The sequence below is a fragment of the Homo sapiens genome, chromosome 1 (assembly GCF_000001405.40).
Source record: "Homo sapiens chromosome 1, GRCh38.p14 Primary Assembly".
NCBI classification, from domain to species: Eukaryota; Metazoa; Chordata; class Mammalia; order Primates; family Hominidae; genus Homo; species Homo sapiens.
This window is the reverse complement of record NC_000001.11, coordinates 59,981,711-60,100,898: the sequence shown is the minus strand read 5'-3', so window position 1 is coordinate 60,100,898 and position 119,188 is coordinate 59,981,711. Positions and strand designations below refer to the sequence as shown.

Sequence of the window (119,188 nt, the reverse complement as noted above, 5' to 3'; positions counted from 1 at the left end):
TGGAAAATTCAGAAAATATGAGAGATATATGAGAGATAATTAAAAGGTCTAATTCATATTGTAATATAAATTATATATAGTTCTCTCTATATATGTATATATAATTAGAGTCATATAAAGGGAGCAGAGAGAGAGAGTCAAAGGCAATATTTGAAAGTTACAGCTGAAAATTGCCAAAAATTTATAAAAGACATTAAGCCTCAGATTAAACCAGTATTTATACAAAGAAAACCACACCTAGGCATATCATAGCAAAACTACTAAAATCTGAAACCAAAAACATTTTGAAATCAGCAAGAAGAAAAAACACGTTTACTTTCAAAGAATCAGTAAGTCTGATGGCTGGTTTTTCAGAAACTGTAGAAGCTTTAGGACTATAGAGATGTTATTGTTAAGGTACTGAAGGGAAATAGCTATCAATCCCCAAATGTAAAATCAGTAAAAAAATCCACTTAAGATGAAAGCTATCCTTGGTACCCACAGAAATAACTATTTATTTCCTACCAAAAAATATGTACAAGAATAGTTATCACAAGTTTCTTTTTAATAGCCAAAATTGAAAACCAACCAGTGTCTATCAATAACAGAATAAATAAGTAAATTGTTTTATATTTGTATGGTGAGATACCTCACTGCAAGAAAGAAAAATAAACTACCACTATTTATAAAATATAGATGGATATCACAGTCCTAGCCAGAAACAAAAGTACGTATTACATGACTCCACTTATATGAAGTTCAAGAACAGACAAAACTAACTTATGGTAGGAGAATACAGAATAGTAGCTACTTCTGTGGGAAGTATGAGGGGGCTTACTGGAGTGCTATGTATGTTTGAAACCTTGACTTCAGTAACACACGTGTAAAAATTCAAGTTGAACACTTAAAATTTGTGCTCCTGAATGTAACTTAATCCTCAATATTACTTACATAAAGAAGAAAAAAGCAAAGCAAAAATACAAGCAAAGAAACAAACCCTTAGAAAATTTTTTGTCAGTAAAACCCCTGTAAGAAATGCTAAAAGTAGTTCTTCAGACAGCAGGAAAATCATCTCGAACAATGAAATGAAAATGTAGGAAAGAATTAAGGGTGATGAAAAAAGTTATATAAGTAGATAAACCTAAATAAATATTATCTTTACAAGACAGTAATAATGTTATGTGAAATCTAAAATGTATATGTTATATTGCTTCACACCAAAAACATCAGAAAGACAGCAAACATGATATAAATGTTCTAAATCTTAGCAATGTCCAGAAACTAGTAAAATACTAATTTATATTAGACCATAATTAGTTAAGAATTTTTGTTGTAATTTCTAGGATATCCACTAAAAGCCTGATAAAATAATGAATAACTAATCAGTTAATTGAGTCAAAATAGTAAAATAATAAACATGATAGAGAAAGTGGAACAAACAAATATACTAGTAAATGCATTAAATATAATTGGACTAAACATTTCAATTAAAAACAAAGATTGTTAAATTCGATGAAACAAAATGTAACAACGTGCTCCTTGTAAGAAACACTCTTTAAATGTAAAGACATAGACAGATGATGAGTAAAAGGATGGCTTCTTATGCTGGAATTCCAGAGACGCAGACTCTGACACAAGAATTTGAGTGCAAATATTATAGTTAAATATTAGGTTATGCCAGGATCATATGCAGGGGACTGGAAAAATCAGACAGAGAAAGGAAGGAATACAGGATGCACTAATGAACAGTTTAATTCTTCAGGCTACTGTAATTGAATTCTGCGATAGACAACTGAGAGGTGATATAAAATGTATAACACAGTTATCTCAGCTGAGACATTAGGAAGCTGGGGTATTTATCTCGAAACTTCCATACCTCAGTGGTGGAAGACTGCACCTGGAGAACTACTAACTTCCCCACACTTCCTGCCTGCTCCACAAGTCAATTAAAAGAAAACTGTACAAGGTGCCTTCATAAGCACTCAGTAGAATGCTTTGGCACTCTAGAAGAGTAAGTGCTAAGTAGCTACTGCCACAATTTTTAAAAATATATGATGCAAACATTAAAAAAAAATTTATGTAGTCATGCCAAAGTCAGACAATGTAGGCTTTAAGGCAAACACATTGATAAAAATTTAAAAGTCTATTTCATGAAATAAGGAAATAATTTGCGCTTACTAAAATGAACTCAACTGCATAGCTTCACAATGTATGAAATATAAATTGACACAAGTAAAAGGAGAAATAAATCTACAATCATAGAAATATTAACAGAACTCTCTTAATAATTGACGTATTGCCTGACAAAAATATCAGTAAGAAAAGATTAAGATTTGAATAACACAAATAACACATTGGAACTAATTGACAAATTAGTTCACTGCAAGTGAAAGCAATGACAGAATACACCTTCTTTTTAAGTGTACATAGAACATTTATCAAACTTGGCAATATGTTAGACCATAAACACATCTCAACAACTTCCAAACAATTAGAGTCATACAGAATATCTCCTCTGATGTCACTGTTTTATACCTAGAAATCAATAACAAAAAGACTAAATAGAAAACCCCTAAAACTAGAAATGATGCAAAATATTTCTAAATGGCCATTGTGTCAAAGAATAAGTCACAAATGAAATTAGAAAATATTTTGTATTGAATTATAATAAAACATAATATACAAAATTTGCAGGATGCTGCTAAATTAGGCTTAGATGAAAATGTGTATCCTTCCCATTCAGAAAAAAAAAAAAAAGGGCAGCTTGCTGCCAGTGCTCATTTCTTTTTATGTAAATATGCTCTTTGAGAGTGAAGGAAGTCTGACTGATTTTCAATGTGAAAATAAAATATAAAAACTGTTCTTAGAATTATTTCTAAACAGAACTGTTCACTAATCCTCATGTAACAGAAATGTATATGATGATCACTATTTAATAACTTTTTTTTCATGTGGTAAATTTCAAAGCACACAACACCACAAAGCAGAACATCACATTCTGCACAAAAGGTGATCTGGCATTCTCGTCGTTGTGCCAGCAGCAAACTTTGCAGCCACCAGCTGCATTCGGTTTCTCTGATGTTGGTGGCATGCTGTTGGGGAAATGTCTTCCAGACAGGCGAAGAGATGTGACACCAGCAGAACACAGAGGACCTCAGAGACGTTGTTGCCTTGGCTTGTGATGCTTTTCCAGCATTCTTTCCATCAAGGTCATTCTGAAGTTTGCATGGCTCATCGTGTGTTCAGGATTGTCCTTCTTGATGTAGGAGTTCAGCACTGCAATGTTTAGAAGGTGGTGAAAGAATTTCTTATATCAAACCTTGTGCCTTTTGTGCTCCATTGGATAAGAAGTGAGCATCTGATCAGCCAAGTCCACTGCTCCCATATTCTCGTTATAATCCACAGTGACATATGGCTTCTTAGTTTTCTTTCCATTTCTGTTGTCTACTTCAATCACAGTATATTGTGGAATGTTGACAACATTGTCACCTCCTTCTTGTCACACCATTTTATCTCAGGGTAAATGCTGCAACCGCAAGTGCCACTAGTGAGTATTCTTGGGGCAAATGGAAAATGGGTTAAATGCACATATTAGAAAAGAAATTTTAAAAGGCCGAAACTCAGTGATATAAGTAATTAATTCAAGAAGTAAAAGGAAGGAGATTTAAAAAAAAGAGCAGAAAATAACGAAATGAAAAAATACAATAGAGAAAATAAAGCAAAAATGATTAGATTAAAAATGAATAAACATCTAGCAAGACTGATCAAAGAGAGAGAGAAAGAGGATAACTAGTTATAAAAAAGAGTATATTACAACATACATTTTTTACCCTTTTTTAAAAAGCATACTTTTTGAAAAGATAGATAATGAGAGGATATTATGAATAACTTTATGGCAATAAATGTTAAAGTTTAAATAAAATTGCCAAATTTATTTTCTAAAAACTCCTACACTCTTTTGACAAAAGAATAAGTAGAAAATAATCTATATTTATTAAAAAAAAGTTAAATCTCTAATTTAAAGCATTCCATTAATCTCTAGGCTCAGATAGCTTCACTGGTTAGTTCTTCCACATATTTAAGAATTAAATATTATCAATCTTCTACAAATTTTTCTAGACACAGAAAAGGTGAGTTAACTTTATAAGGCCAGAATAACCCTGATACAACAACTTGGCAAAGGTATTATTGTCAGAGCAATCTCTCTCAAGATCATATAAAAATCATAAATAAAATATTAACAAGCCCAATCCAATGTTATGCAAAAATGATAATACAACAAAGCCAAGTAGGGTTTTTTTTAGTTCAATCAATTTAAGTCAGCACATTAATGAAATAAAAAATAAAATCATATGGTAATCTCAACAGAGGAAAGCATTTGATAAAATTCAACATTCTATTCTAAAAACTCCTAGCAAACTTGGAATAGGGTGAACTTTCTTAATGGGACAAATAATATTTTTTAAATACTTATATCAAATATCATACTTAAGAGTGAAATACTGAAAACTTTCTCCCTAAAATTGTGAATGAAACAAGGATACCTGATATTACCATTTGTATTTAATATTGTACTTGTTGACTTGGCTGGTACAATAATGCAAGAAAAAAATTAGAAGTAAGAATTGCTATAGAGGAAATTAAAATGCCCTTACATGTATCGTGATTGTATGCAATAGGCAATCTAAAAGAATATACAAATAGAACTAGCAAGTGAAACAAGTGAGATTGATATTAATTAATTACATAATAGTTTTCATGTAACAGTAGTAAATGGAAAGTAAAATTTTAGAAAATACTATCATTTACAATAACATCAAAGACACAAAATACCTAGGAAAAAAATTAATGAAAGAGGCAAGACTTTCACAGTCACAACTGTGAAATGTTACTGAGACAAATTAAAGAAAATCAAAATAAATGGAGGGATATACCATGTTCATGGATTTAACAACTCATACTATAAAAATGTTAATTTCCCTCAAAATTGATCTATTGATTTCATGCTATCTCACTCAACATCCCCAGCAAAAATTATTAATTTGTTTTGTGAAAAAAAGACCATCTGATTCTAAAATTTGTGTTGAAATGCAAAAGGTTAAGAATAGCAAAGACAATTGTGAAAAAAGACAATACTGGGAGATTTACCCATGAGTTTTCAAAACTTGTGTATGTCTACATTAATTAAGACATTGAAGTATTGGTGTGTTGATAGATACATAATTAGAACAGAAGAGCGAGTTCAAAAATATAATATATGGTCAATTGATTTTGACAGTTATTTCTCTGAAGTGTAGTTTAAAAATAATGATCTTTGCAATAAATGCTACTGACTCAATTGGAAATTATTATTGAAAAATGTAAATCTCAATTGTTTCTGAACAAGAAGCAACAAAAACTAATTATCAGTGAAATACAGATCTAAATATGAAAATGTAGAACATTAAAGCTTCTAGAAGAAAACAAAAGAATATACTTTTATGATCTTAGGGTAAGAAACACAGATTTATTAAACAATACAAAATCAATAACAGAAATTATAAATTATATAAAAATTAGTAACTCTTATATACCAAAAGAGTATTTAAAGAGTGGAAAGTCAAATCAGGGGGCTATGGGTAAGGAAAAAATAAAATAAATAATTAATTTAAAAAAGAAAAAGTCAAGTTACAGAGTAGGAGAATATATTTGACATATATATAGCAAAGAATCCATATCCAGATTAAAAAATAATAATAATAAACTACAAATCAAGAAGAAAGAGGCACAATCAAAATAGGCATTTCACAAAAGATGTCCAAATAGCCAATAAGCATATGAAAAGGTACTCAACTTCATTAAACATTTAAAAATGCAAATTAAAATAACAAAAACAGTACATTACACATCCAATAGACTAGGTATAAAATTTCTGACCTTACCAAACTTTGTTGAGTATGTGGAGCTACCTTCTACCTGCTGGGGAGAGAGTAAGTTATTTGAACTACTCTGAAAAACCCATAGGCAGTATCTAACAAAGCCAACAAAACAGGTACTCTATGACCCAGCAATTCAGCTCCTAAGCATACAGCCAACAGAAATGTGTTTCTGTTTTATCTGTATATCGAAAAACAAACACAATAATTTATAGATCCCAAAAAAACTGGAAATAACCCAAATGCTTTTTAACAGGAGAATGGATAAAAAATTGAATACAGCAACAATAAAGAACAAACTATACCACATGCAACAACCCGAGTAATCTTACAAACATAACTGAGTAAAATAAACCTTACCTAAAAGTATACAATAGGCAATTCCACTTATTCAATTTCAAAAACAGGCAAAACCAATTCAAGCTGTTGGAACTCAGAAGAGCAGTGACCTTTGACTAGGATGCAGCACAAGGAGTATACAGGAAATGCTCTTCGTTCTTGGTCCTGCTGCTAGTTACATAGGTGCATTGTACTTTTTGAAAATTATTCTTCACTTGTGATGTGTACATGTTTCTGTGTATATATTATATGTAATAACATGTATTAAAATAAAACAAAATAAGTGTATACTAATATGTTTGGCAAAATGAAAACTATGTAGAAACAAAATGAATATATGTGACAGTACTGTAAACAAGTTTTGATTGCTCAAGTGTAGGGATGTGATTGATTCTCAAAATATGTTTGGTAAAGAAGGAAAGAGAAAAAGAAATATACAAGGAGGACTGAAAGACAGGTCGAAAGGAAATAAAAGAGGGAAATAGAACCAGAAACTGCCAATACAGCCAAGGATGTATACACCTTGAGCAGTCTCTGCTATGCTAGCTATCAGATTCACTGACATAACCTGTACTTGCACACAAAATATAAAATTTCAGCAGTCCAATAACTCCTAAGTATCAGGCTCTGGGTTTTTCTTCAGTTAGACTTCCAGACCATATTTTTAACTTCCATCCTCTACTGCTAACACAATTGTCAGTTGTTATCTATGTAGACATATGCAAGGCTAAATAAATAACAAGACCTAAGGCTCTCCCACTTCTCAAATTTGTTTCTTAATATTTATCTTCCTTTATCTCTGATGAACAGTGAAGTTGTCACTTGATAAAGGAAAAGCAGTAAAACATAATACAACAACGTAGTTTCCTACACAGCAGTCTGGAAATGGGTCACTAGGAGAAATGTTTTCAGGGTTTGAACTTGCAGGTGAAGACAATGGGGCTCTAAAATCATATTTGTCTATGTGCTCAGTGCTAGTAACTAAAGAAAAATGTCCCTTTGCTTTCAAAGCAAACCTTAAAAGTTTCTTTCCACCATTGAGAAAGATCTCCCTATTCTGACACCTGTAGTATCCAAGATCACACTGAAGACCCCTCTGTGTGACATCTTTATCCCCCCCATGCACATCTTTCATGAAGCCAGTATTCAAGATTTCACATACCTCTTTTCAGGTATTCAGTTTCCTGCCCTTCTGAAAATTCTTATTAAAAACATGTTTGTTGCTCACCTACTGGGTGATTTTTATGGCCTATCTCAATGAATCCTCATCACATGTCTATGGGGTAGCTTATTGGTTCTCATGTTTCAGAGGAAGACAGTGATGTAGAGAGATGTTAAGGGGTGTGTTCAAGGTCATACAGATATTAAGGGGCAGAACCAGAATCTGTTGGATACTGAGACCTGTCTTCCCTTTCCACTCACTGCCTAAATCAGGCCCACATTGCATATTGCAAACTGGTATGAACATCTGGAATCTGAAAAAAGAGAGAGGAATATGAGCAACTCTAAAAAGCAGACTAAAACACAAAAAGCTTAGCACCCTGAGGCTAAATGGCCAATCTTTCATAATTCCATAGCCTCTAACACCTTAGTAATTGAATTACATTATAATTATTGAGGTTTGTTTATAATTACTCAGGTCCACTTATACATGCATTTATTAATCAAACCTTTAGTTAATATCTATCAGTTACCACATACTGGTCTAAGAACTAGGAATTCAAAAGGGACTATTATTAATGTTATTATTATTGTCATTATTATGATGATGATGACAGCATGCTGCCTACTTTCATGTACTTTATAATCTAATGGAAAGATAACCAATTAAATTAGCAACACAGTAAATGTGTTATCTGTTATAACAGGAAATTATGAGCTGGGTCATCAAAATAAAAATACAATCATGATTAGAGTTATGTTTTCAAGAAGGCATGAAAGTGGAAAATATATTTTAGATTTAAATCAAGATAATATTAAAATAAGTTTGGAACTTTTACATGTATGTGCCTTAATAATCAGAAAACTATATAGCAAGAATACTCTTTTTTGGATGATACAAAATAAATAAGAAATTATTCCAAGTGATTATCTACCTCGGTTTGGCAGTAAGATCAAAGCTCATCCACATGAGCTTTTAGGTCTGGCTGTATTTCCATATCTAGCAAGGTATTGTGTAAAATGCAAGATCTCTGGAGGCACAGGCACTGAGTATGAATATCAAATGTGTCCCAAGACTGGCTAGTTCTTTATTTTATTTCTATTAGAAAGAGCTATTCATAAGAATATTGGGCATAAGACTGTTGTGAGAACCGAGGAAGATAACATATATAAATGTACTTTGTTATGTATTTTATTAATCAGACACTTTTTGGCTGCAAGTGCCAAAAACTTAACTCAAATTAGCTTTAAAAACCGTATTTACTGACTCCAGTAACTAGGAAGGATGAAACAGATCTCTCCTCACAAGTTGCTAGGGCTTAAAGGATGCAATCTGAGTGCTCTCCATCTCTTGCCTTTGGCTTTATCCTTTCTTTTGTAAACAGTCTCCTTGAGGTTTACCTAATCTTAGCTAGCAACACTATAGGAGACAGCAAGTCTTTGTCTCCACTTCTGCATCTATAAATCCCACAGATTCTCATTGGCCAGACTTCATCCTATCCCTAACCCTCAAGTCAATTAATAGGACTAGAATAAGAGAATTTGTGTAACTGACTAAGCCTGGTCACATTTTTCCCATGCAGTCACATGTACCGTACATGAAATTGGCAGCCCTATCAGAATACTGTGGCATGTGTTCCAGTGGAGGAGCAATTCTCCAAAGAAGACAGGACAGAAACAATCATACTGGAGAGTAAAATCTATGACTACACAATCCACTACACTGAGTGTGCCTGAAGTTAAGAATTGTGGATTTCTACAGACACCTCATTAAATTCTAGCTGTGTGATTTGGCCTAGATATTTCACTGCTCTGGGCTTCATTTTCCTGATCTATAAATAACGCACTTTGCAGAGCCATTGTAAACATTAAATGAAATAATCAACCAAGGATGCTTTGTGCCTTGGACATAGAACTTCTCTGTGGGTAGCCATTATTGATAATACTAATTTTCATCTCAAAGGCATAGGAACAAAAGCCCAAAGAGGTTGTGACTTACTCTTGGCCACATCCACTGAACACCCCCATGGAGAGATCAGAACAAGCGGAAGAGCCTGGAGCCCTGCACACATCCTTTACACTCTGGGAATTGTACAAATGACTGATCAATGGTGACGTTTGGTCCTGAGGGAGACAGAGGCTCACATTTAGCTGTGCTTAAGGACAATCGTATAATAATCATAATATCTTGTGCGGCATGGTGCTTTTATTTTTCAAAGTGTTTGCCATCAATTACATCATTTTACTCTTAAATATCCCTATGAGTCACGAAAGACATTATTGCCATTAGTTGTTCTTCTTCTTATTGATTTTTAAAATGCTCGCTTGTTACAGAGCAAATACAGCCATTCCCATTTTTAAACTGTTTCTAGTGTATTTTTTCAATACATTCTGTGGTTTAGCTTTCTCTTACTCGAGTTGTCTTCAAATTGAAACATGGCAAATTTCCTTGACAAATGCACAGCAAAATGGCTTAGGAAGAGAATCACTAAGGGATGGAAGAGCAGGAAAATGCATTTTTATGTACAAAAGAAATGGATTACAAAATCTGTAATTCCCATTCTTGAATTTCTGCAGCGGCTCAAGTCAGGAGGACCAAGAGATCTATGAGCTGATATGACACCACAAGTTAGCAGCTGTTCACATGGATCCCAGGCAGTTGCCAAATGAATGCATCTCTCAACGTAAATAGAACCAGTGGAAAGTCTGGGCCTCATGAAATCTTGAAATCTGCCAAATTATTCCAGCTGCATGAAAATGAGTTCTTACCTTCTTTTCTCATCATACAGAGAAGAAGGTATGATGCAGAAAAGAGAATTCTCATCTAGGTAAAAGCCAGAAATCCCAGATTCATTCTACCACTCAGCTCTGGCATGGCCTTACTTTAGGCATGTCAAAGCCACTCTCTGAGACTCATTCACTTCTAGAGAGTGGAAATACATGAACTTCTGAGGAAGAAGGTCTGGATGTGAATCTAGATTTTCTACATTTTGACTACATGACAAGTTATTTATTTTCTGAGCTCTAGTTACATTTGAATTGCTTAGATTTGAAGATTAACACCAATCTGTAAAAACACCTAATATAGTGTTGGGCATATAGCAGAGGATTAAGAGTTATTAGTAGAACAAAATAAGCAATAAAGTTTACATAGGCTTGAAAGATATACAGATGATATATACATTTATAATTACAGAGGTATTTCTTAAAAATAAAATCAGTTATTTTAAATGATTATAAAGGAATAAGATACATCCTGCATAGTATACATTAAATGTTTTATATCATTTAGAATTCCTGAATAAATAATTGCTCTTCAAAAAAAGTAACATTGTATAAAAGCAAAGGGTAGGATCACTCTCTTCTTTCATACAATAATTATCTAAGGATCTCCTATGTGCCAAGCACTTTCATGCACATGCTACTAACAAAATATACGGTGTCTGCCTTGTATAGAAAGAACATTCAACCAATAATAAAAAAGGACTGTTCTTCCCTGGGGAAAGTACTTAGAAAGAGTGTTTGAGGAATATATAAAAGTGCTGTCAAACTCAGTCTCAACAGAATTTAGCTAGGTGAAAACAAAAAGGTAGAGAATTCTAGGTTGAGCAAAGAGCATCAATTAACCAGCTTTGAGGAAGAAGATGAAAGACATTTGGTAAGAAAGAAAGAGTCTATAGAAATCTTGGGGGGAAAAGCATGAATGAATCTCTTAATTGACAAGAGATAAGATCCTTGTCTAATAATATAAGCAGCTACCACATGATTAATGCCGATCTTTCCAAGGACTTCCATCCTTGTTTCCAAAACGATCAGTGTGCCCATCTACAAAAACAAAGCAGAGAGGAGCTTAGCTGCTAAACATGCTTTGGTAGCCAAACATTCTCATGAGTCTCTAAAGGTAACCACTTCTATAGTCCATCCAACACTTTGTGGACAACGGGGTTTCACAGTCCACTAGGCCACTTACTAGTCAGATGTCCTTGGGCAAGTCACTGAAGACCTAGACCTCAGTTTCCCCATTGTTCAATGTTGACAGTCATAAACCATTTCAGCCTTCTTTTCAACCGACCACATGAGACCAACATTTTGATGAGAGGTGTGTTTGGATGTCACCTCCTGCCCTACAATTTTATGTATTTATCATGAAGCCTGATTTTATCATCAGCCAATAACCACTTATAAAAATGAAAATATCCCTGCATAATCAGACTCTTGTGGGAATAGTAAGCGAGTTGGAACTCACTTATAAAAATCAAGTAGCAAAATGATTTAGCTGTTGGTTAACTCCAGCCTGGGCTATGCTGTGCATGGGAAATGAGCTCAGCTTTGAATGCAGCAGATTCTGCTTGTTTGGGTAGTACTTCTAATCGAAGCATGTACGTATATTTTCCCTCAATCACAGGAAAACAAATTGGCAGTGGCATATTGCTTTGATATTTCAACAATTTGCTGGATTTCCATCCCTCCAAGATATCCAGCATCCAAGTCATGCTAAACAGAAGCATGAAGCATGAGTAGGCCAAACTAGAGAAACCAGTATTTATGAGCCTATTCGAACCTTGTAAAGATTTGATCAGCAAATATGCCAATTGATACACCATGTTTTACAACTGCAGTTGTCTTGGTCTATAAAACTTATTATAATTCTGAAGGGATTTCTGCTTTCTTTGCAGACATTTCTGTTTTACTGCCACCGAGTGGTCTAGATTAAAATTGGCAGTTTTGTTGCTTGGAGTTTCGAGAAGCAAAAGAAAGAAGAGTATTTTTATTTTTAAGTATAAGATACAAATAAATGATCCAGAAAGGCATCTTTCTCTCCTGCCTGATTCATTCTATTTTCTCCATCTAAATCATCTAAATATCTCCCCCAGTATACACACACCCACACGCGCATACACACACACACACATCCCATTCTATTTTCTCTATCTAAATCATCTAAATACCTCCCCCAGTACACACACACATCCCACACACATTATTCCAGCCAAAATCTAGAAGACCCTAGTATGGATGATGGCCTATAGTATCAATGGGCTATTATACCTGTGTGATCTTGACTAATTCATTCTACTTTTCTTTTCTACAACAGAGATTTGGTGAAACACTATAAGGGTTTTGTTTTTTTTTTCAGCTCTTCTTCCCCATCCACTCCCTAGGTGGTATTTCTGATGTTTTAATATTATCCCATTTGTTATAAGCTGGATTATGACCTCCAAAAATTTGTATGTTGAAGCCCTAATCTCCAAGTACCTCAAAATATGACTATATTTGGAGATATGGAATTAAGAGAGGTAATTAAGTTAACATGAAGCCGTTAGAATGGGCTGTAATCCAATCTGACTGGTGTCCTTATAAAAAGAGGAAATTTGTACACATAGACTACAGAGATGCAGGCACACAGAAGAAAGACTATATGAGGATACAGCAAGAAGGCAGCCATCTGCAAGCCAAGGAGAGAGACCTCAGAAGAAACCAAACCTGCCAACACCTTGATCTTGGGCTCTGGCCTCCAGAACTGTGAGAAAATAAATGTCTGTTGTTTAAGCCACCCAGTCTGTGGTACATCATTATGGCAGCCCTAGCAAACTAATATGCCATCTGAAGCAAAGATATCAAATAATACATAATGTATAGACTTTGAAGCAAGCAACTGGTGTCTTGTTAAAGAGTATGTGGCATGAAATTGCCTGAATCTCCAATCCTAAGAGGTCTCAAGATGATTGAAAACTAAAAGCTCCATCTGTGTAACTATATATACCTACATAGACATGTATATTTATATATGTAAATATGTATATTTACATATATGGATATATATTTATATATGTAAGTATATATGTACATACACATGCATATATGCTATATATACACACACACAGCTTTGAGAGTGAGACAAACTTAGGTTCAAATCCAGGCTCTGTCACTTATTAGCCGGGTGGCCTAGGCAAAATACTTCTCTAAGATTTATGACCCTGTTTTATATGACAAAATTGGAAAATAACAAAGTGTAATGGTATAATGAAGTAATACATATGTATTAAAGGGAGTAATCTTTCTTCTTCATAATCCATACTTATACCTCACGTATTTATTAGTCAGTGTTCTCCATAGGGACAGGACTAATAGGATAGATGTATATATGAAAGGGAGTTTATTAAGGAGTATTGACTCACATAATCACAAGGTGAAGTCCCACAATAGGCCATCTTCAAGCTGAGGTACAAGGAAGCCAGTGTGAGTCCCAACACCTCAGGGAAGCTGACAGTGCAGCCTTCAGTCTGTGGCCAAAGGCCTGAGAGCCCCTGGCAAACCCCTGGTGTAAGTCCAAGAGTCCAAAAGCTGAAGAACTTGGAGTCTGATGTTAGAGGGCAGGAAGCATTCAGCATGGAAGAAAGATGAAGGCCGGAAGCCTCAGCCAGTCTAGTCTTTCCATGTTCTTCTGTCTGCTTTTATTCTAGCTGCACTGGCAGCTAATTAGATGGTGCCCACCCAGATTGAGGGTGGGTCTGGCTCTCCCAGTCCACTGACTCAAATGTTAATCTCTTTGGGCAACACCCTCACAGACACACTGGAGAACAATACTCTGCATCCTCAATCCAATTGAGTTGACACTCAATATTAACCATCACACCTCAGATCATGAAGAAAATAATTTCCACTCCTTTCTACCCCTTACTCAGGTCGCCCCAGCAGGAGGTGCAGTTAATGCTAATCCTGAAAACTGATGTAGATTTGGACCTGTTTTCACAAGGAGAATGGCCCAACATTAAAGGGAAACAGCCTCTCTTTCCCCATTACTTTCTGCTGATGACTTAGCCTGTGACCCAACAAGCCCCCGGCTAAGTACACGTACTCAGCATCTGCTCTACAGAATCAGCTAGACCCACAGTCAGGACCTAATCCTAACTTGGAGGAAGTAGAAAAGATCCCAAATCTATTTTTGCCAAAGGGCCCTGATCTTTAATATCTACTGGGCTATAAATAAAGATGACATTTTGGCTCCAATTTGACTCCATGTTTCAAAGTCTCTACTAGTTGGAATCCAATGGAATGAAGCTTCTAGTCTTCTGACAACAGGGACCAAGAAATCAGTGGTGTCACGGAGTAAATATGGGTTCCTCAGGAAAACACTGAGTTGATCTTGGCAGAGAATCATTGCCCTGGACAAGCACACTGGGATGTCCAGTGGAACTTCTTTTTCTTATTATTTTTTAAATTTTTGTTATTTATTTATTTTTAATTCAATAGTTTTTGGGGAACAGGTAGTTTTTGGTCACGTGGATAAGTTCTTTAGTGGTGATTTCTGAGATTTTGGTGCATCCATCATCTGAGCAGTGTACACTGTACCCAATGTGTAATCTTTCATCCCTCACCCCCTCCCACACTTCCCCCCAAGTCCCCAAGTTTATTATATCATTCTTATGCCTTTGAGTCCTCATAACTTAGCTCCCACTTACAAGTGAGAACATATGACGTAAGATTTTTCCATTCCTGAGTTACTTCGCTTAGAATACTGGTCTTCAACTCCATCCAGGTATATATATATCTATCTGGTAGATATATATATATATATATATATCTGGTAGATATATATATACCTGGTGTGTGTGTGTATATATATCTGGTATATATATATATACCTGGTGTGTGTATATATATATATATATATCTGGTAGATATATATATATATATCTGGTAGATATATATATATATATATCTGGTAGATATATATATATATATCTGGTAGATATATATATATATATATCTGGTAGATATATATATATATATCTGGTAGATATATATATATATATCTGGTAGATATATATATATATATATCTCACAATCTATTTATCCACCCATTGGTTGACGGGCATTTAGGAAATGGAACTTCTTTTTATGAGATTTTAAGAGCAGTAAGCAAAGGCAAAAAGAGAAAACCACAGCCTCATTGTGCTCAGCATATAAAGTGGGAGAAAGATCCCATTCTACTGAGGCTTTATGGCTTCCTATAGAAATACTGGTTCCAAGGCAGCACAGAAATGTTTAGTCCCATCAGATTAATAATTTTTCATCTCAACACAGTAGCATCCCGACAAGGAGCATGTGAAAGAAGGAGATGTGTTTTGATAGCCACAATGAATGAATGGAGTGCACTCTTGGCATTCATTTCCAAGGGCTGGGGTTGCCAAATGTCCTGCAATGTTCTTGACAGTCCTGCAAAATGAAGCATGTCCCACCTAGAATGCCAGTACTACCTCCACCAAGAAGCACCACTGTAACTTGAGGATTTGGGCAATTATTCATTCTATTTCGTTCTTTAATATAACATTTTCTGAGCTCCATATCAGGCCCTGAGTGAAAATCGATGGATCTGATATTAACAACATAGTCACCCATAAATTTCAAAGCATACCAGTGGATATTCCATGCATTCTCATCAACACACCAACACTGTACTTTGGTTGAATTTTTTTTTCTCCCTTGGGAATATCATGGAAGCCACTTGAGAATAACACTTTGAGGGTGTTCTCCAGTAGGATGTTATTATAATTACCTGCCAAGGATGCTATGGTCCAAAGTGCTCAAAGCATCAAACCCTCAAGAGACTACAACAGACCTGCACTCCTTATGATTCTCACAGTGTTGAGGCCACACTGGGCTTTATGCCAAAGAATGGGAGACACCTTTGCTTTTCCCTTTTATGTAACTCTGTCACCTGTTCACCAAACAGGTGCTGCTTGTGTTCTCGTGTCTCAGAGTCTCCGCACATCACTCCTTTATCATCCACTTGTAGCTGTGTATAGAATAGACTGGGGTACATGAGCAGGATACCTAAATTTCAGATAAACACTCTAATGTCCAACCTTTTGCAGACTCTGTCCTAGATACCACATAAAACCACATTATTTTTCTCCTTCAACAACCCTTTTCCACCCCCAGAAAAAAAAATCCCTCATATAAATCCGCTCCCTAAGGCTTTACTTACCAGTTCAATTTATCAGATACATGTAAATCCTAGTTTAGGATCAAACTGGAATGCCCCCTCCTACTACATGTGAATTGAATTAACTACACTTTCTTATACCTGTTGATGATTTACATAGATTAGATAAATAGAGGACAGATCCACTGACAGAGAGAGGGAGGGAGGAAGGAAGGAAGGGAGGGAGGGAGGGAGGGAGGGAGGGAGGGAGGGAGGGAGGAAACAAAGTGGGTGGGTGCTTGGCAGACACCAGACTCCCAATTAACTTTAGCTATTATCATTAATACATGTTGCTACAACTCTGCTATCAATGTCATTTTAAAAATGCAGAAACTGAGGCTCAATGTCACAGGCAATTAGTCCGTAGCTTTAGGAGTCTAACTCATTGCTGACTCCAAAGTTTAGGCACTTTTGATTAAATTCTATGAGCTCTACATTCCACTCTATGTAAAATTCAGCTATTTTGAGACCATGGAACAATGTATCATATATGGAAGACTGTATGTATACCCATTACGTAGTTGTGCTTCATTCTGTAAGCATGGGTTCCTCTCTCATCACATTCTAACAAGGAGGGTAAACTGTCATGGTTGGACTGCAGTGTGCAACAAGGAGGGTAAACTGTCATGGTTGGACTGCAGTGTGCAGCTGAAGCCAAATGTCATGTCAGCTGCATGTCAACAAAGCCTATGTCACACTTGACATACACCAGTTTATGCTATTCTAGAGATAATAACAGGCAGATTATGGAAATAAGTAGGTATCTTTCTTCCACATGTATTGTGGGTGGATCAACTGTAAACAACGTTTTCTTTATTTGAAAGTGGTAAATGCAACAGATGGGAAAATTTCTGTTAATAATATATCAGCAATCATGCATATCTGTATTTTGTTTGTAAATATAAACTTGTTCTGAATCATAGTGAATTTTCTGCAAGTGTGGGTGTGGTTAACATTACTAGGGCTCATTATTATCCACTTCTCTCTTTTCAGGCACAGGGAGACTGTGCCCTTTTTAAGGTATAGGGCTGTCATTGATTCAGGCCAATGGACTGCATGCAGCAACAATGTGTGTGTCTCTCCTAAGGCAAAGCATTTCATTCCAGGTGGGTAACCTTCCAGCACTTTCTTGTCTTGCCACAGGCATCATGGTAGCATGTGTTGAGAGGGAGGTGCTGTAGGGTGCACAGAGACCAGATTGTTGAGCCAACACATGGAGGATAATCATCCTGGAGAATTGCCCAAATCCACAGCAGAATTTGTGTGAATGAAAATTGCATTTTTGGTTTCTTAAGCCACGGAGCTGTAGGTGTTGTCTGTTAACACAGTGTAACTTGGCCTCTCCTGATTAACACTATGGATGAGGTTATTTCATTCATATTGTAAGTTAACACATACATCTCTCTGTTGTAGTCAAAAGTAACATATGCATTGTCATCTGATACTCAAACTCTACAATCTGGCCCAAACCTACTTTAGCAATTTTGTCTTCTGAATTCTCCAAATGAACCTAGATGTGATTCCTTGGCCACATCCCATTTCTTGCTTTTCTATGTCTCCACTTAATGTTATTCCCCTGCTTAGTGTATTATCTTCCCTTCTCATATGTCAATTACTACATGTCTTTTAAAGATTCAACTCATCTGTTAACTCTACAAAGAAGTCTTTCCTAATCCTACAATTATGAAGTAATTTCTCTTTCCTTTGAATTTTCATATTTATTTTTTGTTACTCTTCCTTACTTTATGTTGTATCTAATGATTATTTATGAGCATGTTTTTTCCCTCCGGCTGGTAATCTTTAGAGGGGCATTTGAATCTGATTCATCATTGTATCCTCAACAACTCACCATGGTGCCTTAAAATTACATTCAATAAATATTTGATAGATGTAGAGGTACCAGTATTATGAATTTAGTAAGTTTTATCATAAAATCAATTTGGGCCACTTGGGGGTGTCAAGAAGCATTCCTTTACTCAATCATTTTTTCTTCCCCTTTTAAAAAAGGGAGAGCATTATCCTAACCAGGCCATGTTTATTAGTGGGTGGGGATATCAGGCATTGAAAAGTCCTGCATATACACAAGGCCCGTCTTCTAGGCCATGAAGCAGTATCAGGAAGTAGAGCAGGCTTTCTTCTTGTCCCACAAGCATTTAGGAAATGGGGATTTTATGGCCCTTAGGCTTAGGGGCTGGTGGTAAGAAAATTGGAACTGAAAGAAGAGTATCAGCAGCACTAACAGTTATTGGGAATGTAGAGTGTACCAGGACCTGTGCTAACTGCTTTATGTATGTTACATCACTTGCTATTTCCAAGAGCAGCAGGGAGATGGTATCACGTGGTGGATAATGCATAAGGTCTGTAGCCAGACTGCATATGTTTTAATTCCAGCCCCATCACTACCTGAAATCTTGGACAAGGCACTTGACTTGTCTCTGACTCAGTTTCCTTAATTAAAAATAATACTCCCTACCTATTATGATAATAAATGTGTTGATAAATAAAAAATACTTAGAAGAAGGCTTGTACATGATAAATGCACTATAAATATTGCTTTAAAAAAGAATGATATTGCTGTTATTATACTTGGTTTATAGATTAAGGTACTAAAGCATAAATGCTAAGCTCATTGCCCAAGTACATCAAGGTAATAATTAGCAGAGCAAAGATTTGAATCCAAACCTTCTAGCCTCAGAATCAGCATTCTTAATTCTTCTACCATACAGCCACAGGCCTTCAGCATCACTGGGATAGAATGTTACAAGGAATATTAATGCTCCACCTGGCTGGGTAGAAGAATGGCCAGACCCGATAACTTGTGAGGTGTATTTCAACCTTGAGATTCTCTGTCTTAATCTGCTCAGACTACTATAATAAATATACCATATACTGGGTGGGTTATAAACAACAGAAATTTATTTCTCATGGTTCTGGAGACCGGGAAGTCCAAGATCAAAGTGCAGCAGATTCAGTGCCTGAAGAAGGCCTGTTTCCTGGTTCATAGACAGTCTTCTTCTTGCTGTATTTTCCCATGGTGGAACAGGCAAGAGAGCACTCTGAAGTGTCTTTTATAAGGACTCTAAACCCATTCATGAGGGCCCTGCCCTCATGAACTAACCTCCTCCCAAAGGTCCCATCTCCTAATACCATCACCTTGGGGGTTAGGATTTCAACATATAAATTTGGGGGAATACATTCAGTATATAGCACTGTAGTTCTATTCACAGATGTTAAAACTTAAAGGCAGGTAAAGTTCTTAATAATCTAGAGCAGGGTAAGCTAATGGCAGAGGTGGCCAGATGGTCTTTATGTGGTTAGAACTTCTGCTCTGTGGTCATTCTCTTGAACTTTATTACAACCACATTTTCCAGGCCACTATTATTATACTATAGAATTTTAAAACATAATGCTCCAAGGAGACGCTTTAGAGTCAGGCATATGTGAATTTGAATCATTGCACTACCATTTATTTGCAGTAAGATCTTGGGCAAGTTATTCAACCTCCTATCAGGTTAACCTCTATTGGGTTCCTGTACCCTATAACTGTCTGGGTACTAACTCTTCCAATAGCTCCTACTAACAATTTTGTACATGATTCTACCACCCACCAGCTCCATCCCCCAATACAATTCATTGGTTCAGATATTTCCTGACCAAGCTTGGCTGACCATAATTTCTTCTGTAGCAAATGGAACTAAGAAATTCCAGATTTTGCCAGCTCCTTGGGTAGAAATGAAACTTGTGAATTATGATTAGTGACTTTCTTTCTGGTGTTTATTTATGAGCATGTTTTATCCCCCAGCATGTGGCCTGGGGGATGAGAAAACGCTAATGTGTGTTACAGAGAAGAATAAATGAAGCTGATACATAGAGTAGCAGAGACAAGAGTCCTAAAAAAATTCCCTGCCATAGTCCCTGACTGTTTCAGAGGCCTGGGTTCATTTCTGTACTTAGTTTCATGAGAAATTCCTTTTTTGCTACAGTCGGCTCTAGTGGAGTTTCAGCTATGTACAACCAAGGTCCTGGACAATCCAACACTCTGAGATTAGATTCCTCATCAGTAGAACAGAGAAAATAATACCCTACATCCCTTATAGGATCATTACTGAAATTAAATGAAGTGTCACATATAAAGTGCCTCATCCAATGACTAGCACATAGTAAACCTTAAATAGTAGCTGCTATGATAATATGCTTATCAAAATCACATTATACTATTAAAAGTCATCTATCATGTTTATTTTCTCTCGTGTATGTAATATACATTTGTGATCACATACTATGTACTATCACTGTGCTCAGAATGGGCTATGTGGGGAGTAAGACATAGTATTTATTTATCATCAACAATTGAGCAGGTGAGAAAGATTCTAAAGTCATAATTACTATCGAAATAGTAGATTCAATAAAACTGCTGGTTTACTGAAAAGAATGAACCATCTGACTGGGGGCGTTGAGGATAAATGCCTTTGCAGGGTCAGTAACACCGACATGATCTTAAAAGTCAGAAACCGAGTCACACAAAAGACCTTTCAGGCAGAACAATGACGAAAACACTCAGCAGAGGCACGTGGGGATCAAACTCCAGGGAAGGTTGCAGAACACCAGTTAACTGCAGCTGAAGTTCATTGGGTTGGGAGAGAACGTGGGACATGAATTTGGGGAGGTGAGCAAAGCCAAACCAAAGAGGCCATAATGAAGAACATGAACTCTAGTGTTCTTCAGCACTGTAAGGTGACTAAGGTTAATAATAATTGATATGTATTTTCAAACAGCTAGAAGAGAAGTTTTGGGATGTTTTCAACACAAAGAAATAATAAGTATTTGAGCCGATGGATATGATAATTACCCTGATTTAATCATTATACATTGTACACAAGTATTGAAATATTACCTTTACCCCATAAAATATGTATAAGGAAAGAACACTAATAGCAGTAAACTCTTGCAGTACCAAACGCTATTCTAAACATGTAAACTCATTTTATCCTCACATTATTGTACATACTGGTATTATTCATGAAGAAATAAAGTCACAGAAAGGCAAGGTAGTTGCCTGAAATAACATCATATTAAATGGAAACCAGGTATTGAACCCTGTTAAGGGTTGAATGGTGTCCCTGCCTCCCAATTTATTTGTTGGAGTCCTAGCTCTGACCATCAGATCTCAAATGTGACCTTATATATATGTAGGGTGGTTGCAGAGGTAATTAGCCCAATATCACTTGTGTCCTTATACACAAGGGGAAATTTGGACACAAACACACACACACAGGGAGAACACCATGTGAACATAAAGACGGAGATCTACAAGCCAAGCAACATCACAGACTTCCTGCAAACCCCCAGAAACTAGGAGAGAGGCATGGAACAGATCCTCCTTCACCATCATCTGAAAGAACCAACCCTGCCAATACCTTGACCTCAGACTTCTAGCCTCCAATAACTGTGAGACAATGCATTTCTGCTCTTCAATCTCACTTTGTGGTACTTCGTTATAGCAGCCCTAGAAAACTACCACAGGGCCCAAAGTTGGCCCATCTAATCAGTATGCTACACAGTCTTGTTTTTCCAGAGCCAAGAGAGCATTTTAAGGAGAAAAGAAACTTGACCATATTTGCATTCTATTTAAAGTCGGCCTGCCTTTGCTTGTCTTTTTACCTGAAGTCCCCCATTAGTCATAAAGATTAGTAGCTTGGGTCCTGCATGTCTCTTGGAGAAAAAACAAATGTAACACCCCCATATCTTTGTAATACATCTCAGTTTAACATCAGTATTTGCCTCTCCTCTATTTGGACAAGAGACTTCACTGCAAAATGCCTCATTTTTATAGATCTATGATTAGACTGTTCAAAAGAGCAGTTCTTTTTTGCTTCCTGTTTATAAACTCATTATACTTTGACTTACAAGGGCAAAAACAAAACATTGGAGACCATTTTTTTTCCTCTTCCTTACTCTGTTTGATGGTAAATGTAAAATCCTGAAGTTTTAGGAGGGGGCATTCTTTGGTCCCCTTATTACAGCTATTCGTCTTTCTTTGGGAAGAAAGGAGAGAGTGCTGACTCGGATGGAGATGTTTCTTTGGAATCTTTCTCTGGTGACTCGTAATCTAAAGCTGTTGAATTCAAGGAAGGCAGTTTTAACCACAGTATTTAATCTTATGGAGACATTTATTGCACAGCTTTTTGTTTTGCCTTGTTTAATATAAACCACTGGAGAGATGTTTCGTGGTTGTGTCATTTCATAAAGCTGAGTGTAAAGTAGAAAATAGCAGCTAAGAAAAGACCACTCCTTAGGAATTCTGTCACAGAATCTGCATTCTGTAAGGAATGAAGAGCCTTAAAACAGCAACAATAAAAATATTATCATTAATACATATTTGTAGTAACAATGGCTAACTAACATCCACAGAGGAAGTAAGGAGGAGGGGCTGGAGGGGCTATAGAGGCTACTTCCAGAATCAGGCACACCTGGATATTTTATTGTGCTTCAGACTTTTCCTAGCTACATTCCCTTCTGCAAGTTCTTTATCTTCTCTAAGCCTCAGGTTCCTAATCTCTGATATGAGAATATTAATAGTCTTTTTTCATAAGGTTGTTATGAAGATGAAATGGAATGTTGAATGAAAAGCTCTTAACTCAGTGTCTGGCACATACTAAATATTCACTAAATATTAGCTGCTATTGTTATAAACAAGAATATAATTTATTATAAGCCTGTTGCATGTCAGGGGCCTCCAGGTACATTATCTCTAATCCTGATAACAACCTTAGAGGGTAATTATTATTTTCTCCACCTTACAGATAAAAGAGTTAAATTACTTCTTCGAGGTCACTTAGCAGAAGTTCCCTCGGGTCTGAAAAATAGATCAGATTTCACCTGAATACCATCAAACTGGTAGAAGAGCTGCCCAATAGAAAGCCTCTCACCAATGCCACTATATTTCAAGTTGGCATTTGTAAAACCTACGGAGTCAAGATAAGGTCAAAGGATAGTCTTTAGTAGAATAACTAATTTGATCGAAACCGATTTGCTCCTTCAAGCTTTATCACAGAATTTATAGGAAAACTCAAAATGCCATCCAATCAATTAACTGTATCCTATAGATAAAATTTAATAACCTGAAGTTTAAGAGTCTCTATGTTAGGTCTCTTTGGGTAAAGATTAATGACAGTCATCTCAAAATATTATAAACAAAAGGGATGTTTATTACTCGTGTGTTTGAGAGTTCTGGAATCTCTAATTTCAGGCATAGCTGGATCCAGGCTTTTTGCTTTCCTCTCCTTCCCCACACTGGCTCCATTTTCAGCTCTGCTTTTCTCTGTTGGCTGAGTTCTTCCTCCTCTCTGAAAAATTGCAGTATGTGTTGATACAGATATCAACACCTTATCCTCACAGTCTAGTAATCTTAACAGATATAAACTTTTTTCCTCCTACATGTGTGTACAAATGATCCTTGAACAACACAGGTTTTAACTGTGCAGGTGCACTTATAGGCAGATTTTCTTCCAGCTCTACTACCTCCAAGACAGCAAGATCAATACCTCCTCTTCCTCCTCCTCTTCAGCGTACTCCATGTGAAGATGTTGAGGATAAAGACCTTTATGATGATAACTTTCACTTAGTAAATACATTTTCTCTTCCTTATGATTTTCTTAATAAGATTTTCTTTTCTCTAGCTTACTTTATTATAAGAATACATTATATAATACATATAACATACAAAATATGTGTTAATTTATGATGTTATCAGTAAGGATTCCAGTCAACAGCAGACTATAAGCAGTTAAGTTTTGGGGGAGTCTAAAGTTACACGCAAATTTTCAGCTGCATGAGGAGTCATCACCCCTAACCTCTGTATTGTTCAAGGGTCAGGTGCATTGGTCATTGATAAGAACTCTGGCCTTCTTAAGACATAGAGTATAATCAAGCAGCACTTTGATTGAAAATGCCCACAAGGACTCCTTGAAATAGGAAAAGAGATTCCCAAAGAAAGCATTCATTTCACAGAAAGAAAGAATAGGCAAGCGTTTTAGGTAGACAAAACTCCCACCTGTACCATTTTCATTATAGTATTTTTTAGAGAGAAATTTTAATACTTAATTTTGGTTCTATTCTCCTTCATTCATTTGGTCAAAAAATTTTGTAGAGCACACTATAATCTAGACACTGTTCTGGATATTTAACAAACACAGAGAAGAAAAAGAAAAGAAGAGTCCTTCAATAGCATGACGTTAAATTTTCCCATGGATAATATAATAAATTACCACACACAAATGTATTGTCTTACATTTTTGAAGGTTAGAAATCCAAAATCAGTCTCACTGGGCTAAAGCCAAGGGGTCAGCAGAATAGATTCCTTCTGGGGGTCTTGAGTAGAATCAGTTTCCTTGCCTTTTCTAGCTTCCAGAGGCCGTCTGCATTCATTGGCTCATGATCCCTTCCCCAAATCCCTGTACCCTCTTGCCTCCATTGTCACATTTACTTCCTCTTCTGTCATCAAATCTCTCTCACCTCCCTCCTATAAAGACACTCGTGATTACATTTAGGGCTCATCTGAAAAATTTAGATAATCTTCTCCTCTCAAGTTCCTTCACCTAATCACATCCGTAAAGTTCTTTTTGCCATGGAAGGTAATATTCACAAGTTCTGGGGATTAAAAGGTGGACATCTTGAGGGAGGGGCATTATTCAGCCCTCTACAGCATAGCACGAGAAGCCCGGACAAACAAAGCAAATAAATACCACACTCTCAGACAAAGACACACATATTTCCTAAGAGAGAAACCACAAGTTATAGATAAGATGAAGAAGCCACTTTCAGCTCTGGAATCCAGTTTGGCTTCTTCCAAAATAAGAGCAAACATTTATATTGTTCGTTATGTGTCAGGCATTCTTCTAAGTTCCTTTCTTATATAACTCGCTTAAACTTCACAAAAAGTCATCCTCATTGTATAGAAGAGGAAACTAAAGCACAAAGATGTTAAGTGATTTGCCCAAGATTACACTGAACTAGCAGGGCAAGGATTTGAACTCAAAGTGTCTGATTCCCAAGTTCACATATCATTTGAGATCCAACTTAAAGAATGGATAGGCAGGCTGACACAGTGAGAAATGGAAGGGCATTATAGGCAGAGGAAACAAAGTGAACAAAGGCACTGAGGCAGAGATATGAAAGGGAGATTCAAGCCAGTGAGTAGACTGGGTTGGATGCAGCATAACAAGCCTAGGAGAAGTAGTGGGAGATCAAGCTAGAGATCTAGCTTGAAGTCAGATAGTGGAAGGTCTTGAAACCACAGACACCTGCTGTGGCTGATGAGATCTTTCAGACATTTGAGTAGAGGAGGGGGCTTGTCAGAGTTGGGCCTTGGGAAGACTGATCTGGAAGCAACGTGAAGGCTAGGAGGGAGGAGTGAGAAGGGAGCTGTCCCCGCTTCTCTGCTCCCTTAACACTTTCTATATCATAGAATGTGGCTGTGTGTCTCACCCTCTAGAGAGTGAGCCCCTGGAGGGGAGCTGAGTGTGCTGTCCACCTCTGGCTGCATGTGCCAGTGGGTGATATATTCACCTGTAAAGCACAGTACAGCTAGAGGTTAGGAGACAGGGGAACAGATGCTGGAGCTGCTGCTGCCTATGTTGATGCAAATAACAATACCGTTTGGGAATCAATCTAAAGTGTCTTTGCCTGCATCAGCTGAAGTTTCTTTTAGCATAATAACAACTGTCTGGAAATGTAGGATATGCAGATCTATATTCTAATCTTAGCTCTGTACTTGCTTTTGCAGGATTTGGAGTAGTTTATCAATACCCCAACTTGTTTCTTTTCTCTTTAAAATAAAGTAAAACTATTTTGTTTATAACTATTAACTTGTGAGGTGAGAGTTATCCAGCTTGTCATAGGGATCTGGCATAGAGACAGTACTCAACGTTATTATTATCAATCTATAATATTCTGGTTTTTTTGTTTCTTTGTTTGTTTGATATGGAGTCTCGCTCTGTTGCCCAGGCTGGAGTGCAGTAGTACCATCCTGGCTCACTGCAAGGTCCACCTCCCAAGTTCAAGCAATTCTCCTGCCTCAGCCTCCTGAGTAGCTGGGATTACAGGCGCGCACCACCACGACCGGCTAATTTTTTGTATTTTTAGTAGAGACGGGGTTTCACCATGTTAGCCAGGATGGTCTCAATCTCCTGACCTCGTGATCTGCCCACCTCGGCCTAACAAAGTGCTGGGATTACAGGGGTGAACCACTGAGCCCGGCCGATATTCTTATTTAATTTAGTCACCAAATCGCAGTTAGGACAGTGTTATTATTTTGCCCCGTTTCACAGATGAGGAAACAATCTCAGGGAAAAGAAGGGATTTACTCAAGCCATACAGTGGAGACGTCTGGATTTGAACCTACTGTGTTGGAATCTCAACTATGTGCAAACTCACAAAGGGAAATGAAGCCTTCGGAGGAAGGGCGGGACAAGGGTGACCACACAGGTGAGCGAGATGGGCTTCTAGAAGGACGCCCGCATATCTCTGAGGAACAGAGAAGGCACAGATCAAAAACACCTAGGCTCTTCACCCGTTGGCAGCCAGAGCCTGGGTCCATTGCCTAGGCAGTGGAGAAAAACCTGGTCCCCGCCCAGAAACAGCCTTCAGCGTCCTTAGCGACCAGGGCGGAACAGGCGCCGCCCGCGATGCGGGCCCTGTGATTGGCCGGATTCCTGGGCTCGGTCCCCACGCCCCGTCCCGTCCCCGGGTCTGAGAGTGTCAGCTTCCTGGGGAGAAGCACGGACCGCGCACCTCTGAGCTGCCAGGGTGGGGACGCTGCCCTAGCGGTAAGCCCCCCGACTCTGTTCTCTCCGGGCAATCAGGGCCGACACGCAGCTGCTGGGCAGGGAGGGGATTTGAGGATCACGAGTTCCGGGTCTGGAAGATTCCAGACAGGTGCAAAGAGGCTGCAGGTCCCCGGGATGAGGGGCTGCCCTAGCACAGGTCTTTAGTATTGGACTTTTGGGAAGAACCCTGGCCTAGACATCAGACCCAAGTACTGGAAACAGTCCCGTCCTTCATTCCTCTGTGACCCTTGTCAAATAACACACCCTCTCTGGGCCTTAGTTTTCCAATCTGTGAAGGAGCCTTTGGAGTAGAATGATTTCTAAAGGCCTTTCAGCCTCTGGGTGGTTCTAAAAGGGAGTGTTCAGCTGTGGCCAGATTTACTGAACTTCTGATTTTCCCTTGGCATCACTCTGTTTAAACACCTTGTGCAGGAGTTCAATTTCAGATTCATTGTATTGTTGTAGAAAGAGATCAGTGATAACAACAAAAGTCTGTCTGTCTTGTGTACAGTCTCCCTTCAGATGCATTATCTCCTTGGATTCACCCTCAAGTCCCTGAGAACAGACCTAGAATTACCCTGATCTCATAAATGGGGAAACTAAACATCAGAACTGAATATGGATTCTTCATATGTCCCACTAATGCCCTTGTTTCTGCTCTGACCTCACTGGAATTCCATCCTATGTCTTGTAGTACAGGAAGGTAGAGTCACCTAATGATTCAGTAGATCTGCTGTACAGACCTCTTAGGTGAGATTCCCAAGTCGGCTAATTACTGGTGATGTGATGTGATGTGAGTAAGTCATATAGCTACATTTTGCTTGTTTCCTCAACAGTAAAACAAAAATGATAATAGTAGTTAAAAATATCTTTCTCATGCCTTTGTTAGGAGTGTTAAGTGAGGTAATATAGGTGAAACACTTTGTCCTGCTATTATTATTGCTTGTTGTTATTGGCAAGGATGATGCAGTTCCCTAATGGAAAATCAAGAGGAACAATTTACTTATTTTCACCCCTAGGGATCTGAAGGGATTTTGAAAGGAATCATGTCTTCAGCCTGGAAGACTCCCCGTGGATCAGATGCAATGCCTGAGATCATGGTGAAAATCATTGGAAGTAAACACTTTCAATACCTCGTGGAGAAGCCAAAGATGTAAGTCCATATTTGAAAAATATCTATGTTGCTTGGATGATAATGAAGTTTTATTGTTTTGTTTTCACCCAGAAATTTAAACTTAAAAAATGCCATCCATGGAAAACGAAGTCATTAAGATGCAACAGTAGAGGTAAAATCGTGTTGATAACTTCCATGTGCACTGTTTTCCTGATATTTTTCATCTTTATAATTCCCCATACTCCTTAATTACTTGGGCTGATTTTCCAAATAGATGGGAAATATGAGCATTGCGACATTTATAAATATTAATGGAGCACTGCTGCCTTTTCTCATCGGGCTTGTAATCTACCACATGTACTAATTTTGGGGAGAGTGGGGGAGGTTTAATAGTCAATTTGTTGTGAATTACAGGAGTAGGATTAATACAGAATCATAAATTGTAAGGTTTTCACTTACTCCTGTTTGTATTTGATACTCCTCTAAGCTTGGGCTTCTCAGATCATGGCTAAGATCTCTTTCTTCTATTCCAAACCCATCAGAGTCACATTTAAGAGATGACACTCCTGTATTTCTAATATTCACCAGATGTTTCAGCACAGAACAGTATGACTAGCTCTTTCTTACAGAGTTTCAGTGGCTCAAAAAAGGAGGGAAGGTACTAGATCTGTCTTTCATATAGTAGGCGTTCCATAAGTAATAGCTAGTCAAAAATTACTTTTCCTTCCTAAGATTATTTCCTTAGCTCTATCTTCTATTTCAGAAACTCATAGACTGAACAAATATACAAAGATATGGTATTGTTGAACATAGGTGCAAGAAGAAATTTTTGCTAAACCTAGCTGTCATCAGAATCACTGGGAGAGACCTCAAAAATACAGATTCAGGAACCAGCTCAAGGTCTGCTGAATCAAAATCTCTGAATGTAGGTCACCAAGACTGCTGTTATGAAGTACAGGCTTTAATAAGGCTTTAGAAAGGCACATTAGTTCTACTTCCCTACTATCAGTATTGTAAGGTCTAGAGGGATTCCAAAGTGACTGCTATAATCAGTTAGTAATGTCTGCCACTGCACAGGAACTGAGGTTTGCAGCACGTGATTCATACATTTGGGATCCCTACAGTGCTGAGAGGTGTGAAATTGAATCTTAGGTCTGATTCTTTCTTGCCTTTTTGACATTGGGAAAATGAATTAACATCTTTGGCCTTAGATTCTACATATATGAAGTGGGGATAAAACAACACCTATCTAGTAATAGGGTTATTGTGAGGATTAAATGAGAAAAAGTATGCAAAGCACCTTTCCAGTGTCTATTATAAATAACATGCTTAGTAAATAATCCTGCTATTATTATAGAAGTCTTTCTATAGATATAAAAAATGTAACAAAAAATCGAACCTCTTTCTCTGAAATGTTTGATGTCCCTTTTATATTCTATGCCTAGGACACAGTTTATGTCTGTTTTGTAGATGAGGAAACTAAGACACTGTGATATGGTAAGCGATTATTTTGAGATATGTCAAATCCCTGTCACTGTCAAGAAAAGTAAATAGAATTAGTTTGGACACCTGGCTCAGATCTCCTACCTGGAAAACTATATTATTACTATTCCATTCCTTATTTAGGTTATTTGTTTAGCCTTATTCTCTCCCAAACTCCTTGCTTTTTCCAAGGGTAGGGAGCTTAATATGTTTTTAAACAGAAAGCAAGGAGTAGTATTTAATTTTTAAAATAGTGAAAAGTTAGCTTTATCTTATAGGAAGGTGCCTTTCCCCATTTTGTTTTCTAACCTTCAGGAACCAAGAAATAAAAGAGTACATTAAATCAGCTAAATTAATTGTAAAATAAAATATGCAGTTCTATCTCTCCTATTATAGTACAACAATTGGTATTTTTTTAGGTAGTAAGATGGATATTTTGCTTGTTTGTTGTGTTTCCTATAGACTTCATGTTACTGTTGCTGGGATGACATAGGATAATTGATGTGCATTGCTAAAATATTCTTCTATGTTTAAAAATAAATAATTCTTAAATGCTTCTTGTTGCTCAGGTAAGGAAAGTGCCGCCACTATCATGTCATTCATGCTGCAGAATCTGTCTTCCCAAAAGTGTTTATACTCATAAACCAGGGCCTCAAAATGCTGTTTCCTTTGGATTGAATAAGTTGAATCCATTAATAAAAATCCACTTAAGAAGCATAAGTAAACATCAAAAAATAAAGGCTTCTCCAAAATGAAAATTTGAATTAAAAGAAAATCATGGATCAATAATGGATAGAAAAAGAGAAATCTTCTGTATAACCACATTTAGCTCAGATTTCCTGCAAGACATGTGTTGATGATGGGATGGTATGACAGACTTGAAGGTAGCCTTTTAGATGCAGCCCACTATATTAGCTTGCTAGGGCTGCTGTAATAGTGTACCACAAACTGGGTGGCTTAGAACAACAGAAGTTCATGGTCTCAAGTTCTAGAGGCCAGAGGTCTGAAGTCAAATTGTCCATAGAGCTGTGATCCCTATGAAGGTGCCAGGGAAAGACCTATGTGTTCTAGGCCTCCCCTTGTTCTCGCAGTTCCTTGGCTTGTGGCAGCATATCTCCAAGCTTCACATGGCTTTCTCCCTGCATCTGCATCTGTGTCCAAATTGCCCCTTTTTATAAAGACATCAGTCAATTACATTAGGGGCCCACCCTAATCCAATATGACCTAATCTCAGCTCATTACATCTGTAATAACCCTATTTCCAAATAAGGTCATATACTGAGGTATGGGGGTTAGAATATCACCACAGGAATCTTGGCAGGGCCACAGTTCAACCCATAACAACCAGACTCCCATTTTACAGATGAGGTGAGATAACTAAGGCCTCAGTGGTCTTAAAGCAAGCCCCTGAAGTTCCAGGTTTGTTATTAAGATCTAAGACTGGAATGGAGCTCTCCTTCCCTCTTTCCTTAAGTTAACCTGTGTAACTGCTCACAGATCAAAGAAAAATACTTATATTTAGTATACATATATTTCACAAAAGAGCAAAAGAGACTAATGTGTAGGCTTCAAGGAGTGAAACAGGTTTCCCCTTATTTGTGCCATCATCATCTTCCTCCTAGGTCACTATAACCGCCTTCCAACATAGTTCCCTGTCTCTAATCTTCACACACTCTACTTGACTCTCTGCAGTTTTGCTCCTGAATGTGTAGTCCATGGATCTCCAGCATCAGTCTTAGCTGGGAACTTGTTAGAAACAGAACCTCAGCTCCCTTCCTGATATATTAAGAATCTTACTTTAAACCTGAATTTTCAGGTGACTCCTCCACACATTCCAGTTTGAGAAGCCCCATTCTCCAGTATGGCCAGGGTGATCTTTCTAAAATAAAAATTTAATGACGTGCTGCCACCACCAGACCCACATTTGCCTGCCCCACCTGGGGGCTCCTGTAACACCCGTAAGGAATAGTACATGCTTACAACTTCCTATGCATTTCTGTCTCCCCAATTTACTGTAAATTATATATGCACAACTATATCCCCAGCACAGAGGATAAAATATTGTACATGGTAAAAGCCTATTAAATAAATTAGAGTGACATGGCTGCCAAGAAAAATAAAAATCTAGAAAGATAATACTTAGTTGCTTTAAATAAATCCAAATCTAAAGGCCCATGCTGTTAAAATAACATCCAGATGTTACTATGCAATCCTGATGAGTAACATGCCACGTGACAGGAGACAAATATTCTCATTTTCAAAAAGGAGATAGGAGCTAGTAATAATATCACAGAGTCAGAGGCTTGTGGACAATCCCTGCCAAAACTGTAGGCCAAAGAATTAAATATATTAGTTGTGAAAATAAAACACCAAGAGTAAGTATGCATTGACTAAAAATAGATTATGCCAAACTGTTCCATTCTCATCATTGACAAGATTACTGCAGCCCAAATGAAGAGAATGATAAAGACAGTATGTGTTGATTTTGGTGAGTCATTGGGCACAACTTTTTCACAAAGGCATGAAACAAGGCAGAGAACTCTAGACTGGATGGTGTTGAGATAGGTGATACACCAACAAAGTGGTGATGGAACAATTGATATAATCACAACTTGCTGGAGGTGGGGAGGATTTGTGTGTGTGACCCTGCTCTTATTCAACAGTTTTTAATACACAGTCAAAGGAAGATAGACAAATTGTTTTTGTAAACCCATAGTTAGCAGAAAGCTGACAAGCCTTGGCAGGGAAATAAGCTAAAACCAACAAGATTAAATAAACAGAAATATATGCAAAGGCTATCTTTGGAGAAGTGTACATGGAAATGGTTATATGGAATAAATGTTTGGGTATTGCCTGTGTTTGAGCTTAGCATGAGTCAAGGGTATTCAGACAGAGAGATGTGGAGGCTCACTCTACACAGAACTCAGTGGAGTACTGCACACTTCATTCTGGATGCCACATTTTAGGAGGCGCCCTGGCATGCTAAAGGTGGGGGCAGTAGAGGGCATTATGAAATATCCATTGACCAGAACAGAGGCCTCAGAAATAACACCACACATCTACAACCATCCAATCTTCAACAAACCTGACAAAAACAAGCAATGAGGAAAAGATTTCCTATTTAATAGATGGTGCTGGGAAAACTGGCTAGCCATGTGCTGAAAACAGAAACTGGGCCCCTTCCTTATACCTTATACAAAAATTAACTCAAGATGGATTAAAGACTTAAATGTAAAACATAAAACCAAAAAAACCCTGGAAGAAAACCTAGGCAATACCCTTCAGAACAGAGGCATAGGCAAAGACTTCATGACTAAACTACCAAAAGCAATTACAACAAAAGCCAAAATTGACAAATGGGATATAATTAAATTAAAGAACTTCTGCACAGCAAACGAAACTATCATCAGAGTGAACAGGCAACCTACAGAAAGGGAGAAAATTTTTGCGATCTATCCATCTGACAAAGGGCTAATGTCCAGAGTCTACAAGGGACTTAAATAAATTTACCAAAAAAAAAAAAAAAAAAAAAACCCCATCAAAAAGTGGGCAAAAGATATGAACAGACACTTCTCAAAAGAAGACATTTATGTGGCCAACAAACATATGAAAAAAAGCTCACCATCTCTGGTCATTAGAGGAATGCAAATCAAAACCGTAATGAGATACTATATCACACCAGTTAGAATGGCAATCATTGAAATGTCAGGAATGAGATACTATATCACACCAGTTAGAATGGCAATCATTGAAATGTCAGGAAACAACAGATGCTGGTGAAGATGTAGAGAAATAGGAACGCTTTTACACTGTTGGTGGGAGTGTAAATTAGTTCAACCATTGTGGAAGACAGTGTGGTGATTCCTCAAGGATTTAGAACCAGAAATACCATTTGACCCAGCAATCCCATTCCAAAGGATTATAAATCATTCTACTATAAAGACACATGCACACGTATGTTTATTGCAGCACTGTTCACAATAGCAAGACTTGGAACCAACTCAAATGCCAATTAATAGTAGACTGGATAAAGAAAATGTGGCACATATACACCATGAAATATTATGCAGTCATTAAAAGGGATGAGTTCATGTCCTTTGCAGGGACATGGATGAAGCTGGAAACCATCATTCTCAGCAAACTAACACAGGAAGAGAAAACCAAACACCACATGTTCTCACTTATAAGTGGGAGGTGAACAATGAAAACACATGGACACAGGGAGAGGAACATCACACACCAGGGCTTGTCAGTGGGGGGTTGGGGGAAGGGGAGGGTTAACATTAGAAGAAATACCTAATGTAGGTGACAGGTTGATGGGTGCAGCAAACCACCATGGCATGTGTATACCTATATAACAAACCTGCACATTCTGCACATGTATCCCAGAACTTAAATTTAAAAAAAAAAAGAACATTTGTGATTCATGGGAGGATGTCAAAATAGCAACATTAACAAGAGTTTGGAATAAGTTGATTCCAACCCTCATGGATGACTTTGAGGGTTCCAAGACTTCAGTGGAGGAATCACTGCAGGTGTGGTGAAAATAATAAGAGAACTAGAATTAGAAGTGAAGCCTGAAGATGTGACTGAATTTCTGCAATCTCATGATAAAACTCAAATAGATGAGGAGTTGCTTCTTATAGATGAGCAAAGAAAGTGGTTTTTTGAGATAGAATCAATTCTCCTGGTGAAGATGCTGTGAACATTGTTGAATTGACAACAAAGGATTTAGAATATCATATAAACTTAGTTGATAAAGCTGTGGCAGTAATTGAGAGGATTGATTCCAATTGTGAAAGAAGTTTCCCTGTGGGTAAAATACTATCAAACAGCATCATATGTTACAGAGAAATCTTTTGTAAAATGATGAGTCAATAGATGCAGCAAACTTTATTGCTGTCTTAAGAAATTGCACAACCACTGCAACCTACAGCAACTACCAACCTCATTAGTCAGCAGGTATCATCGAGGCAAGCCCCTCCACTATCAAAAAGATGAGGACTTGCTAAAGGCTCACAGATGATTATTAGCATATTTTAACAACAAAGTATTTTTAATTAAGGTATGTGCATTGTTTTTTAGACTATTGTATTGCACACATTAGAGACTACAGTATAGTGTAAATATAACTTTTATGTGCACCATGAAACCAAAAAAAATATGTGAATCACTTTATTGTGATATTTGCTTTATTGCAGCTCTCTGGAACTAAACCACAAATCACTGAGGTATACCTGTAATTTGCATTGATATTTATACCCAAGATATGCAAAGTTCTGGTATTTTCCCATGTGACTCTCCTAAAGCCCATATTCTGTCATTTTTGAATCCTCCAAAACCATTTATATTAATAAATTCTTTGTGACTTGTCTTAAACTCCTTTAAGTGTTAAAGTTAATGGTTTTAGAAATTAATGTATATATGGAATTCCATCAACTTCTTTTTCACAAATATTAACTGAGCACCTACTGAGTGCCAAGCCATGGAGACACAGAAGTGTACCTGAAGTTCTAGTGATGGGAAACACATAATAGACAGATAAACAATGATTGTTCATGCAGGGATAGTGCAATAAGGAAAAATAAAGGAACATAAGGGTCTATCAGCTCTTAAAGGGTCCCAGAAGCTGTCTCTGAGCAGGAGACATTTGAACTGAGACAGTGCAGAGATAAGCAGCTAGAATTATGCAATGAGAATTATCCCAGGTTAGCTACCAGTGAGCTAAGACTAGCCCAGCCTTCCTCCGTGTGCGTATGGCTCTACCAGATTTAAACTCTCCATGAAGCTAATAGTATCTTCTTCCCTCCCCTGCTCAAGAAAAAGAGGCTGCAACTATTCACAGGTCTCAAGTTTGCCCAATATTGGGCATCTGACATTCTCATTTACTGTTACAAACCGATGGCACTTAAGTTGACTGCCTGGAGCCCAGGTAATTTTTTTTTCTTTTTGTATAAGGTTGCCTCATGCTTGCCTCATTGTATTAGTCAGGGTTCTCTAGGGGGCAGAACAAATAAGATATATATAAATAATATATATTTTATATATTATTAAATATATATATTAAATATATATATTTAATATATATTTAATATTTATATGTATTTTATAATAAATATTTATTTATTTATATATTATATATTTATTATATATTTTATATTATATATTATATAATATAAAATATTATATATTTAGAATATATATTTATTTAGAACAAATATATATTTATATATAATAAATATATAAATATATAATTATATATTTAATATATATTTATATATATTAAATATAATTATATATTTAATATATATTTATATATTAAATATAATTATATATTTATATATTTAATATTCTATTTAAATATATTTAAATATATTTATATATATTGAAATAATATATTTATATATAAATATATATTTATATATAATTATATATTTAATATATAAAATATATCATATATATTTATATATATGATATATTTTATATATAGGACATATATATATTATATATGATATATATCCTATTAGTTTTATATATATAAAATATATATAATGATTATTAGCATATTTTAGCAATAAAGTATTTTTAATTAAGGTATGTGCATTCTTTTAGACAATGCTATTGCACACATAATAGACTACAGTATAGTGTAAACATAACTTTTATGTGCACCATGAAACCAAAAAAAGTATGTGAATCACTTTGTTGTGATATTGTGTGTGTATATATATATTATATATTACATATATTACATATATAGTATATATAATATATAATTTATATATTATATATAAAATATATATATAATATATAATTTATATATGATATATAAAATATATATATCATATATAAAGGGGAGTTTATTAAGTATTAACTCACACAATCACAAAGTTCCACAATAGGCCATCACAAGGTGAAGAACAAGGAGAGCCAGTCTGAGTCCCAAAACTGAACAACTTGGAGTTCAATGTTGGAGGTCAGGAAGCATCCAGCACAGGAGAAAGATGTAGGCTGGGAGGCTAGGCCAGTCTAGCCTTTTCACATTTTTCTGCCTGCTCTATATTCTATCTGCACTGGCAGCTGATTAGATGGTGCCACCCAGATTGAGGGTGGGTCTGCCTTTCCCAGCCCACTGACTCAAATGTTAACCTCCTTTGGCAACACCCTCACAGACACACCCAGGATCAATAATTTGCATCCGTCAATCCTATCGAGTTGACACTCAGTACTGGCCATCACACTCATAAAAATCAGAACACCATCCCTCACCAGGAGCACAGTGCTCAGGATCAGGGAACCCATATACCTGCTGCTTTTCTGCCACTGAGGTCCAGCTTGCACCAAGTGATACCACAGGTACTCGCCTCCATCCTAGTGACTCCACAGACCTACAGAGAAAGTAAATCATGTAAATATCTGATGAAAGAGCATTCTAAGGAGACAGAATAGTCAGAACAAAGCCTCTTGGTATGCTTAAGAAAGAGCAGGAAAGCCATTTTTTGTGGAGCACGGTGGGGAATGGGGAGAGGAGCAGGAAATAAGGTCAGAGAAGCCAGTAGGGCCATAGTAGAAACTTTGGATTTTGTTCCATGTAGAATGGGAAACCATTGGAAAATTGAGAGCAGTGCTGCTCACATTGTATTTATGTTTTCTAAAGGCTGCTTCTGTCTGTTAAGTGGTGAGTAACTTGGGAGTGACACAAATAAAAAGAGAGAAAACATTTGGAGAGTTATTATGATAATCCAGGCAGGAGATGGAAGCACTGAACAATTATAGTCCATACATAAAGTATGGATAAATTTTGTGATTGAAAAATTCAAGTATCCCATTTATTATTTTTTAGAAACAACTGATCAATAAGCCTTATCTTTGTTTACTACTTTTCTCACTATACAATCTACACAATAGCTGAATATCTATGAACTCAATCTCTCATTAAAACTGAACAATAACATCACAGAAGATACTTATCTTCATTTTTACAAGTTCAAAATAATAAAGTAGTATGCTAAAATCATACTTCTATTAAGCCCTTTCCACTGCATTAAACTGCTTCTGTATTAATATCCTGGAATAATTTTTGTTTGTTTTTGTTTGTTTTTGTGTTTGTTTTAGGCACTGTGAGAAGTATAAAGAAGCATAATATACTGTTGTTCTGGTCATAAGTCTGCAAATAAGAATACAGGGCATTATGAAAGCAAATATTAAATAGATGTTTTAGAAAACTTATAAGTGTCCGTTGATCCCAAATATTGAGACTATGAGGTAACAGTTATTTTTGCCATTTGAATTCTATATAGTTTAAAAAATATAATACAAAGTCAAAGTCAAAAACAAAATACTGTTTACAACATATGTGACAGAAAAATAATTAACTCCTAAATGCATAAAGGCTTTTCCAAATCAATGGGAAAAAGATGAACAGCCTCATTTCAATAATTGGCAATAGACCTAGACAGGAAATAGAAGAAATAAAAAGGAACAACAGATATGTGGGGGTATATTCAACCTGCAGGATAATAAAAGAAATGTAAACAGTAATGAGACATTATTTTTTACAAATCAAATTAGGAATGTTTTATAATGGAGATACCCAGTGCTGGCAGGTGTTTAGAGAAAATACTCATATGATACTGTGTTTTTTAAAGTATACTTATTGAAAGCCTTAAAAGTATATGTACTTTGGCATAAGATCTGTATCTATGAATCAGTTCTGTGGAAATGATTATGGATGGGTATAATGATTTGGTTTCGAAGATTTACACAAAAATGTGTGTTGTGTCTGGGTCCCAATAGGAAACAGATTATACACTCAAACAAGGATGGCTTTAGTTAAAAAGGACTAATTACAAAGATGTATGCTGAGATTAAGAGAACTGCAAGTTATGGTGCAGGAATCATGGGCTAGCAGCTGCAAGGTTGGTAGGAGCACTAGGTCTGAAGAGAGGAGAGGAGGGGAATGTTACCGAAACTAAATAAAGGAAGCATTCTGCCTCTCGGGCCATCTTGAGAAAAGCAGTGACCTTTGGTCAAGAGACACAGGTAGCCTGAGTCAACCTTGCAGGGAGGGAACCTCCTCCTGCCAGGGCTACCCATTGGCCCAAACCACCTAGAATCATAAGACATAGGCACTGCTTTTCTTAGAGACAGGATCTCTGTCCATCACCCAGGCTGGAGTACAATGGAGGGATTGTAGCTCATTGCAGCCTGGAACTCCTGGGCTCAAGCAATCCTCCTGCCTCAGCTTCCCAAGTAGCTGGAACTACAGGTGTGCACCACAAAGCCCAGCTATTTTTTTTTTTTTTTTTTTTTTTTTTGGTAGAGATGGGGTTTGGCCATGTTGTCCAGGCTGGTCTGGAGCTCCTGGCTTCAAGTGATCTTCTTACCTAGGCCTCCCAAAGTATGAGATTATACGTGTGAGCCACTATGCCTGGCCTCATGGGCACCATTGATAGAGTAAGTCCACAGAGGTCAATTTCCTGGGGTTGAGAAGGATGGTGAGGATATAGGTGCAAAAGAAACATCTCCAGCAGAGCAGCAACATTGAAATTAATGAAAATTTGGAAATCAAATTAATGTTCAACAATATAGGAAAAATTAAATAAGCTATCTTATATCTATATAATGAAATACCATTAGACATTTAAAATGTTGGTGTAGAGATAGAAGTATTGGCCTGTAAAGGTATCTGTGTTATTTTGTCAATTGGAAATTTTTTTAAGAGATTAGAAAGGTTGATTACAATCAATCTTTGTTTTAGAAACAAAATAAAACTTCTCATGTGTGTATATGGAAGCTTTGTATAAAGAGATTAAATGATATTTGGCCACCTTTAGTTTCGCCAGCTAAGATTTTGAGATAACAAATTTATATTGATAGAGTATTTTTAAATCCATCATCTTTTTATATATTCCTGATTTAGTTCAACCTGATTAAACAAAATAACATAGCAATAATGATTGCTCCTCGTTCCCATAGACCATGTGGATGCATCCAGACGTGATGCAGAGACAGAACTGTTTATGCTGCATCCTCTCAGAGTATGGATAGAAGACCTGGCTCAGAAACTGTGCCCTACAGCACAGAGATCATTGGTGAAGAGGCCAGGCAGTTGCACAGTCATTTTGCTTAGACTTGCAAAAGCGAAACAGGAGAGAATGCAAGTGCAAAAGACATTACATTTCAAGCCATTAAAGATTGGTTCCCAGATTTACATTTTAGCCAATAAACATTGGCTCCAGACTGGTAAAGCTGCACTGTCTGTAAAGCTCTTGGGTGTAATCCACCTGAGGACATCGTGATGCAACAATGTTTGGGTTGTTTTTTTTTAATCACAATTAAGGAATGTGATTGCTTTATCAGAATAGATTTTTAATACTAATTAATCTTTGTTTTTTAAAGGGGGGGTGATTTCTAAAATTTGTATTTACTGTGATTGGTAAATAACAAGGTGGCCAGATAGATTGCATTAATTATCTCTCTTTTTATCTATTTAAATAGATTTTCTTGAGTTCCTATCTACTACAAAACCTTTACTTTTTGAACTTTAGTTTTGTCTGTCAATAAAGGAAGTTTTGGGATTCCAGAGAAAGAAGCATCCCTTTGTACCTGAGTGATGAGGAGTGTGTGTATAAAGGAGCTAGCACTTTAAGTTATGATTAACATAAAATTACTATTTGTCGAGGTCTGGTGGAGGAACACCAGGCTTGGTGCTCAATATTTTATACATTTTATCTTGATAAGGATTATTTTTTCTCATCTCACAGCTGAGAACCTGAAAATCAGATATTCCCAAAGTCACACAACATGAAAGAATTTATGTGTGGTGGCTGACACACATAAGCATTTAGATAGAACATATTAGCTAAAATAATTACATTGATAAAGAAATGATTCAAGTATAGGTTCAGGAGTTGAATGAACATATTTTTTTGATCTTTTCGAAGACTAAATTTCTATGATAATAGTACATGGTATGGTTCCATGACATAAAAAAAAAAAAAGAAAAAGAAACAAAAAACCTTCATACTTTGACACAATAGCATTAGCTACATTAGCACAGGCTTCACATTTCAGCTTCCCTGTGGAGTTTGGTGAGCTTTTTCAGCTGTACTCCCCTCCCATTTCCGATTTTATTTTTTATTGTCTTTTTAAAAAGAGAAAAGTCTGGTTGTCTTGATTATCTCTTATTACTTACAAATAAGAACATGCTTTCATTTACTGAAATTAGATCCCCATTCACTGTGTTGGCACACTCTAGGCTGTCTTCTCCAGAGGGTTTAGGGCCTGTTAGATGGCGCACAGTTGGAAATTGGTGGCATTGAGTCGCTGCCAAGGCTGGCAGACCTTTAAGATGGCATCTGGTGACCTTTTGCTGAGCCCCCTGGGTCCTTCATTTGAGATTTTATGTTCTCGGCAGGGGTGTAATCCAAATCAAATGTGAGATCTGGTGAGTTGGAGTTACATGGGAGGTGGGGCCAGCGGGGGATCCCTACCTTGCTTTGGGCAGAGGATGCTACTAGACGCCTTTGCAATGTTTCTTTCTAACCCTGAGACTCTGTGCTCTAATGGAGGGTGACTCTAATGGGCTGGTTTGCAGAAAGAGCCCGGTGAGAGAGGGAACGACTGGACAGTTTTCTCCTCATTTATTTATCATCCAGGAACACAGTAATCCTCTCTAATTGCTCTCATTCCTGGATGACACTAAACTCTTCACGGCACCCCCAGAGCAGCAGCTGAGGTCAGAAGTACATATGCGGAAGCTAGCTGTGTCTTGCTTCCAAGATAGTATTGATGGCGTTTTTCCCCCCTTCTTTTGAAATGGCAAATGTCTATTTTCAGTAATGTAGGTAGATGGTACACAAGCCTAGGAGGAAGAACTGTGAGTTTGTGAACAACATAACAACCAATGCGTGTTGACAAATTGTTTGTGCTAACCACAGACACATGCCGTTTCTCAGCTAGAGAGTCATTTTCTTGATAATTTTCAAAGCGCTATGTATTTTTTTTTAAATACAGCTTTTACTTGAAACAGATTTAACAGGTTATTTTTGGTTTTACATCTACAGGGACTGTTTTAAAAGACAGGCAGATACATTTTACATTTCTCAAGCAATTCTGTCCTGACACTGCCCACAAAAGGATTTCAAAGGTGATTAAAGCAAAGATAATCCATTGTCCCTGCCTTTATCCAAAAGAGTTAACTCCCTGCCAAAAGACCATTTTTGCCTTCAAATCCTGCACTTCCTACTTTGGTTACCTGCTCCTGTACTTTCAGCTCCTCACATAATCCCAAACTTCCATGGACCTTCCTCTGACTCTACTGCCAATAGGATCTGAGTCTGTGCAATGAAGTAGACAGGTTTAAATCCTGGCTCCACTACTGAAAAGCCATGTAAATAGAGTTAGGCCAATCACATCAACTTTCCTGGCCTTAATTTCTTCATTCTAAAATAATAATAATAGGAACACCTGACTATACGGTTGATTTAAGAAATATATAATCTAATGTATATAAATAAGTATAGCGTGGCTGTCATGTTAAATGTTCAGCAATAATATTATTTATGTAAACATTGCAAACCATAGTTATTTCTGTTTCTTATGAACTTCAAATAGTACTGAATCTTTGTAATGTTCATTTGGCATTTATTTATATGCTAACTGGGTATGTTTCATATAACTTATGTAAATTTTATACCAATTTAATACTTTATAGAGATACAACATACCTATATTTACATAAAAGTATACATCATAAGTCTACCACTCACTGAATTCTCACAAATGTGATATACTCATGCAATAAACACCCAGATCAAGAAACAAAATAGTACCAGCATCCCAGAAACCCCGTTATGCTTTCTTCTGGGCTATACATCTCCCCTCAAAGGTAATCACTACCCTGATTTCTACAATATAGTTTTACCAGTTGTTAGCTTTATTGTTTGCATTATTTTTGGACAACCAAATGAAATTTAAATTTCTTGAAGGCAGGGAACATATATGTCTTCTCTCATTGCAAAAAACTATTTGTCAAATATACACTCTCCTTCTCATACTCCTGTCTTGCACTATTATCATTTGAGTGTGTTTGTCTGGCAAAGCCCCAGTTCTGTGTGAGCCTCACTGTCTGCCTTCTCTGCATGTCTGTGAGGACTACTGGGTGAAGTGCCATTCACGCTCTCAAATTGATTTCACAAAAATCAATGGTCTTTAACCTTAACTGGCCACTCAGTTGGCCCAGCCAACCTGTCTTATTTTTCTGATCACCCCTCTTCCACTCTTCATAGCAGCTGTCCCAAACCATCTGCCCTTAATTCAGACTTTCTACCCCATCATTTCCCCGATGAGACCCAAGGTAACCATACCTTGTTATCAGAGAAAATTCAAGCTGTCAGCAATTTGATCAACATCTTGTCATCAAATGTACTAATTTGCCTACATCCTTACCTATTTTTCTACAACCTTAACCCTGAGGTTTCCCTTCTGTGTCTGTCCTCTCAATGACTTCCATTTCCCTTTGTCAAGGTTCATCTTATATCATCAATGATATCCTCTCCTTTTCTGCAGTTCAACTGGCTATTCACCATTGGCATTTCAACAGGCTAAACTCCCTAACATCTTTGAACATGATAACAAAGTCTTATCTGAAACCCTATATTCCACATCAATCATCACCCCATCTTTCTCCCTTCTTGCAGCCAAACTTCTTCAGACAGGTCTTTATACTTCCTGTCTACATTGCTTGTCCCCCTTCTTTCTTCAATCCACTTCAGTCTAGCATCCACCTACATTACCTCATTGCAACTCCCTATACCAAGATTCCTGACTACATCTTCATGGCTAACCCAATGGACCCTTTTCAGAAATTTCCTTTCTCAGCAGCATTTAATACTGTTGTCCTCTCTCTGGAGACATCCTCTTGCTTTTCTACGAAGTCTTCCTTCTAGTCTCCTGATTTCCCTTCTACTTTACCGGGAATTTTTTTAAAGCTCTTTTTAAGGCTCATCTTTCCTCTTTAAATGTAGTATCCATCAGAGTTTTTTCCTAGGCCTTCTTTTCTTCTTGTGCTACCACCACCAAAAGGATGACTATAAAAATATACATATATTCAAATTATTGCCCATGGTTTGGTCTTATTCAAATCAACAAGTATTGGAGTTCAACAAGTATTATTTAAATCAATGGATGTTATATTTAGATAACATGATATGCTTGTAAATGGATCTTTTCCACTGTATCTATAAATAACAGCTAGAATTTATAGAATGCCATGTAGGTACAAGGCATAGCTACTTTGAAACTTATTTTTTCAGATTATAGAATAGTATTTTCCTATGTAGAAAATTTAGAACAATAATACTATGAAGTATAATCTGACATGATATAGTGTAATAGAGTGTAATGTAATACGCTAAGTTCTACCACCCGGAGATACTGTTAACTTCTGGCACATTGTTTGCTACATGGAATAGGCACACACGTTATATACATGCCTTTTACACAGTTGAGACAATCATATATTCACTTACTTTTATAAGTGGACATTTACTTGTATCATTAAATTATTCATAACTATTTTAATGACTTCATACCCTTTATCACAAGCAAAGAATGAAATAGTCAATGCATCCACCTATTACTAAATATTTAGAGTTTTCTTTTTTTTTGCATTTTTCTCCTTAATACACATGCTTTAACATTGTTCTACAATGTCAGAGTTTCAGCTTCTTGACTCCTAATGTTTTGTCAGGTCACCCACTGTAAGAATTATATCTGTCTTCTATGTTTAAAATGGTACCTTGTTACTGTTTTGATTTGTAAGACTTTCCATTATTTTTTTATTTTTTATTTTTTTAGAGACGTGTCACCCAGGCTGGAGTCTAGTGGTGCGATCTCGGCTCACTGCAACCTCCACCTCCTGGGTTCAAGCGATTCTTCTGCCTCAGCCTCCCAAGTAGCTGGGACTACAGGTGTGTGCCACCACGCCCGGCTGATTTTTGTATTTTTAGTAGAGACGGGGTTTCACCGTATTGGCCAGGTTGGTCTCAAACTCCTGACCTCATGATCCACCCGCCTCAGCCTCCCAAAGTGCTGGGATTACAGGTGTGAGGACTTTTAGTTGTTAAACAAAGTTGAACCTTTAATTTTGTTTGTTATTTGAATTTCCTTGAATCATCCTACAGTTTTTTTTTTCTTTTCTCTAATATTAAACTTAAATGAAAGGCTCCCAGGAGAAAAGGAAGTCTCAAGGGGAGAGGCATAGAGCAGAACTGGAGCTGACAAACTGTTTTGACTTTCTTTTCTAAGGCTGAAAATACCTGTTACATTTACAAGTAAGAAATGTGATAACCTTTAGGGTTCATTTTTCATACTGGCCATTGCTTACAGTAAGGGTTTGGGAGCAGATGGATAGATTATGAGTATGAGGAAGAGGGTAAGGAAAAAGATAAAGCCTGCAAAGATAATATTAATAACATGTTCTCTCTATGGTCAATGATGCATAGACAAATAACCAATGTTTATGCTTCCACATTCCACTGTGCTGAGTTTCTACTGTTCACAACACCAAACACACCTTCTGTTCTTATGCCAGCCTAGTGTATGAGGAGTCTGCCTGTAAGTAACAAAGTATACAATTCTTTCTTCACAGCAAGGAGAATGACAGCTTGAAAACAGAAACCCAAACAATGCACCAGAAACCAATGACTGATAATGCAAGGCAGATGAGCAGAGACACCCCAGTTCCCATTAACTTCACTGATCAGCAAACCACTGATAATCCAGATGATGTGAAAGAGAAAAAGCACCCAGAGAACAACCAGAAATCAGAAAACAACCAGAAACTACTAACAGGGGCAAACAGTAGCAGATTCCTGGATGGCAATGTGAGTGACAAAAAATACCCACGTTTATCTTGATAATTTATTAGGAAAATATAGATAAAAACATAGGTTCACACAAAAACACACTGTACAAATGTTCATTAATATATTTTGCATGAGATAGAAGTAAGAATCAATTTTTTTCAATCTGAAAATGAACTTCAGGGTCATTTTGTATATTGTATCTTTGCTGACCACCAACGGAGTTGGTCATGATCACCAAAGAAGTTGGTCATGACAACCAATGGAGTTGGTCAACCTATTCTGCCTGTGGTTAGCTCAGTGATACTCAGTGTTGTTACTATACATGCAAAGTTGGGGCGTGTTGGAGGGTAAGAGTCTGTCTGCTTTTACATTACAAAAAGAAATAATTTATTTTAAAAATACAATGCAACCATGTCTAATTACAAAAAAAAATTATAGGCCCCAAACTCTGTTGATAGAAATATATACCACTGCACTCTGTTAACAATCAACCAAACAATTCATAACAAACTAACTTGATGATGATGAATCTATATGATTAGTAGTTTGTAATTAAAAAGCAAGTAAAGCAGCAATTGAAAACTGGATCTAAATCAAGACAAAACTAATGATTCATTGATAACAAAGTACCATTTCCAAAATTGCTGAAATTGCAATTAAACAGATACATAGAGTAGGAGTTTTGCAATGCTGCCAAGCATTAAGTGACAGCCAGATATTTTAGTAAAATACTGAATTAGATTCTGCAGTACACTCTAACATAACTATTTTTAGTTTGTAATTTTAATAGCCCTTTCTAAATCACTGAGCTGCTAGCTAGTCTTTAGTCATATGAGAAAATGAATGCCTATGGATTTGTGATCTTCTGCTCATAAGAACCATGCAAAGGATCAAATTTTGGAGTGGTTAACAGCCTATCTATGGACCTCAGGCTATACTCTGCAAGGTCTAGTTGAACACTGAAGACCAGAAATGAAAGTGACTTTCCCAAAACATGAGTGACACAGATTGAGCTGTCACTCAAGCCTCTTAGTCTCCAGTTTGGCTGAATCCTTGAATTTAGGCCTTGGTTACAGCAAAAGATAGTGAATCTGCAGAGGTGATATAATCCATTTGAATGATCAAATGTGAATTTTTATCTGAATGTTTTAACCTAATTTAGATTCTGGCATTAATATATTTGTTGTTTTTGCTCCCAAAGAATGGCCTTGGTAATAATATTATGGTTATAAAAGACGTTATTATTGACTGATTGCTTCGAGGTAAATTTTATTATTTACTCTTTGAAATTAACCCTGTGAGGTAGATACCATTGTTATTTCTACCACCATGGCATAGATGATAAAACTAACACTCAGAAAGGATAAAGTGACTCATAAGTGTGTAGATAAGATGTTTGTCTAGGTTTTCTTTTTTTTCTTTACTTAAATTTTTATTGAGCTTTCTAATTATAAAAATAGCATAACGATGTAGCAATTTTTGAAAAACAGGAGAATATAAATAAGAAGAAAAATATCAACTAAAGAAAACTAGTGGTTTTCTTTTCCTTTCTTCCTCTTTTTTCCTTCATACATAGATATAGAATAAGAATCATTATATATACTCTTTATTATCCTGCTTGATTCACTTCATATCATATCAAAAATTCTCCCCTTGGCATGAAAAAAATCATCCTACGCATCATCTTTAATGGTTCTGTGAGAGTTGTACTCAGAACTAACACTTAGATGGATAGCATTTACTATGTGCCAGGCAGTATTCTGAGCTCTTTACAGATATTAACTAATTTACTATTCCCAAGCACCCGGCGAGGTAGGAACTCCTATTATCTTTAGTTCATGTTTAAGGGAGCTGAGAAACAGAGAGGTCAAGGGCCTTGCTAAAGTCATAGAGCTGAGAAGTGGCAGACCCACAATTCAAGCCCAGGTTCTAGGTCCTTAGTCACCAAACTGTATACATTCCTTTATAGAGATATAACACAGTTCACTTAACAAACGCCTTATGGGCACTTAAGCCATTTCTAGTTTTTCTCTTATATATAGACATCTGTTTCTTGACACTCCTCCTAATACATCAAACTGCTCATTCCTGTCATGGACTCTGCATTCGCCATTACCATAGGTAGCATGTTCATTAGGTAAGCTGTTCTTAACCTCCATGATCTGGATTATTTGCTAGCTCGGCAGTACAGGGAGAAAATTTGCCCCTCCCCTCCCAGAACTCAACAGGGTTTCTAGTGGGAGGCTCAGCGGGGGCTAACACTCTGCCACCAAACAAGGAAGGCCTTGTGGGAGGTGTGGGGACCGACTAATTGGTTCTGTCTGCCGGGCGGGCGTGTGGTGCTGGCCCGCCAGATGGCAGCCACAGTTGCCTGGTACAGAGACCCTCATTACCAGCTTGACTAAGTGGTAAATGGAATCCTGCCGCAGTTACAAAAGCACACCAATCAGAACTCTTTCTAGATCCTTATCACTCACACATAGATGAAAATAAGCTTTCCTGCCTGGGACGTAACAGGCAATCTGGACCAGCTGAATTTGCTCCAAAAGAGAAGTTGCTGATAAAGACTGAGCTAACATGCTTGAGGACGAGCAAGTGTGAAACTCTTTTCCAAATCACAGAGTAAGTTCGAAGAGTCTCATTGGTAGGAAGTAAGTAAAACTGAAGATGTTAAGAGAATCCCTCATTTTGTGTATATAAGAACAGTGAGATATCTTACAAATAAACAAGTACAAACCTTCCTTTCACAAAGGAAGAATGAGAGGACCAGAGAGCTTAAATGCTCCAAGGTCTCACAGGAAAAGAGCTTGGCTCTTCTGACTCCTAGTCCTAGGATCTTTTTGCCTCCAAATTCTGCTTTATATGCGTATGTTTTTGAAAAAATACATATTGTTTATATCATTTCTCAGAATTATCAGCTCTGCCTTCTCTCAGAAGAATAAAAAAGAATGTGTGACTAGCAACAAACTCAGTAGCACAGTTTCAAAAATAAAATTGTAGTGTGCTTTTTGCATCTGGCAGCATGAAAATGAAAGTGTTAGTGCTTTAATTTTAATAATTATCACAGTTTATTGGGAAGGTTTCTTTTCAAAGCCCTTTTGTGTGTTTTCCCTTGTTCCTTCTCCACAATAGCCTTGCAAGGTAGGTAAAGGCACATGATGTTATCTTTATTTTATAGATGAATAGACAGATGTCAAGGACATTTCTACTTGGCTGTGCATTTGCAGCTCAGATTTAGAAAGTTCAAGGCAGAGCCTTTGATCTTGTACTTCTGGTGGTCTGTGTCTCACAGAATGGTCTCACCCCTCTCTCAATTGCACCAGCAAGAAACCTGAACATACTTTCCTCCTGTCTCTCCCTAACCCTGACATCCAACCAATCACAGATTCCGTTAAATTCTACCTCCTTCGTGTCTCTCAAAACCTTATCTTTCTTTTATTTTCCTTGTCATCACCTTAATCAGACCACCATTTTGTCTCACCAGGGAGATTTTAATCATCTTCAAACTGACTTTTCTGACTTTAAAGCTCTCTCTCTGTATTGGTCAGCTATTGTGATAAATACTGCTGCGTAACAAATCACCCCACAACTCAGTGGTTTATAACAATAATCATTTATGCTCACATCTACAGATATGAGCTTAGGCAGCTTTTATTTATCTCAATTGGGTTGGGCTGGGCTTGGCTCTAAAGTGGATTTGATTCAGGTCTGCTCTGTGTTTTCTTGTTCTGAATCCAGCGAGCTCTTCAAGGCATGTCCTTCTCATACTGATGGAAACATTTTAAGAGAACAAACTCAATTACACAAGTGCATTTTAAGTCTTTGCTTTTTGCTTGTGTCATATCCACTAACATCCCATTAGCCAAAGCAAACCACATGGCCAAGCACAACATGAATGGGGCAGGGATATATATGCTATCTCTTTTAGGAGGAACCACTTGATCAGATATAGCCTCTGCTTAAAACACTTAAATTCCCTTGTTAAATCCCAATTCCCTGGTATAAAATTTAAACTCCTTGACTTAGCATTCTAGCTCAACTCTGTCTATTCTCTATTTCACTTTCATCCCCACATCTCACTAAACTGAAATTCTTTTCCATAAATAGAGTTCTGTTCCCTTTCACCTCAAATCCTTTGCCCATGCTATTCTTTATGGGTAAAATTCTCTTCCCTCCATCTTTATTTGATTAACTTCTAACCATATAAGTGTCCCAACTTAGATAGCAGCTCTATCAAGAAGCATTATCGTCTGATTTCCAAGACTGAGGTAAACGCCTTTCCTAATGTATTTCCAAGTGAATCTGTGCACACTTCTACAGTAGATGTTGCCATACTATTAAAATAAACTGTTTCCTTATCTGTCTCCTTCCACAAGTCTATAAGACCACTGAGAATAAGAATTGTTGCTTGTTCATTTTCATTTCCAAATGTCTTTCTCTGTATATTGGCTCAAAGCCAACATCTAATTTAATGGGAAAACACTAGAAACTTTCTCATTTCAGTTTGGAAGAAGTTAAGAGTGCCCACTGTCTCCGCTGGCTTTTAATGTTATCCTGGAGATATTTGCCAATGCAATTACATAAGAGAAAGAAAGTACAGGCATATTACTTAGAAAAGAAGAGGTAAAACTATTTTCAGAGTATAAGATTGTACATCTAAAATCTCAAGACAGTTAATGAAAAAACTACCAACAATCAAGAGAATTTGGCAAACTAGATAGTTATAAAATCAATAACACAAATCAATGGCCTTCATATATGTCAACAAAAATGAGTTAGAAGATAAAATGGAGGAAAAGGCACCATTTACTATAGCAAATAAATGTAGAAGTAAATTAACTAAATAAATAAATCAAATGCCAAGACATAAACTTAACAAGAAATGTCCAAACCTGTATGAGAACAAAATATAAAGCACTCCAGAAAGATACAAGGGTAGATTTGAACAAATGGAAAGGCATGCTGTTTTCTTGTACATAAAATGTTAACATCATCAAAACGTCAATCCTCCCTAGGGTAATTTATAAATTTGTTGGGATTCCAACAAAAAAATAGTGTTCGGTTTTTATTTTGTTTTGTTTTACAACTAGCCAAATTGATTAGCAAGTTAATTTGGAATAACAAACAAGCATGAATAGTCAAGAAAACCCTGAAAAGGAGAGCAGCACTATGAATAATGGGTAAGATACCATTACCAGATATTAAAACAAAAAGTCTCTATATTTAAAATAGTGTGGTTTTGGCACATGAATACATGAAAGACCAATGAAATTGAAAAGAAAAATTCAGAAATAAACCCACTGGCATATTGTTATTTTGTATATGATAAAGGTGACATTGAAAATTAATAAGAAACAGATGGACATTTTAATCAGTGACACATTATTGGATAGCTATAGAGAAGTTTTAAGTTGGGTCTATTCCTCATATACCATACATACGTAAGATGTACATTAGGATATATTCCAAATACATCAAAGGTTTAAGTGTAAAGAAATAAACATATACAAATAGTACAAGTAAACATGAGTGATTTCTTCTATCATCTGGGATAAGGGGAAACTTTCTTAACTGTGACTCAAAATGCAGATACAATGAGGAAAATGATACTTTTCACTGAAGGAGTGATTATTTTCACCATAAGGGCCAGACACCTGTAAGCAAAGCATATAAACACCTGACAAAGTAGGAGGAAAATCTGCAACTTGCATCACTGACAAATATATCTCTCATCTATAGAATATTCTACTTAAAATAGAGAAGAAAAAGGGTTATACTATTAGAAAAATGGGCAAAATACATGAACAGGCAGTTCACAGAAAAACAAATGTAAATGTTCCTTAAATATATCAAAAGATGTGGACTTGCTTTTAATAAGTAGAATGTAAATTAATTCTGCCCTGAGATATAATTTCTCATTAGCAAAATCCAGGAAATTGATAACATAATTTGGCAAAATCCATAATATTGATAATATACTTTGTTGGAAGGCTATGGGGAAACAGATACACTGCTACAATGATAGAAAAAAATTTAAATGGAAAAACTGCTTTGGAAGAAAAATTGACAGTAATTAGCAGAACTACATCTACATTTTTTTATAAGAAAATCTCACTTTGAGAAATCTATCCCAAAGATGTACTTGAAAAATATAATATTAAAAGATTTATGCAGAAGATATACATTCCAACATTACCTGTTACACCAAAAAATTATAAACAACCTAAATTTCCATAGACAATGAACTGTTTGAATAAACTAAGGTACATCCATACATGGAGTACTATGAAATTGTAAAAAGAAATGTAGAATTTGTGTATATATGAGTATTATTATATATTATTATGTGGAGTAATATAACAAGATACATTATTAATTGAATAAAAGTGAGGTAGAAAAATATATATAGATTATTCTACCAGGTATCTATCTATATATATATCTATTATGTACATATCCCTTATGTTTTTTAAAATGAAGGAATTAATTAAGAACATTATTAAAAAGTGGTTATGTCTTGGGGATAGATGGAACATGATGAATGGATAAAAAATAGAAACCATACTTCTCTGAATGTCTTGTTTTGTAGGTTTGGCTTTGCAACCACGCAAATGTTTTACACTACAGAATTATAAAGTAAAATTATATGTTAAGAAAATCAATTTGTAAAAATCAAAAACAAAATAAAATAAATCTGGTTTTCTTATCTTTTGGTATACAACAAATTGCCCTAAAACTTAGTCACTCAAATCAATAAACATGTATTACCTGCTACTGTTTCTCAGGGAAAGGAATCTAGGAGTGGCTTAGATGAGAGATTTTGGTTCAAAGTCTTGCAAAATTTCACCCCAGATTTCACCCAGAGATGCAGTTATCTGAAAGCTTGATCAGAACTAGAGGATCTACTTCCAAGCTCACTCATGTGGCTATTGACAGAGGCCTCCTGGCTGTGTCCACAGGTCTCAGTTTTCCTCATTTGGGCTTCTCTCTAGGGGTGTGCATGACATGGCTGGCTTCTCACAAAATGAGTGATCCGAGAGAGATTGATTGTACACAATCAAATTGGAAGCTGCAATATCTTTTATAACCTAATCTCAGAAGTGACGTACCATCACTTCCACAGTATTCCACTGGTCACATAGACCAATCTTAATTAAATGTTGAGGGGATGAAGGAGACTACATAAGGCCATGAAACCAGGAAGCAGGGATCACTGGGGCCACCTTGAAAATGAGTGACCACATGAACCTAACTATATATTAATTGGCAGTAAAATTAAACAGAATGAAACAATTGTAAATGATTTTAAAACACAGTGACTTCATTGCATATCCCTAGTGGAATATTTACTGTAAAGAAAATATTTCTTGAAAAAAATATTTAAATGTTTTTAATGACCATTATGTTGATACTGTTATTCTCTGTGTGTATATTTTATGTGATAAAGCAAGTGAGTCACTATCCTGATGGTTTTCTCTTTTTTTTTTTTGGACTTGCTATTTGGGGTATAGAAGAAATAAAATATAGGTAGAGTATTAATAAAATTACATAAAACCCCTATGGTCCTACATTTGAAATGAAAAATCAGTATGAACTCTTTTTAAAAATGTATTTCCCAGTTCTGTCCATTGGAAAAATTTAGAAACAATGACTAGGCCCGAAGCAATGAGTAGCCTTGCATCTGCATTATGTTCAGGAAAATTCCAAGAGCTGATTCCACCTTTGAGCCTGGAATATCCACTTATAACGAAAGCAATGAAGATACAAAGCCTTCCTAAGACTGGTCAAAAAAGACTCAGGATCTAACTTAAAGAGTTTCCCACAGTTGAAAGCGACATAATTTGGGCATCAATAAAAATAATAATTGCAATAGATTGAAACACATTAAATATGTTTAAATGTATATATTCATAATGATTATTTTAAAAAACAAAAACTCATTGGTTATCTCTGAAGAATGCTAGGGAACAAACTATTTATTTGAAAAAAAACAGTAAATAAAACAACCAAGCATTTATTCATTTGGCCATTTTCTATGCAAACTGTATCTGAAGTAATAGTTGATGAAGGGACGTTTCCCTTTAAAGAACTATTTCTGTTAATAAATGAAGAATGGTGGGATAAGAATTTCACCATTTTGCAAAGCCCTAATGAAAACGAAAGGAATTAAGCAATGCATATGACTGCCTGTAATTATGATCCAAAAAAAGGCAATTAGATAGCATTTGCTTCCATAGGAAAATATACCACCTACAAAAGTGTCTTCTCAAATAAAATTGATCTTGAACATGAATAAGACTTTAGATTTAACTACTATTTTACAAGAAATAAATGATACTTTTTAAAAACAGCATAGGGGTGCCAGAAAATGCAGACTGTGTAAAACTCTACAGTTCAGACAACACAGCTTCTTCAACAATTGCAAGAAAAAATAATGATGAAAGGGGCAGAGTGGGAAGACTAGACATTTTAAAAATATGTAAGCCTGGATGCAGTGGCTCATGCCTGTAGTCCCAACACTTTGAGGGGGTCAAGGTAGGAGGATTGCTTTAGGTCAGGAGTTCAAGGCCACTCTGGGTAACCTAGCAAGAACCTATCTCTACAAAAAACAAAAAGTTAGCTGGGTGTGGTGGTGTGCACCTCTAGTCCTAACTACTTGGGAGGCTGAGACAGGGGATTGCTTGAGTCTAGGAGTTCAGGCCAGGCTGTGGTGAATAATGGCTGTGCTACTCTGCACGCTAGCCTGGGTAACAGAAAAAATTAAAAAAAAAAAAAAAAGAAGAAGAAGGAAGGAAGGAGGAAGGGAGGGAGGGGAGGAAGGGAGGGAGAGAGAAAGAAAGAAAGAAAAAGAGAAAGAATGAAAGGAAAGGAAGAAAGGAAGGAAGGAGGGAGAGAGGGAGGGAGGGTAGGGGAGGGAGGGAGAGAGAGAGAGAAAGAAAGAAGGAGAGAAAGAGAAAGAAAGAAAGGAAGGGAAGGAAGGAAGGAAGGGGAGGGGGAGGAGGAGGAGGAGAAGGGGAAGGAGAAGGAAAGAAGGAAGGAAGGAAGGAAAGAAGCAAGGAGAGGAAGGAAAGAAGGAAGGAAGGAATTTTAAAAGATGTAAGGAAAAGAGGAAAGGAGGAAAAAAGAGAGAAAAGCAGGAAGGAAGGAAGGAAGGAATTTTAAAAGGTGTAAGAGATATTAACCTATTGCAATATATGGTTCATATTTTGAATATACAAACTATGAAAATAAGATTTACCAGACAACAGGGGGATTTTAAACACTGATGAGACATTTGAAGATATCGAGGAATTACTGTTAATAATAAGGAATTTTTAAGTGTTATAATGTTATTGTGTATTTAAAAAGAGTCCTCATTCTTGGGGCAGTGGTTCTCAAACTTCAGCGTGCGTCAGAATTACTGGAGGACTTATTCAAACACAGATTCCTGGGCCCCATCCCACAAATTTCTATTTAGTGGGTCTGGCGTGGGTCTCAATAATTCTCATTTCTCACAGACTCCCAGAGGAAGCTGAGGCTTCTGGCCCAAAGACTACACTTTAAGAACCACTGCTTTACAGACATATGCTGAAATAATGTGGATGAAATAACACACTGTCTGGGCTCACTTCATCTCTGGTGGAGGGTAATGTGGGGATAAATAAAATAAGATTGTCAGTTGATCACTGAAGCCTGGTGATGAGCACAGGGAGTTTCATCATGCTATTATCTCCACATGTGCCTGTTTTTGAAGTTTCCAAAATTAAAAGTTTTAAAATGTAAACAAAGTATACATTGTTGCAAATATGAGTAAAATAGTCAAATGATTAATATCAATATGTATTGTATTAATTTGTTTAAAGCACATTTAAAATCACATATTACATATAATATTAATTTGGAAATACATTTTTTTCTAAGTCTACATTTCTTAAAAAAAAAGTATACAACTTTTTACTTAATGTTTCTCATGGCTGTCCTCATTATCACTACTGCCCATTTTTGAGCCATTTAACAGCTTTCTAGAACACCCCAGTACCTTGGTCTAAATTGTTTAAGAAACAGAACTTTTCACATCTGCATTTAATGCTATCTCTGGAAATTTTCTCCCAAACCACAGCTATCCATTGCATAATGTTAAGATGATTTGTTGTGTTCACTTGTCTTGAAAGAGAGTGTGGATGACTCTACACACACTCAAAAATAGTTTTATTTATAAGCAACCTTTAAAAGACTTGTTTACATTTCCAACTCTTGCAAGTTCCAACACCCCCAGAAGAGTCAGTAAATCTGTGTTAGATTTTTGTGCTTCATTTGTACCAGTTCTTTTAGGCAAACATCACACAACTAGGATTGATTGAAGTCACTTCAGGCTATGGTGTTGGTCCCCAAGCGGTATTTTGTTATTCAAAGTAAACTAAATGAGAGAAACCTATGGTATTAGAGACTTCATAGGTGCTCTGACAAATCCCAAGGTCAGAAACCTGGGGAATCTTGATAAAATTTCTCATTTTATCTTTTTTGACACGTGGGGAACACTCTTCACTTTGGAAAAATGACAGCCCCAGGTGACTTAAATCAGCAAGGGAGAAATCTGAAGCCCAGCCTGCAGCTGGCCTGAACCCAGGCACCAAGAGCTCCTCCCCATTCTCCCATGCTGTTGCTCTAGTTTGTCAGCAGATTCAGGGCTCTTCTTGATGTGGGGGGGTGTCAGCCAGGCACAAGACAGAGTCCTGGCCCACATGGAGATCATATTATTGGAGGGAGATACACAAAATACAACAAATAAATATATCATAAGGTTTTAGAATGTATAAAATATTTAAAATACATAACACTCATTCTTCACAGCATTCCAGGGAGTACAGTGTATTTTCCTCTTTCCATAGTTGAAGCCAGAAAACTTAGTCTGTGGCTGGGCGTGGTGGCTCACGCCTGTAATCCCAGCGCTTTGGGAGGCCGAGGCGGGCAGATCACGAGGTCAGGAGTTCGAGACCATCCTGGCTAACACGGTGAAACCCCGTCTCTACTAAAAATACAAAAAAATTAGCCGGGCATGGTGGCGGGCGCCTGTAGTCCCAGCTACTCGGGAGGCTGAGGCAAGAGAATGGTGTGAATCTGGGAGGCAGAGCTTGCAGTGAGCCGAGATCACGCCACTGCACTCCAGCCTGGACAACAGAGCGAGACTCCGTCTCAAACAAACAAACAGAAAACAAACAAACAAAAAGACTCAGCCTGTGATGTCTAGGCCCAAAGAACTATGAGGACAGGAGTCACACCTGCCTTGTTCATTTGTATCTGTAGTGTCAAGGATAAAGGCACTTAATACATTTTCATGTTTAAATGAAAACAAAAGCAACTGAAAGATACCTTGACTCATGGAATGATAAAGTATTGATAACATTTCTTTAAAACACTATCATAGAAACACATAAATTCTCAGAGGCAAAAAAAAAAATTGTGTGTGGCTGAAAATGGAAATATTTTATATTGCAAATAATTTGCAAAGAAACATATTGTCCTGTGAACAATATGTCTGAAATACCTAGCCAAATATTTTAAAGAGTGAAATTGGCCAGGCCTATAATCCCAGCACTTTGGGAGGCCAAGGCGGGAGGATCAGAGGTCAAGAGATCGAGACCATCCTGGCCAACGTGGTGAAATCCCATCTCTACTAAAAATACAAAAAAAAATTTAGCTGGGCATGGTGGCATCCGCCTGTAGTTCCGGCTACTCTGGAGGCAGAAGCAGGAAAATCTCTTGAACCCAGAAGGCGGAAGTTGCAGTGAGCCGAGATCGCGCCACTGTACTCCAGCCTGGCAACAGAGTGAGACTCGGTCTCAAAAAAAAAAGAGTGAAATTGCTCTGTGGACTGAACAGTGAATCTCCCTCATCCTAGTGTAATTGGGAAAAGCAGGATTCAAATATCTGCACAATTTACTAGGGAGTGTTTTGGACAAGTCTGCTCTAGTCATTGCTCTACTAATAACATTTTTATGGCTCCCACTGCCCTCAGAATAAAGCGTAGATGCTAACAAGGCTAAAGGTAATTCATTGCCTTTCTCCTGCCTCTCTCTCTCCAGGCTTATCTTTTGCCTTTTCCAAAAGTTAAACTATGCTCTGAAAGCATCATCTGTCTCTTACATGCATGCATGCACCTTTGAGGTTTTCTATATCCAGTTCACTCTTCCTGTAATCCTCTTGTCCTCTCCTCCTCCCTCTCCACTTGTTAGCCTATCCAAATCCAAATCTGACTTATGTTGCAAGCCTAGATTTAGATGCCATTCCCTTCAGACCCGGACCACCAAGTCCAGATCAGGTGGACCATGGACAATTCTGAGAGTGGCCCTTAGAATCCCTTTTCTATTGTCATGGTTACTTGCTATGCCTCCCACCATCAGCAAACTCTGTGAGAGCAGGGGCTGAGTCTGTTTTTATCACTGTAGGGCTTATGACAGTGCCTGGCCCAAACTAGACAACCATAAATGTTTTTTAAATGAAGGAATAAAGTTATTTAACTTCTGCAAGCCTTGGCTTTCCAAATGTAAAAGGTTGCTAGTACTACCTACCTTGTATTGTTGTGTAAGGATTTAAATAATGACATGAGCAGGACACCCATGTGGTGCCTTGTACAGAGTATGAGCCAAATAAATAACTCTTGTGATTTTTATGCCTATTCAGAACTCTCTGTCATTCTTGCCCACTCTGCTCACTCTAGAGAGCGTCTTGGTTTTTCCTTAAAATGTTCATGACTATAAAACATCTGTAGGTTGCTATTCATACTGATAGGTTATTCAACATGACTGTCAATTTAGTAGTTTATAGAGAATCCTTCTGATCATGTCGCCCTTCTATTACCTGGTATTAAAAATAACGATGTGTCCAGAGGCTGAGGCAGGAGAATCACTTGAACCCGGGAGGCAGAGGTTGCAGTGAGCCGAGATCTTGCCACTGCACTCCAGCCCGGGTAAAAAAAACAAGACTCCGTCTCAAAAATAAATAAATAAATAAAATAAATAAAATAACCATGTGTCTTGATTTGTGCCAAGTTTTTGTTTTAATCAGATATGGTAAGATACCATACTTGGAGACAATTGCCTTTGAAAAAAGAGTTAATTGCTTTCATTTCCCAAGAGAAGCAGGGATTCCACACCACATCGGGCTACTTGAGGACCTCAAGAAGGAAGAAGGAGGAGCAAGGAGAGAAAAGCGCAAGCCACAGCCTTTCTCTGGGGTTTAGGTGGGAAAGGCAAGGCAGGGCAGAACAAACAGCTTAGGACTAGCTAGTTGGAATAATTCCCCCAGGCTTTGGGGCATAGTGACTATCCCTAGTTGTCTGGAGCCTAGTCTTGGATTTATTTAAGGCAGGAGAAAAAAAGGCTTGCTGTGTGAGAGTTAAATAAAGGAGGTATCTGGGGGTTTGAACTCAGGACTGGTTTGCATATGAAAGATGTATTAGCAGGCCAGTTGTTTGCCATCTCTAGGAATTAGCTAGTCCTGGGAGGGGCAGTCCCCCCAGCCAGCAAGGCCTACCTTCTTAAGATGTCAAAATACCATAAAATATGAATAATTTAAAAACACAATTAATATACCATGCTCCATGGCAAGAGAGAACAGGGTTTTATTATTGATCCTAATTCTATCATTTATGCTATTGTAACTTTTAGTGACATTACTCCTAGAGTATAATATTCTGAGCTTTTTAATCTCTTGTCAAAGTTAACAATTACCTTTGCTGCCCTTCCTGAACCTGCTAATTAAAACAGCCTAATGATACCCTTATCTCTAATAAGAACCCCACATTTGCCTATAAACACCTTATGCTCTACCTATTATTTTTTGCCTGTCACACTTTCTTGCCCAAATGAGACATACCTAAGTGTGAATATATTTATCTAACATGTGTCAAGCGTATAATGCTGAAATTGGTATGAAGGCAACATTTCTTCACGACGATTCAATGACTCAATGATACATGGGCTAAAGTTCATTTAGAACTGGGAATGTGCTTAAATAAATTGGTTGGTTTACTCATTTTCTCCATTCTTTCCTCTTTCTCTTCCCTACCTCCTCTTCTGCTCCTTGCTTCCCTTTGTCCTTGTTCTGTTAAGATTCCCAGTCAAGCAAATGTCCACTGCAGCTCTGTACCAACCGGAGACCAGTCCTTATCCTATGTGCATGGCATTCCCAGGAGAAAGCTTAGAGACTGGTCCTTGGAACAGATGGTGAGAGGCAGCTCTGACCAACCTGAGGTGTGTATACTAAGAGTTGTTGAGTTGTGTCTATTGTAGATGAAGGAGTGTTGTTGACTCAATTTCTTGATGTGGAGCAGAAGATAAGTTGGTCTGAGGGCTGGTCATAGTGGCTTACACCTGTAATGCCAGCACTTTGAGAAGCCAAGCTGGGAGGATCACTTGAAGCCAGAAGTTTGAGACCAGCCTGGACAACATAGTGAGACCCCATCTCTACAAAAAAAAAAAAAAAAAATTAAAGACAGTCTGAGAATAGACAAATGGACACCAGACTTCGTTTATCCAGTCAGCTTTCCAGAAAGTGTCCTGAGGAGTTCACAGACAAACCTTAAAAATTTCAACCGAACTCCTCATGCTCCTCGCACCTTCCTCCTTTTCTAGGATTGCTGAGCTCAGGAAGGGCCATTATGCTCCCAGTTAACTCAGTCAGGGTCTAGACACCATCCTTGATTTGCATCCCCCATGCTAAACTCCCAGCTGCAATGGGTCTCCAAAATGTGTTATTCTAAATTCTTATACCATCAAAGCAGTTATTTTGTAAAAGGCAAATGATGTATGTTAAAGCATCTTCTACCAGACCATGTACTCTAGGATTTGCTTTCTTCTCCTGAAGGAAGAGAGCTGATGCATTGTAAATAATGAATACACCAGATTGAATGCTCACCTTCAGTGCCACAGACTTGTCCTGCTCCAGGCCAGGACTGCGAGTGGACACTCAGATACCAGCCCCAGTGTGCCTCTGCTTCCTTGCTTTGGTCTTTAGCCGGCTGATTGAAGAGTCTTGCTCTTTGTTTTTCATTGTTGTGTTAGGATATTGGCCAGAGCCCAAGTGGGACAACAAATGAAGACGCTTTTCTTCTTGCCCTGGTCAGAAGAGAACTCAAGTCACGTCCTTTGAGTTCCAACTTATTAGAAAAGCTTCAGAAAGAGCTGAAGATCCTGGACCCAATCTCTTCAGGATTTCTTCTCCAATCTCAGCTGAGCCGCCTCTTTTTGAAGCATGAAGTCCCTCTACAGTTACCAACAGTTAAAATCCTTTGTCAGAGATTTTCTAAGAGGGGTTCTCCTGAAATGGTATGGCAATTGTACTATTGGAAGTGTGGGTTCCTTTTGTTTCCTTAACTTGTACCCACAAGGGTAAAAGACTAAGAAGTTAGCTACTTTCTTGCAAATAACTTTTATCCCTGACTACTGAGATAAAAAGCTTATTTATATTCATGTGTAGAAATTTCTAGTTCGAATAGAAAATAGAGTTAGGTCTCTTCGCTCTGTTTCATTTCTCTTTAAAGGTCCTCCCTGCCCCAACTTGCATTGTCAGCTTTTAACAATGTTAGGGTAGTTACAGATTCAAGAAAATGGGCCCACGCAAGTCCATTCATGAGCTAGCTTAGTCTGCAGGACCCAAGGTAAGAATTGAGACTGAGCTAAGATCTGCTTTGTGTCATCACAACTTCCTAGAGAGTTAGAAGTGGGAAGTATCTTTGAAATTTACTGATTAAGGAAATGAGGCCCAGAGGATGTCCAATAACTTGTTTAGGAGACTCAGAGAATTAATGGCAGACACCATGCTAAGACACAAATTTCCCAATGACAGGGCCAGAGTTCTTTGGGCATTGTATTTTCCAAGCTCATACCTATGTCTGAATATAAAGAGTAGTCCAAGTGTCACTAAATTCAGGGAGCCAGAGGAAAATACCCTGAAATAGGAAGAAATAATAGCAATAAGAATATCATTAGTGAGCATGTATCAATAGCAAAGCAATAGACAGCACAAACCTTAAAAAAGAAGGCCTGGACTTTAATCTTAATCCCACCATCTTAGTTCTGTGACATGGAGCATACTCTACTTAAGTCCTCCCATGCCTCAATGATCTCATCCAGAAAACCAGGCCAAAACCAACCTTGCAAGTTTAGTCTCAGGATTTAGTAATGTGATAAATGCAAACTAATAGAATTAGTTATATATTTATGAGAAGTATTTAGCAATACAATATTGATTTATTACTGCAACCCATATGAATATTCAGTTCAACCAAATTTTCTGGCCTGAGACCTAGTTTCTATCAGGGGCCCTATCTAGCTTCCCTCTCCCACTGCTCACCACTCTGCTACCCTGGAGCTGTCTGTCCACCAGAGTCCCTAGGATGGCATCCAGCTTAGCAGTGGAAATGGATGACATTCCTTCAGTCCTTTCCTATGCAGAAAAAAGGTCTTCAGATTTTTCACTTGGCCTAATAAATTTTTGTCTTCAGATTATCTGAATATATCTGCTCAATCTATCTAAATATATCTGCTGAATACATCATATATAATAAATGTATAAGATATGTGAGAAGGAACAAGAGAGAGAGTGGGGGCAGCGGTGGGGAGAGAGAGAGAGGCTAGAGGTTAGGTTGTACTATAGTAATAACCCCAAAATCTTTGTGGCTTAAAGCCACAAAAAGTTATTTTTTTTCATGTTTATTTCCATAGAGCCAGCCATAGTTCTTCTTAACACTGTTGTCATTTTAGCTCTGGGACCCAGGATGATGAAATAGCCACTTTAGGATATTTTTGGACAGGATAGCAGAAGGGGAAAAAGAGTCCTGGAGGGTCTCATGTTAGCTCACAGGGTCTCGGTTCTGGTTATAACTCATTGGCCAGAACTAGTCACATGGCCTTACCCAACCAGAAGACAACCAGGAAGTACAATTTTACCATTTGTCCAGAAGGGAAAATAATAAGAATACTTGCTAAAAAGCACCAATAATTATGATACTATATTTTTAAGTGTTTTTTTAAATGTTTGATGGTAAAAATTTGCCAAATACATTTTATCTCAACAGGCCTCTTTCCTTACATATAAATTAAATGAGGATGTTCTATTTTACATTTAATTTTCAGGTGAATTATGAAAAGCTACTCTGGTTTTTAAACAGTGCAGCATCAGATTATCCACAGCAAAATAAAGCAGCTGCAGACCTGAGAAAAACTGAGAGTCATGGCACTCATAGCCAAAGGTACTCTTCTCCCTTTTTGTGAGGGTATTGTTCCTAGGTGTCTTAGTCTGTGTGGGCTGCTATAAAAAAGTACCATAAACTGGGTGGCTTATAAAGAATATAAATGTATGAATCACAGTGCTGAAGCGAAGGCTGAAAGTCTAAGATCAGGGCACCAGCATGGTTGAGTTCTGGGAGGGTTCTTCCAGGATGCACACTGCTGACTTCTCCCTGTATCCCCACATGGCAGAAAGAGAGCAAGCTGGCTTGCTGGCCTCTCCTTACAAAGGTATTGGTATGGTTTGAATGTGTTTCCCAAAGTTCATGTGTTGGAAGCTTAATCCCTAATGCAACAACAGCCCTGGGAGATGGGACCTAATAGGAGGCGATGAGGTCATAGGGCTCTGCCTTCTTGAACGCATTAATGTCATTATCTCAGGAGTGAGTTCGTTACCAAGAGAGTGGATTTGCTGTAAAAAGCGGGTTTATCTCTCACCCTTGCCTCCTCTTGCCCTTCTGCCTTCCACCACAGAATGATGCAGCAAGAAGGCCCTTTCAAGATGCCTGCCACTGACCTTGCACTTCTCACCCCTGTGAACTGAAGAAATAAAATATCTGTTCTTTATAAATGACCCAATCTCAGATATTCTATTATAGCAGCCCAAAATAGACTTAGACAGGCACTAATTGCACTCATGAGGACTCCACCCTCGTGACCAAATCCCACAGGCCCAGCCTTCTGATGTTATCACGTTGGCATTAGGGTTTCAACACAGGAACTTTGAGGGGATGCAGTCAGTCCATGGCATAGACTCCTAGAGCTGGCAGGGATCTTGAAGGCATTCACTCAAACACCTCACCCGATGCAGAATCACTTTGCTCTTCACCAGCACTTGGCTTGTGCTCAGAGTTTTCTCTCTCTCTCTTTTTTGTGCGCAGGCCAACATAGAAAGTTATTTGCAGCAATTGCATATGTTTTTTAACATCAAGCATGTGTCTTTTTATGAGGTTGCTGTGTGAAAATGAAAAACCTCATTATGAAATAAGAAATGATTGTGTACGGGTGCAGAGCTCATCTATAAAGTGTGATTCCAAAAAGATGTTCAGTCAGTCAGCTCCTGAGTCGCAGGCACTAGCAAAAAAAGGTTTGAGATTCAGGCATCCATAGTCACTTCATATAATCTCAAGGGAGAGAAATTACTCAAAATAAAAATAAGATGTGAGGAATATAATCAGAAATGAAACGCAATAAAGTATAATATTTTCATGTTTGCCAAAAAAGGTGACAAATTGCAGTGGTTAGGAGCATAGCCTCCATTGCAAAAGCCTGGCCTCAACTATTGTCTTTGCCACTCTGGGGCTATGTGACCTTGGCATTTCACTTAACTTCTCTGTGGTTCCATTCTCCAACTGTAAAATGGGCATGATACACTTCACTTCACTGATTTGTAATAGTAACTGAGTTAATAAATGCAAAGTTCCAAAAATCAGTGCCTGGTACATAGTAAGTACTATGTAAGTGTTTTTATTATTTTTAACTATTCTTCTAGAGGACACTCCTTTCAGCTGCAAATAATGTGGCATGGTGGTTAAGAGCTATGGCATTAGAGTTAAGTGTTTTACTCTAGGAAGAAGGTAGCATTTTTTGTTTGTTTGTTTGTTTGTTTGTTTGAAAATGTCCTTGGGCCAACAGTTGGACTTGATTCCTTCCTACAGTGTGCCCTGTTTCACTGTGATAACTTCAACACTTATTGAATGTGAGCTGTTTGTCAGGCTTACTTTGCTGGGCACAGTGAATTCCAGATTGACAAAGCCTAGTCTCTTCCTTTAGGGCTCATGGTCCAAAGAAAACAATACTGCCATCTAGGCATTCCAGTCAAATATCACTCTGGGAGCAACTGTCTTACTGAGAGCCATAAAGCCCTAGAAATTTTTAACCAACAGCAACTATCCTTCATATAATACATACTGTAAAATTTTGACCCTGAGAGGTCATAGACCATGCGGTAGAAAACAAGGCCAATCCCTGGCGTGTAAGGTCTTATGAGTCCTAGACAGAAAGCCTTTGCTGATACCTAGATAAGGTTAGATCTCTGTGTTGTTAGTTCCATAGTCCTTCCCCTTCATAGCGGTTATGGCATTTTCTGTTATTTATTTGACATTTGAGGTTAGGAATTGTGGCTGTCCTGGCCAACTCTGTGTCTAGCATAGTTCTAACATAGTTCCTGGCATACAGAAGATGCTCAATAATATTTGTTGAATGTAATTGGCACCTCCAATTTTCTAAAGTGCTCACATCAATTTACTTTCAGGGATACATGAATATCTGTTCTATAGAAAAGGCACATGAAGAAATCATTTTGAGCTCATCAGAGAAGGTGCTGCTTTCTAAAAACCAGACAGTATGTTTGTAGAAATACAGGACTGATGGCCTGTAATAAAGCCAGGCTATTTGTTAATTAAGGTATGGATCAGGAAAATCCTCTTCTCATGCTCTGTCAGGTAGATCCTCTAATAGGGTAGCTCTGTGATGTTTTAAAAGGTTCCAGCATTGCCAGTGGCAGTAGGGGTGGCAACAGCTCTCATCTCCTAAACTGGACCAGATGAACTAAAATTCTGCAACAGGCCTTCTAAGAAGCCCTACCAGCTGCAGTAAATGGGTTCCATACAACACCTGCCCATCCAGTACTCAGTGTACGGAGCCAGGGACCAAAGCTTCATGAATTCTTATCCCCAGAAACTGTCCTTGCAAGAAAAGAGGAAGGAAGACTTATGATTCAGATCTGGAACAGAGATGTCTGATTGACAGTGTTTGGGTCATGTGCCCTTGCAGCAAAGAGAGGCTGGTAAAGCAAATAGTTGGCATTCTCCTCTGCCACAGTGAGAGGTGGACTGTCTCATGAGCTGGGGAACTCCCTGGACAGGTGAAGGCACATGCAAAAGTTGGTGACCAAAATAAATGCACGTGCCCACTATTCCTTCTCTGTACCAAACTTTTGGAAAATATTATATATTATTAAGTAGTTCAGAATAGTATAATTTGGAGCCAAAACTTGTGTGAGAGTCCTAGAGCCAAAAAAAAAAAAGGAAATAATATCACCTTTGGACAAAGTTATATACATCTAAAATGAATCAGTTCCAGGTACTGTACAAGATCCCTGGGAAACAGTAAGGAACAAAACAGACTTGACCTCTTAGAGCAGACTACCAGGGAGGAAGTCAGACTTGAAAAAATAAGGAAATAGAGATGTGACTGCAAGTTGGAGGAGACCTATTAAGGAAAAGAACAAAGCACTATGAATAAGTATATAAATCAGGGGTGTGCAGGAGCCAGACATGAGGGCCAATGATGCACACCTCTTCCCAACTCCTCATTCAGCAATGTCACAGTGGTAGCCTGAAATCACCCATGGTGGGGGTATTTACACCAGGGAAATCAGTAATGCAGCAAATTAGGGCTTTATCTTGCAAAGCTGATTGTTAAAGATTTACCAGTATACCACTGAAAGAAACCCAATTTAGATGGGTAGAAGTTGAGCAATGTCATGGACTGTCCCTCTAGGGAACTTGGTGTTTAACTTGAGACAATGGAAAACAGGAAAAGTTTCACAGAGGAAGCAATAGTACACCTGGATCTGGAGGAACAAATACATTTGGCTGTTAGATAAGTAAACATATCAAACCAGTTTCATAAAATCAGTGAATATAACATCTCACCCTGTTGTTTTTCACCTATTATTTAAAATAACGATAGTCTGTTAGACAGACCACCTTAATACTTATGTACATTTGCATGCCAGACTGTAAGTAAATAATTACTCCCAAACATTTCTGGGTTTTTCAGATATAAGGAGCAGAGTCAAGGTTAATGCAGGAAATCCAGCTGGTTCAGGATTTCCTCCCAGGGAACTAGGCTGTCTTGGTATGGGGATCTGGTGGAATCTGCTTTGCTTTGCTTGTGGCAGTGAGCAGTTTCGAAATGTCATTTGTCATCAGTAATTATCTGAGTTGAAGAAAAGTAAAATCAAGCAGATAAAGTAAACTACTATGATTGCTTATTTTTTGTCTCAACCTAGAAAAAAAAGAGTTACAAAGATAGATTAAGAATTTTGGCCTTTGTTGTAGTCAGATTGGTTGGTGCCTCTTGGAAAAGAGATTAGGTAGAGTTCACTCAGATGGAGCAGGTATGAGTTAAGCTATGAAATGTCTGCATGCGGCCTCATGACCAGGTTCCCAAGACTGAGAGGGCCTACGTAGATGGGCTCTCTGGTTCCATAGTGTGTAGCAAAGTTGAGAAATGTAGTAGGAAAGCATGCAGCTGCCTTGGGTGGATAACCTTTTCATAGCCTTCCCCATTTCCCCTACAATCAGCACTCCACCTCAGCACTCCAGCTCACAGCCAGAAGTGAACAGGAGTCTGTTGGAGATTTTGAAGATGGCACTAAGGACAACCAATGGCAGACTCAACATAGACAATCTCAATCTGAGTTTTCGAAAAGAAGATCGCTCGTTCTCTGGCTGCCTCCCTCTACCTAAGGTAACCAAAATTCAATTTCAGATTTGTTCCTCTGTAAAGGCCACTTCAGGGCATTGGGTCTATAGCAATAAGGCACAGGGCTGATCCATATTCTGCCTGTGGATTACATTACACAGTTGTTTGTTTTCTTTGCCTGAGAAGTGAAAAACAAGGCAGAAAAGGAATTGTGAAATGTACAGGAATTGTGAAATTGATCCAGGAATTACTTATATTGGGCTGTTTTATGTTAATAATAGAGAATATGACAACACTCAAATAATATTTCATAATGGAAAACAACTATTTTTGCAAGGCCAAATGTTTATTTCTCACACTCTTTCCTGGCTTCCAATGAGAACAGCATGTGGTGTCCCAACCCTTAGCAAAACCAAATTTTAGGGACCGATGTAATTTACTGCCAATAGAGGCTACCATGCTGTTTTGGAGCATTAATTAATAGTGCAGATGTGCTTCATGGAAGATAATCCAGAACCATAAAAACTCATGGAACTTCTGAAGCCAAATAAACCCCATCATAAGGCTTCTTTGGATACAGGTAAAATAATAATTACCACTACTACTGTAACTCTGTTAGCAACACCTCATCATCACTACACTTTTACTAAGTGCCAAGCACCGTGCTAAATGCTTTGCTTACATTATCTCATGTAACACTTACAAAGTTAATTCTGTACAAAATACTACAAAATCTAGGTAGTCCTTATAATACCCATTTAATAAATTTTTAAAACTGAGTCTCGCCAGGCGTGGTGGCTCATGCCTGTAACCCAGCACTTTGGGACGCCGAGGCAGATGGATCACCAGGTCAGGAGTTCAAGACCAGCCTGGCCAATATAGTGAAACCCCATCTCTACTAAAAATACAAAAAAAATTAGCCAGGTATGGTGGTGCATGCCTGTAATCCCAGCCACTCAGGAGGCTGAGGCAGGAGAATTGCTTGAACCTGGGAGGTGGAGGTTGCAGTGAGCCAAGATCACGCCACTGCACTCCAGCCTGGGTGACAGAGCGAGACTCAGTCTCAAAAAAAAAAAAAAAAAAAAAAACCTGAGTCTCAAAGAGGCCAATTGAATCACCCAAGAGTCACAGCTAACAAGTGGCAAGGCCAGGATTCAAAGTCCAGAAGAGTTATGGAAACTGAGAGGCAGAATTGGCACTTCATTAGGTAGAAGATATCTGGATGATTCCATTGAGTTCAATATACAAGAGTTAGAATTCCAGAAGATTAGAAAGAATTGGAAATTATAGGCCAAAAAATCCCTGTTAGAAATATTGGAAAATGCCTTTCATCTAGGTATACAGAGGTTGGAATTGAGGGAGTCAGAGAATTTAAAAGAACGGTGATATTTACTAAGGAGCAAGGACATGATATGCTGAAAATGAGTTCTTATTCTAGGACAAAAGCATTTTTCTTTTAACTTCTATATTTAAAATCAACTGTGCAAAGGCAAAACTCTGTGTGTGTGTGTGTGTATGTGTGTGTGTGTGTGTGTGTGTTTGAATATTATACATGCAAGCATATTTCATGAGAAAGAGAAATAGAGCATTGCAGGAAAGTCCACACAGCACATGGGGCCTTTACTTGTTTGTGAGAAGATCTACAGAAATAGACTCTTAGTCTAAAAATTCTTAGCAGCAATTTCTTCTTAGATTAGAAACCACATAACCAATGGTGAAGTTTGAATATTCTCAGATGATACTCATAGAATGAAACATAAACAACTTGAAAATCAAAATATATTTACTAAACCTCTTTGAGTCTCAGATTTTCCACTGGCAAATCTGGGTCCCAAATATCTATCTCCTGTGTCTATGTGAGGATTAAATAAAATAAATATGTGAAGGCATTTAGCATACTATCTGATTTATAAGGCCCTCACTAAATATGCTTCCTCTCCTTCTTATAAAAAAGAAATCAGTGTTTGGTGAGGGTCTCACTTCAAAACAGCCTAAGAAAGGAGAATCTTCCCACAGTCAAGTGATGGCCACATTGAGGTCTGGTTATCAGGGCAGACCTTGAATCTTGAATGTTCTTCTCCCCACAGCCGTCCCTGAAAGCTTAACTTTATGGTTCAGATCCAAGGAAATGGGGTACATTTTCCTTGAAGCTGGTCTGCCTTTCGTGAGCCATCTGGCATCTCTTAAGACATCTGGAACTCACTCAGAGCATAATACAGTTCTGGGAGGCATGTGAAATAGAATTCTGTTTCCCCAGAACATGAGGCAAATTGAAGCCCAAGGGACATTGGAAACAAGAAGCAGCCACTATCACACCTCAACTCCCTTACTCCTGAACACGGGACTTCAGAGTGGACAAGGAAAGGTTATGACTGAGTTAAAGGGGTTTTTTGTGGGGGTTGTTTTGACAAGTAGCTCTGAATTTCCTTTGGGTGCAGAAGAGAGAATCACAGACTATGAAAGCTATGCACTCTCTCTCCAGAAAGATTAAAAAAAAAATTTAAAAGCACATCCAGACTGCCACCATTTCAGAGGGTTCACAGATAATCTATAACTTCCAAGATAGATAAATGCAGCCTTAAAGGATATTCTATGGGTCTTGTCACTAAAATCAATGGAATCTGACCATCCACAAAGATCAGTATAGAAGCATATAAAGTATCTGTCATCTTCATTCTGCGGACTCACTCATCCTGTTCCTCTAGCATACCTTCAATGCAATGATGGTTTCTGTCAGGACTGCCAAGGCAATGTGGATACACATTCATTGATTTATTAACTTCCCCAACTATTACCCAAGTCAGATGTAGATTCAATAGGGTTGTAGAACCTAAGACATTCTATGCATGCAGGCTCAGTTTAACCCTTTTACACAATCCATATTCTTCAACATTTGAACTCATCCTCTTTCTGCTTCATAGCACAAACCCCTCCCAAATTGCTCCCAAACCTGCCTCCCAGGAAGAGCTAGCTAGAACATAGGTTGTTTTAATTACTCTTTGCTTCATTTTCATGTAGCTTCCTCATCATTGGGAGGGAGTCCCCTTACTGATAGCCTGGGTTTGTGAATGTGAAGTTCATTCTTGTGGCAAGACTCTAGCTAGGACATGTGTTTAAGTGGACCAGGACTGTAAGACCTCCTTCTGTAGTTTGTCAGGTTCTGTTTTCATATTTAGTGTTTTCTATAACTGGAAGCTCTGCCTTAAAAGTATAAAAAAGATTTTTACTAACTTTGAATGTTTCTCCTCTTCCAATGCAACAGCCACCTTTCTGATCAATATGGCATATTTAACCCATTCTTGCGTTTGACATAATAATCACTCAATATGTTCTGGGCATTGTGGTAGGCACTGAGGACAACAGACTTTTATGGTTTGGGCTCCTGAGTTCTCCAGGAGCTCAGGGGAAAGGCAATGTTTTAAATACGTCATCACAATTCTGTGTGACAGTGCAATGACGGCAGTAACTCTGAACACAGAGAAGGAACACCAATGTGCCCACCTGAAAGCTCTCCAGAGGAGATGATGTAAACACTGAATCTTAGAGGACAGGCAAGTTTGGCAAAGAATGCGGGGACAGGGGGACCGGGCATGGTGGCTCACATCTGTAATCCCAGCACGTTGGGAGGCTAAGGTGGGCGGATCACAAGGTCAACAGATGGAGACCATCCTGGCCAACATGGTGAAACCCTGTCTCTGCTAAAAATAAAAAAATTAGCCGGGCATGGTGGCGCATGCCTGTAGTCCCAGCTACTTGGGAGGCTGAGGCAGGAGAATCACTTGAACCCAGGAGGCGGAGGTTGCAGCAAGCTGAGATCCTGCCACTGCACTCCAGCCTGGGTGACAGAGCAAGACTCCATCTAAAAAAAAAAAAAAAAAAAAAACTTGGGGGGACAGGGGAAGAGATGGGAAAAGTGTTCTCGGTAGAAGTCGCAATGTGAAAGCACTGACATGAGAGCATGGCTAATTCAGGAAAGGGTAAGTCCTGCTCAAGTCAACTTTAGAATGGAAAGTAGGAGCCAGTTTATGAAGGGTCTTTCTAAGGAGCATGAATTTTATACTAAAGGTCCAAAGGAATCATTGAAGGGTATTAAACAAGTGAATGATATGATCAGATTCAAATGGGAAAAAAAAGCATTCCAATCGAATTTGGAGAATTGATTAGAATCAGGCAAAATTAGGGGCAGAGAGACCTTTTAGAAGGCTGTTTCAATAATCCAGGCAAGAAATTATGAGGGTTTAAGCCAAGGCAGTAACAGGAGGGATGGAGACATCAAGGAGGTAGAAAAGCAAGTCTTGATGACTAATTAGATATGGGCCCTGACTTAGGAGAAATCTAGAATGACTCCCAAGGTTCTGGCTTTGGCAACTTGATGGATAGTGGTGCCATTCTCTGAGATAGGAAACAGAAAAGGAATAATTGAGAGGGGTAGAGGAAGGAGTGATGAGTTCAGTTTTGAACACGTTGATCTGGGTAGAGAGGTGAAAACTGAATAGTGATTTAAGACTTTTCAATATGGAGTGGAATTCATAGTAGTTAAGATCACCCAAGGATGTAATGACAAGTGAGAATGGAAGAAGGCTGAGGAGAGCACTCATTGTTAAGGAGTAGTAAACAAAGAGAAGCCAAGAAAGGAAATTCAAAACAATCAAAGGAGACATGGGAGTGGAAAAAAAAAAAGCAAAAAACAAAGAGAGTTTGGAGAAGGATGGCATGATCGGCCATGTCTCATGCTGCAACAAGATCATCTATAAATAGGATTGAAAAGTATTCATTAAATTTAAAACCACGGAGGTTCCTAGTAACTTGGTAAACAGAGTTTAAGCAGAATGAAGAGGTAAAATGCAAATGGAGCTATCTGTGGGAAAAGAGGGCTCTGAGACAGTGTGCACTGATCTTTCAAGGAGCATTTTGGGGAAATGAATGTTTATTTCACATGTTTTTTTAATAACAGATATTTTATTTACTTCTGGTTAAAAACATTTCCTTATTAAACAGAATAAACTACATAGAAACATTTTCTTACCAAGGGTCATCATTATGAATATTGATGTTTTAATGGATCTTAATAATAATCGTGAATAACGTGGAATTGCTGTGATTTTCTGGTAGATGTTTCTGTTGTGCCTCTCTAACTGGCAGCAGTCAGTTCTTAGCAGCTATCCATCAGTCTGCTTCTAGGAACCCTGATGTACTATTTCTAATATGCTGTTCATTTTAGCCTAAAGCAAAACTCAGTGTTGCCAGAAGTAGGTGATCTGTTTTTAGAATAATCTCTTAATATTGATATTTAAAAATACATCAATATGTTCTAATCATGAAGATAGTTCAGTTCTTATTTATGGAGTAAAATGGCCTAGTGTGACCAATCTCTGACTCTTGAACTTTATTTTTTTGCCAACCTCCACTCATACACATTCCACTCTTCAGTGAATTCAGCTCATGCATTCATGGCCTCTTTCACCCATATATACATTTACTCAATAATTATTGATCCTTTATTTTTCAATACTCTGCTAGCCAATGGTGATAAGAAAATGAATGATACCCAATCCCAGCCCTGAGTAAGCCACCACCTTGTAGAAATGCTCAACAAATGACAGATAATTACTGCCCAGCCTGGAAAGGGGTATGATAGCAGAACAGATAATGTCAAAATATATGCTGCTTCTAAAAAGCACCGTGCTCTTTCTCCCCCATAATTACACATGCTTTTCCTCAGCCTGGAATGCCCCCCAACTCCTTATTCTTCTAGCAAACTCTTCGTTTTTTCATGTTTCAAATCAATCTTTTTTTTTTCCCCTCTTTTAAGCTTCCCTGACATTTCTCCTCTATACACAGGAACATGCAAGTTTCAAACCCGATTGGTTGTCTTTCCTTTCATAAAGAAAAACGAAGATGAGCTTTTTGTTGTCATTTTAAAATGTTGGTTTTATAATTATTCAGGTATGGTGAAACCAACAGATCAGGAGATGAGATGACTGCTACTGAAAAGATAGTCTGTTTCTCATGGTTGCTAAGAGGAGCAGGCACGCCACACCATGCGGGGCCAGGCCACACCATGCAGGGCCAGAGGAAGCGCCAGGTTCTGTCAGGAGGCAGAGAGAGTGAGGGGAATGTGGGCATGAGATTTTTTTGTGGGGAATGGGCAGAGCAGGGTAAACAGGCTTAGGATTGGCTGGCTTGCATAACCAGCAGGCTCTGTACTTGGCCCCAGGGTGGTTAGAGCAGGGAAATAGTGGCTCTGTGAGTGCATCAATAAAAGAGATGGTTGGAGTATGGGCTTTGGATAAGTTGGTTAGCTGATAAAAGGCAGACTTCAGGAAGGGCAGTCTCTCCAGGGTCAACAAAGCCCTGCGAAGGCTGAAGTATCAATATAAAAAGATAGGCTTAATACAGGCACTAGACTGAGCTTCCTCTAAAAATAGTAACAGTGACTAAAAATACAGGTCAAGTATCTCTTGTCTGAAATATTTGGGACCAGAAGTGTTTTGGATTTTGAACGTTTTGTTGGATATTGGATAGTTACACATACATAATGAGCTATCTTGGGGACAGAACTTCAAATCTAAACATGAAATTCATTTATGTTTTGTATATCACTTATACACATAGCCTGGAGGTAATTTTATACAATAATTGTATTAATTTTGTGCATGAAACGAGGTTTGTGTTAAATACAAATGTGTAGAATTCTGCACTTGTGGTGACCTGTCAGCACTCAAAAAGTTTCAGATTTTGGATTTTTGGATTAGAGATGCTCAACTGTAGTTATGTTTGGACTAAATAGCTAATTTTAGTAGTTGCTATTATTTACTTATATATTCATTTTTTTATGTAGTTACTATTAGAAATGTCTAATTTAGTGTAAATAGTCCACACATTAAACTTGACATTTCTTTTTTCCTTCCTTCTCCCCTTCCTTCCTTCCTTGATACCCCACTACCTCTCTCTCTCTCCCTCCCTTGTTTCCTCTCTTCTTCCTTCTTCCATTTCTCTATTTTCCTTCTTCTGTACTCTCCCCTCTTCTCTCTTCTTTCCTCTCTCTCTGCTTCCTCTCTCCTCCTTCTGTCTTTTCTTTATTTCATCAAATATTAATCAAATGCCTAATAAGAACCAGGCACTATCCTAAATGCTAATTTTATCATGCAATCCTGACAGAATCCTGGGAAATAGAAAGTACTAGTCTTGTTTAGTAAATGAAGTTGTAGGACCTAAAAAAGGTTAAGTAACTTCCCAAGATCAGAGAGATCACAGGCAGCAGATCTGTGCTCAGATAAGGTCTGTTTGGTTCTATCATTTATATGTTTAGCCATTATTCTAAATATACAACAAAAGTTACTACACCCTAAAAGTTTGAAATATTTGAATCTAAGTGTCACTTACCCACCAACCTGAGAACTGAACTGGTTTGTACTAGTTCAGAACAAGATTTAGAACATATTATGAACTTGGGAAACTTCAATGACACCTCATTCATTCATTCAATAACTATTTATCTGAGCATCTGGTTTCTAGACTAAGTTCCATAACTTATTAGCTATGTGACATTAAGGAAATAATCCCTCCAGGTCTTTGTTTCCTCATATATAAAATGTAGATAGTAATATTAACCCTGCTAATACAACAAGCTTGTTTGGCTAATCAAAATGGATGATACAAAAACATTTAGCAATTTACCTATATAATCAAGTATGTGTAATACATAGGCATTGACTACCCCTTCCATGGCTGATAAAAATGTAAGATCAGCATTTCAAACCCCAGTGACTTCTGAGTAATGAAATATACCTCTGTGTCAACTGAATAAAAACTTGCTGGTAAGCATTCAGTTGCACATTCTTGTCCTAAATGGTATCCTGAAGGATACCTCAATGGTAGAATGTACTCCTGGGTATTAATTCTTTGTCAAAATAATATAGCTTCCAATTATGAGAAAAAACAAATATTAATTGTATTCTATTGAAACATTTTGTATCCTAGTGAAACATCAAATCTTTTTTATTTTTTTTTAACTTGTAGGTCAGGGCTATATGTGGGAAGCATGGATTATATCTGACCCTGAGCCTGCTGGAAACATTGCTTAACCATCAAGATTTGGGTTACCAAAATGAAATAAAGTAAGTCAACTCTTATTAAGAACTGAATGTTTGTATCCACCACCCCTTCCCCAAATGATATGGTGAAGCTTTAACTTCAAATATGATGGTTTTTGGAGACTGGTTTGGGAGGTGATTAGGTTTAGATGATGTCATAAAGGTGAAACCCCCATGATGAAATTATTGTCTTTGTAATGAGAGGAACAGACATAAGAGTTTCCTGTCTCTGCCATGTGAAGATACAAAAGGTAGCCATCTGTAAGTCAGGAAGAGGGTCCTCAGCAAGAACTTAAGGTGCCAGCACCTTGATCTTGATTTTCTAGATTCCTACCTAGTGAATGACATTTTGTGATAGCAGCCTGAATTTTTTATTCATTCTGTCCTCTGTTAGGATGCCAGTCACATAGATCTGTCTTTAGAGTAGGAGTTCTATGTGTGAAGCAATCGATTTCATCACTTGATGGAGTTAAGAATGTTTGCTTTTATTGCGACCAAAGGGTCTTCTTGGCCATAGAAAAACAAAGCAGGAAACTTCCACTTACAACCATTACAGACTATCAGGGACTAGACTTACCATTCTACCTTAAGCAACTAAAAATAGGACAAAATATATGAAGCAGTGATTCTCAGACATCGAACGGCAAGCAGCACAGAACAATGACTCCTGGGAGAAGAAAAATAAAGCAAGTGAGCCTAGCTTATTGCATAGGAATGGGGAATTCAGGCAGAGCCCAGCATTCTCCCTGAGTTAAAGGGACAGAGTTTCGAGTTCAAGAAGGCCAAAAAGACTAAAATGCACAGCACAGAGGAGTAGAGAAGTGAGAAATCCCCAGGGAGCCGTCTCTGGAGATTTCCAAGAGTTACCCTTAAATCTTCAAGTAAGTGCTGGCTAATGTGTCCATTTGAGGAAACTACCCAAGGCCAGGAAAGGTAACACCAAAAGAAAGAGGTAGAAACATTTTTAGATCTCACATAGGATTGGGAATACTTCATGTTTCCACCAGCTAGTGAGGCAGACCTCGTAACACATACGGCATTGAGTAGAAACCTTAAAAAAGTACATCATTGTAATAATGGTGCCAAATTACCCCAGACAAACTCAACAAATCTTAAAACTCTAACAAGGCTTGAAAATGATCAAAATGTTTTTGAGCAACTTAATTTTATCTAAGAACAAAGTCCCCCAATTTCAAAGGAACAGAAAATCTCAATCAACAATGCAAAAATCACAATTTTAAAATGTATACAAAAATTGCTAAGCACAAAAAGAAGCAGGAAAAGTAGGACTTATTATTCACAGAAAAACAAGTTAATAAAAGCAGATTCCTAAACAACACAGATAATACAATTAGTAAACAAGCATATTAAAAGAACACTTATAAATACACTTCTCCTGTTCAAGAAGGCATGAACATAATGAAAGATAAGGAAGATTAAAAAAGATCCAAATAGAACTTCTAGAGATAAAAAATACAATGTCTTCTCCCCTGCAACATGTAACCCCAGTGTAATAATGTGAAAAACACTAAACAATTCACAACAGAGAGACATTCTACACAATGCCCAGCCAGTGCTCCACAAAACTGTGAAGGCCATTAAAAATGAGGAAGATCTGAGTAACTGTCCCAGCCAACAAGAACATAAGAAGACATGAAGACTAAATGTAATGGGATAGCCTGGAGGGAATCTGGAACAGAAAAGAAATATTAGGTAAAAATTAAGGATATTGGAATTATGGACTTTAATCATAATGTATCAATATTGGTCCATTAATCATAGCAACAGTATCATATGATTGTAAGGTATTGACAAAAAGGGAAAACAAGTATGAAGTATATGAAAATTCTCTGTATTATCTTAAATTTTTTTCTATAAAATCTAAAACTACTTTTAAAAAATGAGGTTTATTTTAAAAATACAATACCTGAAAGAAAACTGTTTGTTATGGAAGCAACGGAAGATAAAACACAATAACAAATAAATGAGCTTGACGACATAGATACGGACACTATGTAAAATAAAACTCAGTGTGAAAAAATGAAGGAAAAACTAACAGAGCATCACTGGGCCTTGTGACACCAGCAGCCTAATACATGGGAAATTGGAATCTCAGAAAAGGAAGAGAGGGATGAAGAGAAGAAAAGTATGTTGAACAAATAATAGCTGCCATTTTTTTCAAATTTGGAGAAAACTATAAAGACATGGACGCAAGGAGCTCAATGAACTTCAGACACAAGAAATTTGAAATAAACCATGCAAAAGTTCATTGTAATCAAATTGCTTAACCCAGTGGTAAAGAAAAAACCTTAAAAGCACACAGAGAAAAAGACAAATTATAGTAGCCTTCCCCTTTCTGTGGTTTCACTTTCTGTGACTTCAGTTACCTATGATCTGAAAATATTAAATGGAAAATTCCAGAAATAAGTAATTTATAAGTTTTAAGTCGTGCACCGTTCTGAGTAGCATGAAGAAATCTTATTCTGTCCTGCTCGGTTCTGCCTGGGAAATGAATCTTCCCTTCATCCAACATATCTGTGCTGTATATGTTACACCTGTGTTAATCACTTAGTAGCTGTCTTGGTTATCAGATTGACTGTCATGGTATCACAGTGCTTGTGTTCAAGTAATTCTTATTTTGCTTATTTGCTTATTAATAGCCTCAAAGCAAAAAAGTAGTCATGCTGGCAACTTGGATATGCCAAAGATAAACTGTAAAATACTTTCTTATGTGAAAAGATGAAGGCTTTCAACTTAATGAGGGAAAAAAAATGTATGCTGAGGTTTCTAAGATCTACAGAAAGAACAAATCTATTTGTACAATTGTGAAGAAGGAAAAAGAAATTTGTGCATAGGATATATAGGGTTCAGTACTAGCTGTAGTTTCAGGCATCCACGATGGGTCTTGGAATATATACCCTGTGGATAAGGGGAAACTACTGCAATTTCTTTCTCAAATTTTTGGTAGAATTCACCAGTGAACCCAACTGGGCCTGGTACTTTCTGCTTTGAAAGATTGTTAATTATTGATTTAATTTATTTAATTAGCAAATCAACTCATATCCAGAATCTGGTTCCCTGTCACCCCCTCTATTGTTACTTAACAACACCCATCCACACTACCATTATCTTTCTCCTGGATTTCTGTAATAACCTCCTAACTGAACTCTGTTTCTACTCTTATACCTAGTTTATCCTCACTCCCACAGCTATTGTTGTCTATTAAAAAACCTAAAAGTGTTTGCATCATTACTCTGCTCAAAACACTGCAAGAGTATGTTATTACACGTAGAAGGCAAAAAAAAAAAAAAAAAATCAAAGTCCTCTATAAGAGTTGCTCCCCCATCACTTTGGCTCCATCTAAAATTTCCTTTCCCTAATCTGTTCCAGTTACACCATGCCTCTTTTCTTCCTCAAACACACCATGCAGACTTCACCTTAACACCTATCTTTTGAATGTTCCCTCTACCTTGAAAGCTCTTCCCACAGATATCCTTATGCTAACTCCCTCACTTTCTTCAAGTTTTTGCTCAAATATCTCCTTGTCAATGAGAACTACACTAACCACCCTATTTAAAGCTGTGGTCCCCATCCTTTGTTCCCCTTCAGCTAGTCTCTTTTTGTTTTCTTTTATACACTTATCAACCTCTAATGAATTAGGTAATTTGCAGATTTATCATCTGTATAGCTATTATCTGTATCTCCCTGACAGACAGTAGATGATAGTGCCATGGGGAAGTCAGGGTCTTTGTTTTATTCATTGATGTATCCAAAGTGTCTAGAGCAGTGCTTGGCACATAGTAGGTTCTCAATAAATATTTATTGACTTGAACTGAATTGGGGGTTGGGGATACATTGACTTGAACTGAATTAGAGAGGTAATCCCTCAAAATATTCTCAGGGATGCAGATACGTAAATTCTTCCCAGTCCCTATCTCATGAGCAACTTGAAGAAGGCCTTCCTTACCCACCTCACCAAAATCAGGTTCCTTGTGCTGTACTCTCTCATGGCACCCAGTCATTTTATTTGCTAACACTTATCAGTATTTGTAATTGTGTGTATTTGTGTGATTTGTTAGTTTAATGTCTACATAGTGATCTCCATGCTAGCAAGGGGCATGACTATTTTCCTCACACTGTATTTCCAACATCTAGCCTAGTTCTTGGCTGTATTAGTCTGTTCTCACAGTGCTATAAGGAACTACAGGAACTACCTGAGACTGAGTAATTTCCAAAGAAAAGAAGTTTAATTGACTCACAGTTCTGTAGGCTGTACAGTAAGCATGGCTGGGAGGCCTCAGGAAACTTACAATCACAGTGAAAAGCAAAGGGGAAGCAAACACATCTTACCATGGCAAAGCAGGAGAGAGAGAGAGACAGTGAGGGGGGAAGTGCCACAGTTTTAAACCATCAAACCTCATGAGAATTCACTCACCATCACAAGAACAGCATGGGGGAAATCTGCCCTCATGATCCAATCACCTCCCACCAGGCCCTTCCTTCAATACATGGGGATTACAATTTGACATGAGATTTGGGTGGGAACACAGAGCCAAACAATATCATTCTGCCCCCAGGTCCTCCCAAATCTCATGTTCTTTTTATGTTTCTAAACCAATCATGCCTTCCCAACAGTCCCTCAAAGTCTTAAGTCATTCCAGCATTAATGCAAAAGTCCAAGTCCAAAGTCTCATCTGAGACAAGGCAAATCCCTTTTACCTATGAGCCTGTAAAATCAAAAACAAGTCACTTACTTCCAAGATACAGTGGGAGTACAGGCATTGGGTAAATGCTCCCATTCCAAAAGGAAGAAATGTGCCAAAAGAAAGGAGCTACAGACCCCATGCAAGTCCAAAACCCAGCAGAGCAATCATTAAATCTTAAAGCTCCAGAATAATTTCTTTTGATTCTATGTCTCACATCCAGAGCACACTGATGCAAGGGTTGGGCTCCTAAGGGTTTGGGCAGCTCTGGCCCTGTGGTTCTTCAGGGTACAGCTACTTTGACTGCTTTCACAGGCTTGCATTGAATGCCTGTGGCTTTTCCAAGCACACGGTTGCAAGCTGTCAGTGGATTTACCATTCTGGGGTCTGGAGGACTGTAGCCCTCTTCTCAAACCCCACTAGGCAGTGCCCTAGTGCGGCCTCTGTACAGGCACAGAGTCCTGTTTTAGCCACAGCTGGAGCTGGAGCAACTGGGATGCAGGGCACCATGTCTTGAGGCTGCACAGAGCCTCAAGCCCAGCCTGGGCCCAGCCCACGAAACTATTTTTCCCTCCTAGACTTCCAGGCCTGTGATGGGAGGAGCTGCCAGGATCTCTGAAATGACCTAGAGACATTTTCCCCATTGTCTTAGCTATTAATATATAGCTCCTCATCACTTATGCAAATTTCTGCAGCCAGCTTGACTTTCTCCCCAGAAAATGTGCTTTTCCTTTCTACCTCATAGTCAGGCTATAAATTTTCCAAACTTTTTTGCTCTGCTTCCCTTTTAAACATAAATTGCAATTTTAGACCATCTCTTTGTAAATGCTTATGACTGTACACTTTTAGAAACAGCCAGGTCACATCTTGAATGCTTTGCTACTTAGAAATTTCTTCTGCCAGATACCCTAAATCATCTCTCTCAAGTTCAAAGTTCCACAGATATCTAAGGCAAGGGCAAAATGCTGCCATTCTCTTTGCTGAAGCGTAGAAAGAGTGACCTTTACTCCATTTCCCAAAAAGTTCCTCATTTTCATTTGAAACTACCTCAGCCTGGACGTCATTGTCCATATCACTGTCAGCATTTTGATTAAAACCACTCAACAAGTCTCTAGGAAGTTTCAAAATTTTTCCGACATCTTCCTGTCTTCTTCTGAGCCCTCCAAAATGTTTCAACCTTTACCCATTACCCAGTTCCAAAGTCACTTCCACACTTTCATGTATCTTTATAGCAGTGCCCCACTCTCCTGGTACCAATTTTCTGTATCAGTCTGTTTTTACACTGCTGTAAGGAACAACCGGAGACTGGGTAATTTATGAAGAAAAGAGGTTTAATTGACTTACAGATTTATAGGCTTAACAGGAAGGATGGCTGAGTGGCCACAGGAAACTTATGATCCTGGCAAAAGGTAAAGGGCAAGCAAGCATATCTTACCACGGCAAAGCAGGAGAGAGGAAGAGACAGTGAGGGGGACGTGCCACACTTTTAAACTATCAGATCTCGTGAAAACTATCATGAGAACAGCATGAGGGAAATCTGCCCCCATGATCCAATCACCTGCCACCAGGCCCCTCCTTCAACACATGGAGAATACAGTTTGACATTAGATTTGGGTGGGGACACAGAGCCAAACCATATCATTGGCACATGATAGGTACACAGTAAATGTTTAAGGAATTTACTTATTCATTTATTTAGCAAGCATTTACTGGGTACCTACTACATACCAAGCACTACTCTTACACACTAGGAATATAGATATGAATAAAACAAAGCCCCTTTCCTCATGAAACTTATATTCTAATGGGAAAGATAAATAATACATAAGTTAGAATATATGGCATATCACATGGTGATAAGAGCAATACAGAAAAATAAAGGGTAAAGGTTATGAGCCACATCAATCGATGAACATATGAATAATGAGGTTATGATATTGAGCTTAGTCAATGAATTTCCACTGTGCCAGCTTTGGACATGAGAGTCTGCCTTCTTTGAAACCTTGGGGGTGGTTGGATGAAGGCGAGAGGTGTGGTTAAGCTGGAAATGCAGAAAACTGAGCTAAGAGCCGAGTAGAAAATTACAAGGCCAAAATTAAGACTACCAAAAAGGCACCAATCTAAAGGAAGAAAAAGCAAGTATCAAAGCTCACATTATACCTGTACGTAGTAGAGACTCAATAGATATTTGTTGATTAAAAATTGAGATCCAGAACCAAGATTCTGAGAATCGGGAATATGAGACCAAGAGAAAATGCGGAGCAAATAGTGTTAGGCTACTTACTATCCTATCAACACTCTCAATTTCTCACTGTTTTTGTGCAGATCAGAGAAGCACACAGATTTCTTTATTCACCTGTCTTTGACTTTTAAATGTTCAAGGATATCACAACCATAAGAACTAAAAAAGAATTGCATTTATAAGAAATATACCTGTTTCATCCCTAAACAGTCATTGGCTAAAGCTTCTTTTGTTGAATTAAATCCATTTTGTTAAGGGCTTTGTATGCAAACCTATATCCTTAAGAGATTAAAGATGTAATTTAGACACACATTTTAGAAGCTGAATGCACGAATCATTATTTTAGTACATATTGTCCATTAATCTGCTGTTCAATTGGGAACCCATTTGGAATGTGGCTGCTTGCTAATTAGCAGGATTCTAGTGCTGAGCTGCTTCCTGACTAAATGTCCTTTAGAATCAATAAAACATCAGGAGGGATTATGGTGATGTGGGATTAGCCCCATCTAACCAAATAAAATGAGTTGTGCTTCCTCCTTAAACTGTCATGTTGTGAGAGTTGATGAGAGGAGCAATTTCACAAACCCTGTTACAAAGTTGTTGTTGTTTTTTTAACATTGAGATTTGTTTTTTTGCCATTTGCCTACCAATTAGCAGAGACATTAGTGAATGACTGCCAGGATAAGGCGATTTTGAGAAAGACTTGATTACGATTTCAAATCTCTACTCTGAATCACCCTTATGTAAAATGAGTTCAGGTTTTGTTGGATGGAAATTATTATCCGTGTTCTTGGCCAGGAACATGTAAATCAGAATTAGCATTTAATGTTTCTGTGTGACTTTGCAATAAATGGTAATTAAGGAGGGCAGAGAGAGAACAGGAGGCAAACTAATACTCTAAAATTGTATTGGCAAAATTAAATGCTTCAAACCAGTTTAAAACACATGCACACAAGCCAAATTGTGTTGGGGGAAGGGATAAATAATAAAGCTGCTATGGAAGCTTCATGAAAAGAGGGGAGCAATTGACACAGCCACAAGTAGGACTTATCATACACATCTGGTCCATTACTGAGAGTGCAATTAAGTTGAAAAAGACTGGTTTTGCTAATCCCAGGAACAACCAGAGGATTTTAGAAGATGAAGGAAACCTGAGGTGTCTGATTCAGCAATTACTTCTGACGGGAATAGGAAAAGTGTTAGGTAGCAAGCTATTAGAAATACGGTATAGATCTGCCCATTGGCTGTGCCTTAGAAATCAGACCTGCTGCCTTTTCTCTTCCAGAAAATAATAATAAGTGCTTTATAAATATTAACTCTTTTAATTATTGCAACTTTCCCATGAAGTAGGTATATTATTTTTCAAGTGAGGAAACTGAGGCACAGCAGCACAGAGAGGCTAAAACCAATACACAACTAATAAATGAATTCGTCAATAAGGCTAAGTCAAATGTAGGTTCTCTACCTTCAGTCTTGGCTCTTGGTCACTACACTACACTGATTCTCCTACAAGTCCCATGAAATTCAGTTTATAAGATAATGACTAGGCACAGAGGCTTTGGCCAAACTGCCTAAGTTCCAGAGCTGGCTTCACCCTTGGGCTTGATGCTGAACAGAGTTCTGGATTTGAGTTTAGGATCTCTTGCCCTCTCTTCCAGGACCCAGGAGGCATGTAAGATATGAATACCAAAGAGGGAAACATTTAAGCTCCAGGGGCAGGTATGATCCAAACAAGCCCAGAGCTTGGAAGCAACCTTTCCTTACCAGTGTAGCCCTTCTACCACCTCTTCAGCCCCCATCTATGGAGAAACCCAGCATGAGTCCTAGCTGGCAACCTGGTTCTGAAATACACTAGGTTTGGAGCCTGGATAAGTAACAAATTTCTCTTAACCTTAATTTTCCCATCTGTCAAAAGGGAAAAATAAAATTCATTTGTTTAGATTTCAGAGTTTATTGCCTCTATATCAGGGAAGGGCTGTACTTCTCCCAGTTAACTGAAAGGTGGAAAGAATATAACTTAGTACATGAACAAGAAGGTTAAAGCATAGAAAAACAATGCAAGTGAATGAGTGTCTCAGTAGCAAGGTTAAATTACATGATCAAAATAACCCCTTGACTTGATTGGATAAAGAATTAATGCATATGCACCTAATACATCCAGGTATGGGGCTAGATGCTCTACATGGCTACACAGCATAATCCCAGCAACCCCATGAGTTGGTTTTCCTTTTAGAACCACTTCACAGATGAGTAAACTAAGGTTTAGAGACATTACATAAATTACTCTCAAAAGTTAGGCTTCTTTGACTCTTACTTCTGTTAGGGCTGTTAAGGCTGAATTGTATCCCTCCAAAGTTCACATACTGATGTTTTAATCCCCAGTACTTCAGAATATGGCTATATTTGGAGGGCCTTTTAAAGAAGTGATAGGCTGGTTATGGTGGCTTATGCCTGTAATCCCAACACTTTGGGAGGCCGAGGTGGGAGGATCACTTGAGGTCAGGAGTTCAACACCAGCCTGGCCAACCTGGGAAAACCCTGCCTCTACTAAAAATACAAAAATTAGCTGGTGTGGTGGCACATGCCTCCAGTCTCAGCTACTCTGGAGGCTGAAGCACGAGAATCACTTGAACCTAGGAGGTAGAGTTTGTAGTGAGCTGAGATCGTGCCACTGCACTCCAGCCTGGGAGACAGAGTGAGACTCTGTCTGCCAAAAAGTGAAAATAAAGAAGTGATAACTGAGTTAAAATGAGACTGTTAGGGTGGGTTCTAATCCAATCTGAAGGCTGTCCTTATAGGAAGTGGGCATTTGGACACACAAAAAGACACCAGGGATGTAGGTGCACAGAGGAAAGACCATGCACAGAGAACACAGCAAGAAAGTGGCCATCTGCAAGCCAAGGAAATAGGCCTCAGAATAAACTAAACCTACTGACACCTTGATCTTGGACTTGTAGCCTCCAGAACTGTGAGAAAATAATTTTCTGTTGTTTAAGCCATGTGATCTGCGGTATTTTGTTATGGCAGCCTGTCTTAGACCATTTGGACTGCTATAACAAGATACTATTGACTGGGTGGTTTATAAACAACATAAATTTATTTCTCAGATTTCTGGAGGCCAGGAAGTCCAAGATCAAGACAGAAGCAGATTTAGTGTTTGGTGAGGGTCCACTTCCTTAGAGACAGGTGTTTTTTTCACTGTGACCTCCTATGGTGAAAGCAGAAAAGGGTGTCTCTTAGGCCTCCTTTATAAGAACACTAATCCCATGCATGAGGGCTCTGCCCCCACGGCCTAATCACTTCCCTAAGACCATAGCTCCTAATACCATGGAAGTGAGGATTTCAGCACATGAATGTGAGGGAGATATAAACATTTAGACCGTAACACAGCCCCAGCAAACTAATATAGTCCCTAAAGGCTAAAGGCCTCTTCCGTAATCCTCCTGTCTGGCTCCTCCTTCTGGCATATTTTGTTTCCCTTGACTGAAGTAGAGGATTACAGGATTCTGAAGGCAATTCTTCAAATCATGGGACTTAATTTCTGATCCTGGCAGTCTGAACAGAGCTAACTCTTTATCAATATTCTATACTATGTCTCAGCTGAGCTTGGTGGGATTTGTAGGAGCTAACCAGGTAAGAGACGGGAAAGAGTATTTCAGAGATAAGGAGCAGTATGTGCTGAGACAAAAGCCAAGCAAAAATAAGTTTGGAGAACTACATACTGTACATACTGTTCATTATGGCTGGAACATACATTTCAGGAGGCAAAGAAAGGTAATGGGCTTGGGAGGTGAACACCAGCAAACCTTTTGACTTAAGCCTTCATAACCCTCATAGAAGAGCATACCAGCTGAAATTACCTTCATCAGTATTACAAGGATGTTTCAATAAAATAGCCTATATTTTGTGTGTTTAGTGCTTTAGGTTTGTTTGTTTTTTTTAATATATAAGGCTTTTTGTATAAAATGACATCTGCCTAACAACCCCCAACTAAAATTTCTATGAAGAAGGAAAGAAACAAACAACACGTGAGTAGCAAAAACTGACTAACAGGGACTCTAGTGTCAGAATGTACAAAAGAAATCTTCACTAACTATAAATAAACGGAATATGGGAAAATCAATTAGTTGCTTGCCCCAAGCTGTGCCCTAACCACCCATAAGAAGTGCAGAAAACAGAAAATACTCTATCCCTTCACCACAATCTTCCCCTTGATTTGGGGACCCAAGTCTTGACCAACCAGAAAATTACACAAGTGTTGTTTTATTGTGCAGCCCGAGCACTCTGGTTCCCCACATCTCCTTTCCTTCCCTCCCCTGCCCAAGGATACACACTTAACCACACACAACTCTTCTGTGCCTATTTGGAGAGCTCAACTATCAAGAATGACAGCAGAAAGTTGAAGTAAGCAAGGTGGTAAGGGGAAAAATATGACTATGGTGCTTGCATCTGATGAAGGTAATATCTGATAATAAAGTTGTAGAGGTTAGTACGGAGAGGAAGATCATTGTCAGTTGTATATGATGAGGAGCATATAGCTTATGGCATACTATACCAATATGGGGTATGTGATATACAACAAATGTGGTGAGAAAATCCTATCTCTGCCCTACCAAGGTGCACCAGGTGTATGCCTGAGAGGCACCAGGAATGGATGGAAGTTGTCATCTGCCCTTGACTTCAGGTCTAGTGAGCAGTGAGCAAGGCCAAAGGAAATCAGTGCAGCTCATCTGCTGGGTTGTACTGAATGTGAATAGATACTCATTTGAAGCAAAACACCTAATTAAAAAAAAAAAAAAGCAAATATACACTACAAAACATGGAAAGGGAGCCACAATTCTGCAGGCTCCAAATCTCACCAGACCTTTTAAATTAATCTACTCTAAGAAAAATTTAGAAAACCATTGATTTTTTTGTAGAGTATAAGAAGCCATGTCCTCTACTGAAATGAATTGGAAAGTAATCAACATAATGAGATTTAAAGGACACAAAAATGAAACTTAAAAAGCACAAAACATGAACAGAAGAAACTAGAAAGAATTTTGGTAAATATGGAGGATTTCAAGAAAACTAAAACTTTCATAGCAGAATTAAGAGGTAACGAGGAATCAATATGTAATGTCAAATTTAAGAGGCTTTTACAAAATCTAGAGAAAAATAACCAAGAAGAAAATGAGGATAGTAGATATGAAAGAATCAGAATAGAGATTCAACCTAAGAGGCCTTGGTATTGTGAAAAAGAAAACTAGAAAAAATGGAAAAAGAAATAAAAACGGAAGTCCCAACTAAAGAAACTTTGCAGAGCTGGTACAGCTGTACAGATTGAAGGGACTCAGTGTGATGTAAGCTAAATTAAGAAAAAATGTATTCACATCATTCCAACAAAACTTTTATATTATAAAGACAAAGGCAATTATTCAGGGATCCAGGCCAAAAACCCAATAAAACTAAACCAAAGCAAATAAAGAGAAAATTAATTACAAATGACCAAAAATCAGACTGACATCAGACTTCTGCAAAAATAAATGTCAGAAGACACTACAGCTGTGTCCATGGAACTGCGAAGACCACAAAAATGTAAATGAAGTCAAGTTACATTACGTTCGAATAGATTTGGAGTCAGGGCATAAATCCCTGCTGTCCCATTGATCCATGTGCCTTTGGACAAGTCACTTACATGCCCCATAAGATGGTTGTCTCAATTAAATGAGATAATGCACAAAAAGTACTCAGAATGTTCACTCCATGCCATTTTAACTTGAAAAACTCAGTTAAAGTGGGATTCGAAATCAGGTCTGCCTGAATCTAGAATCAGGCTCACAGAACTTGTCCTCCAGTCCTGATCTGCCTGGCTTGACATTGGAGGTTTGGTACCTACTTTTGTTATTAGAATTATAGTGCCTGCTATGGCAACTAGAACCCACTCCCAAATTTAAGTTGTGAATAGCACTTTGAAGGTCTTGGGGGTAATGTAAAGAACGTGGGAGAAAAGAAATATTTTGTTAGAAGGATCTTAAAAATTGTATTGGTCATGTAAGTCCTATACCATTCAAATCAGGCAATATAGTTAAAAAAATTTCCCTCAATCTGCTTCCCCTGCTGTCAGCATATAATCAAGAATGGGCAGAAAATTTTCTGGTGTCATTTTATCCAGAGGCGTTATCTCATATCATACCTGATATCTAAGAGAACACTACCTGATAATTCCTAACATCTCTGAAAAAATAAATGTTGTGTAATGTGTAAATATTAATGGATCTAGGTTTTTGTTGTTGTTGTTGTTGTTTTGTGTTTTTTTTTTCATCAAAGCGTCAGAAGGTGCTGTAGCCATAAACCTGGACTTCTTAAAATAGTCTGGAAAGAAATTGCAGGAAGTGTAGAAGACAGGAGATGCTTCCATTGTAGTTTATTTGCAGATCTGTGCTAATATCAGATCTTTATATAATTATTAATATTCCTCAAAAGTGCTTGCTACTTCTTGTTCAACTTTCTCTTACCTGCCTAGACCTACCACATCTGATATAGTCATCAGCTTATCTGACTAGCAGTCCTGCATATCCATCACTTATCTGTCTAATCATGTGCCCAAAGTGGCATGAAACTCTGGAGGTCACATGTTCAAAGCCCAATATTGTGATACTTACCCTGACCAAATAATTTCTCTAAATGTTATGTCATATATAGGAAAGCCTTCATGAAGTATAAGCAAAATAAACTAGTTACCTATTTAACTCATTTTATTTAAAGATAATAAAGTCATATGACATTAGAACTTTTCTTTAAAAACCCAGCATATGTATTTCCCAACTTGCTCTTCATTTTCACTTGACGTCTTCTGATGGACAAGATGGAGAAAGATAAAGATACTTAGTTGAGGTTTGGTTGCTAGCAACAGAAACTGTCTTTTGCTAACACAAGTAAAAGGAAATATTTTCAAAGGATATGAATTAACACAAAATTGGAGAAAAATAAACTTCAGAAAGGAATAGAACCAAAGAGTAAGGCAGAGACAGTGGGAGAGAGAGAAGAAGTGAGGGAGGGAAGAAGGGAGGAAGGGATAAATAGATTGAGATTAACTAGAGGGGGTGGGTCACAACGTTGGCTAGGGCAAGGTATGGGACTTTGACCATACCGTAGTCCCATCCATACTGTATTCAAAAGGAAACCAGTAGCTGTCACCCCAGAGAAGAGCATATTTATATATAAATGGAAGGTGGATGCTGGGCAAGCAAATATAAGTGATTTTCAATGTCAAAGTTTTGCTAAAGTACTTTTTAAGCTTTAAATGATTACCTGGTTGTCTCTTGCAGACATATTACTCAATGTAATTTCCACTTGGGAATTCACTGACTATTGTGTTCTTGCACTCAGAACTCATATTTATCCCCTTCTATGTTTTTTCTCTGTTGTAATGCTTTCCATACTTGTGAAGGCTAGAAAGAACCTTTCTGAAACCCTCTTGACACAAAGTTCTAGAACTGCTTTAAATTCTGTTGGTGAGATGCAATTTCATGAGATTTGAAAGGCAGAAGCAGTGGTGAGAGGCCAGTGGCACGGAGACAGTTTTTATTTATTTATTTATTTATTTATTTATTTATTTATTTATATCAACAGCAGTAGCAACTGCAGAAACTGGCAAGTGTTTTTTTGTTTTGTTTTGTTTTTGTTTCATTTTCCAGTGGCCAGAAAGCAATTTGTACTGCCTGATGACAACTTCATAGCTAGGGGAAACTGAGACATCAGCCAGATTTTCTTGCTGTTCCCTGATCTCTGGACCACATCTGCTGAGGCCTGACCCTAGACTTAGAACTTTCTGTTCTAATGGCTTTGCAATAATTCCCTATATCAAAGCCCTTTTTAATAAAGATATACAAAGTAGTTTCTGTTTCCTGCATTGGACCTTAAATGATAGAAGTATCAAAAAGCTTATTCAATATCACTACCAATATAAACAGAGCTTCACTGGACATTCTTTCAGGGCAATCATATTGATCACCAATTTATGTTTCCTTTTCTTGCACAGATGGCAGAATTTTGTTGAGATGCTGACCAGAGCTTCTTCTGATTTGTTATCTGATTTGCCTACAGGTGAGTTCCATTATTTTTTTGCTCCAGAGAGACCTTCCATTTTTCACAGCTATTGTTGACTATGCTGCCTAGTTTGAGTGGTTTGCTTGTTGGGTTTCATCTCATTTCTCTCAGAAATGTAAATAGCTCCCCAGTGAAGGAAAAATGGGGGTTAGAATCACCTTAATGGCTATTCTTTTAGGCCAGTTGGATCATAAAAGGCACAATTCTCCAAGTTTTATCATGAGACATTCTCTAGTGGTAGCCCTTATAGATGAATGCAGTACATTTATGGAAGTTAGTATTATTTAGCAGAATTTCAGGTGCACAGTCGCTTAGATCAAAGAAGCTCATAGCTAGGTATTTATTCCACTGATGTCTCCACAAAAAAAAAAAAGACCTGTGAGATGTATATATATGTTTAGTGTATAGGTTTTTTTGGTAAACATTTTTAAAAACAGAAATAGCAGAAAGATCCTTCGTGGGCTATTTAATTAAATTACAATATAACCAATTGATAAAACGATGCAGTTGTAAAATAACATGGCTGGGTTGCTACAGGAAGATTTCCAAGACATATTATTAAGTGAAAATTGTAACGATGCATTGGGGAAAATATTTAGCAATTAGCAAGTTTTAAATATGACAGGTGAAAAAATATGCATTGATATTAATCTGCTGTTGTAGTTTTTCTATTTACTATATCCATCAACCATTTACTGATTGCCCTTTGGATCAAAATTAAAGTACTGAATGTGCACGCATGTGTGTGTGCGTGTGTGTGTGTCCGGGATTAAATATATCAGTCTGTATCCAAGTGGAAAAACCTAAGAAACTTTACTAGGTATTTCAAGCAGAGGGAATTTACTACAGGGGATTGGTTATGTAAGTATCCAAAGCTGAGGGATAAAAAAGAATATGGTGAGTATATTCATTTCCCAGGGCTGCCATACAAAATACCACAATCTTGGTGGCTTAAAACAATAGAAGTTTATTCTCTCAGTTCTGGAGGCTGGAAATATAAAATCAAGGTGTACGCATGGCCAGACTCTCCCTGAACACTCTAGAGAAGAGTTCTTTCTTGCCGGTTTCAGCTTCTAGCAGCCACAGGCCTCCTTTGGCTTGTTATTGTGTAACTCCAATCTCTGCCTTTGTTTTCACAAGGCCTTCTTCTTTCTGTCTTCTATATATCTCAGTATCCAAGTGTTCCTCTTCTTTATCTTATAAAGACAACAGTCATTCCAAGTAGGGCCTGCCCTAATCTAGAATGACTTCATCTTAACTTGATTACATCTGAAAAGATCTTGTTTCCAAATAAGCTCAGATTCACAGGTACCAGTGATTAGGACTTGAACATATTTTTGAGGAGGACACAATTCAATCCACTACAGGGAGGTAATCCAGACATTAGTAACTGTAGAAAGCAGCTACCACCTTAAGGCTAAGGGAACATAGAGGAAGGGGTATTACTATCAGAATCTAGTAGCTAGTGTCACCACACAGATGGTTCTAGGGTCTCCACGGAAATGCCAAGCAGCTGGAGGAAGGATTTCAGAGGGGATTCCATACAGCTGATTCTTGGACTGCGACATAATTTAAGGCTCTAAGAAGGTGGCTGCACTTGGATCTCTTACAAAGCATCATATTTTCAATGAGGAGACCATTGAAGTGATGTCACGTGGCTGTTCATCTGACCTGAGGTTTCACACGTGGCTAGGGCTGAGAATGCTGAAAAACATTATAGCAGTAGCTCTTCTGATGCTAGGTGGATACTTGATGTGTCCTCACATGGCTTTCCTCTGTGTGTGTGCATCCCTGGTGTCTCTATAGGTCTAAATTTCCTCTTCTTGTAAGGACACCAGTCAGATTGGATTACAGCCCACCCTAACAGCTTCATTTTTACTTAATCACCTCTTTAAAGGCCCTACCTCCAAATACAGTCAGATTTTGAGATTAGGGATTCAACATATAAATTTGGGGTGGGGGATACACAATTAAGACCATAGCATATGGAATAGCAGAAAAATATGTAAAAAGATAAATTGAAGTCTCACACAACTAAATAACTAACTTATATTGGGACACTTATTTTATTTCTCTCTGACTCATTTTTCTCATATCTAAAATGGGCAAAATATAAAAGAAAAATGCAAACCTGCCCTATTGATCTTATAGGGTGATTGTGAGTCTGACAAACAAAATAGGCAACACATCACTAATTTTTATAGGCAACGTGTCACTCTCCAGAACTACAGAGTTGGGGTAGTGTTGCTGTTGCATTGTTGTTGTGATAGCTCACTGCTTATTTACTTAGTCAATGTCTTGGTCTCTTCTTGTTTCTGTACTGCTGGATCTATGATGACTAAATGCTCTTAAGCACTGAGTGAGCCATTTTTTTCTGTCTATTCTTTAGCTCCACAGGTAAATGTTATCAAAGTGAAGGAGGGGCATTATACAGAAACTTAAAAAAGATACTCCTTATGGGTGTGTAGAACTGTGAATTTTCTCTTTCCTAGGACCTCTCTGCACTCAAAGATGCCATACTAACCTAATTAAAATAACTCATTTTATATATACTGCCTTTATTAGAAAATTTATATCATTAAGAATCATAAAAATCCTGGGAACTTGTTTTTCAATGTACATATAATTTTCACATAAATACTTAATATCTGTGACTTACACTAATGACAAGGAGAGTCTACTTTCCAGCAAGCCAAACCTCCTGGCAAGAATAACTAGAAGATTAGATAAAATCCAAAAGAATATTTGTTCGAAGACTCTTACTTGGAATTCAAACTGAACTACCAGACAGAAGGGGGAGAAAAGCTCTCTGTGAAAGGAGGTATCATACAAAATCTCTTAAGTTTTTCATACAATATGTCCAGCTTCAATTAAAAATTGCCATGGATGATGTAAAGCAGGACATAGATTTTGAAATAACTGTAATTAATATGTTCAAGAAAATGAATGACAAGATGGGGAATTTTCAGCAAAGAATTTGAATCTATAAAAGGAATCAAATGGAATATCTACACTTAAATTTATAAAAATTAAAATTTAAAAGCTCAGTAGATGGGTTTAACAGATTAGACATTGCTGATGAGAGGACCAGTGAACTGTGATATAGTTCAATAGAAAATATCCAGATTGAAGCATGGATGAAAAATTAGGATGTAACACATTTAAAAGTATGTAAGAGTCTGGGTGCTGTGGCTCACACCCATAGTCCTAACACTTTGAGAGGCCTAAGTGGGAGGATCACTTGAGCCCTGGAGTTTGAGACCAGCCTGGGCAACAAGGTGAAACCCTGTCTCTACAAATAATAAAGAAATTAGCCAGGCATAGAGGTGCATGCCTGTAGTCCCAGCTACTTGGGAGGCAGAGGTGGAAAGATCACTTGTGCCCATGAGATCGAGGCTGCAGTGAGCTCTGGTTATGCCACTACACTCCAGCTTGTGCAAAAGAGTGAGACCCTGTCAGAAAAAAAAAAGTATGCAAGAGACACATAGGAAATGGTGACAACATCTAACGTACATGTAACTGAAGTCAAAGAAAAATAGGAGAAAGAGAATAAAGATGAAGTTGAAGCAATTATGACTGAGAAGCTTCCGAAAGTAGTAAAAGACCTTAAGCCACAGATCTAAGAAATATGATGAACTCCCATTAAGACACATATAAAAAGAGCTTAGGCCCCTCTAAACATGGTAAGGTCTAAAGTCTAAAATAGTATTTCACAAAAATGAAGTATGATCTCAAATTTGAATCTCTTCACTGTGGAGCCTGTGAACAAGAGAGAAGAAGAAGAGGATGCAGAAAGCAAAGAGCAGAGTTCCAGTATGACTGCTGACAAGGGAAAATTCAAAGGAAATGAGGAGTAGCGTAAGAGGCTCATTGACACCCCTCAAACATTTCTTGAAGACCTATCACTCAAGAAAACAGAAAAATGGTGAAGGCTTGGCCTCCCTTTTACTAAGGAAAAAAATACTCATACTAGTTACTAATTAGAACTACTTCTGTTGAAGGGAAAGAAAAGCAAACTCAATTGGTTTAGACAATATAGAGATTTTGGTTTATTTAGCTGAAAATTCTGGCAGCAGCAAGGGCTGCAGGAATGGTTTGATCTAGCCATTCAGATATCAAAATCAAGGATCTGCCTTCTTTCTGGCTCTCTGATATGCCTTACCTCCTGTTGGCATCATCTTCAGGCTCTATATGGTAGTCCCTCAACTACTTGGACATTCTACAATAGCAAAATAGCTATGGTAGCTATGGCCATCACATCCTCACAGCTCACTCTTTGGATAGGTGTTCTCCTAAGAAGGAGAGAACTTTACTATCTAAGAAACTGTAGCAAGTATTTCTTCTCATATAGAAGCTCAGATTGAGTTTTATGGCCATCATTGAACCAAGACTGTGATTGGGATACCATGATAGGCTTAAACTAATCAGAGATCAAGTTTGGACTTGGAACTGGAGAGTCAGTCCAACCAAACCATAGTGCACTGGGATGGGGTAGGAGTAGTCACCACAAAGCAAAACATAGTTGCTGTCTTCAGAAGGGGATAATGAAGGAGAGAATCACCAGAGGAAAAAAAAAAAAAAAAAGAATGCTGAGAAGCACACACACACACACACACACGAATCAGCTTCAGTCACATGGTGTGGCCCATGGGGCCTTTTAGCCCTGTGAACACTTCACCCATTTCTCTTCCCTTTTCATTCTGCCTCACCCAGGCTCTGCTCTCAGTTATTGCTTGATGCACCAATCACTCCTGCCTCATGGCCTTAGCCTTTGCTGTAACATTTTCCTCCAATGCTCTTTATCCATATATTTTCACAGCTTGCTCTCTTGTTTCTCCTCCATTCAGGGTTTTATTTAAATGTCACTTCTTTAAAGAGGTCATTGATGAATTATCTATCTAAAATGGCAGCTATCATTACTTTCCATCCCCTAATCATTGGTTTTAGCTGTGTTTATAGCACTTATCACTACCTGACATTCTTTGATGCATCTCTTTGTTCTCTCCATCAGAATGCACACTCCATGAAGCAAAGATTCTGTCCTATAGTGCCCAGCATATAGTAAGCACTTAAATGTTTGTTACATGAATGAATTAGTTCAAGCCACAGACGTAACCCTGCCTCTGTTGTCTTAAAAAGGAAACTAAAACATTCATTGCCTCAGTTTCCTCATCTGTCAAATGGGGATGATTTCTACCTCACAGGGATAATTCTTTAGATGATGTGGAAATGTCTGTCATTTCTAGATATTTGACATATATGAGTTTCCTTCTCACAAAAGCTTCATTCAGTAGGCCCACTGAAGCCAGAAGCTTTTATTAAAGTCAGTTGTTCTCTATCCTGGTTTTACTTTAGAATCACCTAGGGAATTTTTTAAAAAGTACTGAGTTGGGTTCTCACCTCCTGAGATTCTGACTTAATTGGTCTGGTGTGATGCCTGAGCACTGGTAATTTTTAAAGCTGCCCAGGTGGGTCTAACATGCAGCCAGTGCTAAAGGCTACTGATTTCAAGTCATTAGTGAGGGCAGACAGGAGCGCTGGCTACGTAACTATCAGAACCCACTGGAAACCCTGTAAAACCTGGCCCTCCAACACCTGGAAATCTCTAGAAGCCAGCTTGGCTTATTTCCTCTGGTACAAATCTTCAACTGGCAGACTAGACAGATGGTTATTATTTATCCTTCTTGCTGTGTTAGAAAGAAAAAAAAATAGCTCTGCCTCAGGTTTTTCAAACAATTTTTACATGTGCAAGCCATTACCTTTTTATATGCTGTTAGGTATTAGGAAGGAGAAAGGGAAGCTTAAAAGAGACCAAGTAGACTAGTATGTATTTTTTCCTAATGGAAGTTTTAGAAGTGCAGACGGTAGAGAGGAATGGGGCTAGGACAAAGTTTATGTTCTAGATCTTATTTTTAAAAGGATAATGCATTAAACAGTGTCCCAAAAAATGTCTGGGACATCATAATTAATGTTAGTTTCTCTTCTCTGGGGAAGCTCGATTTGCTTAAGGGCACATAATAATAATAACACAACAACAGATAATAATACCTTGAATTGAGCATCTTCCCTGTGTTAGGTATTTTACGTAGGTTTTTTTCTTTAATCCCCACAGTATTATTGCAAATTTCTGTAATTTCACAAATGAAAGAATTAAGATCCAAAAGCTTGAAGCTGGTAAAGAGAAGAATCAGGGTTAGATGTTAGGTCTGTCTGTTCATCCTCCTCCCCTTTCCCCACGTACTGCTTCAAGAATCCCTTTAACAGGAGAGCTGTATGATTCAGAGTATTTTGAACCTCTTATAATAAACAGAAAGCTTTTCTTTCACATATTGGTTGAAATAAGCAGTAGCCAATGCTACTAGTTGAGGATGGGTTCTCGTGACAACTTAAACGTTCAACAGATCAAATAAGATCTGCCTCAAAAGGCCGCCCTAACTGGATGCCATCATACTCTTCATTTAGCCACTATTAAGGTTTGCTCTATATAGCATCTGGGGTAGATATGAGAGGATAAAGAAACACAGAGAAAAATTACTCCTCTCCCAGGATTGGAAAAGAATTTGGAAAAATGGCACTAAATGTCTAGTGACTTTATTTTTCAAACTACGTATTAGAACACATGGTCATTTATTTAACATGTATTCATTGAGTATTTAATTCTAATGAGGGGTGCTGGGGCTTCAAAGAAGGTTATGAAATCACATGTCTTCTTCATCAAGAAACTGAGGGAGAACTTTCACAATGATTTGTAAGTTTGATGCTAAAATTCCATATAACAAATGGCTTTTAAATTGATATGTGAATTTATTTGTAAAAATATCCTTACCTAGATAACACTATTAGTTAACATTCACTGAACAGTCGCTGTGTTTCAGGTATTTGCTTTACACTTTCTTTTTTTTTGTGATTTTTTTAAATTATACTTTTAAGTTTTAGGGTACATGTGCACATTGTGCAGGTTAGTTACATATGTATACATGAGCCATGCTGGTGCGCTGCACCCACTAACTCGTTATCTATCATTAGGTATATCTCCTGATGCTATCCCTCCCCCCTCCCCCCACCCCACAAAAGTCCCCAGAGTGTGATATTCCCCTTCCTGTGTCCATGTGATCTCATTGTTCAATTCCCACCTATGAGTGAGAATATGCGGTGTTTGGTTTTTTGTTCTTGTGATAGTTTACTGAGAATGATGATTTCCAATTTCATCCATGTCCCTACAAAGGACATGAACTCATCATTTTTTATGGCTGCATAGTATTCCATGGTGTATATGTGCCACATTTTCTTAATCCAGTCTATCATTGTTGGACATTTGGGTTGGTTCCAAGTCTTTGCTATTGTGAATAATGCCACAATAAACATACGTGTGCATGTGTCTTTATAGCAGCATGATTCATAGTCCTTCGGGTATATACCCAGTAATGGGATGGCTGGGTCAAATGGTATTTCCAGTTCTAGATCCCTGAGGAATCGCCACACTGACTTCCACAATGGTTGAACTAGTTTACAGTCCCACCAACAGTGTAAAAGTGTTCCTATTTCTCCACATCCTCTCCAGCACCTGTTGTTTCCTGACTTTTTAATGATTGCCATTCTAACTGGTGTGAGATGGTATCTCATTGTGGTTTTGATTTGCATTTCTCTGATGGCTAGGCATTACCATTCAGGACATAGGCACGGGCAAGGACTTCATGTCTAAAACACCAAAAGCAATGGCAACAAAAGACAAAATTGACAAATGGGATCTAATTAAACTAAAGAGCTTCTGCACAGCAAAAGAAACTACCATCAGAGTGAACAGGCAACCTACAAAATGGGAGAAAATTTTCGCAACCTACTCCTCTGACAAAGGGTTAATATCCAGAATCTACAATGAACTCAAACAAATTTACAAGAAAAAAACAAACAACCCCATCAAAAAGTGGGTGAAGGACATGAACAGACACTTCTCAAAAGAAGACATTTATGCAGCCAAAAAACACATGAAAAAATTGCTTTACACTTTCTAGTCCATTTAATCCTTACAATAGCCTATAGGTGTCATTATCCCCTTTATACAGAAGAGGAAACTGAGGCACAGAGAGGACAAGTAACTTGCTCAAGGTCATGCAGCTAGCAAGGAACAAAGCCAGGAATCAATGCCAAGGCATCTAGCTCCAGAGATTATACTCTCAACCACTATGGTACACTGCCTCCTTTGTTTAAAATGTATTGATTAAATCATTTTTATTAAAAATAGTGAGACTCAATTTAGAAATAATATACATTTGTTAATGGCATATCTGAATTATGCACTGATTAATAAAGCTGAGGCTCCCAGAAACCTGTGCTGTACAGTCATCCGCAGACTTGCAAAATAAATAAGTCACCAAGTCAGATGGAAGGTACTGAGTGATCAATGAAGGATACCTACAATAAGGCTCAGAGGATTTCCACAGGTCTTAATATTTGTTTGTGTTTTTCCTGCATCCTGTGGAAATCTCTTCTGTTCATGAAGGCAGCAGCCTGCTGCAAGTAGTACCTGGAAAACAGAATCCACTGGATTAGGGATGAGGCTGTTCAACCTCTTCCCGTCCAGTACCACCGACCATTGAAAGAAGCAAGGAAGGAAGATGAGAAAGGTTGTGCCTGGTCCTTTGGGTGCATGTGTGTGTAAAAGGAGGGGCAGAGGTTCTTAAGAGGCAGGACCACAGGAAGACGTCCCTTCAACTCCCTAAGTTACAAAAGCCTTTCTTAGGGCCTTGCTACAGGTTGTTGTCTCTGCTTTTCTGGAACTCTCTGCTCTGTGTGCATCACCATCATCATCTTTGCCTGGATAACTCCTCTTCAGTAGTGATAAGTGCTACAAACACAACTAAAACCAATCCTTCAGGTTGCGAATTTGTGTCACTTCCTCCGAAACCCCCACCACTGTTACCCCGGCCTCCAAAGAAGTTTAAATACTTTCCTATTTTCTCATATTTTTCTTTAGTTTTATTTATAGTAAGTTGTAACTAAATAAAAATTTAGAGTCATTGTTTAACATCTACTTCCAAATCTGAGGTCCACCAGGGTGGGAATCAGGTTTTTCTCACTCATCAGAGTGTTCCCATTACCTAACACAGTGCCAACCACAGAGCAAAGCCTCCATTTTTTTGTTGTTGCTGTTGTTGTTGCCTTGTGTATATGTGTGTGTTAAATGAAGAGACCAAGCTAAACCCTTCCTTTTTTTTTTTTTATTCTTGTTCAGGGAAGAATGAAAAGAAAGCCCCTGCCCCTCCAATGGAGCCTGAAGTCCCCGAGATGTCTCAAAGCAAAACTGAACATATGGTATGCACCTGGGGTATATAGAGTTTGGGGGAAGGTTTTCATGGATACTTGGCCTTTTCTCTGATGCTGGATGGGGCTCTCTCCTGTGGGTTTTGATTTTCTCCCAAACCCTTGATGTCAGACTGTCTTTGACTTCAAGACTCTCCTTGGGCAAAGAAGGAGGCAAAAGAACTACTTAAGTGTGGGTTAGTTTCTGTCCTTGCTGGTTTGCAGAAACCTATTGCCATCACGTGGTGATGGGCTTGCCACCTGCCCCAAGAAATTGGACTTGTAGCATACGTCTGGGTGTCCTTCCAAAGCTTGTGACCGATTCACAAACTGCCATCAAAATAAAGAGTGATTATGAGATCTATTTTAACATCTTAATTCCAACTTCCAGAAACTGAGGGTGACCTTTTCCCCAGACACCACATTTTAAAATGTAATAGCCTCTCTGATTAAAAAGAAGAAAGAAAGAAAAAAATCTGGCAAGCAGTTAAAACCCATTTTAATATTCCCAGCATTTAGCCAGGAGAAGTTGTAGACAGAATTTAAAAACAGCCTGAGTTTTTCTGTTGTTGTTTTTTAAATGCCCGGATTAGAACATAATTCATCTTAAAATGACGGGAGGCCTCCTCATGCACTTCACACGTTGAAATATTTTAGAAAATAGTACCCATTTTGGCAAGCCTCTTGCCATGCAAGAAACAACAGCAAATGCTTTTCTCCTTGAGTGTTAAGTCTGTTGTGAATAAGATTATAAAAAATATACTTTGCTCTTTTATTTTGCTTCTTGTTTAAAGAATTTATTGCATCTCTGCGATAATTGATTCTTCTCACATTCCTGTACAAACGGAATTGATTGTCCCACTTTTTAGAAAGGCAAATTGAAGCAGGGGTCTGGTAAAGCAAGTTTCCTATTGTCCCTGAGAAAATCATTCATTCATTCACTTATTCATTCATTAAACATGTCTTGACAACCTACTGTGTGCCAGCCACTAGCCAGACCTCAAGGATACATTAAAAACTATCTCACAGGCTCAACCTCTGGATCTCTGGTAGAGGTAATATTTGAAACAGACATAGACAACATCCAGTAGGAGTGCTGTGATGGGGAGCTACAAAGAATCACCTCTTGCCCAGCCTGGCGCTGTTGGGGAAGGCGTCCCACAGGAAATAAACAATTAGCCAAGTCTTGAAGAATGAGTAAGAACCCAAACAATCAAGGCATATATGGCAAGAAGGGTTTTTAAAACAGAAGTAACAACATTATAAAGGCAAAAAGGTATAAAACAGCTTCCATTTTTCAGGTTTTTGTGGCCAAAGAAGAAGATATGTATATAGGACTAAAAGAAGATTAGCTGGGTAGATAAGCAATAACTAGAATATAAATGGTTTTGTGTGCCACCCAAGGAATGTGAACTTCATCCAGATACAGTGGGACCAAAACAGTGAAGGATGTATTAGTTACATTGTTAGTTACTTGCTTAAGTCTGATTCAGGTCCCTACAAATCTCCCCTTTTCCTTGTCTTCAGTGGTCAAAGAGAGAGTGTTGAACTATCTAAAGAAATATAAAACTACTTAAAAGTAATTTCTCAGATCCAAGGGCACCTGTGATCTCTCTAAAATTATCCATCAAAATGTATGCAAATGTGCATTAATCTGGTCAGATTTTCTAAAGCTTTCATCTGATTTCTAAAGTAGTCCAATGCTCTAAAAAAAGTATAAGAATCACTATTCTAATTTACTATATGAAAACTTTCTGCTTTTCACAAAATTGATTTTATCAAAGTAGAATTCTTTTTATAGGAATCCGTTAAGACGTACTGGTTGTTTGTCATCCATGTGGGTACAATTTCATATAGCATTCCATGATCTCAAACAAAAGAATTCTTTACATTCCCCAGCAGCAACTTAATCCATGTTTGTTAACCAACTCAGAATTTGGCTTCTTATTGCACTTACAATTCTTTAGGGCTCTGGGATTCTCACAGCTTATATACGAGAAGTTTGAGACAAAGGTACAAAATTGGAAAAATTCAGACATTTGAAAGTTGGGGGAACACAGATGGTATACAAAAGTTAGAGGCATAATTTTATGGTGAATTAATTAGGAATATTTAGATTTCAATGAACAAAACCAACTCTACTAGCTTAATTTATTGGAAGAATAGAGAAGCATATTATACTCTCAAAGGACAGAAATGCAACAATGAACTAAAACCAGAGACTCTAACACCATCAAGACTTCCTATATCTTTTTTCTTCTCTCGTTGTCAGCTTCATATTCTCTCTCTTTCTCAGTAGACCAGCTTTTTCTCATTTGCAGTACACAAAATGGAAAACCTGCTAGAGTTCCAATATCTCACACATAATCACCTCCATTTTTCTCTCACAAATAGTACCAAAATTCCTGGACAATGGGTTTTTGGTTCATTTTGTATTAGATGCCCAGTCCTAAACTATGCAGATAGAACATGGCAGTTCTTTCCACAGCTGTGTGGGTCAGCAGGAAGGGCAATTTCTGCAAAAGGTGGGCTGGGCAGATCAAATAATAGATGCCCACTCACTGCACATGGTAAAGATCAGAATGCCTTATATGGCACTGCTGGGACTGATGTGTCTATTTAATTCTAAAACACCTCTATTTTATACTGGCAATGAATTTAGGATACTAAGATGAGCTAGCCTTTATGCCCTGCTTCTAGTCTTAGGTCTACTCTAAGATGTGTGTGATCTTAGTAAACCACTTGTACTTTCTGGGCCCCAGCCTCCTTTGCTAAATGAACAGGACTGGCAGACTAAGAGTGCTTTAACATCCTTTGAAATGGACCCACAAGCCTAAGATAACATCATTATTGTTTCGATCATCTTTTGTCAAAAACCTCACACTCATGACCCAGAAGTATTTCTTTCAAGAAGTATGAGCATTGTCTGAAGTCTACCCCCTGCAGACCCCACTAGTACAAAACAGAGTAGAACATCATGAAAAGCCTCAGTCAGTTACAAAGTTCTTTGCTTCATGCAAGTCAAAAATGAAAACTGAATAAAAATCATGATGTCACCCTTCTCTTTAGACACACACACTTCACATGTTTGTATCCAGCAAGATTTGGCAGATATGATCTTATGGCACTGAAGATTTGAAGCTCATCCTCTTAGCTTTCCAAACTCAAACCTTGCTATAAATCTTGCTAGTTGTGTGGCCTCATCTTTGGCCAAGAGATTGGAGAAGCTCTGGGTGGTGAATGTGTTGCCAATGCTTTTGTTGTTTTGGTAGAAAACTCCAGAAGAGGAGCTGCAGCCAGAAAGCTCTCCTGCTGAAACTTCAGCCTGCAAAGATCCTCTGAAACCTTTAAAGATCAGGCCAGTCTCCCAGCCCTTCGTGAATCCAGCTGTGAAGAACAAGGCTGAGGAATGTGAGACGTGGATAGACAGGTTCAGGAAGCTGGAAAATGCCCTCTACCTGTGTGATCTGAGTAACACAGGTGAAGTATGAATTGTAAAGCTGGCATAGGTTTCTATTTGTGGTCTAGTCTAAAAGTAGGCACCTCATTTTCTTTTGCCTCTTGAACAAATGATACAATTAATATATAAATCATGTGCCCTGCAATGTGCTGAGCACAATCCAGAAATATGAAGACGAATCAGACAGGAATCCCATACCAGATTGCTTATAATTTCTCTGTATTCCCAATACTTCCTGCACCCTACTGCCAAAAAGTAAACCCACAATCCAATTTTATAATTCCTCTGATTAAAATACCTCAGAGATACCCCACTGATAAGAGGATGAACTCCAAACTCCTTAGCAAGGCAAAATCTGGTCCCTATCCACCTGGCCAATCTCTTCTCCTACTATTGATATTCTCTCAGCACGTCCTGCCCAGTAATAATGAATAACTTGCCTTGCCTCAAGCAGGCCTTGTCTCGCACACGCCTGTGCCATTTCTAACTCCCAGCCTTTCATCTGGGCTCTTTGTTTCCTCTCTACTTACCCCAACCCCCACGAACTCCCCATCTTGTCCCCTGGCTAATCAATACCTAAACATCTTTTATGTTTGAATTCAAACACAATTCCCCTGAGACTCCCAGACAGATCTAGGCCAACTTTCCTATGGCTTCTTAGGATTCTTTAACATCCATCATCATATGCAACATATTGTATATTTTTATTTGGGGGCTTATTACTATCTCACCAGTAGACTATCTTCCTTGTTTATCCCTGGCACCTTGCACAGTTTTGTTTTGAGGAAAGAAATACATGAGCCAGTGTGCGTAAATAACCAAATCCAAGATAGATGGTGATAAATGTTGTTAGAGTATGCTCTGTGGGCATTCAGAGAAAAGTGAATTTCTTCCTGGTGGGGTCATCATGGAAGGCTTTGTTAATGTTAAATTGATCATTAAACTTAAAATGCAGTTTGGTCACAAAGGAATGAAGTAGCCTTTTCTGGCAAAGGTGCAAATGCTGTGTGTGAAGCTCAGTGCAGGGTGCTCAATATAGGGGCTATTAAAAAGAATATTAAATGATAAAGATGGAAATAAAGAATGGGGCCAGATATTGAAAGATTTTAAATGCCAGACCAAGGAATTTGGAGTCAATTCAAAGATAATGAGAGCACGGAGAGTTTCTAAGTAGAGGAGTGGTGTAATGAAGTTGTACTTCAGAAGGATCCTTGATGACTATGTGCAGAATGAAGGAGAAAGTGAAATAAGGGAAAGTGGAAAGGAGAGAGAGAATGAAGTCTAGAACCACATCAGAGTGCTGGGAAAAGAGGGAGCAGATAGAAAAGCACATGGTCCCAAAATGTCTTATTTATTTACATACTGTGGTTCATGAAGAGTTGGTGTACACATTAGTACCATCTAGAAGTAATCATATGACAATAGCAATGTCTGTCTTTTCATTCTCTTTGTGTGTTTTTGTTTTGCTTTGAATTTCCAAAGCAACTTAATTCTAGACCACGAGGAAGTATAATTGCCATACAAAATCCAGGGACTCTTAATAATTATACCAAAGAGAAAAAAAAACCTGAAAATTTTAATTGAAAGATTCATCTGGTTGAATTATAAAGTTATTTATTAAAAATACGTTATGAGCCTAGAACTGTGTTAGAGGCTGAACCAAGAGGAAAACCAGAAAGGATGAGACATAGTCTCTGGCCTCAAGGAGCTTACCTTTAGGTAAGACACAGAGACTAACAATAGTTCAGTGCCAGTAAACAAACAAAATTAAAACACAGCATTAAGTATTACAAATGAAGTTACATGGCTGGGCATGGTGGCTCATGCCTGTAATCCCAGCACTTTGGGAGGCTGAGGTGGGAAGATCACTTGAGCCCAAGAGTTTGAGACAAATGAAGGCACAAATAAGAGTTCAAGAGTCAAAAGGAAAGTGAAGGTATGAAATGAGGCTGACCATCTAATGCGAGGTCCGGGACCAAGAGAGGACTCCAAGAAAGAGAGAACTTGAGCTGAGACTTCAGGTAGAATTTGGACAGTTGGACAGGTCATCCCGAGTTTGAAGTCATCTCCTGCAAAAGTTAGAAGGTGAGAATGAGTATGATGGAGAAGCGAGTACCAAGACAGGACTGCTGGAGGTGGATGTTGGACATACAGTAAAGTTGAGAACCTATTATGAACCCTAAGGGATAGGATGAGGCTTCATTCTTTACCCAGTATCCAAATGTACATGCGGAGGAAGGCATAATGAAAGCTGAGATGGATGACTTAGGGAAGGTACTGGAGAGAAGGAGATGAAAAGATTATTGAAATAACCCTGAGTCTGGGTATTCACAACAGGGCTATGAGAGTGGTGATGAGGTTACAAGCAATAACAAAACATTTTTTAAAAAAATGACATTGCTAAAGAAACAAATGCTTACTTGTGATGGATAATGGATCATAAACTTAGTTGCTAAGACACTCTCCAAAGACTGGGAGATTTCTCATGCTTCTGAACCGTTCTGAGGAGAAACGGAGTTTGTTGACTTTGGAGGCAGATTCCGACAGATTTGAAATGCCTTTCTCATGGCCTCTTCACTATTTATGCCTGTTTTCTCTGTTTCCATGAAATTCATTAGTTCCTCAACAGCCAAGGAATGTGTCAGCCAGATCTGGGAAAATCTACAACTGTCTTTAATGAGGAAAGAGGATTAACTGAGGTCACTTTGGTGGTTTATTAACCCACAGTACTTAGCAGACCACCATAGCCCCATTCTAGATGCTGAGCAGATGATATCTGCTTTGCCCATGGATGAATCACTATTCTTTATTATGTGCAAAGAAATATGTAGGCCAGCATGTTCTCCATCCAGGATGAGGACAGGCCATCCATCATCACATCAGTGCTTCTGGGAACCTACTGTGCTTATTCTCTAATGGGGGTTGTCAACAAAATAGCCTTGAGGAGAAGGGATAAGGAATGATTATGAATAACTAGTCATGTTTTCTAAAGAAAAAAAAACAGTGGTTAAGATAAATGTCTGGGTGAATGTTGCATTTGGAATTTTCCCAGTGAAGTGAAAGCTAAATAGAAAGTGTTTTAGAGTTCAAGGAGGGAGAATGCAATGAGAGCCTGAAAGAAATTCCTCTGCATGAGCCCGGACTTTACATATACTACATCACTAAATTCTCACATCAACAACATGCTGAAGGGATTAGTATCCTTATTTACAGAGAAGAAAGCCAAGCTCAAAGTGATAAAATAATAGCCAGTAGGATGGTGAGCCATAATTCAAGCCCAGCTCTCCATGAATCCCCACTACACCCAGTCCCATGACATACTAGAAAGAGCACACGATTTTGCTTGATTTTTTTTTTTAATCAGAAGATTTAGATTCAAATCCAGACTCCACCCATTGTTGATCCGTAAAAGCCAGTCACTTACATTCTCTTCACCTGTTTCCTCATCTACAAAGTAAAACTGATAATAATAAAACATACTTCCCAGATTTGAGAACGGATCAAATGAGATAAAAGATTGAAAGTTCTTTATATACTGTACAATGAAGTTGATGTTGAAAATGTTCTTATGGTGGGGTGCAGTGGCTCACGCCTGTAATCCCAGCACTTTGGGAGGCCAAGGCAGGTGGATCACCTGAGGTCAGGAGTTCGAGACCAGCCTGGCCAACATGGTGAAACCCCGTTTCTACTAAAAATACAAAAATGAGCCGGCTGTGGTGGCAGGCACCTGTAGTCCCAGCTACTTGGGAGGCTGAGGCAGGAAAATCACTTGAACCCAGGAAGTGGAGGTTGCAGTGAACCGGGATCATGCCACTGCACTCCAGCCTGGGCAACAAGAGCAAAACTCCATCTCAAAAAAAAAAAAAAAAAAAGGATTCTTATTATTTTTTTATTTTGGTTCTGGTTAGAAAAGACAGGCTTTCCAACACTAAGATGGATTGTAAGGGCTATTTTATGCAGCTGTTCTGGGCATCCCCTAATGACAGAGTAAATTAGACAGATACAAATTTCATTCAGTGGACTTTTTGTTTGACTCTAGGCATCTTCTATCAATGGTAAAGCTTAGAAGATAGAAAATACTACTGTGATTCCTAGATGTATTTTTTAACATAACTTTTAATTTTTAATTAAAATATAAACTAAATGCTATCTATTTTAATAAGCAATTACATATATACTGTTTATATATTTTTAAAATAATGTTGATGACATAATTATTATAATTATCCTATAGTAAAATTTCACATTATTGAGTGATTACTAGTACTGGATACTGTGTGAACTTAATATTTTATTGATTTTCACACAATTTAATTACCTCTGTTTTCTTTTCCTTCTTTCCCTCTTTCTTTCCTCTTTTGACATTTATTTATGTATTTATGTATTTATGTATTTATTTATTTATTTAAGACAGGGGCCTCACTCCGTTGCCTGGGCTAGAATGCAATGGCATGATCACAACTCACTGCAGCCTCGACCTCCCAGGCTCAAATGATCCTCCCACCTTAGCTGGTGCATGCCACCACACCTCACTCATTTTTTTTCTTACAGTCATAAACTTATTCCAAATCCATGTCTTATATTTCCAGAGGCAGGGTGTGGAGAAATGGCCAGAGGAAGCAAAGCTAGACAGGACTGAGAGCAGCCATCCTATCCAGAAAACTTCGAAGATGCAATTGGCCAACTCAAAGAATGAGGTTTACATAAATGAAAGGACCACTGTTCTAATAAGAGAGACAGACAATAAATAGGCAATGAACAAACCAGAACAGAATAGAAAATGAACACACTGGAATAGAACAGAATAAATTAGGACCCCACCTATTGTGGCCTACTGTTAAAAATAGCGATTAGAGAGTAGTTGAGAAGGTGGCACCATGCACAATAGTACTTGCACATTTAAAAATGAGTAATATTTGGTATCTTAAACTGAGATGATAAGTATCTACCATTGCCCAACTCTAATGGACTAGTAGTGGCTTTCCGCAAAATGACAAGGCACTGCCTCTGGATTCTTTAGGAAGGAATTTCACCATCACTCTTACAGTTCGCACATATGAAGGAGAGTAAAAGAGGCCAGGCACAGTGGCACATGCCTATAATCCCAGCACTTTGAAAGGCATTAGGGGGAGGGTTGCTTGAGCTCAGGAGTTCCAGACCAGTCTGGGCACATAGTGAAACTTCATCACTACAAAAAATAAAAATATTAGCTGAGAGTGGTGGCACATACCTGCAATCCCAGCTACTCATGTGGCTTAGGTGGGAGGATCCCTTGAGCCCAGGAGATCAAGGCTACAGTGAGCCATGATCGTGCCTCTGTACTCCAGCCTAGGCAACAGAGTAAGACCCTGTCTCAAAATAAAAAATAAATAAATAAATAAATAAATAAATAAATAAATAAATAGACCCCTACTTGAAGCAATCTCTTTTCCCTCATTCCATAACGTACTGTAGTGGTTAACCTTAGGCAATCAAGAGACTTGCAGTCTCTAGGCTTTAGTTTTGCCCTCTGTGAAATGGGTTATTGTAAGGATTCAATTAGTTAATATTGGTGAAATGCTTGGAGCAGTTCCTGGAACATAGTAAATTTTATATTTAAATATTGTTTAATTATTATTGTTGTATCCCAGTTAATTTTCTGAATAACTTCTCTCCCCCACGGGACAGAGAACTTCCAGAGGTAGCAGAAAAATTCTCTAAATCTTCTGTATTCCCAAGCACAGTATCTGACACATAGATATTTGCAATTAGGGGCTTATGAGTGAGTTATTGATCTTCAGTGATGCCGTGGTCTACACTGCGACTCCTCCCAACAGCCATCAAAATCTATCCAATCTTAACATGGAAAGCATACTGACATTGGTATTGGCATATATAATGTGTGGGTACCAGAGCATATCCTGCAGTCATACACATTACCACCTCTATTACGCAGATTCAAACTCTGAGCTATGAGAAGTTAGATGCTTCACCTGTGATTGCACAGCAAGCTGGAGGGAGTCACAGGACAGTCAGTCCTCTGCATCTTTGTATTCCGCAACTACAGATTCAACCAACTGCATATCAAAAATATTTTAAAAAATAGAAATAAAATATAATGACACGACAACAAAAAAAAGTACAAATTTTAAAACACAGTATAACAACTATTTGCATTGCAATTGCATTGTATTAGGTGTTACAAGTAATCTAGAGATGGTTTAAAGTACATGGGAGAATGTGTATAGGTTACATGCAAATACTACTCCATTTTATATCGGGGCTTGAGCATCCATGGGTGTAGGTATCACTGTTGGGGAGGGGAATATTATGGACCTAATCCCTGCAGATACCAAAGAACATCTATAAATACATTTAGAGAAATGCATTTTGAAAATAAGCTGTTTAATCCCTGCATGTTTAGGAATGTGTTTGGAGACTTTAACAAGATAAAAAGAACTCAGGACAATTAGAAGTTACTTTTGCTAGGCACCCCCAGTGTTTCAAAAATTGGCCTTACAAGTTTTAAAGTTACAAAGAAAAGCCTAAATTGCTTTAGAATTTATCTATGGATCTTATTGGATCCCATCTTGTTCTCTTTCCCCTGAAATCACCCTCAGATTCTTCCTGAAATCTGTGATGCATACCCACAGCTATAAATATTTTTTAATATGCCACTTGATTTTTAAGAAGCTTAAAATTGCAAAGTATTAGCATTTAGTCTTTACCTGGAAGTCATTCAAGCTAATATATAGTTTTCTCTGTTTTCCCTCCATCCTCTTTAAAAAACCTTCCTCCTACCCAATCCAATCACAGGAGTTCTGGAGAAGGAACGAGCCAGACGCCTCATTCACAACTACAATCTCATTTACAACCTGTCCCTGAGCCCTCAGAAAATCGACCAGGCCTTGCGCAGATTCCGTTCGGGAGAAAATATGCTCTTGGAGCCAGCACTGCGGTACTTAAAGGAGCTATGATAACAAGCCCATATTGTGAGAACAGATGTTTCCCTTATCTCCCTTTTTACCCAGACACATGTTTCTCCCCAGCCTAAGTGTAGTGGCGGAGGCATTGTCAGAGTGGAGGCCGATGCAGCTATTGTAGATGCTTTTGATTTGGACTTAGTTTCTGGCTATGATGCTCACTCATAAGCAGTTCAAAGTGATCAGAGGAAACCTAGTTTTATCTTTTGATGTGGCAAGAACCCAGCTACTTAGAATCTCCTTCTGTTTTAATAAAACTTATTATTAATATTACATGTTTGATTTTTTCCTACATTGCTAATCAAACTATGTTGTTTCAAACCCCACAATTCCACATAGTAAAAAAAACATTAAATGTTGCCACTTCCCCACAGTGCCTGGAACCTAGTAGACCTATGAACATCATTTTTGGATAGGTAAATCATCCCTTCTCCTGGTCATTATTCTAGGAAGGATTTCCATACCATAAGAAAAATAAAAGTATTACCAATACACTATCTTAATCTTAAGCAGTAGAAGAAACATTTCAAGTGAGGTTTTCTGAACAAGTCCAATATTTTCTGCAGTACAAAACTAAACAACATTACACTGTCTCCAGGGGTATTTTCCAAAAGTCCAAGATAGAAGTTTTGAGGAAGGACTCCTTGGGACAAAGCGTTTTGGGAATAGGTAACATCCTTTGCTCTGCCTGGACAGGAAAACCAGGTGGAACTTTCCATCAGCTCCCATAGTTCTTCTGTTCTTAACATCCCCCCTGACTTTGCACCACTCACATAGCACACAGTTACACACGTATCACACCATACAGGTAGCATGAGCTCATTGAAGAAACACTGGCCTGGAGCTTCAGAGACAATGTGCTCCCAGCACCATCACTAATACTGGGTGATCAGGGTACTGAGTTTCCAATCTGTGTGCCAGACAAAATGAACAAGTTAGGTCAAGGGGAAAATCAAACAGAAAGGCCTCTGAGCATCCCTTTCTATCCATTTTATAAAATGAGGTGCTTCATGTACTCTTATAGACAAGGCCTTAAGAACAAAACTATTTGGATCCACTGAAATAAATGGTCTCTAAGGGTCTTCTAGTCTGACCTGCTTTGGTTTTTATAATCCTTGAGTTGTCCAGAAAAATGACTCTTGAAACCGACTGACCACCCTTTCTAGAACCCTTGGACTTTCTGGCTGCCTTTTAGGTCAAAAGAGCAAGCAAATAGACACGGCTTTCTCATTCTAACAAAATGCCAAGTAAGGACAATTAGAATAGTAGGTCAAAAATTTAATATGCCTTGAGCAACTATTGTGTTTGAGGAACCTGACATACTTTGTTTGGTCTATCTCTGACAATTCAATAAGACAGGTTTCACAGCTCTGTTTCACAGATGAGGAAACAGACTCAGAGGACAAGAAAGCTGTTTGGTTGTGCCAGTTAATATCTGCTAGAAGGTTCGTGCTTCCTGTGAAGGACTGGTCAACTGATACTGAGAAGGTCTCACTTTACCCTTCATCTCTGGGAGTAAGTGGGTTGGAGAGGCAGTTTGGGTAAAAGAAGATCCTAAACCTGAAGTCGGGGTTATTAGACAAAATCATAAGGCCCTGAAGAGCAATGATTTTACCTTGCCCAATTCTTAATATCCAATATCTAGCATAGTTTCTGATAAGTAGCCTCAGCATCCCCAAGCTACACAAATGCAGGGGGCTGCATTTACATAGAATGCAGCATGAAAGGTGCCACCAGAGCTGTGTGACCACAGGTTAAGCATAACCTGTACTATAGTCTTGGCTGAATGAATACTTCTATAAGTAGGGTAACCTTTACCAGATCTAGATCCACAGTCACCCTACTACCCTACCCCCCATATTTCCACACAGAGTAGAAAAAGAATAAATAGCTTCAAAAATAGCCAAAATCTGGCTCTTGCACTTAGCGGGTGGTAGACTTGACAAGTTGCTTAATCCCCCTGGAGTTCAGTTCCTTCATCTATAAAACAGAAGCAATTACATCTGTTTGAAGGATTGTTATAAACATTGAAAGCAATGCCATTTGAACAGTTCTTTGCATGTAATAACGATATACCCTTTTATGTCCCTTCCCTTAGCTGCTGAACATTCAAGAAGCTTCCAAAGTACTTTGAACAACGGTCTATGTGAAATGGCATAGGGAGGTCAGGCCACTACTACAGTAAGAACAAATTTTGAGATGTATCTGCCTTCTAGAGTCAAGTATCAATTGCTTTTGCATCGTCTCCTGGAATTCTCCACTGCTTTTCCCCAAGGGGTGTGTGTGTGTGTGTGTGTGTGTGTGTGTGTGTGTGTGTGTGTGTCTGTCTGTCTGTCTTAAAGAAAAAATTATTCTGACTCTTGTTAAAATCGTAAGGCAGGTTTTACTCAAAACTATCACAATAGTCATAGGAACCACTGCAATGGAGTTTTGCAGTAGGGGAGAGATATTGGGCTCAACTCTAAATTCAACAAGAAAAAGTGGGAATTGATAGACAAGGAGCATTGGGGAGGGGTGTTGGTGGATGGAAATTACTAAGAAGTGCCAGGAAGTCATTATGGTTCAGAATATCATTATGATCTCTATGCTGGAACTTCATGGTTTACTTATAGAAAGTCTGTTACTTTTCTCCCTTTTTTCTCAGAGCTGTGTCATTGTGAACTTCTAATAACCACTGTGTTGGGAAAGTCTGGTGTCAGTCTTGACCAGTGTCCTCCAAAAAAACCTTCCCAAATGGATGTCTGTGGATAGTGGACTGGTTATCCTTCAGTGTGCTCTGGAGATGCTTGGTGTCAATTGAGTATGTCCCAACTCCCCCAAAAACCTCAGGCTTTAAGGATGGAAAGGGCACAGAATGACAGAGGCAGGTTCTCATCAGCTGGGCAGACTCTTTCCCAGCTGTGTGGCCCTGAACAAGTCCCTACTTACCTGAGAGCATCATTCATATTAAATGAGATAATGCATGCAAATTGCCCAGTGCTATGCCTGGCACATAGACATGCTCCATAAGGGAAACTAGCTTATTTTAGTCTTATACAGGATTTCATTTTACCCCATCCAATGGGCCAAATGGTTGAATGCCTTTTCCAGGTACAGACATTTTCCAAGCCCACAGATGGTTCACCGACTGTGTGGTCCTGGAGGGCACAGAATATGTGTTCCACATTCCTGTCTCTCATTCTCTGTCCTGTACTTACTCCACAAAGTAAACCAATGAGGTTGGCATTACCATGCCCATTGTACAGGTGAGAAACAGAGGCTCAGGGTAGTGTATGTACTTGCCTAAGGACTTATAGCTGTGAGTGACTGAGCCAGGATTAGAACCCAGTCTTGCATAACTCCAAGTTCCTCAATGCTGTTGGCCACAGTTAGAGCAAATAAACCATACAATTCTCTTTAGCATGTGTGGTGTGTCCCTCCCAGCAAGTCTGGAGGTGACTGCAAGCCAGGAACAAGATCTTCCTGTCTTTGTGACCAGCGCAGAGCTCAGACGCACTGCCGAGTGGGCACCTGGCAATCATCTGCTAAGTGGAGCCCCCACGGGTACATTTTGAAAACCCAACAGCTTTTTGCCCTCTTCCCATCCTCCAGCTTCATCACTGCCTTCTGGGAACTGGAACAAAGATGGTTTTCAGGACTCTGGCATGGTATGTTCACACTACCAGAAGCACAACTGTAGAGATGGCGCAGTCCAAAAAGTTTGCTAAGTGCTTGCTGACTCTTCTGAGGAATTTCCCAAGATCATTAAGAGAAACAATAACAGGGGGTTTGATATTCTAATTGGGATCAGAGATTGGACAGCTTTGGAGCTGGCCAGAGAACTGTGAAGCTCTGAAAACAAATGCTCTCCTTTCTTCTCTCCCTCTCTTCACTCCTCTCTCTTCTAAGAGCCTTTCAGCTACAGTTCCAATGTTCCTTAGCAACAAAGGCGGGGTTCCCAGAGTCGGGCGTGCCTTAGGAATGCCAGCCATTTCCCTCATTAGCATTCGGGGGCCCTCATCTGCCTGCACAGTTGGCCACGGGACTGTGCAAAAGGCAAAGAGGCTTGCGGGAAGCCCAGCATCAAGCGTGGTTTGTTGGGAATGGGAAACCTCCACAAAGAGTTTTCAAACAAAAGGCATCAATATTATTTGTGGAGCCATCAGACTGCCTGGGGCACAATATGGCTCTGGCTGGGCCACATGCTCTCTCTCCAGGTTCTGTGTGAAGGCTTAATGGGGCTTCCCAGACACCTCTTGGCCAAGAACGCTAGCACATTGGAACGTCTCCCACCTCTTCCCTTCTCTCCTGTGCTGTCTTTCTCCAGACTCAGTTTATCCAGGATGGACAATGGGTGGAATCCATGGGCGGATTCCAACTGGCAGTGGGAGTGCCCGGAGGAGGAAGTTGACAAAGGGTAAATGGTCAGATGGTAGGACAATCGCAAACAGATGGTGCTGCTGGGAATGGATTCCAGGCAAATTCACAGGCAGATTGAGCTCTGACAAAGGCTGATCGAGACTTAGCTGGTGAAGAGAAATTGGCACTTTGAACCAAGCACTTGCTTAAAACACACACCCCACTCTCCCACACTATCTTCAACAGCTACACAAGGGCGACACCTAGCCTGGTTCTGACTCACCCGGATTCCAAAATACTGATCAATAGACCAATCTCTGGAAGATTACAACCAGCAAAACTATTTCTCAACATTCTCATAGAACCAGCCCTAAGCAGGGTTTCCTTCAGCCTGCATATTCTTGGACACCTTCAGGGACATGGATCTCACTACTTGTCTTCTTTTGCTTTCCAGACAGCTCCAGCTTGTTCTTCTAAAACAAGTTCCTCTTCTAGTCCCTTTTTTCTCTCCCTTGTGGCCAAAGAGAATGCAAAATGTGATCAATAATTGTAGCAAAAACTAACTCTGTGCCTGGCCCTTCTAGGCATCAGGGATAATTAAAAAGAAAGAAAGAAGGAAAGAAAACCGTATTTCTGTCCTCCAGAACTGACTTAATTTGGGAGGGATTAGGTGGAAGTGGATTTAGGGGAACAGATGTGTAGGCAAGTGTATTAGTTTGCTAGGGCTGCCATAACCAAGTACTGCAAACTGGCCAGCTTAAACAACAAAACTGTATTACCTCACAGTTCTGGAGGCTAGAAGCCCAAAATCAAAGTATCAATAGAGTTGATTCTTTCTAAGGGCCACAAGGGAGAATCTGTTTCATGCCCCTTCCTTGGCTTAATGTCTTCAGTATTGCTTGACTCGTTGAGGCATGACCTTGATCTATGCCTTCACCTTCACATTACATTCTCCTTCAGTATGTGTCTCTCTCTATGTCAGATTTCCTCTTTTCAATATGGCACCAGTCATATGGAATTAGGGCCCACCAGAACGATGAAGGACCTCATTTTAACTTGATCACCTCTGAAAAGGCTATTCCAAATAAGATCATGTTCTGAGGCACTGGAAGTTAGGACTTCAGCAGAACTTTCACGCAGGGATGCAATTCCACCTATGACAGCAAGTAGGTAAATAACTGTACTAGTGTGATAAGCACTTTCTTAAACTTACCGTGAGAGTAATGAGTGCACAACAGAAAGAATAAACATCTCAAATTGAGTGAATCAATGGGAGCTTATTGGGGGACAAGATGCTTGTGCTCAGCCTGGAATGTTGAACTGGATTCTGCCAGGTGAGTGAAGGCAGATGACCTTTCCTGGAAAGGGACAAGCATATGCAAGCCACATATTATCCCTTTTCCACCTGATGCTTTTTTATGATTTCCTGTCCCCTCCTCCCACAACACACACAATACCCCTAGGTTGTATACACTATGCCCCGCTCTTCCTCGATAAGCCAGGATTGGGATCCTTTCCTCACCCAGGGTGCACTCCTCCAGAGAGTATTGAACACAGGACTCCAGAAATGCTAAAGGCAGCCCCAGGCTAGAAGGACTTGACTTCTGACATTCACATGATTGAAATATAAATCCTCTATTTCATGATGAGTGACTGCCAACAACTGAAGGGGTGACTATTGCCTGAGGTTGGTGGGCATTTCCATAAGATCTTTCAGTGCCCTAACCCCACAAGGTAAGAATTCTGAGTCCCTTGTATCGTCTATTGCAAAATAACTATTGTTCAAAGTTTGCTTCATCCACTTAGGGAATGATACTTTCCAACCTCATTGATGTCAATCAGGCTTGGCCCATAACTTATGACTTATGACTTGCCACCCAGTGAGAGAATTAACTCCATCCTGTTGAGCCTGATCACTGCCTTTTGTCAGTGAAGTTGGGTAGAAGTAACGTCATTCCTAATGGTAGTTTTAAAGGATATTCTGTGGTTCTCCCATGTTCTCTTTTTCTTCACCGATAAGCCTGTGATAGCAGCCTAGAACCCAAAGTAAAGACAACATGGAGCACAGTAGAAATCAACATCATAGACATCAACATGAACCTATACATGAACAAAAACAAGTCTTTGAACATAAACAAAAAATAAGCCACTAAGAATCGAGATTGTTGCCATGGCAGAAGCTTACTGATACACCCTGGCAAGTAGGAGGAAAAGGAATATAATTCCCAACAAGAGCCTTTTAAACGCTGCAGCTTGAAATGCCCATTTGGAATCTTCTGGCTTTCCCTCTCCAACTCATTCATGGAGTCTTTGTTTCTTCAGCAAAATTGGCAGAGATAGCTAGCTGTCCACCAAAATTTGTGCTCCTTCTTTCATAATGGGTGGCTGAAGGTGGAAAGTAGCTGTCGAGCAGGGGCTTCATTTACAGCCCATCTTGCAAACAGACATGGCTTCTTGGCTAGGTCTCACCAGTGGAATGTGAACTGGAGTAATACATGTTCCTTCTGTGCTAGATATTTTAAGAAGCAGCAGGACCTTCTCCACTCTTTATCTTTCCACCATGCTCTTAATGACAAAAACAATTCTGCTTCTTTATTTACTTTCAGATACCTATAGCTGTCTCTCAGAGTGTGTTCCCTGGAATATTAAAACCAGGTGATGCTCTTCCAGACAGGTGTTTAATGTTCAAGTTTGGGAAACACCATAGCCTATATCCCTTCCTCCTTGGTAAGTCTCAATGCCCAAGGACTAACACAATGAAAACAAAACCAAACAAAAAGTCATCTTCTTCTTGTTTAATCCAAGTTCATTTGACCAAAGTAGTTTTTATTTTCAAATATAACATTTTGGCAGTTCTCAGAACCAGTGCTCTGTGCAAGACACTATAGAAAATGCTTTCCTAGGTGAAGTTTCAACACCTTAAGTCTTTTAAGTCACCTACCACACTTACTGATTCAGCAAGCATATTTAAAGCATGCACTATGTCCCAGGCCCTGTGCTCCCAAAGTGTCAGGGCCTCAAGTAGGGCATAGCCTATATGGAATATCAAATCAATATTGTTAAATAAACTGTATACTAATTGCATGGCTGCCATCACTCACCAAATAAGACCAACTGCAGCTTGGCTAACATCTTGCTAGAAACAAGCAGCTCATTGCATCCTTTGACTCACCACTGCCCATCCCTCCTGCCTCATCTGCCACTGTTTTCTCATCTTCATTTCAGCCACATGGACAACTCTTTGCTTCCTAAAGACATTATGCATGTTCCTGACTTTTTGCCTTTGCACACGCAATTTTCTCTTCTTGCAATACCTTTTCTCTTACTTTTAACTGTTAAATTCCTTTTTATTCTGCAAGAACTAGATCAAAGTTACCCTGTTGTATAAAACTTTCCATATCTCAAACCCTGACCTACACCTTCCTCTTTGAACTTCATATGTGTGAACCTCTGAAAAAACAGCCCATCCCAATTAAGTCATATCATCTATTCCCACCAGGGCTGACCTTACTTAACAACACTTTCTACTCCTTACTCAGCCATGGCACCACATGCCCTTAAATTCAGCATGTGGGAGAGAGACTAAAGGAAAAGAAAAGGAGCTAGGAAAGGTATTCCACTCTTTAGGTGCCAGGAGTGGAGGTAGGAATGGAAGAAGTTATAGAGAGATTGATTTTGAATTAATCTGAAAAAACACACTAACAATCAGAGCTGATGAACAATGAAGTAGGCTACTCTATAAGGTTGGTAGCTTCCTGAGAAGGACTCAGGATGGATGAAAATCTGTTCACGATGGGAAATAGTGGTCCCTTTCAAGATGGGTTGTGAAGGATCTGAGAATTTGCCAGGTCTTGGCCTCATGAATCCAATGGCAGAAGAGGAGGGAGAAGGTACCACTACACCTAGGATAAATTCGTGGTCTCTGCTCTTTTATATCCATAATCACACTAGTAACCACATAAACATCTTCTCCAGCTGATTTGCAGTCTGGAAGGCCCTGTCTAAATAAACCCCTGCCATTTATCTGCCATACATCAAACAAAGTACAGTGCACAGTGGGAGTTTCCAGAGCCTGAGATCCAACTTACACTCTGACTTTTGAAGGAGCATTTGGGTTAGATGCTCCTCCAAAACTCGGAGTGTAAGCTGGATGTCAGGCTCTTTAAACTCCCACTCATTATTCCTCCTACCTCCCGGAGGGATGAATTTCTGACCAGGTCAACTGTGATGACCTATGAGTTATCTAGGGCATGTTTCCAAGCATGCCCTTTATCCTCAGAACAACACAGAACAGCCAGGGGTGAAGAGGAACAAAAGAAGAATGGTGACCATCTGCAGATGAGGGTGCTGAGACTCAGAGAAGTTCTGTGACTTTGCTAAAGCTACAGGAGGAACTAGAGATGGAAGTGAAGACCTGCCTTCCTTCTGCACAGCTCTTGTTGCCCATTATTTGCTAGACCTGCCAGTCCTACTGCGTCCTGTCTTATTATCCAGCTTCCAGCAGCAGGTTTGCCCTGTTCCAACAGCCAGGTTGGCAGAGGGTGCAAGAAACTTTGTTGCCACTCAGTGCAGCTTAGGATTTGTTTCCTGCTGCCTTGTGCCAATGTTCACTGAACCT

At 38.3% G+C, this 119,188-nt stretch overlaps 1 protein-coding gene and 1 pseudogene across 3 annotated transcripts, besides 1 other annotated feature; one reads left to right on the top strand and one right to left on the bottom strand.

Moving 5' to 3' along the window:
• Positions 2,704-3,489, bottom strand: PGBD4P8 (piggyBac transposable element derived 4 pseudogene 8; annotated as a pseudogene).
• On the top strand, positions 27,129-110,505 carry C1orf87 (chromosome 1 open reading frame 87). 3 transcript variants are annotated; one of them, NM_152377.3, is made up of 12 exons: positions 27,129-27,209; positions 28,229-28,362; positions 45,461-45,695; positions 59,768-59,908; positions 60,719-60,982; positions 62,792-62,907; positions 67,258-67,423; positions 75,401-75,498; positions 90,443-90,507; positions 99,743-99,822; positions 103,083-103,290; positions 110,066-110,505. In NM_152377.3, exons 2-12 carry the CDS (start codon positions 28,256-28,258, stop codon positions 110,224-110,226), a joined length of 1,641 nt encoding a protein of 546 aa, NP_689590.1. In that variant the 5' UTR covers positions 27,129-27,209; positions 28,229-28,255; the 3' UTR covers positions 110,227-110,505. The 3 variants fall into 3 exon arrangements, with proteins under 3 accessions (NP_689590.1, XP_016855797.1, XP_016855796.1); XM_017000307.2 differs by lacking the exons at positions 27,129-27,209; positions 28,229-28,362 and adding an exon at positions 44,755-44,780; XM_017000308.2 differs by lacking the exons at positions 67,258-67,423; positions 75,401-75,498; positions 90,443-90,507; ... (1 more) ...; positions 103,083-103,290; positions 110,066-110,505 and adding an exon at positions 63,419-63,766.
• Positions 59,962-61,161: an enhancer, noted in NCBI's record as "BRD4-independent group 4 enhancer chr1:60505410-60506609 (GRCh37/hg19 assembly coordinates)". NCBI's record gives its function as "activates an origin of replication core promoter dependent on BRD2, P300/CBP, MED14 and CDK7 cofactors, and independent of BRD4, by STARR-seq in HCT116 cells {active_cell/tissue: HCT116}" and the evidence as "EXISTENCE:reporter gene assay evidence [ECO:0000049][PMID:35650434]".
• Positions 110,506-119,188: the final 8,683 nt, after the last annotated feature.

What these genes read in the sequence shown, in the direction of transcription:
- C1orf87 (NM_152377.3), top strand. Translation starts at nt 28,256, where the DNA reads ATGTCTTCAGCCTGGAAGACTCCCCGTGGATCAGATGCAATGCCTGAG. An exon ending in GCAGATTCCTGGATGGCAAT is followed by an intron (nt 45,696 to 59,767) that starts GTGAGTGACAAA and finishes TGTTCTGTTAAG; the next exon opens with ATTCCCAGTCAAGCAAATGT. An exon ending in GGTTACCAAAATGAAATAAA is followed by an intron (nt 75,499 to 90,442) that starts GTAAGTCAACTC and finishes TTTCTTGCACAG; the next exon opens with ATGGCAGAATTTTGTTGAGA.